Below are 110,635 nucleotides of genomic sequence, written 5' to 3'. Positions count from 1 at the left end.
TTTTATGTACGATGGAACTTAGTATTTCAGTTTTTCTTTTCTAATTTGAAATAGTATATCAAATTCTTTTTATTGAATATTTAAATGTGTTTATATTTTCAAATTAAGTTATTATAATTTAATTTTTTATTAATCGAATGTTAACAAATTTGTGAATTTGTAGTTAATATAATAAAATAATAATTTTGTTGTTTTTCTTTATTTTGAAATTGATAAAGTTAAAAAGGTAAGAATGTAAAAGTTAGTCAACTCGATATATATTGTTGATTTAGTATGAGTTGAGCTACAAATTAAATCATCTCATTCGATTTATTTTTTTCAAATGAAAAATTTATATCTTAATTCAACTCATCATAGGTTGATGGATCAGAAAATTCATTAACTTAAAAAATATTTTGTTCTTCTAATTTATTTTATATATTTACAATAATACAATTGACTTAGTATTTTATAATAATATCTATAAGGGTTAAATATCCTTTAATTTGTAGTAAAAATTAGAATTAGTCTATCTTGGAAATCGGAACTAATTTAGTCTCTTATCTTAAAAAATCTTTTAAACTGATTTTTTTTAAAGTTTATTTGACATTTTAAGTGCGATTCTTAGCTAATAATGAAGTGAATATGTGTTAAACAGTGTAAACAAACTAAAATACTATAATGAAATGTGTTTGAAACGTCAAATAAATTTAATAAAATTTGGTTAAAATGACTAAATCCTCGCATTTACATAGTTGAGGAACTAAATTAGTTCAGAGTTTCTAAGAGGGATTAAATTGGTTAGGATTTCTAAGATAGACTAATTTCAGTTTTTACTAAAATTTAAAGGACAAAAACATATTTAACTCTATTTATAATAATACGATGAAAATGTTCATCTATTTTATAAATATCTATAACAATATATAAAAGGAATTATCCTTTTTGTGTCCACATTTTAAAATACCAATTTTATCCTTTAAATATAATAATTTCTTAAATTTTTAAAAATTGACCATTACTTTTACAAGTTTTTTTATAAAATTGGTTATCTCTGTTTATTCTCTTCTTCTTTATTTATCCATGGTTATTTTTTCATCTATTTTGATATATTTCACTTTATTTTTAATAAATATAATTTTAATTTATATATTAACTTAATAACATTACAATATTATCACCTACTAATATAATATCATGCATATTTAAAAAATTCATATACATAAACGCGATAGTATATATATTTATGCTAGTTATTATCAAAATATTAGTTAAATTAAAGTGTCAATTTATATAATTTAACAAATAAATTAAATATTTAAATTATTCAAATATTATTTGAAGATCATTCTAGTACTTAAACATTATTGAATGTTATTTTAGTATTTTAAAATTTTAAATTGTCAACTTATAAACTTAAAAATAGTAAATAATTATAATAAAAAAATCTTTGAAAAAAATAAAAATAATTAATAAAATATTTTTATTGATGACTTATAAATCAGTTTAACTCCAAACCAGCTCAATCTTATTTAAATCGCGAGTTAATTAACTATGCCAATTTAACATATTAAGACAAAATTAACTCAACCCACTTCATAAATGTGATAAGCTAAATTGATTTAGTGGTTAAAAACTATATTGATATCTTACAATAATTTGTTATTTTAAACATTTTTTATTAATTTTCATTTCATTAACATGAGAATGAATAATATAATTTATATTTGAAACACCCATCAATCTAACATGTATATCATAACTTTGGTCTCGATTTTTTTTTAAATTAATATATATATATATATATATATAATTGAAATCCCAATCTTTGTTTTTTATTTAGTAATAGTAATAATAAATAATTATAGTAATTATTATTATTACAATGCATCAGTTTATCTATGTAGTTTGTGTTGTTGGAAAAATAATATTTGGTGTAATCCCGTTTGAAGTGAAACGAAACCTTCACTGTATTGCTTCCTCGCGTTTTGGAATTTCAGAGTGGAATGGCGTATGAACATCACAAACCCACGCAACCATGGATCCAGGACGTACTACCTGTATTACTGGTTCTTCTGATAGCAGCGCATGTCCTCGCTATGGTCATTTTTCTCTCCATTCATCACTCTTAATTTCAAATAAATGCCACCATTTCTATCTCTAATCACCCTTTGTTCGTTCGATTTACTCTAGGTGTATTGGATTTATAAATTAGCCACCCAGAAACAGACGCAAAGGAGAAAGGCTCACTGAAGGTCAAGGTCCGTCGTTTGTGAACCCTAATTTACCTCCTACGAAAAACTTAACCGTTGTAGAATGTCCTTAGTCTTCATTTTACTGGTCTTTTTTTGACAATGATCGCAGCATTTACCATTTCACTTAGTGCAAAATGGATTAAATTCATACGCAGCATCTTAGTGTCGCTTCCACACTTGTTTATATTGTTGGGATTTTAATTTATGATCTCTTGTAGAGCATGCTTTTAATTTAGATGATTTATTGGGATCTTTTAATCAATTTTCTCAGCCGTTCCTGTGTGATGCATACCTCTGCATTCTGATTTCTCGGAAACAAATAAAATCCAGTGTTTTTTTACTCGGTAATTACTATTGAAGACTGGTTTTTCTTTCCTGTATATGTTCTTTCTTGCACGGCCTCTTTACAATTCCCAGCACCTATCTTTATAATTCCCTTCACCAATAGGACAGCACGAGCATGTTGGGAAAAGTAAAATGATTATCTGGTTCCATATTTAGTGCCTGATACATTTTTCTAAATTTGCGTGAATGTGTATTGATTAATGATACAAAGAATGTGTGATGGAATCTGAACTATAGGCAGGGTATAGTACTACAGGCAATTATACTACTAGTATATTTTTTTTATCTAGAATACTACTACTCTATTAGATGACTTGAACAACAAGTTTGAAATAGAATTTAATTTTATTTATTAAACTTGCAAGTTTAGCTTAGTGTGACTCCAGCATGTATTTTGGGCATCCAAAATAAATTTTCTGATAAAAGACGAAGAAGTTATTGGAGATATTATTGAAAGAATATAGTCCTGCAATTTGTATGGACCCTGAACTAAATAAATATGCTTTTTGAGTGTTTCAATTCAAGTCATGTTGGAGGTTGGTCAACCCCATGTAATTCCTAACGTAATAGTTTCTCTTGGAATTTGGTTTCTCTAAAGGTTTGATGTGCACACCTCTGATATCCTAGTTAACATTCTATTCTCCAGAGTCTTCATAGAAGAGTCAAATCCCTTAAAAGAAAGTAGTAAACTCTGTATGAATTCGGTCGAGCCGCAAGTGAGCTCAGGGATTGTTATGTTTATGCTTTAAGTGAGTCTTAAAGTTTCTGATTTCGTTAGAGAAGTGTTTCCCCAAAATAACTAGGCCATTACTTGCATGAGGCATCCGCAATCTACTGTAAAGTGTTTTCATTTTTCAACACAGTCTGGGACAGTGTGTGCAACGCTGTTCTAAAATGCAAGGTATGCATTCAATGTAATCAAACAAAATTTAAATCATAAACAGGAATGAGTGAGCATAATTTATTTTATGTTGACCCTAACAGTTGTATTTATACATTTGCCTCTGCAAAACTGTTGTATTCACTAGGTAGCAAAATGAAGCAGAAGAAACATGTGTTATTGTCATATATACACGACATGTCAATGTAAGATTCAGCTCACACCTGAGACAAATAACTTTGCGGGGTTTATTGAGAGCTGACGTGGCAGTGCCCTGCCTTATACAAAACCGAACATTTTTAGTAAAACTCAAAAGCACACTGAATCACCGGCCACACACCAAGAATTATAATCTTAGGATGACATGTTTGAAACATTTAATGTAATTGAAACAAAGGTGTTTTCAATCTTGAAAACACTCTAACCTTTCATTGAATTTCAAGGTGCCAATAAGAAAGAAGTTTAATCGATTATGTTCAAGCATTGATTGTCCAATATTCCTGTGAGTGTCCATCAAATTCTGGTCTGTAGTGTAGATTCCCCTTTGCCAATACCAGAACTACAATGTCCATTTGGCGATAGAATAGGGTATTGCGTTATTTTGATGATTACAATTTTTGGTAGGGATTGAAGTCTTACAAGTTTATTTTCCTTTCAATTACATATATAAACTCGCCATGATTCCACCCAAACTTCCAAAGCCACTGCTATATTCAGTTTTCTCTCCTTAAAATGTATGCTCGAAATTTCTGTGGAATTGTTAGTATTATCTAGCCCAAATGATACGTTCTCAGATGATCCGAGATTGAACTATCAGTATTATCTTACCCAGATGGAATGGAACTACTAAATACATGTTTAATTTGGCGTTTAACTCTCTATACGTCTGTTAAATATGTGGAAAATAAGTGATTATCCAGTAGCTTTCCTGTTAAACGTGATGTGGTACAAGGCTTACAAACGATTTTGATGATTTTCCAAACAGACTATTTGTGAAGTTTCATTAATTTCATCAAAGGATAAATTAGACCCAACATGATTAGACAAATTAGCTGAAAAGAAAGAAATAAAAGGGTTTACCTCAATGGACAATTTTTGGACTTAGGAGTATCTGGTATGTATGATTGCTGAAATAAGTTATTTATTTTAAAATTGTAGATTTGCCGGTTGTATAGATTGAAGAGTTCAATACTAAAATCAATAAAGAAAATGCTTAGCTTAAGTTACTAAAAAAACTGTTTTTACTGATACGAAACAGTTAAACAGTTTTAAGGTATCTGGTTCAATGGAAAATTTATTAAAAAACATTAATTTAAGCAATTCTTTGAATCAGCCATGTCCATCTAACCTTTGGAAAGTGTGTTTGTTGTTGTTGCCTTCATGGGCATGTTCCCGTTGCTTGTGTTCTACTATTATAAACAGATTTTGATGACAGCACAGTTTTTTAGCATCTTCCTCAATGTCAAGTTCCTTGGAAAGATTTTCTAACAAACTGCTCCTTATCTATGTCAACCATAAAAGTTAACGCTAATATAATTTTCATCATTTATATATATATATATATATATATATATATATATATATATATATATATATATATATATATATATATATATATATACAGGCACATTTAAATGATGAAAGTATAACATTATTTAAATTTAATTTAGCAATAGATAGGATATTTTCGAGGAATAGTAAAGAAAGGCCATCCCAGAAAAAACAAACACAAAGAAGAGTGAAGAAAACAAGTTTTTGTTGTGACGTGATGCTTAGATGATTGGTTTGGTTTGGTTTGATTTGATGAACGGTTGGGTTGGGTTGGGTTTATATGACGCTCCTTTCACTCCTATTCAACATCTTTTCTCTTCTCTACGTGTCGTTATCTTCCACATTCACAAACATAATCAACACTTCCATTTTTAAATTACGTTGCTATCCATCCACTTCTCATCAAACTACCTAAAAATCCTAACCAAAAAAAAACATAAAAATAGAAGTGTTTGTTTTTTAGAAGACAAAAATACTTTTTTTACTTTTTCTGGTCAAACATGGACTTTTATAGTTTTATATCAACTAATTTAATTTTCAGAGCATTAGAACCATGTGAATTTGATCTTTCTTTTTTTTTTAACTCAATTTTTAAGTTAAAAAAGACTAAATCATTTCTTTTTTCAATAAAAAAATACAAATATTTGACACGATTCATTGAAAGTACATAAGCTGAAAACATATTTGTCTTCTTACAAAGACTAGAAGTAGGAAATAATTGATTGTTAACAAGTTTAAATTTATTTTAATGTCATAAGTCAGAATAGAAAACGTATAACTTAGAGAAAACAATTATCACTTTTGTAATAAAATATTTTTCTTTTTCTTATTCTTCTCTTATTTAGAAGTGCATTTTATACACTAAAAATGAATATAAAAAATGTTGGGCCGAATTATTCTTGTCCTTATGGGATATATATATATAAAATTATTCAATAGCTTATCACTTATATTGCAAAATAATAGAAAAAAATATACATTTAGTTATTCAATAGCTTATAACGTAACGTGTAATCAAAAATGGAAGTAATGTATAAAAAAAGTTAAAAAAATATACAATGAATTGAGTTGTCAAACAATTTTATTTCCGCAAACGAATTTATATTTGTTTATACTTATAAAAACGATTTCTATAATTTGTGACAAACCATCCAAAACAACTTCACGCGAATGACTCCATTTAACTTAACAAATCTGGAGTAGCTTACCAAAATTAACGGAATTTACAAATAAAGTTAAAAGCATAAATAATTTTTAATGTTTACAACTATGATGTTTAAAATTGGAAAATGATATTTTAATCCACTTTTCTGGATCCACTTTTAACTCATCACTCTCATTACCCTTAGATTATCTATTTTAATTTTTTGTAATAATGTAATGTAATGATTTAAAAGTGATGAGAGTGGTAGGTTAAAAGTGGATAAAAAAAAGTGAGTTAAAATATCATTATCTTTAAAATTATATATAATTTTTTGTAACAAATTAGAACAACGACTTGACTCGTAGAATTCTCAACATTCGTTTTTTGATACTCACGAATTTAGTATCAAACACCAATCAATAAAGTTTTTTGTCCAAAAACATGTGTCCTCTAACTTTGAAACTCCAAAGATCCTCAAGCAAACCCAGTTTATATCATTATAGAAATGTTCTTTTTTAACCTCGACAATTAAAAAGCAAGTATTAAACACCAATTAATAGAGTTTTCTGTCCAAAAACATTCGTCATCGAGCTTCAATACTCCAAAGGCTCACCATAAACAAGTACACTCAAACATAGATCATAAAGTTCTCTATCCAGAAAATGAAAAAAAAATTATGAATGAGATTAACTTGTTACAGGGATGAAGCAATTCATGTGTTCGTATAAATTGAAAACACTTTTAGTTATATATATATATATATATATATATATATATATATATATAATAAATTCATTTGAAAAATATTTGTGATTCAACACATTTACTTACACAGTATATTTACCAACCAAAAAATTCAAAATTTCCTTGGTAAAAAAAAATCACATTCTGGATATCAGATACTCTATTAGATGTCTCTCATTTAACTTTCTCTTTCATTATCACTTAAAAATAAGTGATTATGTCAATTATTAATTGTGCATTGAGTTTTCTTAGATATATTCAAGACATTTGGGTATAATTAAATATTTTGTCATATTTATATATGATTATATCTTTTAATATCTCCTCAATGGAGTATATCTGTCCGAAGTTCAAAATTGGTAAATGTGATTATGCATGTGAATTGATTTGTAGAATGAATGAGTTTTAATGTATTCACACATTATATATTAACCTTGAGTAATTAATTATAAGGTTGACTTCTCACAACCATCTAGCTGTTCTGTAACTTTTTATCATAATTAAATTTATTCACCTATTACAAGTTTGACATTTTCCATATTAATTTATGACATTTATGTCACAAAAAAAATATTAATTTAAATAACATAATTAAAATATTAATATATTAATTTTGAATGAGTTATTTTTTATCAATTAGTTTTAAAAAAAATAATTTTTTTATAAATTATCATTCAACACTATTAAATGAGTTATTTAGACTTTATTTAAAATTTATGAATATTATATATTATATTTTATTTGAATTTGCAATTAAAACATGTTGTTAAATATTTATTTTTATTTTTTTTAAATATTCATGGGTACCCGTGAATATCCGTAAATATTAAAAAAATATATAAGTACCCGCATAATGGATACCGAATACCATATATATATATATATATATATATATATATATATATATATATATATATATATATATATATATATATATATATGGATGTGGGATAAATATTTATCTAACGGTTACCCATCATGTTGACATGTTGACATCTCTCTTCCTACCGTCTTATTTACATGTCTAGTCATTGTTGGATCGTTAAATGACATCTCCAAAAATGAAAAAAACAATATAAAATTATTAAACGTGATAGAAATTTTTTTTTTAACAGAAATAAAATAATCCATCAATTTAAAAAAATCATTATATAACAATAAAATTAAAATTAAAAGGCATTCCATAAAGTAAAGATATCTAAATAGAAAAAAAGGAAAAAGTAATTTTAATGAATATGTTAAATGTAGAAATTAACTAATTAGCTTAACAGAGTTATATAAAAAAAACAATATATATATATATATATATATATATATATATATATATCATGTTAAAAAGGCATACAATTTTAATTATGGTAAAGATATATTTAATTAGAATTGGTGTGTGAAGTCCAAACCAGAACTATAAATTAAGCGTGGAGTGATGACAGAATACGTGTGTAGAAGACTCAAGGGGTGAGTGAGAGAGAAAAAAAAAGGAAAGAGAAAAATCGCGTTTGCTCCGTGTGGCGTTACTCGTAGATTCGACGAAACGCAAGGGTGTTCTGGGTATTCTATTCTCTTTAACCTCAATCCTTTTGATTGATACACTAAACACCAAACACCAATAAAGGGAGCAAACCAGTACTTGCGTCGTCTTCTCTTCTCTTCTGTTCACCGAGTAAAGACAAAAATCGCAAACCCAAAAATCACATCGCAAAATCAAACCAATCTCAATGGCATGAGCGCGTGCATCCAAACCTAGCCGCTATCGCCGCCATGTCCCGCACCGCCTCCTCCGCTCACTGGACCTCCGACGCCGTCCACGGGGGATCCCTCCGCCCCGTCGACCTTGACTCCGGCACCAACGGCTGGGCCTCCCCTCCCGGCGACCTCTTCCTTCTCCGCTCTCGCAATTTCTTCACCAAACGCCAAAAATCCCCCGCCGGCGACTACCTACTGGCACCGGCAGGTATGGACTGGCTCAAATCCCAATCGAAGCTCGACAACGTCCTCGCGCGGCCCGACAACCGCGTGAGTCAGGCCCTCCGTCAGGCCCAGGCCGAAGGCAAAGCCCGGAAGAGCTTCATCTTCGCCGTCAACCTGCAGGTCCCGGGGAAAGAGCACCACAGCGCGGTATTTTACTTTTTCACTGACGAACCGGTTCCCTCCGGTTCACTCCTTGGGCGGTTCATCGAGGGCGACGACGCGTTCCGGAACCAGCGGTTCAAGCTGGTGAACCGCATCGTGAAGGGACCGTGGATCGTGAAAAAAACGGTGGGGAATTACAGCGCGTGCTTGTTGGGGAAGGCGCTAACGTGTAACTATCACAGGGGACCGAACTACTTCGAGATTGACGTGGACATTGGAAGCAGTGCCATCGCCAACGCTATCCTTCGCCTCGCGTTGGGCTACGTCACCAGCGTCACCATCGACATGGGATTCGTCGTGGAGGCGCTGGCGGAGGAGGAGCTCCCGGAGAGGCTCATAGGAGCGATTAGGGTTTGCCAGATGGAGATGTCCGCCGCCACAGTTGTCGATGCGCCCAATGCTCCGCGCGGCAACAAGGTCAACCACCTCAGTGGTAACGATGAGTAAAAATTTTAGATTAAAAAATAAATAAAATATTAACAGTGTATTTTTTTATATTAAATGTTTATTTAGATGATTTAATTTCGTTTCACCTTCTGCTTGGTCCTCGTTATCGGTGTATTCTTAGGCTCTTTTTTCGGTGGGTAATAAATAATTCACTGAATTTCGGTCCATTGGAATTTCTGCTATTACTTTTGTTTTGCGATTTTATTTGTAAAATTGGAAGTAGTGGGGCTTTGGAATGACGAAAAAGGTTGCATTTTTAGCATCCATGAAATTGTGATTGTTGGGTTGTTTGTAGCGTTTTTCTATGGATTGGGAGAGGACAGGTTTGGTCGGTGAATCTTTTGTTTGGTGGGCGGCTACTGAGGTGGGTGGCAGCTGCCTAGGGAGGAAATGTAGTGGAATGGAACCTCACATGCTGTGGAAAAGTTCCTTATAACGTAGCACTAGGAAACCCTTTTTTTTTTTTTATATCAACACTATATTTTTTAATCTTTAATCTTATCAGGTACCAAACATAAGCAACTGTTTTATTTTTTGTGCTGATATCAAAGTTTGATCGAAGACCGTTGTGAAAGTACCGACCAACACAGTTACACAGATACAATGGGTGCTTTGGCTTACCCTGTTTTGGTTTTATTATGATTCATGATTCTCACAAATCATTGATCAACCAGGGTGTTGATTTTGAGAATCAAACAGCACACTAAACGTACCTTTTGCGTCGTGTTATAAGATACTTCTATTCTATTGGACGATAACATTGATAGGTGCTGGGATTATGGGACAGCGATGATGATGATGTTTACTATTTTAAAGGACTGTGCTGTCTTTTTGTTCAGAATATTGTCGTAGCTTTAAAATAAACATTACCAAAAATATTACTGTTCAGAAAAGTGAATATAGCTAGCTAGCTTTGAAGAGTTGTGGTGGTTTTAAGCTGGAATGAAGGAAGAGGTGGATGCTTAGTTTCGTCACAGAACAGAAACTATAAAAAATGAGTTAAAGACGTTTTGGTCATAGCTTTAATCGGGATTATCTTATGCGTGTCATTCATTTTGTATGTTTTCAATTTAATAATTTAATAACTATGACTAGGTGTGTATGATTAAGATCAATAATGACCTTTTGTCCCACGGTCTGTTGTTTTTTAGTGTAAAAAAATGTTCTATTTTCTTCTCGTTCATTGTGCCAAACTCTACTGAGAAACTGGCGATGCCTTTGCAATTTGCTTGTTTGAAAACGTCGTAGAATAACGTCGTAGAATATTATAAAATATAAAAAATAAAAGACATCACTAGTTTAAGTTATTTTCTTGGAGAAAAGTTTTTCTTTTACCCATACATATGTTGAAATGAACTTGTGGTTAGAGTTATTCCTGGTATCGTACGTAGCTCATGCTTAGGCTTACAGAACCTGATTCTATTTTCAATTCATTGTTTTAATGACGAGGACAATTGGTATTTTTGAATATGAAAGGAATGAGATTGAAAGCAAGTTGTTAATTGTTACCTGATGAAGAGGAAAAGCGATAGTTGAAGAAGAATCCCAATATGTGGACGCCGATTTTTCTGAAAGTCTAATGCAGAGAGCTATGAGCTATTCAATTACAGTTCCCCTTCTTAGGGTAGGGGAAAAGTAGAGCATGTAACTCTGTTTCTCCCAAATACATTCTTCTTACTTTAAGAAAAAATAAATGAAAAAACAAATAATTATTACCACATGTGTACCATGAAGTAATTATAATACTTCACTAATCCTTATACTCCTCTTCATCAGCCACAAGAACTGCCACTAGAACCCAAAGGAGAAGAATATGTTTCATTCTTGGATTTACACAACCTCAATCAGAATCAACTTTAGTTCATCACATGGAAATGAACAGAAAATTCCAAAATAGCTAGCTATTACCAGAACTAGCAAACTGTAAAGGTTCTTTCTGTACCTATCATTTCTTGATTCATAAAATCATTAAAAGTAACTAAAAAATGCATAATTCATATTCCAAACAAAGAAAGGAAAAGGTTAGTATTCAGTGTCTTTTTTCTTATGTTAGTCTTTGTTGAACTCAGAAGCCATTCCTCTCTTTCTCCATTTTTACGACCGAGCAAATCTTAAATCTCAACGACACTGGCTAATCTCTACGAAAAACTCAAGTTTTAACAACATTGTCTTACATTTTTCGTGGAGATTAGTGTAAGGACTGAAGATGGTGCGTGGCCATAAAATGCAAAAGGCAATGTTGTGGTCATTTTCGTTCTCTATCTCCAACACTTGTATGGATATATCTCTTTCAACACAGAAAGTTCAAAGTTTTTCTTGCTTTTGGCATAACGATCAACCTTTACAGCAAGGTACTCTCCGTTGCTTTGCCAGCACATGTTCCAATCGCTGACACTAAAAAGATTCTTCTGTTTTAATTCCTCTTTACCATGCATAAAAGAAACACAATTATATTTTTACTTTCACAATTTTTTCTTAATAAAAAAATTAAGAAACTACTTAAAAAATAACACTTTTTCTTAAAAAAAGTTGTTAAAATTTAATTATTAAAAAAATATTTTCCCTTACACTTTCAACCTTTACCTTGGAATTGAGCTAGCTGAGAATTTAAAATTTTGAAGAAATTCAAATACATTAAATTCATTTGGTTTTATTTTAATGGTTTAATTCTTAATTTTTTTTTCTAAAATAATTTAGATTTATTAACTTTTACTTTTTATTTGAATAAAAATATTCTATTTTTTTATTGACGTTGAAAAAAAAAACTTTAACTAACATGTTATTAACAAGTCTTGACAGAAAAAAATTATTAATCACAACTAAAAAAATTATAACCGACTTTAACTTGAAAAAGAAAATGTTGGTATTAGATAAAAATTAATATCCAATTGAAGACTTCTAATCAAAACTTGCCATACTTTGACCGGTCTCACTGAAGAAAACACATGAAAAAGGAGAGAAATTTTACAAATGTGAAAAAATTTCAAACCCTTGGTCTGTAAGTAAAATTTAGAATAATGTAATTTTAAATTTTCTATATAAAAAAAATTGACCTTTAAATAAACTTCATCCAAACTTACTATTAAGTACTTCTTTTCAACCACATAAAATATCCCTCATGTACCAAAAAGTCATATTTTCCTCATATGGTTTGAAAAACAAAAACAATAGTAACATTTACTAAGCCAATAAGACAAACAAACTCTTAATAAAATAATATTAGTTTTAATATTTTAAAATATATTAAAAACTATCTTAATATATCAATATCAATATATATTTTGAAAAGTCAATGAATTAACAATATAAAAAGCTCAATAAGAAAAAAAATCTGCATTCGTAAATAATGGCAACTACCAAGTGATAAAGCACGCAAATTATTAATCAAATCAACAAATATTTTACTCAACATGCTTAGAAGTTAGGTTTCTAATCATATTATTCATTCCACATAATTTCAGGGACACGATCAAATCTTTCTATATAATGCCACATGCAATTGTAAAATAAATTTAGAAATAAAATATTTTACCAAAAACATAAATTAAAGTCATGATTAAATATTGAAAAATCTTTTAAATTACTTCTTGAGATTTTATTAGAACACCTTGATGTGAGGATTACTTGAACAATTTATTTACCACTTCTAGAAGAAAAACAAAATAGTTTGAGGCTGAATTCATATTTAGGTTAAATGCGTTTTTAATCTGATAAATAGTAGAATTTATTTTTCTCAAATAATTTTTTAATTTGTTATCTGTAAAAAGTATTAAATGTTTTTCTGGTTATAAAATAATTGTCTATTTTTCTCTCTTTATTTCTTCTATTGAAATAAGCTGTGTGCTACATGATTTTGTGTGTAAAAAATCCAGATAAAATGATTCAATTTTCAAACACTACTACGCTTATTTGTACAAAAAAGCCCAATTTGATTTTTTTTCACTTGTGTTTCTTTGAATTCCAAGTCTAAAAGAAGAAAAAAAAAAGGAGCAGCCAAATAAAATTAAACAACAGATAAACAAAGAAACAAAGAAAACTCAGTCAACCCTCTAGACTATTCTGGCCTATTTATTTTGAAAATGGTAATTAAAAACCAAATAAATAATATTTGAGAACATCCATGATGTATACTTAACCTACACACATCTATTGTTAAGAGAAACCTAAAAAAAAAATCTCATAAATTATTAAAATTAAGAATATTATTATGTAAAAGCGATAGTAATTTAGTTTAAGTGTATGTATATGTATTGGTACTTTTTGACCTAATGCATCCATTCATCAATAATTTATCCCAGCTACTGAGACAACTGTTGGCACTTTTTCTCCAATTAGAGATCATAATGTTACAAATTAAAGTTCAATCGGGACTAAATATGTCTGAAAACCTCTTCAAAATCATGTTCTATATCTCTACCTTCAGTATCAGAACATGTAAATATATTAGTCAAACTAAACTGTTTCTGAAAAAATACATGAGAGGACAACAAATAAAGGAGAAAGAAGTAAGCACAAGATAAATGGTATCTTCCATAATGCTCAGAGAATCTTATTGCTTGCTGCACAATTTTTTTTTCTTACGCATTAGTTGATGCACAAGATAATCTAATTTCACCAACATCACCAGATTTGACTCCAACACTGGTGAGCTTCAAGAAGGACTGACCCCAATTCTGAAAGAAAAGGTCTTGATCATTTGCAAAATCTTCCACAAACATCCTTGTGCTATCATTGCTTATGAGAACAGAATCTGATTGGAACAGGCCCTTGTGAGCCAGAAGATTCTGGTAGTAGATGTTGTCAAAGAGCAAAGATGTTTGAGGATCATTGTTCACCTTTGCAGAAGGTTGAACACCAGCTGGACATTGTTCCATCAGCACTTCAGCATAGTCACTGTCAAGGGTTTTGTCACTGAGCCTCAGCTTTCCCATTGAATCTTCTTCAAAACGATCCCTGAATGAGCTGCAATGTGCTGTGCCTATGGTATGAGCTCCTGAAAAGCTTAAATATCACTGCATAAGTATGTAGAGCATGATTTGAAAGCAAACAGTGTGAGTGAAATCATTTTTGGACATAGAAGATGCACCTGAAAGGACTACAAGATCAAGTAAAGATAATCCTTTAGTGGCAAAGAGTTGAAGCATCTCATCCATTGAAAAACTGGTGTCCACAATGTTGGGTCTGACATTTGAAGCAAGTGAAACCATCCCATCTCTCCTACCTGTAGGAATCATAATTCTAGGTCCACCAGCCTGTTTAAAACACATGTCATGTCATGTCAATATACCATTGAGGCTTTTTCACCAAAATCATGACAATTTCATTTCAAATATACAGAAGTCGTCACGATCGTTGGCGACTTCAGTTTGTACAGAAGTTATCTGTTCACTTCTTGAGTACAAAATATTAATGGCTTCTTCTGTACAAACTAAAATCGTCATAAGTTCCAACGACTTCTATACATCTGAAGTTGAAATGGTTATGCTATAACTCTTGTACATCTTGACGACTTACTTTATAATAAATAATATTTTTTGTAATATTTGGGCAAATTTGTTCCAGATACGTAAAAAAATCTACCATTGAAGAATATCATTGATGTAATGTGGAAGAACTTACTATTGCAACAGCATCTCTAGCAGCTATAGCTATTATGTCCGCACAAGAAACAGTTCCAGGGCAGAATTTCTCTAGGACCGTTTTTGCTGAATCTATCACTGAAAATCCTCCAACAGATCTATTTCCTGGATCACTTTGTTCTGTGTTGTTCCCTTGCAGCATCAAAGAGGCATCACAACCCTGCGTATAAAGTGACCATTATCACATCAAGAAAACTCACTGTAAGCTACAACTGTGAATGCATGCAACATCTGAGCTTAGAATCAAAAGAAAAGCACTTTTCATGAAGCATTTGAACACTGACCTCCACAAAGCAATCATGGAAAACCATGCGAAGGAGCTTTCCAGGAATCGAAGGATCAGTAGAAGAAAATGAGCTAACTGTGTCTCTTATGATTAACTCAGCTGAAGGGCATGAAGCTGCATAGAAGTTGAAAGAGAGGCTACCCTTAACAAAGCAAACGAAAGAAAACATAAAAAGAGAAGAGATTGTTACGGAAAGAGTTCTTGTTCTTGTCTCCATAGAACCAATTTTTAGTACTTCTGGGGCAATGCATTGAATTTGCAGAGTCTTCCACTTGATAATGGTACAATAGCAGAGGTAACATAACTAGGAAATTGTGCATATTTAAAACTACATTTATGTGGTTGGTTGAAGTCAGTAGGTAGATAGAGGATTTGGTTATGCATTTTCCTGTTTCTGATTACTGTATGATTTCTCTCATCAAGCATTGTTTTAGTACAACCAGTGAAAATGCTCAAGAAAGAACTATTTTGGTGTAATTTTGAAATCATGTGAAGCAGGTACTACAATAAATTTCTTTTTACAATTTTAGTTTACATTATAATACATGTTTCTATCAAACTGACACAATTTTAATTTATATCACACTACACTGAAGTCATACTAAATGAAATAGTATCAAAATAATACAACTTCAAAATTACACTAGTTTGGTAATTTCGAAGTCAAAATTGCACTAATTTTGTATTTTTTTCCATTACCTGATATAAACTTTGAAGGCCTTGTGTATGTGATTGAACACTGATGTTTTTAGTTGAAGAAAATCATTTTATCAATGTAATTAGTGTAAGTACGTCTTTTTTTTCTAAGTGCATGATAATCTTCAAGTTAATGTAACGGATTATATAAACTTTAGGTTAACGCAGTTACAGTAAAAGTTTTTCTTAAGATGTGTATTATCTGCATGTAAACTAGTGTGGCGATGTCTTATCTTTTTTAAATAATTTATATATTGAAAACATTATTTATATAGGTTTAATTGTAAAACTGCTTACGCATTGTTAGAAATTAAAATATTATTTGTTAATTTTTAAAATTTATATTCTGAAAAGAATGTATAGTTAAATTTGATTAACTGGGAAAGATATATTACAATTGTTTGCACCATAGATTAAAATTATCCATATAAAATAAACTCTATATACTGTGTGTCTTTTGTGTGAATTTGGTGGGGAATACAAATTCTTAGTTTTAGTAATTGAAATACGAAAACACTATTCGTACAGGTTCAACAATTTATTTTAAAAAGATTTTTTTTAACATCATAAAACTAAATATTATAGACTACTTTCACATTTTTTAACGATTAGTTAACTTATTTATGGATTGAGGTAATGTAAAATTACTTACAATTAAAAGTGTTGAATATGACAAATTGATAACGCTTATATTCTAGAATTTACCTTACCAATTATATTTAAAATTGCAGTTTTATAAAAATTAGAAAAAACAATGGAAAATTAATATTAATAACAAATAATATCAATAGAAACACATGCATGTGTGCAGTTTTTGAGGAAAAGGGAATTTTTGTAGATATGAATTTATGAAAAATGTTTTATAGCTAGTTGAATCAATTGAGACTGCCCACATTTTTTCTAAAATTAAAAAAAAAAAAACTAAGATGAGAGAAGTTAACTTTGTCATAATTTAAGTTTAGGGTATAAGTGAATATGTTTGTTGTGTTAATATCATGTAGGGATGGCAACGGGGCGGGGCGGGTACGAGTATCATGATCCCATCCCCATCCCCATAATAAAAATTCATCCCCATCCCCATCCCCAAACCCAACGGGTATACAATTTTTGACTCATCCCCATCCCCACCGGGTAACGGGTATTTTCTTATACCCATACCCATACCCATTTTTTTATTGTTCCATATATCAATTAAATATTTTTTATAAAAAAAAATTAAAAATCACACCAACGGAATCATGATACTATCAAAATATTCAATATTAAAATAACATACTCTTTTTGATTTTCATGATGTCAAATATTAAGAAAAATATTATAATAGTATAAATCTCAAATTAAAGTATCAAATAACAACTAAATAAAATTCAAATAATTATATAAAAGCTAAAAAATTACACATTACTAAAATTTTATAATAACCAAAATATTTATTAATTTTACAAATGATCAGTGGTTTCATTTGCATTCGATCCACTTACACATAGAAAAAAAATGAAAAATTATATATGATATAATAATTGAAATTGAAAATTTTAATTACTAGAATACAATGTACCTTCTTCATCAGATTCATTTTCACTCATGAGAACATCTTTTCCTTTTAATTTTTTAACACCTACAAACACCAAATGTAGAATATCAGATGAGAATTCACAAAAAATACTAACAAAAAATATTAATAAATTTGAGTAACTTACCTAGATGGTTTGAGTTCCATATCCAACTTCTTGTACACATCAAAGCCTCTATAGTAATATGATGAAGTCGACTACGGTGAGAAGTTAATATCTGACCACCAGTACTAAAAGCAGATTCAGAAGCTACAGTTGTTATTGGAATAGCTAAAACATCCCTTGCAATTGCTTGAAGGGTTGGAAACTTTAACCCATTTGTTTTCCACCATGATAGGATATCAAATTCTTGTGTAACCGGCAAATTATCTTCTTCCAAGTAATAATCCAACTCTGTTTTCATAACTGTAGTTCTATATTTTTTCTTTTTTGCCATAAACTCTAAAAATTCATTCGCATCATTATCAACATCCTTTCCCAACTCCAATGATGTAGCTCTATAAGAAGAAGTTTCATTCTTTTTTGATTGATATTCCAAAACCAAATCATAGCACATTTGACGAATCCTACTAAGTTTCAGATCAAAATCATTACCATACAATTTATAAAAATAATATTCTAACATGTCCATCTTGTACCTTGGATCTAAAACTGAAGCAATTGCCAATATGTTATATAACAAAAAATAAAGAGAATGAGAAATATGTTATATATATATATATATATATATTATATTATATTATATTATATATTATATTACTATGTATATATATATTATATGTGTGGATATCTTATGTTTATATATATATATATATAATTATTTATATATATTATATTATTATGTATATATATTATATGTATATGCGTAGATATTTTATGCTTTTATATATATATATATATATATATATATATATATATATATATATATATATATTTCTTTTAAATTTTTATAAATTTGTAATGTTATAAATTTGTTTATAAAAGATCTCACTAGTTAAATGATTAATTTGTTTTATACGTATATATTATATATATTATATTATATTATTATGTATATATATTATATGTATATTATATTATATTATATTACATGTATATGTGTAAATATATATATATATATATATATATATATATATATATATATATATATATATAAAAGTATATTTTATTTATATGTATATATACTATATTATATTATATTATATTATATTATATTTTATGTGTAAATATATTATTTATTTATATATATTTTTTAGATTATTTAATAAATTATAAATAGTTTAGTAATTTAAGCGGGGACGGGTATTTGGGCGGGTATATATATATCCCCATCCCCAGTTGAAAATTTCGGGTATTACCCATACCCATACCCATACCCAGTCAAAGCGGGGATTCCCCGTCAAAACGGAGACGGGTTCGGGTGATACCCACGGACACGGGTTTATTTGCCATCTCTAATATCATGTGATTTATTTAGAATAATAAAGTCAATGAGGAGAGAAATAAGATAAGAGAATTAATACTATAATCCCATAAAAAATGATTATATCTATTTATTTTTAAAATTTAAGAATAAAACTATATCAACATATGAAAGAATGACAAATTTCAATTTTACAATATATTTAATCTTTAATATTATTATTGATTATAAAAACAAAATCATTGATAATAATAAAAATATTATTACTTTTTCGGGGAGATAGACTATTTTTTCTCTCTAGTATATTTTTATTTGAAATTTTACTTAACTTTAAAAGTACAGCTTTTATCTACATACATTCCATACGGGACTCCACCCACTCAACTCAGAATATTCTCACAATATCAACAATATCATTGAATGTCTTTCTATCCTTCACTGTATATGACCTTTTAAAGCCAAAACACAAGCATGGCTTCTGATCTTTGAAGATGAAGAAAAGGGAAGCGCAGTACAGAACTAATGCAATTAATAGCAGCAAATCCCTTGACAGAACCAATTCGCACTATAGCAGCTGATTCAGAAAATGCAGTAAACAGTAATTGTAAGAAAAATGGAGAGAGCTTGAGAGCTTTTATTGTTATAACAAAAAATGGTGAGTTAATGATATACATGAAACTTAACTACTCATTAGTGGGAAAGAAAATCCACAATCTAGTGAGTGTCCCCATCAAAGAGTCAATATCGTCTGTAAGTACTAGGCAGAAAATGCTAGTTGCAGATAATTACCAATTCAGTATGTTAATTTCAAACGACGATTCACAAATGTGAAGTCTCGATCTCAACTTTCAACATTATCAACTTTTGGGAGTTCTACATCATCATCATCCACATCATCAATGGGAATGTCTTCATTATCATCACTAATGCCTAGAAATGCATACGAAATGTTGTAAGTTGTTAGTTCAAAACGAAATATTGTATGTCTCCAAGATATTCTCCAGATTTCGCTTCTATCATTTTTTGAAAAAAAAAATGGACCGATTCTAATCTATGACCATTAAAAAGGCTAAACTTTACCACTTTTAACTGAAAGAGGAGGATAAGGTGAAAAGTCCTTTGCGTCAGGATTTTTATCAAGAAGATATGGAAGTTCCAGAAGCTGCAAAAAAGATTCTGTCTGAGGGTTTCGGAGATTCGCTGAAAAAAAAAAGAGAAGAAAATACATGAGAGGTCAAGAGAGAAGAGTAACTCACAAGTAACTCTTAATTGTGACTAATTCAGAATAGAGATTCACAATTTCACATTCAATTTAAAGGAATATTTTTAGTTTGACTTAGAGCCTATTTTACTGTATTACCGCACCACAAAATGAAAAAATCAAACTTTATACTAACATAAGCACAAGAATGGGAAGACACAATAGTCGACACTGCCTAATCATAACATGCATATAAGATGTTCATGCATGGGAACTCCCGAAGTATGCATGAATAAGATTATACAGCTACAAGTTAGCCCAATCACTTAACTGATCATGATTAGAATATCTTTATCCAGAAAACAAGATGAGCTTAGTAATTGAAAACAAAAGAAATACCAGTCAAAGCACCATCAAAATTGGACCGTGAAGGGTCATAGGAAGGAGCTGTTCTAACAAATTCAAATGGTTTGCACCCCTTCTCACGCAGCCTGCTTCTAACCCATTCAAGACAATCTTCCATCTCGAGATTTAAACCTCTGTCAGCAAGTACATATGGCATTGTTATTATTATTATTTGAAGGGGGAGAGAAAAAAAGCAAAACAATTGTAGAACTAAAATCCTAATTGTCAATTATGGTGTTTTCACATGCACAAGCACACCTGAAGTCTGCACCTTTGGTGGTTAAAGGGAAGATAGGGTTGAACTTCCGTGTTATCGCTAACCATTCTTCATCATACTGAATCTCATAGGGTCCTGCATCCGATTCAATTTCCACAATCTAAAGACACAGAACATGCCATGATTGTAATGCCTAACTTAAATGGCTATCACAGAAGATTAACCCTGAAAATTATCATTGCATGCCTATACCTGTAAGAAATCACGCCCCGCAATACATTTGTCCAGTGCAAGGAATTTTGTCAGTGGACCTCCTTCACCATGTTGAACCAGAGCAGCAAACTTGCAGTGTAAGTGAGCCGAAAACCAATAATTTGGTTTCAGTTTTTCTAGAAGTTCAGCAGCTGCTTTACTCCCTAATCTTTTTTCCTCTATCTGACAAATATAAGCCTTATTAGGTACACAAATAAGATACTGCCTTGTTATAGAAATTTAATGAAACACTATACAAGTAATCAAAGACCATAGTCCAATCTGGAGCAGATTCTCAATAAATACGTTTAGGGAAAAAAAAAGCAAATAAGATGAAAAAATGAAATATGGAAAAAGTTCAAAATTAGCTGGCGGGTTGTGTATAAGCTAATTTAGAACTGCTCTCTAATTTAACATAAAGGTTATTTGAACTTCTTGCATAAGCTAATTTTAACTTAAAAGCCATTTTTTTCTCTCCTACAGTTACTTGTTAAGAAGTTTCATCCGAACAGGGCATAAAGGCCAATGATAATGCAATATGATGGTTTCACATTCCCTCTAAAATAACTTTATGTTTCTCATTTTTTTATAAAACAGAGATGAGACTATCATCCTAGCTTAGTTCTTAGCTTTCTCAATGTTGCGGAATCCTTGACAAAAAAATACAAGCAAATCAAAATCCAGCATTCGCAACACAAAGAATAATTATTACTAAACTCTGGCAGTTTCATTAAGTTAAAAATTTTCAACAAGCCCCACCTCTTGCCTAAAATAGTGCTTGCGCCGAACAAGCTCCTCCCAATCCCCATAATCAGTGATTCTCAGTGGCCAATCATGCGAAAGAAAAATATCAATGGGCTCCTTAAGTTCCATTAGTTTACGAACATCATACTCACGAACATGATACACAGACCTAATGGTACTCTGATCATAGGGAGGCCTCTCAAATCGTCCTGCTCAAACAAACACCTAACATCATTCAGTAATCGGCAAACAAACCCAATTCAGATTCAACCCTTTAAAAACCCACAATTCACAAACAGATAAACAACCTAATTTATAGTGTCGACCATTATAAATCCCAGAGAGACCACCAATTCGGACATTCCCAAACCTCACCACCCCAGCAGCACCCAAGAAGTAGATATTAGGAGCAACCCATCCTCCATAGTACCTAAAACAAACACATACCAAAAGCTTATCAAAACCCTAAATCACACAGCAACAGTCAAGATTTTAGAAGAACAGTCCGTGACCGTAATTTTGGCAGGAAAATCAATGTTTTTAAGTCACAACTGTCGAAACCCTAAATCGCATTGCAACAGAACAGTTATTAGAGTTTGAAGCTGAGGTGAACTAACAGTTCCCAGAGATAATTGGACGCTTCGTGGTTCCCCCCGATGAAGATGGTGGGGTAAGGGGCAACCTCGGCGCCGGAATAGTACTTCCAGAAGGAATTCATGGAGCGATACTTGGGCGGGACGTTCAAGCTCTTCAAGTCCTGCTCGTTCCTAACCGCTTGGAAATCACCGCAGCAAAGGAGAAGGTCGATTTTCGTGTTCTGGGATTTCTCCAAGTGCTGAAGGGTTCTGTAAACGTTGTCCAGGTCGCCATGCATGCACCCTTCCACCGCAATCTTCATCCTTGCTCGCTTCACTGATCTGATCGAAAACCCTGACAAAAACCCTAATTTCTCGTTTCCGTTATTTCTTAGCGGATAAATTTAAATAGTCTCCTTCCATTTTCCATTATCGGTCAATTTTTTGAAAATTGAAATACGACGATAACACACAACTGTCATTCCAGAAGTAACCATATTAAATTAACTAAGAAAGAACATACTCCGCGTTTTTGTTTTTTTTTTTTTTCAGAAAAAGAAATTCAACTGATATTGCTCACTTAAGTAACTTTTTTCTTGTAAAAACTTGCTACAAATGTTATAATTTCATGGCAAACTTCTGAGAAATTGTTCACAGTATGAGTATTTTTTATATATTTAAGGTTTTTCCACATGAGTAAAATAAATAAACATATTTACATGTATAAATAGTTAAGAGGAAAACAATCATTCAATTCAAGTAGTGAAAACCCACATGTTTTTTTTTTTTTTTTTTTTTTTACTTTTATATCTTAACTGTTACATGACGGGCATAATAAGGCAGAGGGTATGAGTCTTTGGTGTTGTATTATGTGGCCAGGAACAACACACGAAACGTGCAAGTCTCTCTTTTTCTTCCTCCTTTTTGTTTTTGCTACTTCTTCTTCTTCTTCACTCTTCACTTCTGCTACCTAAAATGGCGTTGGTGAATCCCTTCGTGTCTCCCACTCGAACTTTCCTCCCTTTGCGCGTTTCCGCGCCGCCAAACAAGGGACTACGTTGGACTCTCTACTCCCCTTCCTTCAAACCATCGCTAAGATCCAAGCACGTCACGTGTGGCGCCACTGCGGACATCAAAGCTGCACCTTTAGCTGACAGCGAAGCAGATGGCGCAGTTCTTGAGGTTCCAACCAGCGAGGAGGAGGTAAAGGTGGAGTATAACTGGACGGAGGAATGGTACCCTTTGTATCTCACTAAGAATGTTCCCGAAGATGCACCCTTGGGGCTCACAGTGTTTGATAAACAACTCGTGTTGTTCAAGGATGGCAATGGCCAGTTACACTGTTACGAAGATCGCTGCCCCCACAGGTTACTCACTGCTTATTATGATTGTAGTTGAGGGTTGAATTTGGTGGTTTTCATCCTATCTGCTTTCTTTGATCTCACCTGGAATTTGCGATTACTTTGACTTTAATCGTGCTCCCAATTACTGAAAATTCTGTAGTTTCACTGATTGCTGATGTTTGTGTTTGTCAAATGATGGACCTTGTGTCTTCGTACAATTCAGGTTAGCCAAACTGTCAGAGGGACAGTTGGTTGATGGAAGGCTTGAGTGTCTATACCATGGATGGCAATTTGAAGGGGAGGGCAAATGTGTGAAGATACCACAGGTTGGTAATGCACCTGCTATTATCCTCGGCTAAATCAAAGTCCCATTATGCTGATAAGTGATCATTCTTTTTTTGTCTGTTTTCAATAGCTTCCAGCTGATGCCAAAATCCCTAGGACAGCTTGTGTTAAAACATATGAAGTGAGGGACTCTCAAGGTGTAATTTGGGTGTGGTTGTCCCTCAAAACACCTCCAAATGATAGTAAACTACCTTGGTTTGAGAACTTTGCAAGGCCGGGATTCACAGACATTTCAACAATTCATGAACTCCCTTACGATCACTCTATTCTCCTGGAGAACCTGATGGATCCTGCTCATGTCCCTATCTCACATGACAGAACGGATTGGACCGCAAAAAGGGAGAATGCTCGGCCACTGAGTTTTGAGGTGACTGAACGAACTGATAGAGGGTTTGCAGGTTGGTGGGGTGCTGAGAAAGATGGGTCCAAGCCTAACTTCTTGAGGTTTGAGGCTCCGTGTGTTCTACAAAATAACAGGGAATTTGCTGATAAGAGTGGTGTAACAAACTACTTCACTGGCCTGTTCCTCTGTAGACCAACTGGGCAAGGGAAATCCATGCTTATAGTGAGGTTTGGATCAACAAGATCATCATCTCTGCTAGTAAAACTGTTTCCTAAATGGTACTTCCATCAAAATGCATCCACGGTTTTTGACCAAGACATGGGATTCTTATCATCTCAGAATGAAATTCTCTTGAAAGAGAAGGTTCCAACAAAGCACCTTTATCTGAATCTGAAGTCATCAGACACATGGGTTGCTGAATACAGGAAGTGGATGGACAAAGTGGGGCATGGGATGCCATATCATTTTGGTCACAGCACTATCTCTTTGCCCAAACAACCTGCTGTGGTTGAACATGCACCTGCTGGACTCGTTGCAGGACAATCAGCTTCCTCACCTGCCAAAGGGGGCATTGGATCAATTCATGCTCCAAATTTAGCCAACAGATATTTTAGGCATGTCATACATTGCAAAGAATGTAGAACCGCAGTGAAAGCTTTCCAAGCTTGGAAAAATGCCCTTTCAGCTGTGGCAGTTACATTAATCGCTTTGGCAATTCTTGTATCTGGGAAACAGTGGAAGGCCATTCTCTTGGCATCTGCTTCCCTGTGCTCTATTGGAGTCTATGCTTGCTCAAGAGCCATTGCGATGAACACCACAAACTTTGTTAGGACACATAGGAGATTGTGAGTGAAAAGTTGGAAAAATCGTTGTTCAAATGAATACATGTAGTTTCTCTAATGACTAAATGAGTTACAGATTGATTGGGTTTGGCACAACATTTGTATAGTTTTCAGTATTTTCTATTTTACAAAATTAGATTTGAGCTAAAGTAATTTTATATTTCTAAGATTTTAATACAAAACTGTTTTTGTACAAGATCTTATAAACTTTCAAAATCAATAGAAGTTTATCTCTGTGGTTCAAACCAGAAAGGGAAAAGGAGAAAAAAGTTCTACCTGTTAATAATTTAAGGCAGAGATCTGATCATTCTCTGGCAGAAAAGCCTCGTTATATTATCGGTGGAGACATTATGAATATTTTCTCAAATTCAGACCGACCATGACTTCATATAATGCGTTCTCTCAGGGAGCATAAGCGTTCATTTCATTTGGTAAAACAACAACATTTATACAAGTTAATAAACATACAAAGATGGTACAAATTGATTGTTTTTAGTAACAATTCAATCTTAAAAAATGAATAACCAGACAATGCCTTTCAGCAATGCTGCATCTGTCAGACTCAAGTAAGACGAGGTATAATATAACTACAATTTTCAGGACTTAGAAGCCATGCTCCACCACCATTCGAGTGGAAGTTTTGGTACTAGGAAGTAGGAGGTTCTCCCAACCACTTTGCACGAAAGCCTGTTCCTTGACAATCAGAACAGCACATTGATCCCTGAACAATAACAAATTAAGGACAAATTTAAATCCCGAGTAAACCGTTAGGCTAAGATTTTACAGTTGAAGTGAGTATGATACAGGTACCTTTCCAGTGCATATGACACAGCTAGTGTTTCTAGATGGGACTTCGCAAAGCATGTTATCACCAAGAATAAAAAATCCAGTACCCGCACACCATTTACATTCGATATGCCCTTTTGAGTCGCAAGATGAACACACGATTGGCCTCGGTTGCTGTAAGCATCACAAATATACATATCAAGGACCAGCTCAGAAACATCAAACATCAAAACAAATTTTATAAATTTTAAACTTGGTGTGATATGAAAAAAATAATCTTTTCCTACAAAATATCTCGCCCAGTGATACTGATTGCATTGACTATGCAGGAACAGCTTAATAATCCAAGCGTTAAAACTTAATCACAGATTCATGGTGCCCTTTGACAAAAATGTTTCATTTAGCATTGAATTTAATTGGAACAAGCATATGTAAACTAAACTTAAATTAAGATAGGGCAAATATTTATACGCTGCGCGCATCAAAATTAATCTCGCTTACAACCCAGATAATAACCATGGTTAGTCAAAAGTCCCCAAAAACACATTAAGAAGTGAACCTTGGAAGGGTATTTGATCAAGCATAGTCATAAGACTTGATTATCCAACTACGTAATATATAAACACAGCCTTTGAATTCTACTATGCAATTAAAAGAATTCGAACACGTTAAATAAAGTTAAATTAAAAATTTTGAAAAGAGAAGGCAGTTTATGAAAACGAAAAAACCTAAAACGAAATTAAAACGAGGGGACAAAGAGAAAGAGATTGAACCTTGGAAATTAACCAGGCTCGTTCGATGCGCTTGGCGAAATCAGAAGAGGAGGAGTCCACCATAGAAACGTGGATGCGCATGCGAGAAGTTCTGTTGACCGTTACAGCATTCTTAGGAATTGGAATTTGAATTGGCGATTTCGACAAACTCTTGTGAATCACTGCAGAAGCGGTGCTACAATAGACGCACCTACTCATGTTAAAAACTCTTGTCTGCAATAATAAGGAGGAAAAAGAATGGAAGAAGATGAACGAAAGATTGTTGTTGTTATTGTTATAACAAAGAAAACACAGTCCATAATAAACATGGGAAAAGGACACTGGAAATGTCTCATACGCCCGCCATAAGAAAACTCTTGACGAACTCTTCTTTAGCCCAAATTGAAGGGTAGCCCAAAGGACCACACGTTATTGAATCTTCGGCCCAATTGTTCAATATTTTAACTTTCAATAAATCTATAAAACAATTAATATAGGTATAATTCAACATTTTATATTTTATGGATAATTGACGTAAATTCAACATTAATTGGAAGTAAACAAAAATAAAGATTGATTACAAACCATCATATAATTAATCCCTGAATCAATATATAGCTTCATCTTAAAAAAAATTAAAAATAATAATAATGACAGCATTCAATTTCATTAAATATTTATGGCATATATGCATGGCACAGCTCACATCTTCTCATAAGGCAAACCCCATGTTCAATATTTTAACCTTCAATAAAGAACTCTGATATAATTTCTATGTGTTTTTTAATTGAAAAAAAAAAGAAATTAATTTTAATAAATTTAAAATATATATTTTTTTAATTTTAATATATTTATAATGTATGAAAATAAAAAACTATAATGATAAGAATAATGGAGAGAAGGAGAGTAGTAGGTGATAGGTGGGGTATGTGGAATAAGGACAAGTTGTTGGGAAGAATGAAAGGTGAAGCACTGATTTCTTCATATTCTGAACCCTCTCATTTCAATCGCATCTCATCTCATCAACATCAACGCTGCCAAGCCCAATGGACCTCACACCCAACCAGCTCAGCCACTACAACGGCACCGACCCCTCCAAGCCCATTTACGTCGCCGTGAAGGGCCGCGTCTACGATGTCACCACCGGAAAATCCTTCTACGGTCCCGGCGGTGCCTACGCCATGTTCGCCGGCAAGGACGCCAGCAGAGCCCTCGCCAAGATGAGCAAGAACGACGAAGACATCTCCCCCTCCCTCGACGGCCTCTCCGAAAAGGAGATCGGAGTTCTCAACGATTGGGAGAACAAGTTTCAAGCTAAGTACCCCGTCGTTGGTCGCGTTATCAATTGATTTTCTCCTCTTCTTCTTCTTCTTCTTCCCTTTCCATCACCATCTCTTTGTTTCTCTGTTTCTCTAGTTCAACCCTATCCATCACCCTGGTAGTAGTAATAATATTAGTAATAGCAATAAAATTTCTCTGTCCATGCTCTGGATTAGGGATTCAGTTTCTCCTTCTGTTGCTTTCCGAATATGGGTTTGCCTTGTGTTTCCTCCAGTACTACACATCTTCTTGAAATCTCATATCTATCACCAGTGTCATGTATGTACAAAGGGGTGAAAGAGACGAAATAAAACAGAGAGAAATAAATCGAATTTTTCATTGTCTGCTGTTTTCTTTTTTTGTATTCAACTATCAATTGTTTCATTAGATTTATCGTAGTTACTGTGAAGGTGGTTTGATTTTTAGGGTTTAGTATTATATTTGCGAGATTTGAGTATTTTTCTTACAACTTTTGATTGATTTGAAAAAAAAAAAGCAAATAACCCGCTTGCGAGAATCTCCTAATTGTTTCAGAACAATTAGAAAGATATGGTTTTGACAGAGGAAAAACAAAATCCACGAAAGACCATTTTGTGCTCCCATTTTGGAATTTGGGTGGAGCGCATGCTCTTCAATTTGGTCAGAATAAGAGAGAAAGAAATTAAGGAATTTGCTCTGCTATATGAGAAATTAACTCATACTGTTCATATCACCAGGGTCAGTGATGAACATGAGTTGCTATAATGTGTAAGAATTTCTGCAGTGTAAGTGTTCATGGCTGACATAATCGTGAAGCACATAAGAATAAGAATAAAATGGAGAAATGTGAACCTACTAGGAGTATGGTTTGTTTTCATCGGCATATTTACTGATATCGAGAAAGTAAAGATAAGAGGAAGTTGAATATTTCAATGTATTGAAAATTGTAACACACAGTTAACAAGACAGGAATATTTCCCCATAGTTTTTTCTTTCATGCAAAAGATTTAGAAAGAAAAAAATTACTTTGACACGAGTTTTTATAATGACTTCCATTATTACAAATTTTTCCTAAATGTTTCCTTGATATATATTTTATATTTTATAGTTTAGACGATATTTTGATCTATCTTTTTATATTTAATTTTAATTATTTTTAGATTATTATATTTTTAAAAAAATTAAAATAAATTATTAAAAATTGATTGAAGTGATAGATAAAAGGTCAATTAAAAAATAAATTAAAATATCACTATTTTATTTTATATTATAAAAAAGTGATTAAAATAATAAATTAAATTAATTAGTTTAAATTTGATTATTTATTTTAATATGACTTTACTTTGGAATATTTTTTTATGTTTATTAAATTTTTATAATAATTTTTATTTTAACTTAAAAAGATTAACTTTAATTTGTATTTTTCAAACGTTTTTTTAATTCTAAATTATTTTAAAAATCTATTTTTCGTGATTTTTAACTGCTCTAGGAAATGAAAAAAATAAATAAACAGCCAGTTTTTCTAAATTGTAATAAAACTAATTTTCCAACCCGGGTTTTTTAGATTTAATTTTTTTTATAATAACAATAAATAATGAGTGTTATTTAATAATGTATATGATGAAAATGTGATGTTTTTAAAAATTTGTCATATGATACATATAAATGTAATCATTTAAGAAGCCAGTAAAAAACCTATTAGAAGCCAGTTTTTCTAAATTGTAATAAAAAGCCGATTTTGGTATGTAAAATGTCACAAAACCAAAAAAATAAAGCAATTTTTTTAACCGATTTAATCTACCAGAAAGTATCAAATTTAGCGTTCTTAAATTGTTTATTTATGCTATTTCCCACGTGAAAATTTTTGTTGGTGAGTCTCTCCTTTTCGTTGGAGCATTTTTTTTCCTCTTTCACCCTTTCCAACTACCATAATCAATTCACTTTTTTCTTTATTTCTTTATATCAAACATGAAAAAAATACTTAATCAATGTGTTGAAATCTTTTCATTCTAAATAAATATAAGAGTTAAATATATTTACGGTTTTTAAATTTAAATGTAAATCAAAATTATAATTAAAAGTATATTTTATAAAAGTGAATAGTGAGCAAAATTATATAAGTCAAGATAAAATTATACAAAAATTATATACATCAGTTATCAAATCCAGTATTTAATTTATATTAATATAGATAATGCAAAAACTGAATCAGAAAAAAAAGAAAAATATAAGTAACTATAAAGATCAGTGATATAAAATAACTAAGGAAGATATAAAATAAATAAACAAATAATTAGAGATTCGACTACTATTCATTATTCTTTTTTCTTGGTCTACGTTCTTCCATTTGTAGAGTCTAACTCTTGTTAACTCTACAAATGGAATGTAAAATTTAGGATTATTAACTATTTATATAACAGATAATACTTCTTTTATATATGAAAAGTACTATGACGTATTATTGACTTCATGGATGATGGAATTTTAAGTACAATTTTTATATATATGAATGAGTATTTTTAATAAAAAAATAAATATGTATTAGTTCGGAATATATACTTTAATAAATTTTGAACATCCAGTTATTATTAACTTATCCTGTATTAACAGAAAAAGAAAATTAAAGTATCATCTTTACTAGTTTTGTTGTCATTGTTATTATTGAACTATAATTGTTATATTTCATTCTTCATTACATTATTTGACAATAAGAAAAATAAGAAAATAAAAAATATCGTAAAAGAAAAAGTTTGTTCTACAAAATTTATTTTGAATGTTATTATATATATTTTTAGAAAAATACTTCTAGAATTTTAATTTTAATTTTTTTTTTCATATACGTTCTAGAAAACTTACCCTAAAAATTTTATACTCTTTCCAAAAGTATAATTCATTTGTTTTGAAAATGATATTTCACAAATCATTTTTAATTTTAGTTTAAAAATTTTGTTTTCAAAATTCTATTTCATAAATCATATTCTGCAAAGTTTATTCTAAACTATTTTCATATTAGATGATACAAATATTATTTTTAGGACGGTGGAATGGTTATTTTAAAAATGATGGAACTAAAATTAAAAGTTACGGGAGTACAGGAAGAAAAGGGCTTGTGGTGAATTCAGTTCGATGTCCAGGCCCAAGCTCAAGCCCATATCTATAAATGCAGCTATAGCCAAACATTCGGCGAATGCTGCGCGGGGTTGCATCCCTTATTCTGGATTAGGGTTAAGATTTCAATATTGCACAAACTTGGACTCCACCCCCTCTCACTTGACTCAGCGTACAAGCCCCAAACTTTTTCCACCCCTTTTGTGTTCAAACTCGAAAGTCGTGATTTTGTTGCTTCCAAATGCATGTTATGTACGAAGGCACTGTTGTTGCCGAAAAATACACACAACTTTGGTGTTTGGTAAGCAACAAACAATGAGTGGCCAAAGCCAAAGTTGTGTAAGCAATGGAACCGAACGATCAAGGATGCATTGGACTCCATTGATGGAACGCTACTTCATTGATCTCATGTTGGAGCATTTGCAGAGAGGGAACAGGGTTGGCCACACGTTCAACAAACAAGCTTGGACAGACATGCTCACCTCGTTCAATGCCAACTTTGGTTCACAGTTCGACAAAGATGTCTTGAAAGCTCGGTATACCAATTTGTGGAAGCAGTTCAATGATGTCAAGAGTCTTCTTTCTCAATTCGGTTTTTCATGGGATGCTGCCCGGCAAATGGTCGTGGCTGCTGATGATTCTGTTTGGGATGTTTATTTGAAATCTCACCCTGATACTCGATGCTACAGAACAAAACCAGTGTTGAACTTCGATGATTTGTGTGTTATATATGGGAACGCTCTTGCTGATGGAAGATATAGTTTATCTAGCCATGATGTATGCCCGGATGATAAATTGCAAGAACTGCATTTGGGTGAGTATTGCTTCCACCCTATGCATAGAACAGAGATTGAGTAAAGTCAACGTAATGTCAACAGATAAAAAATCATGTTATGTATAATTTTTAAAGTAGTTATTGCAAAAGTAACGAAACTTAAACAAACAAAAGAATTTTTTTTGTTGGTTGATACCATAAAAAACCCTTAAGCTCTCACTACTTGTACTATTTTCTTTTGTTAACTACATTTTTTTTCCGGTGATAAGTGCAACATGTGCAAGGAAATCAGTTAATTGTTCTGTAGTAATGGGAGCTGATGACAATTATGTATTCTGTGCTTGTAGTTGATGGAACAGGAACCGTTACTGTACCAAGTTCTGAGCGTACCAGGACGGATTGGACTGCTTCTATGGACCAGTTTTTTATAGAGCTTATGGTTGATCAGTTGGGTAGGGGCAATCAAGTGGACAATGGATTCAATAAAAAAGCTTGGACAGATATGCTAGCCATTTTCAATGCTAAGTTTGGATGTCAACATGGTAGAAGGGTTTTAAAGAACCGGTTCAAGAAACTATTGAAGTACTACCGTGATATAACCGATTTTATAAAACAAGGCTTTTTGTGGAATGAACAACAACAAATGCTTTTGGCTGATGATCATTTCTGGGATGCTTATGTCAAGGTATGTGGTCAAGAAGAGTGAGTATATGATATACGTGATTCTTGGCACTGATTTACTTAAAACTCTTGTAGGCACATCCTCATGCACGAATATATAGATCGAAAACTTTGCCAAACTATCGTGATTTAGAATTAATATTCAGAAACGTGTCTGAAAATGAGATCAATAATTTGCAACCGGAGAAAAATCACGAAGATGTCATATCAGAAGAAACAAAGGCCGGTGTGTATCAATGAAAAGCTTTCATCATCCTGTTCAATTTATTACGTTATTGTCTTGCATTTTCTAAAACAAAATTAACAATGTGCTCCATATCGGTCATGCAAAAACTAATGAAGAATTGTCCAATACATTATTCAAGTACGGAGGTGCAACTGAACATAAAAATATTGAAGAAATGAATTTGTTTGGAACTTGTGGGTTTTTAAATTTCAACTCCGAAAGGGAATTTCAGGCCCCCTGTTGCAATTGTAGCATTGTCAATTTGTCACTTTAGATGTATTAACTACATGGAAATACCAAAGACATGTTTGGTCTATAGATGTTTTATATTTTTATCTTCTCAGAAACTTATATTTATGAATCTAATTGAGATGCGAGAATGTTTGATCAAGCTACACATCTAGCATGGGTAGATTGTATTAGGGATCCTTTTGCTTCTTTTGTCTTTTATTGAATGTGCTATAATTCATATTGTAGGGCTTAAGATCTCTGGGGAGCTTAGTAGTTACCTCTGTGATCGTGTCCCTGAAGGTGAAGCAAAAGGAAGTCGCAACCCAAGTGGCACCGACCGAACTAGAACATATTGGACACCCCCAATGGACCGATGTCTCATTAACTTGTTATTGGACCAAGTCAAACATGGAAATAGAGTTGGGCAGACATTCATTTCCCAGGCTTGGAATGACATGATTACATCTTTCAATGAACAATTCAATTCTCAATATGACAAAGATGTTCTGAAGAATCGTTACAAACATTTGAGGAAACAGTTCAATGATGTAGACCATCTTCTTCAGCATGATGGGTTTTCATGGGATGATACAAGAGAAATGATTGATGCAGAGGATCATGTTTGGGATTCTTATACTAAGGTGACTGACCTATTTTTCCACTCTGATCAGGTGTCTTGCGACTTATTTTTCTACTAACAAGTTAACATAAAACTTATGCAGGCACACCCTGAAGCTCGATCACTTAGAGTTAAAACCTTGCTCGACTATGGGAAATTGTGTATAATATTTGGAGCGAAAGGATCTGATACAAGATATCTCCATTTAGCACATAATGCACATCTCACTAGAGAATTACCGACATTGATAGCAGGTTTTTTTTTCACATTACTTGCTACAGTAAGGCATTATCTTGGACAACACGGGCTGGTAGATTGTTGAGTGTGGCATGAATGTATTTATTATTACCCTTTACATCCCCACTACCTGTTAGTTTGTGCTTCCAGTGGTTTAAAATTTTCTTTTTCTACTGAATATTTTTTTTAGTTTGAAGCAAATTCTAAAGCAAACCTCTTATATCCGACCAAAATTTTGCACGAATTCAATATCACATAGCTCAAGGGCAAGTGGCAACCATGCATTCCTTCCTTCGCTCTTTTCTTTTGTTCCTGGCCAATGGGATGTTCAAAAGTCTACACCAAATTGATTTAACCAGTTAAACTTAGGTAGTTGTATTTGTTTTTTCCTGTGAAGATGGAAAGGAAAATCATGTTCTTTTATTTTCTTTTCTTCAGATGCTCCAAATATAAAAGAGAATCCCATGTCTTGTTGTATCCTATTGTAACACATCTACCACAAAACACTCTATTACTCTTTGATAGGAAGTTGGGCAATGGTTGACATTAAATATCTCTCATATATCACATTGTCATCACTATACTTGTGAAATGTTCAATAGGGTAAAATGCATTGCCTTTTTTTGGGAATCAAGTGTTTTCCATATAAATTTAAATGGTGTTTCATATTCTTATCGATATTTCTCATTTAAAGGTGAACAGAAGAATGGCCTTTTTTCAAATGTTTATGATGCTGGTTCTACAATAGAGTGGACAGAATCAATGGAACGCTGTTTTGTTGACTTTATGGTTGAGCAAGTAAATAATGGAAATCGGATTGAAAATCTATTCAATGAGGAAGCTTGGATGCATGTGGCCCAAACATTCAACACTAGATGGGGACTACAATCTGATAAGAAGGTTCTAATGGAACAATATTTATGCTTGATGAAGAAACATGATGACATCTGCAACATTCTCAGTCACAGTGAGTTTGCATGGAATGAAACCCTACAAACAATAATTGCTAAGGATGATGTATGGGATGCATATATTAAGGTTTGGTCCTCCCCTTTGACAGCATTCTTTGTTTGGTATCATCTAGCGTTTTAAATAGCAGCTCTATGTGTTAGTTCCAAAATAACCCCGTGAACAAAAACATTGGGTCTTTTTGGGGACTACTTTTAAGTTTTCAATTTTAAAAAATGAAATCTATCTTTGGTGGAAAATTTATAAAGAAGTCTTCAATTTAGAAGATCATGATTGATAATTGGTGATTCCTGTTTGGTGAACTTATATTTGATTTTTGTGGATATTTACTTGAATGTTTGATTGAACACACCGATGACTTTTTCTTGTTCATTATGAATGTCATTAATTTTTGAGTATATATATGTACATAGTGTGCATAAACCATAAAGGTATTCAAAATAACCATGACCATAACTTGTTGCTGAATGATGTTTGCAGGATCACCCAGATGCCATCTCATATAAAAACAAGTGTTTGTATAATTTCCATGATTTATGCAAGATTTTCGGAAACAAAGTAATGGAAATATCAGATGTCAAAGTGAGTGATCTGGGGCAGCTTCACTTGATGGAAGAAGATGATTTTACCATTGACATGCGTATGGATGAAACATCTGAAAATTTGGTTAATATCATCAATGTTGACATATCAGAGCAAGATCTGGGCAGGGGAAGGGAAAATGATGCTGAGGAATCATATGGGAATTTGGTGGTGAGTGGCAGCAATGAAATTGACATTGTTGCCGTTGAAACAAATGGAAATTTAGATGTGACTAGTAACAACGAAATATCGAACCAAGACAGAGAAAAACCAATGACACACCATGTGAGGAAAAGACCTGGTACGATGATGTCTAGAGACTCAACACTTCCCAAAACGAAGCTGCGAATGAAAGAAGCTTTGTCTGAGATGGCTAGTGCTGTGAAGGCACTGATGAATAAGAGAGAGAACACCAATTCACCATTTGAAGATGCTTTGAGTGTTCTTCAGGCTATGCCAGACATAGATGAAGAGTTAGTAATGGATGCTTCTGATTTGTTGGAAGATGAGACGAAAGCAAAGATCTTTTTAGCTTTGGATATCTCCTTGAGAAAGAAGTGGTTGCTTAGAAAGCTTCGACAGTAAAAACCACATTACTCAACTGTACATACCTTACATTTGGTTCTTTTCTTTAGTTTTATGGTTCTTACGCATAACTATTTCTCTTTTAACATTAGTTAAGATCTCATCTATAATAAGCATTTAATCTCAAGATAGTAGGAATTTTACAACCTGCACCCTTCCTTCTTCATATTGATATATGACTAAAAGATTAAAATATGTAAATATAAAAAAGAAAAAAAATAATAGCTAGATACGTTAAATAGTTTAAAAAAATAAAACTATAAATGTTTATATTTTTTTCGTGTTATTTTCATATTTATAATAAAAACTGGTTTTCATATACATTATAATTCTATTTTAAACATCTCACTGTGTTATAAAACTCTGCAAGTAAAAAAAAAAAAAATCATGTATTTTCCAGTATAATGTATGCTTCCTCTTTGGTTATATCTCGAACCAGATATGCCAAAGAAAATCTCGAGTAGCATCAAGAAGTGGCACATTCCACTCTTTCACTTCTCTGTATTATTGAAAAAAGATAATTAATGAAACCACGAGAGAAATCAAAGAATGCTGCAACACAGTCTGAGAAAATTGACAAAAAAAATAAAATATTTATAGAATAAAATGTTGTACACGTAGTTGTATGTATGTCAGATAAAAAAAAAATCATACTATACGATACGCCAAATATTATGTGATACGTATTTTATACGATGACGTGGACTTAAGAGAAAGGAGAACATGTTGAGCAACCAACACACCCAGATTTGAGCATTAACTCAGAGATTTTCATAAGATTCTCCCAATTAATTAAATTTATTTCTTCCGTACCTCATATTTGATTCAATGTATAAATAATTGTTTGATTTTTCGGACCAGTCTCACTGACACGTGTCACACACAAATGTGAGTTGCAAGTTGTGAATATTTTTAACCTTTTTTATTATTATATTATTACTATAAGAAAAGAATATCCTGCTTCAAATTACCAGGTAGATCTTATACCTTTTCACACAATTCTTTATCTTCAAAATCCTCGCATTACTATTTATAGAAGTAAATCAATGATTCATCACTTTTAAATAATTTATTTATTATTAATTCAACTGTGTTTTGTTTCCTTTTGAGCCAGAAAAAAAGGGCTTCTGCACGTTTGTTAAGGTAAATTGTTTATTTATTTATTATTGTCTTTCATTTGCCTCAACTTGCCCATACAATCAAAAATGTTAATGGAAAAGATGAAGATTCCCGATAAAGTCATGGTACGGATTAATTTATAGTTATTAAACTTTGTTACTTAATTGTATTTTTAATATTTTTAATCTTACATTTTAAAATTAAGAAAGTTTGTTATTTATTCAGTGAATACTAAAATTTTGATCCAATTCATAAGGATATATGGATAATATATATCGTTAGATTAATTCAAACCGTAAAGAAAAAATAACAACTGTATGTTCAAAACCAGTTAAAATTATATAATTATAAATTGGAGTGGATTAATGTACTCAGTTATTTGTATTTAATCACATTTCATTTTTAGTTAGTTTAATCACATTTTTTTATTTTCTAGATTTTGAAAATTAATAAATTAGGCTCGTCACCAAAAATACTCAAAAAAGTTAATCTTCTTTTATAGATGTTATAGGACTTTGATGTAAGAAAAACATGTTTTTTCGCTCCCATTGTAACATTTTATCTAATATTTATATTGCTAATCATTCATTATAGTGTTATATATATATATATATATATATATATATATATATATATATATATATACTAATTTATCACATCGTATTCGTAACAGTATAATTATTTCGTTTTTCGGGAAATCTAAAACTATACATATGCACGTAACATTAAACATATAAAATCACATTTTACTGTTTATTCTCAGTGTAATAGGATAAATTTACGATGATCTATCGTATACAATTTTTTTTCATATCGCAAACTATGTGATAAAAACCTTTATCGACTCTCGTCACCCAATATTTCTTATTTGAGTCCAATATTTTTAGAAATCTCAAATTCAATACATTACACATTCTCTCAATATAGTATTTTTTTATTGAAAACAACCATGTTCAAATCACATCTCAACAAACGATACATTTTCATATGGATTTAAAACATCACATAACATTATACAAGTGCTTCTCATCTAAATGAAATTTCATCATATATCATCAAGTATATTCATACATACACTTTTATCATTTACCACAACTTTAAGTATTTTAGAAATTCAAGACATTAATTATGCTCACTCAGAATATTTATTATCATTTCGTGAGCTCATAAGCTCACTAAACATGACAACCTTGTAGGCTTTTATAACTAAAGTTTGTTCAAGGAAACCTGACTACTTAACAATCAATCTCTTGTGAGTTATTTGGTTTTGATAAAATTAATTTTGCTTAACAAAAAGATTGTCTCACCCAACAATCAGGTACTAGAGCCCTCACCAAATTGATCCACTCAACAATATTTGACCCTCCAATGACCAAACCACAATGAGTTATCAAGTTTTTTGATAAAAATGCATTTTGCTCAATAAATGATTTACTCACACAACAACTCAAACAATTTGAATCTTATTAAAAAGACTCGACCACCAGGTAAAATGATCTTAACTATTTGAGCTCTAAAAACACGAGATCTCACTCAACAAATTTAGAAAATATATCATCCTCTTCATACCGACTTCCTATAATATTTTTATCTCCTTCTTATACTAGAATAAGTATATTTTGTTTTGTACAAATCAATCAAGTTCAACTAAATTGCATACTCAAATTACTACTTATAATACACAATATTATCTGGAGTCTCATGTAAACAAATCACTCAATTATTCAACCATCACTGATCATAGAAAAATCTAAACAATCTAAATAATATTATCTTGACATTTTAATAATATTAAAATATTCAAACATTTATCAAAATATTGCATTTACTTTTAATGATCTTCGATGTCCTTACACTAATATTATTTTTGCTGAAACAAAATTAATGTTTTCATACTATTTTGATTTCTAAACTTTAAAAAAATAATATATATATATATATATATATATATATATATATATTTGGTTTATTTTATCGTGTTTTTATTTAAATTCTATATTTAGAATCTCGAAGAAGAAACTCCTCTAAATATATGAAAGAAAGGTAAGAATATAAATTCTGTATTTAACATAGAAGAATAAAAAGATATTTTTGAAACAAAATTAAAAAGGTCAGAAAGTTTTGTTGTTTTCTTTTATGTAAAAAAACAGCAAGATTTAAGTTTGACTGAAAATTATACTAAGCTCAAATATGAAGAACCAAAGCAAAAGTTAAAGTAAAATAATGTTAAAATTGGGTTAAATGAATTCAAAATTGCAAAGATATAAAATAAAAACGAAAAAGCTCACACGACCGGATAGTAATGTTTTTCCTTTAATAAACTACTCTTTTAGATTTTAGGAATGCATAACATTATTACATTATATTTGAAACTAAGTAAGTTTTAAATAAAGTAACTGAAAAAGTAATTGGTCAATTAAATTAATTTAACTCCTTAAATTTTATAATTTTTATAAATAATTATCTCGAATTTTAATCTTGTCCTATTTGATCTCAAATTTTATCTTAACATAGACAGACACATGAATTTTAAATTAATTTTAATTAATCTCCAACTTTATTATTCTTAAATAAATGTTTAAAAATTTGATTTTATTTTAAGATTTATTAATTTCTTTAAATATATTTTTCTAACAGTTTTAAGTTAAATAATTTTTATCAAAGGTCAATAAATCATTAATATTTTTATTCTGTTTGCTTTAATTCATTTTTCCATATTAACATATAATAAAATAATGTTTTAAAGATACACTTTCTCTTTAAAATAACATGACCCACACACACACACACGAAAATTTCAATTTTTTATTAAAAAGTTATTTTCAATAACTATTTTGACAAAACCGTAAAATAAAAAAGGTCAATAACTCATTAATCGATCCGATATTGTATCTTATAATATATATATATATATATATATATATATATATATATATATATATATAATGTTAATATGTTATAAATATAACGATTTTTTATGATACCAATTAATATAAAACATTTTTAGCATAAAACGACAATTATTAAACTTAATATTTAAAAATTAAATTCCTTATAACACTTAACTTATAAAGAAACTGTCTTCTTACAGTATCTCATATAATATTTCTTTCATTAGTTTTCTTAATATTTCACAATAAAATAAATACATTCCAATATCATACAACTATTCAGAGTTTTCTCACGTCACAAGTAAGAAATGGATACAGAATTTTAAAATATTCGAATATTTATTACTTTATTAAATTTGGAATACATTTTTTAATAATTTTATTAAACAGCCTCAAATTTCACACATTACTACATTTAATTAATTTGTCCCCTAGTAAAACTATTGTCTTTATTTCCTTAGAATTTACTTTCTTTTGTTTCTATCTCTACAAAAATTAGAATATTTTTTATATTTAGCAACGAATAACAATTGCATAAATTAAATATATTTTTCTTATAAAATATAAAAATAATAAGCAGAAAAAATACCCACTTTATGTGCTTTTCAAGATCTGTAAAATGATAATAGTTATTTTCCATGATGAATAAGTCATATTATATAACCCACACTAAAAGATTAGTCATATTAAAACATTATTTATTCGTCATACAATTATCATATAAGAAAAAAAAAATGAGATAAGGTTAAGTAAAGGTACATGTATATTTGTTCTTACAAAGTCATTATGAGATAAAGAATGACGTCATATTCGACCAACGAATCAGATCGAATCAAAAGGCTGGAGTCAAATCCGGGCCATGGATTTGCTTCAACGCTCTGATTTGTAATCACCAAAAGATTTAAGCATATCAATTTCTTTTTTATTATTGTTTCAAAATTTATTTATTTAATTAATTATTTTGCATTTTGTGTATGATAGTTGAAACAGGAAGAGAAAAGAAGGGATAAGAACAAAGAGAATCCAAGAGAGAGAAAGAATGAAAACGGCGTTGGTCTTTGAACAGTCACTTTAAATTCTTCACACTCTCTTCACAATTCCTATTTTCTCATCGATCATTTCCTCTCAATTCACTTCACATTCAGGTACCTGTTCTTCTTGATCTCTTCTTTTTGTTTCTCTGTTGAAAGCGAAGATTCTGATTTGCTGCGATTCTTTCCATTGATTATTCATTCTGCTCTTTTCTCTTTTGCCCCAAACTGTTAACTTATCATTTCCAACCGCAACTCCATCTGCACTCGTATTTTTCTTGTTTTCCATCTTAACTTCTTCTTCTTCTTTTTATGATTCTTTTCCAGATTCTTGAAACTCGTGGATCGGTTCAGGAGTTCCTTTGCTGAATCCAGATTTAAATACGGTAGTTATCTTCTTTAAAGTTATTACTCATCCTCCACTAAACTAGGACTTCTGTTCGTCGTCCAATTTCTTTGAATTCATGCTTCTATTTATCGAATTTTCTTGACAATTGTCATTTTTTATATTTGTTTTTTCTTTTTTTTATTGCAAACAGTTAGTTCTTTCATACAGTTGAATAATGTATTTTTCTTGAAAATGCTTGAATGGAGAAGCACTCAGCAGCATCTTCACATTCAATTAAATTTAAGAGCAGTGATCAGAAATGTAACTTCTTGGAACAACGATAAGCCATTAATCTTGAATCTGACTACTTCTAGACATTCATTCCCTAGGAATTGGAGCAATTTCAAATACTGATATGAAGACAAAAGTATTAGCTTGAATGGCTCTTTGGTGGCTGTAGTCTCCTTTCTTATTTCAGACTTGAAAAACATTTTCTTATCTTCTGTCTAAACCATTCTTGGAATGCAGCATTGCCGAAGTTCCTCCTTGCATTTATCTTAATCATTTTTTCTTAATTTCTACAAATATGTTACTTTTTTGTATTACCTGTGGCACTGTGGCGAAAGCAATATATTAAAAAGTAGAACATACCATCCAGAAGCTTGTTAAAGTTTAGCCAACGAGACCGTGAACAAGCTTGGTCTCTGGTTTGTTATCCCTTACAATACAATACCTATTTCTGTATACTGAGGTAGTTAAAGGCAGAAAGCACCCTTGAGGAGTTATAGTGCCCTATTGCGCAAACTGCCAGGAGTCCCAAAGTCTAGCGACTACTTATTTAGCTTCTTGATTCTTTAGTATTATTACCCTGTTTTGCATCACGGTTGGGTAATTAGATGGCTGATCCTTCATATATTATTTAATGTTATCCACAGACACATCCCTAGTGGGGCTGATCTCTTTTAGTGCCTCAGGGTGTCTTTTAGTGCCATTGACTACATTTATTGGAACCCAAACTTCTAACCGGTCTGGGTTTCAAAATATTGGATGCAAGTGAACTAATGTCTTCTCCAAAACAGTGATATTTCTATTTTTGTACTCTTGCAAAGCAGTTGCTGTTATTTTTTATGTGGTTATTACATGGAATATCCATCTGGTATGAAGTCTGTGCATTATGTTTGCTTTGTTTCTTAAAAATAGGTTAATTTATTTGTTTGCTTCTTGTATTACTATTTATTTATATGCAGTATTTGCAGTCATAATAATATTATCAATTACACTCTTATTTTTCCAATCTATTATTTATTTTTCTTTAAGTCTTATTCTATTTCCCTTCTTTAAGAAATTAAAGTTAATGTGTGTTCTTTTTTTTTTTTTCTAATTCAGTTCACAATGGGAATATATCTCAGCACTCCCAAAATTGAAAAGTTTTCCGAAGATGGTGAAAACGAGCATCTTAGATATGGTTTATCATCCATGCAAGGGTGGCGCGCAACAATGGAAGATGCTGTGAGTAATCATTTTAAAAGTTGCTAGTTTAATAAATCAAATGACTTCTGCATATAAATCCAGAATTACAAAGTAATAACTATAAACCACCGATGTGGTAAATGACAATGTCTAGTAAGAAGTATCCTGAGTTTACTGGGTATTATGCTACTTGATATCTGTCAGTATTTGAACTTTGTTTTACTACTCCTTAGTTTGATCCTGTTTACTGTGTAGTTGCTTTAGACAGTAATGTTTGCTGCAGTACCATTTCCCCCATTTTCCATTAATGCCTCGATTTGTTAAAAACTAGTGTGACATGTGGAATGACATATTTTCATTAAAAAGAGTGCTAGCAATGTACTTTCGTTGGAGCATCTTTCTTCAATGGGAGATGCTTTAAAATATTTAGAGTTGCCTCAAGCAAACTTTACCACTGGGGGTGTTAACATGACATTGAAAGTTTAAAATTTTTGAGTTGCTTGTACAAACAACTCACAAATAAAAAAAATATCATCTTAACAAAAATTATTAATGAGGTCTAAATAAAAAGAAAATAAAATAATGAGTTGCTTGGAGAAAGAATATTTATGGATTAACAAGTTACACTTGAGCTTTGGGCAAATGTTTTGTTGGAGAAGGATGGACTTTCACCCCCAAGATTTCATTCTTTGTGGTTAATAGGTTTATCTTTTTGTTTTATAATTTGAAGCATGCAGTTCACAGGTGGATAATGTTAATTATTCTTTTTAGAGTTTCTCCTCTCTTTAATTATGGTGGAAACAGATAAATATTTGGTAGCAAATTCCAAGTACGGCTGTGGACGTCCCAAAATTTCTTTGAGCTCATTCTTCTAGCATTTTTTTCAATAGTGTGTGGCAAAATAGTACATTTGTAAAATAACCCGTTGATCTCATGTAATGCGTGCGTTGTAGTTTATAGAGCAGCAATGATTTTTGTCCAGTGAAATGTGATTTCAGGAAGTAAATGTGATGACATCGATTCTGCATTTGAAATTTTATCTTTTAATTCATTTTATTATTTTTCACTCACATTGTTTGTTAATATGTTGTTGATTTTTTGTTCTCTTTTCATTTGTTAGCATGCTGCATATACTAATCTGGATGGTTCAACTTCATTTTTTGGTGTCTACGATGGTCATGGAGGTGAGGTTTGAAAAATTGTTACTTTTATGGCAGAATGTCGCTTTTACTACTTTATGAGTAATTTACAGATGTTTTCTTACCACGTTGGGGTGGTATTTTACCTTTTCCGTTCCATCTCTCTTTTAGAGAGCATCTCACATTCCTAATCCTACCTCCTTTAAGTGTCTAGGAAGGCAAGGAAGAGAAACGTGTAATATCTTCTAAAAGATAAAAGAAAGTAAAGAGGAAAAGAAAAAATGGAATTTGGAAGCCCTATGTACTCTAATAGAAAATATTCTCTGAATATTCTTTAAAAGTTTATTTATATAATCTAAAGAAGTCATAAAGTTGCTTCTAGTTGTAGTTGATTTCAACTTTTGAGGCATGAATTAAATTTAAAAAAAATTCTCATCTTTTGTGACATAGGCATGGATTATAGTTTGCGGCATGCATGAAGACCCTAGTGCATTTACACCATTGTAACTTGTGTTCCTTGATTCTAGCTTCTCAAGATTGAACCTCACACGGTTTCCATCTCTTGGTCAACTGTATTTTCTGCTGTGATTCTAAATTGTGTTTATGCTTATGCTCTATTTAATGAATTGATTTTCCAACAGATTCTGATTGCCCCTTTCAAATTGTTTTTTATGGTAGAAAAGATCAAGGTCCATTTGTGCTTATCTTCCTCTACAAATTGGGTTTTTACTATTGTGTGCCATATATTTGACTTGTACTAAATTTTAATAATCCCCAACGAATCTAGAGGAAAATACTTCATAAATTATTTCTAGTTTGAAATCAATTGTGTTATGGGTGCTCATGAATCCAAAATTTCAGGTAAGGTGGTTGCAAAGTTTTGTGCGAAGTTTCTCCACCAAGAGGTGCTCAAAAGTAAAGCATACTTAACTGGAGATATTGGAACCTCCCTTCAGAAATCCTTTTTAAGGTTAGATTAAAAAGATGTCCACTTCTACAGGGCAGTGCCTGAATTCATCAATTAAATGACAAAACTGGTTTCAATGTTTCATTTTTGCAAGAAGTTGAATTTATGTTCTACTAAAGATTTTCAATTTGGTTCATCAGCTAAAATCTCAATTTTGTAGTTCTTATTTTCTATCTTTTTTTTCCCTTTCTTTGATACACTAAGAAATTTCATTCACAATGGTCCCTCTCAAAGTTACGTAAGTTTGTTTTATTTTATGCACTTGAATGATTGGAATAGTGTGAAGAAATTATATTTAACCTTTTTAAATGACAAATTGTAGCTCACTTATTAGTCGATGATTATGGTTTGCATATTCATTTCGTTACTGTGTCCTGTTAAGCTTAGATATTATTGAGCAGACATGGAGTACGATATTGCATTGCTTCTCTCTCCTTGTCTAATTGAAAAGAAATAAAGTGTAATAACTATTGATTACATATACATCTCTCCCTGTGTCCTAAGAGGAAAGTACAAAAGTAAAATGTTATGAATTGGTGTTTTCAATATTATGCAGAATGGATGAGATGATGCGTGGTCAAAGGGGATGGAGGGAATTATCAATATTGGGGGATAAGATAAACAAGTTTAGTGGGATGATAGAAGGTTTGATTTGGTCTCCAAGAAGCAGTGATGGTAATTGCCGAGTTGATGATTGGGCTTTTGAGGAGGTAAGTATGTGTGACATTTGAAGATGGATATGCTAAGTAATACTCGTCAGTATCACTTCTTCATTGGGCACACTTGGTAATTTGGGGCATGGTGTGGCTTATGGTGGAAATAAGATCTCTTATGTATCTCTCAAATTTGAATTTACTAATTGCAATCAGGGGCCTCATTCTGATTTTGCTGGACCAACTTCGGGAAGCACTGCCTGTGTTGCAGTTATTAGAAACAACCAGCTTGTTGTTGCAAATGCTGGTGATTCGCGATGTGTGATATCTCGGAAGGGTCAGGTAACTTACCCAGCAGAAATTCATGGAACACTAATTATGCATATTATCCACAGACAGATACATGCTAGGGATACATATAAACATAAAATTTTGTTTCATTTGTATAAACACTACATTTGGGAATGTTTGCGTCTTAATTTGGCTGCTCAAAGTTATTAGGGGGACTTTTTTGATGGCATATAATATGGTTTGTCCTTTTGTTTTTTGTAAACTATACACAGATCTTGTAGATAAATTACTTATGATATTGTACTATGGCCTTTTTTTTTTTCTACAGGCATACAATTTGTCTAGAGACCACAAACCTGATCTTGAGATTGAGAGGGACAGAATCTTAAAAGCTGGTGGTTTTATTCACGCTGGACGAGTTAATGGAAGTTTAAATCTTGCAAGAGCTATTGGTAATGTATCTATGCGCCAGTGAACTTTTTAAAATGAATAATTATGCTTCTTTTCCATTTCCTCTTTTTTTCATTTATAACTTGAGTGGACAGCCTGGCTGCCCTCCTGCATCTTTAGCTCATGAAGATCCACGAATTGTGTACTTGATGAATAAAACACCCTAACAACTTTCTACTTGTTGTGTTTTGTATGTTTTATGTTGGTTCTTTACACGAAAAGGAAATTGGTCAAAAATCATATAACTGGAGATTTCAAATTTGTATGTGTACTCATGATGATAATTTCTTCGTGAAGATACAGATTCCTTTTGGGATTTTGAGGGGTGGAATGGAAATGGGTTATAAAGTTTTCATCCTTTAATAAGTTTCAATTAACTGCAGGTGACATGGAATTTAAACAGAATAAATTTCTTCCTGCTGAGAAACAAATTTTAACTGCCAATCCAGACATAAACACTGTAAGTTTATTACTGTAATACATTTCAGCTAGCTTGCCTCCGTGATAATGTGCCACCGTTTCTATTTTTCTATATAACGGAAGGATCCATGATAAAATGCATGGGCAGGGCTTATTAGTAGTCTAAAGTATTAATCTTTATGTATGCTGTTATTACTAACATTGTTAATTTGAAAATTTTTATAGGTTGAGCTTTGTGACGAAGATGAATTTGTGGTGTTAGCTTGTGATGGAATATGGTATTCTCGTGGCTTCCACATCTCCATTTGATTTGGAATGTTATGATGTGTTTAGTTGTCATTTACATTATTAAAATGTGATAAGCACCAATGAATTTTCATTCTAGGCACAGGAGTGACTCTTATTTGTGTCTTGTGTGGGTGGAATGAGTTTCTTGATTCATACCTATAAACGAGTAAATTATATCAATCTCATTTCAAAATTACACACTGATGTAAACACCTCTAGTTTCAGAAATCACAGAACTGGCAAATTATCCGTTTCCTTATCCAACAAATTCCTTCATTTACCCCTTTTCAGATAGATGTAAATTGATGTCTTAGCATGCCAATGCCATCTACAAAAGCATTGTTGGCACCGAGTGTGATTCTGAAACCAGTAATTTGCTTACAGAGTCCCCTTCAGCTGTCATTTTGAAAATATTTTGTTTCTCCTTATTTCCAGGGATTGCATGTCAAGTCAACAACTTGTAGATTTTATTCATGCCCAATTGTGCACGGTGAGTTCTTCTTTTTTAATTTGATGGTAAAGTATTAACTCAATTAAGAGCGACTGTATATTGATTTTAATGCAGTACTGAGTGCTTTGACGGATAAGAACTTCTCCATTTGTGCTTGTAATTGTTGAAGAGAATTATTAATGGAGGCCTCTTAGTAATATATAATATTTTTTGTGGTGGACAGAGTCACACTGTTCTTTGTCGCATTTTTTAATGCATTTTTTAAAGCATATATAATATCAATGCATTTTTTAACCATAGCCATTTTCTTTTACTAGACCTCTAGCACGGCGCCATTTCTGATCAATTCTGTAAATGTTTTTTTCCTGAATTTTATGGTCTGGATAATGCTTATATAAGTGATTATTTTATGTGGCAGCAAACCAAACTTTCTGCCGTGTGTGAAACAGTACTTGACCGGTGTTTGGCACCATCAACTGCCGTTGGCGAGGGATGTGACAATATGACCATGATCTTGGTGCAGTTCAAACGACCTGCTCAGTCCAGTGCATCAACAGAAGAGCAATCCTCTTCAACCGGACAAGCTGAACCTGAAACACAACTAGAGAGAAGTGAAAGTTAGTAAAATTCCTCAGCAACAGTTCAAATATTGTATCATATATACATACATATATACGATATATACATATATTAAATATATGTAGTGTGCACCAAATGATTAGAATGCATCCGAATGGTCATTTTCCCTTCATCTCACGTTATACACAACATATATTCTGATTAGCCCAAGAGTATCAGTTTTACTTCTGTTTCTTCTCTCTCGTGTCTACTTTAAACTCTGAAAAGTTGGTTTTGCACCTTCAATTTGCGTCTCCCTAATGTCAGTAGTTGTAGTTGTAATGTAATCGACTACTTGCAAGAAAGCTGCTAGCTCGGTAAAAAGCCTTTATGCTAAAGAAAGCATAATCTAGAATGAGTGAGGTTTTTGACTTGGAAATATCGTAAAACAGACCTTTTGATACTATTGGTGATTATGCAATACGGTTTATTTTTGGCATTTTGTTTAGGAACAGATCTGTAAGAGGTGGTGCCTTTTATGGTGGATCCATTGAATACATAGAATATTGAAAAATGCTATTGGGAGTAAGGTAGGTTACAGACCACTGCACCTTACAAATAGTGAATGTAATATTTGCCATATCCAATCTCCCTGTGAAGTAATTTTATTATTTGAATATTGACAGAACTTATCAGCATCTGGAGGGAGGAAAATAGTACTTTTATTATTTAAACAATCTCACTTTTGTGATTTAGATTAGATTGGTTATTTTTATTTTTACATTTTTTTTACCGTCCAACTTTTAATTTTTGACCAGTAATTATTATTATAAAAGTCAATAAACATAGACAAATACTTATGTATGATTGTTTATTAAGTAATAGCGTGAAGTTGTAAACTTAAGGACCCTTTATTTGGCAATATCGGGCTCAGTAGGCTCTCGCATTTTTTTTATACAAATCTTGGTGCAAGGTATCCTTATGTTTTTATACATTTCATCATCGGTTTACATCTTGTGATCCGATCACATCATAATTCCCTTACTACATACATCCTCACCCTTACTCCATTCCCACCCCTCTATCATCAGCACCCAAAGCCTCATCTGTAATATACATGCCTGCAATCACGAAAAGAAATTGTAGAGCTTTAAGTAATCTCAACCATATTGTATGTAAGGAATTTGAAATATATTTGTGGGTAGAAAGATACTCACTGTCTAATGTTTGGAATTGATCCTCAAAAGTTATTGCAAGTACCAGGAGACTTTTTTTACATAAGTATTTCTCAGCGTTAATCTGCAGAAATTTCCAGCATGATACACTTTTTTTGCATACCAATCATTAACTGAAAAATTGAAGCATGCAATCCTAATATCCAGGGCAATTTCCAAGACAAAGTGTTCCTACAAAAACCATGATAAAAAGTTAATAAAATGAATGAATAATACATACACAGACAACGTAATAAGTTTATTTATAACATTGTAAACCATAAAAAGTTATATCTAGAATGATTTCTAATTGATCGACGATATGACACAGCAAAAAAAACTTTACATTGACAATGCATACTCATTAAAACTCAAATAAAACAAGATAATATATGCACTGAAAAATATAAAGATTGTTATTAAATCCCAACCGCTATACAATGTAATATATACTTTTAGAATAACCATCTTAAAAGTCATATCATTGATGATTTCTGATCAGTTAATTTGTAAACATTTACAGTAATATTGCGTGGCAATCAAACTCCACATAAACTATCAGGTAAAATCAATCATATTGTTTCCATGAAATAATTCTTAGTAAAACATTAATACCTTCATGCCACCCTTTTGACTCAGGAACATACGAAAAGTTCCCATGAGATAACTCATAATATCAAGATTTATTAGGCAATTGAGCAAATGTTCCTGCATTGGGGCTACACCCCACAACCATCATCTTCTTGAGGACAGAAAAGGCTCGATCTTTGTTCCCTGACATAGTATGCCCACGAATGAGAGCATTGTAAGTGAAGACATTAGGTTCAAGACCCATAAGCTGCAGTTCCTCAAACATCTTCCCGGCTCTGTCCACCATTCCAGCATTTCCAAAATGGAGAATCAATGAATTGTAAGTATAAAGATCAGGAGTGACTCCCCTATTCTTCATTTCACTGAAAAGAGAAAGAGCTTCCTCAAACCTCTGTGATTTTCCAAGGCCATTGATCATAAGATTGTAAGAAACAGTATCAGGATCAAGGCCAGTCAACTTTAGTTCCTCAAAGTAGTGCACAGCATCATCAACTCTGCCATTCATGCACAGACATTCTACAAGAATTGTATAAGACTTCAAATCTGGCCGTATCCCTTCCTTAACCATCCTTTTGAACAAATCACAAGCAATGTCAACGTTACCTGCTTTCCCAAATCCGTTGATGAGAATATTATAAATAGCACAGTTAGGCTTGCAATGATAATCTGTCATCTCCTCAAAAACATTCATTGCTTCGTCTAATCTTCCAGCCTTTAAAAGGCCGTCTATAAGAGGGCCATATGTACAAGGAGTGGGAGAGAAATCACCACTTACGAGATCATAGTATAAATCTAATGCCTTATTTAAGTTTTTACATTTCACAAGGGCTGAGATGACGATATTATGTGTTATAGTATTGGGCTTGCATCCCCTACAGAGCATATCATTGTACAGTTCAAAAAGTTCATCGATCCTCTTTGATTTACCATGAGCATCAAGCAGCAAGTTGTAGGTGAAAATATTCGGGCAACAACCTGCATTCTTCATCTCAATAAAAAGTTTGAAAGCTAGTTCGGTGATGTTACTTCCAAGAAGCCCATCTATCAAGCAGTTATATGATTCCGAGGAAGGGTGAACTCCAAAAGTTTTGGTGAATTTGTCAAACAAATTTTGAGCATGGAGAGCCTTGTTCTGCTTGCACAAGACTCTGATCAAAGGTATTATCAAATTATCATCTAGGCAGATAGAATGGCACACCAATCCTTCAGCAAATGAAATGGCCACTTCTATTTCTGCTTCAATTAAAATACATTCCATTAATTCTCCCCAGAATTGACTACTTGTCTGTGAACCTGGTTGATGTACAAATTCCATGACAATCTTGATTGCATCCTCAATACTTCCATACTTTACAACACCAGGAAGGAGGGTGTACAAAGTTACACGATCAGGGGAGAGAAATTTCTTCATTTGATGGTAAAACCAGAATGCATAATCAGCCCTGCCTTCTTTGAGCAAGCCATAGATAATAGTGTTATAAGTCAGAACATCAGGACTACAGTTCATGATTGTCATTCTACAGAACATTTTCAAAGCCAAATCAACTGAATCATTCTTGCAGAGACAATCAAGGAGTGCGTTAAAAGTCACTGTGTTTGGAGGACATCCAGACTCATTCATACTCCCAAACAAATCAAGGGCTTTCCGGATTTTTCCCTCTTTCCCTAAACCAGTAAGTAAAATGTTGTATGTCACAACTGTAGGAGCTAGCTTAAAATCCTTCAGTCTCCCAAACATTTTCCATGCCTCATCAACTCGGTCAGCCTTGTAAAGTGTGTCAATTAAAGAATTAACTACAATTATATCTGGTTCACAACCTTCGCTTAACATCTCAGTCAAAAGTTTTGTGGATTTGTCTATTTGCCCTGCTTTGCTGTAGCACTTCATCATCATGTTATAGGTTACTGAATCAGGTAAAAGCCCACAATTGTGAAGATCATTGAATATATATTTTGCTTCTCTGATCCTACCTGTTTCAGCAAGACTATATAAGGATGCATTACATGCGGCTATACTAGGCAAAATACCTCTCTTTTTCATTTCTTGAAAGGTGTCAAGAGCTTTTTCAGGATCGCCCAACTTTCCATAGTAGTCAATAAAAAGAACGTACGAATAAGCAGTTGGTTCAACACCCCAAGATTCCAGATTGCTGAAAAGCTCTAATGCCTCATCTAATCTTTTCAGGGCCAAAAGTCCAGAGATCAACGTGTTGTAAGTATGAAGATTTGGAAAAATTCCTTTCTCTTTCATCACATCTAATATATCAAATGCCTGATCAACTTTTCCTGATTTACATAAAGCCTCAACAATTATAGTGTAGGAAACCACATCAGGAGCATAACCATCAGCCTCCATCTCATTCCAGAATCTTTTCACCATTTCCAAGTTGCCATAATTGCTGAACTTGCCCATCAAAGTAATGTAAGTCACCTGATCCGGTTTGTGACCGCTAGCTCTCATCTTTGAGTATAATTCCATGGCCTTATCAAGTTTCCCTGCAGCACAAAGCGCATCAATTAGAACCGTATAAGTGACAACATCAGGTCCGCATCCTTCATCCTCCATTGTCTTTAAAATCCCATACGCATCATCGATTCTCCCTGCCCTCCCAAGCACTCTAATACATATGGTATATGTGTAGATATTTGGCCTCAAACCTAATGTTTTCATCTCTTCCAATAAATCCATAATGGTTCCGGTCTCCCTCCTCTTCCCCAATGCTACCATTAACGCCGAGTAAGTCTTCATACTAGGTTTCATACCTTCCGAGATCATTCTTTTGTAAACCATCAAAGCCTCTTTACAAAAGCCACCAGGTTGGAGCAGGAAATGAATCAGTCCATTATATGAATAAGCATTCAAGACAAACCCAGCTTGCCTCATCTTTCCAAGTGCAAATGGTGCTTGTCGAATCCCACCTTTAATCGAAAGAGCCTTAAAGATAGTCAGATATGTATTCGGATTCCTGTTAATCACTTGCTCTTGCATAAAATCAAAAACAAAAACCATATCTTCAACTCTCCCGTGAACCCTCAGGAACTCAAGCATGTAATTACATGTTTCAGGTGTATGCACAAGATTAGGCAACTGAGAAACCATCTTAAAATACGAAAGAGCAGAATTGGGATCCAGAATTGACTTCAAAACGCCAATAACTTCTTCAGAAGACACTCTACTTTTGCTCTTGCCATTTACTGCAACCACCACTTCAGGGGCACATCTTATCTCTAAGACACGAATACCCAATTGTCTTTTTCCATGTTTCTTCCAATTTACCAAAGACCCATTTGGTAAAGATTTCATTTTGACAAATGGGGTTCCTCCAAAGAATCCATTATTGCTCAAAGCATAAACATTGGTGTCACCCAAAGCACAACAAGAAGTAGAAGAACGGGGCACTATAACAGCCATAGAAACACAAAAGTCCAACAGTGACAAGCGAAAGGAGAAACTAAAATTCAGAACAAGCACTCTGAAGAGTAGATGACGGCAAATAGAAAGTGTATGAACCTGTCACCGTAATTTGGGTATGCAAACTGAGCACAATGGAGGAGAGTATTGTTTGATGAGAGACAGAAACTTGGCTAAACATCAAGTTTGGGTTTTAGATATTTTTTGCCACCAAAATATCAGCATGTGTAATGAAATTGTAACATTGCGGTTAACTGGGTAAGGCTTACCCTTATGATTGCGAGGTGATGGCTGAGGATACAAATTCAACCTTATCAGTGATGAAATATCTACATCTTTAATAGACAACTGCTACCAACAAAAAAGATAAATTCTAATCAGCACCTATTCATTTAAAAGTGAAAACAGTTTATTTAAATATATTTAACTTGTGCGTTTAATTTATACATTTTGTTTTATGTATATCATATGTATATGTATATATACTATTATACAAAAGGAAATTGTTTATTTTGGTATTCACATTAGTTTTTTAATTTTATTATTTAAATAATTATTTTTAAGTTAAAATAATTGTTTTATTAATTTTATTTTTTAAGAAACTTTTCTGAAATTTATTTTTTATTTCCTTTATTTATAAATTTAAACAGTTTTTATTTAAAATAATTATTTATATTAATTGTAAAATTATTTATATTATAATAATAATAACGTTATTACTATTTTCATCATAAAAAGTGAATACGTTACACACGTATTAGTTTTCATCATTATATATATATATATATATATATATATATATATATATATATATTAAAACATTCTTCTAAAAATGTTATTGATTTTTTTTGGCACTTTTGAACTTATAGTTGATATAGCAATTTATTTACTTTTAATCAATAAAAGTGTTTTATTTCACAGTATTGACTTTAAAGTTTAGATCGTCTTGGTGAAAAAAAAAATCATATTTAATTAAGCTTATCTAACTTTAATAAAGTATTGTTACATAAAAAAATATTATAGGTTTTACACACAGAAAGTATTTTTTGTTTTTTAGGATAAAAATTATTCATTTTTTGAGTTTTATGATTGAGAGTGATGGTTTATTTCTGTCATACATATTTTATATGATCGAGTGTTTTTTGTCAACTCATACTTTATATGCATTTGTTTTATTTTTTAAAAATTAGTTTTCATGTGTAAGGGAAAATATTTCTTCTTTAATTTTTCAACAATTTTTTTTTTAACTTTTAAATCTTTATTCGGTGTTAAAAGTGTATTTAACAGACATGAAGTTAATATATATATATATATATATAATATTCTAGGAATCTCAGCGTCTTTTATTTTTCTTATATTAAATTAATAAATTTTAAAAATAAAAAATACTTACATTATATATTGACAATAAAACCTTGTAAGTTGAGTATAAATTATTTTTATATTATAAATAAATATATCATATATCATATCATCATATCATAATATACAATTTGAAGATTATGACTCTTATTTTCCATATTTTATTTGAAACCACATTTATTTTATCTTATTTTATATTTAATTTTCATATTTTAAAACCAAACATAGACTAAGTAGCAGCTGCCAGGTGCAGCCAACCCAACAACATTGACTCTCTGTTTTGTTCTATTTTGTGGCATAAAACAAGAACCAAACCCTACCTCGTACCCGTGTTCTGTGTGTGCTTGTGTGATAGTGGTGGTAGCTACCATCTTCTCTCTGTGCTCCAACCTCTGAATTTCAAAATGGTGAAAGCAAGTGAGAGCGGTGCAGTTCCTGAGCCGGTTATGGATGCCGCCAACACCACTCTCTCCAACCTTCAACTACTCCGAACGCATTTTAACGACTTTTTGTCGCTCTCCGACCCTCAAATCCTTTCTCAAATGCCCCCTCTTCAACGCGCTCACGCCCTCTTCATCCTCGCTAAAATCACCTCTACCCTTCTCGAATGTAATCCAAAAAACACATCTTTTTACATCATGAATGTTGCTATTTCGAGTTTGATTTTATCTTTCTTCTGTTTTCATTCTCTCCAGTGAATTTGAGGTGTAGTGGTGTCCACCCAGATGATCATCCCATCAAATCAGAGCTCGTGAGTTTCTGACAATTCTGTCTTTCTTTAACCTTGACAATTGCTAACGAGTGTTTGTTTCTCGTCTTCCCAGGACAGGATGAGCTTGTACGAGGACAAACTGGAACGTATGATTGATTTGAGTAAAGGTACATTTTTGTTTCTTTTCTCAAAAATGTGTTTAGTTTTATGCATCTGTTGAATGGCCTTGTTGAAAATTAAACATGATGGGTATTTGGAATTTCAAGCGTGAATTGTTTGCGTTGGAGTGACTTTTGGTTTTGTTTGTGAAGCTCCACTGCGACCTTCCACTACCTTGAATTACCAGGCGGCTACACGCTTCATAGAACACTCTCTACCTGACCTAACTTCTGGTGAGTGATAAATTGTTTTATGGACAAAAACTTAAGGTGCTGTTCTTGATGTGCTTTTGATGTTGATTTGTGACCAAAATTAGAGTTTCATCTTGCCTTTCGAAAAAAGGATTTGCATTAATGTTCATAGTAGATTCGATGTGAAATTCCAAGTCTGAGCTGAAAATAATGCGGAACGCACCTAAGAATTGGTTCCAAGTTTTGTTTTATTTTATTCCTTTCAAGGGTTGTCTATTGTGTCTCTTCCAAATTAATTTCGTGTATGTAAAGAGAAGTGGTTTATTTTGTGCAGAGCAGAGGCAAAATATGAGGAACATAAGTAGAGGGGAGAGAACAAAGACAAACCTTCCGGGTCGGGCAGGTCAAAAGAGGAAATATCAGTCTTCTGAAAAACAATCTGTTAAAGCAGCTGCCAAGGATTTTTTGGAGAAAGCAGCCAGGGAGATTCTTGGTGATACCAGTGGCGGTATTAAGGGACCGCTACAAGTTGACATGTCAGAGGATGATGACAACAACCAGCCCTTATCCTGATTTTCCAGAAATTTGGTAGAGTTCCTCATAATGTTCTTGTTTACTTTGTTTTTTGAATGTGAAGTTAATGTCCCAACTGACATGATATATGTCTTTTGTTATAGTAAAAGGTTAGAATTTGATCCATTAATTTCGGAATTTTCTCTTATCAAGATAGGAATGAACTCTGAACAAACAATACAGATTTTAGGAAATTGTAGCACTTTGATGATTGGAAAAACTAAGTACATTCTTTTTACTACTTGTATAGTTTACTTTTATTTAATAGTTTTCATTGAATATTTGTCTTTCATAGTCACCTTATTTCGACACCTACTGATTATCAATTTAGTGTAACTCTTAAATTGTCATCTGTTAGCCTTTCCTATTTAAAAAAAGAATTGGTAGTATCAATATTGAAATCATTGCAGTTAAGAGAGTTGTTTGATAACTTGTTAATTGTGTTGTGTGATTGAGTTTTAACTGTAGCTATACAGTATTGCACGTGAAAGATGTGTAATTTCATTTTACATATCCTCTACGGTTCAAACATTATTATTAGAAATGGAATTCATTGCAGCATACCAACTCAGATAATACCGTAGGAGCTTAGGACTTGTGGACAACAACGACATTGGAAGAGCATGACAACTTGTAGATCACACTGCATGTTAATGTAATAAAACTTACTATATGTCAAAGAGTAGTGATATTTCCACAAATATTTTACAACGTCTTTTACTACAAGGAGGGTAGTGAATATATCTATAACTTGAATTATATAAGAAAATAAAGAATTATTTTATTAATATCAATCACACCAATTCCATTCTCATCATCTCTATTTGTAATAACAAGAACCTTTAAAAAAAGAAAATAAAAATATGCTGAAATGAATGAGAAATTGTGAAGATATTTTTTCCTAATTATTGTGGATATATTGAGAATATTTTTTATCTTGATAATCTGCTATTCAAAGCACTCCTGCTCAGGTTTGTAAATGACTATCCATTATTCCGGGCTTGCCTACAATAGATCCTGGAATCTACCATGAGGAAGTCCTTTAGTGAAAATGTCTACTATCTAAAATCCTGTAGGGACATGAGTTTTTACCACTAGGTCTCTGTCAAGATTATTTTTTATGTAATCAAGTTGAACTGGATTATGAGCAATGATCATAGCTGACTTGTTATCGTAGCACAATTGCATAGGGATGTCAACTCTTATTTAAGGTCATCAATTATGATATTCATTCAGAGTCCTTCACACCACCTTGAGTAGGAGCTCGAAATTCAACTTCTTCAATAAAACATGATACTCTATCCGTATTTTTCTTCTCCAGGTTACCTGATTTTCTTACATAGTTCAAGTTATATATTTTTATCAACTTAGGGGGAAACATAATTCACAATGTGAATGATAATAGCAAAGTTGCCTGCCGCCAAGTTGAATCAGTGTGGGCTGTGGTTTCTTGCATAGAAGCCTGTTTGGTACACTCATTGGACTATGTTCGTTCTTGTCATCCAACATTTGACACTATCACCTGCTAGGAGTAGTGTCTTGATTGGTAGGGTGGCAACTCAGAATGTCGTTAACTATGATGGCTGTTTTCTTTTTATTGGAAATGTTGATGACTATCAACAATCTCTTTTTTGGAGATATAAAAAATGTCTTCTTCTTTGTGTTGAAGGTGTTTTTCACCCTCCTCTGATACTGGTTCACTCTGAATCAGGACTTTCAAAGTAAAGTTTACTTCAGCCACTAGGGCTTTGTTAACACCAATAGGGTGTTTTGTTTGTGTCCTTATGACACTTTTGTTGACACCATTATGATGTTTCAGAATTGTGTATTACTAGAGTACACTTTATATTCTATCATTAGGGTAGTTTTAAGCATCATTATTAGAGTGGTTTTAAAGCCTTGTGAAATTTTAAATTTCTACACATTTTCTTTTAGAAGGACTGAACATCTCAAAACATGGGATTAAATATCTTTTGGGCACATCTCCGACTTCATCTGTCACCATGAGAGATCACCATTTTCAATTTTGCATTAGATTGATCCGGGTTGATCTAGGAAGTACCAACATGTTTGTCGAACAACGTGTCAACATTTTCAACACTTTTTAAGCATCACTTATTGGATATGCCTTCAACAGGTGTTCGACACCCCTTGAGTATGAGCAAAGAGGGTAAGCTGACACCTGTTATTGGCTAAGCATGTCCTAGACAATGCTATCATAAAAAAGTAAAAAAAAAAAAATATATATATATATATATATATATATATATATATATATATATATCAATTTGGTTTATAAATATTGCAAGGCTTGAAATTGTTTTTGTTAGGCTTGCATCCTGGGACTTAACTAGTGTTTAACTATTAATAGATACGTTTCTTAGTACTCTATTGTGGGATCATTATTATATGAAACTGTTAAGACTTGGCAAATTTGTTCCTACAATATAAATTGTGTAAATCTTATTTCTCAATTGGGATTTTTGTCATGTTGACTATAAATGAATAGGGTCTCCGTATCCTATATATAAACATTAGCCATGTTTTGGAGTCCACATCGGAGTCAGTATTTAATAGCCTGGGGACATCATCAGGGCCTGGGGACATCATCGCCATCCGCTGGTCTTGTTCACACCACTGAGACAAAATACTAAAATTTCAGAGACAAACCTCCTGTTGATGGTGGCAGTGCATGGACATATTGACAAACTCAATATATTTGTTCCCTGCTTGTAGCATTCAACCTATATGCTTATCTGGCTTGACGAGCGTTGGAAATGGGTCCTATAATTGGCACTTAAACTCTAGTATAAGTGTTTCTTCAGATGTAATTATATTAAATTCTCTTTATTACTCTTAAATGTAATTGTCACTCGAATCAATATAAATATGTGGTGTGTTGAGTGCTTTTCATTCAAGCAACTCACCCGTGTATTCTGTCTTGAGCCCTCCTGTTGGAGCTCATTGTGCAGAAGACAATAGAGTGTCTTGTGAGTTAATGAAAATTTTAGACTAGTTGGTTTAGGATTTAGACTCAAAGTTTGAATATAATTTGTGATCGATATGTAATTTAAATCTCCATTCAATGATATGTGTGGTCTCCAATGCAAAAAAAATCTGAATCTGCTATACAAGAATTTTTTTGATCAGCTGTTTTACTTTTGATAAGTAACAAAAAACGTTTCATTGGCAAAAATGAAATTAGAGAACAACATACATGCTACTTGTCATAGGTTTCCTAGAAATACTGTAAAATTACTGTCTTCGTTGTATCATGGTACTGAAAGTGGAATGGCCTTTGGGAAAAAGCTTGAACAAGTTGGTTTGTGCTTCTAGTATAATATTGATGATGTCAATTTAAATGCATGGAACAAAGCTACTCACTGCTGAATTCCTTGATTGCGTTGGTTGTGTCGTGTGAAGTTTATACGCTTTTCTCATAGATTTTCTCGAACTGGAGAGAATCTGAGTGAAAGAAAGCCTGCAACTTTCAAGTCTAAACGTTTACTTGTTTTGAAAACGTATTTACTTGTTATTTATTCCTTATATTCTGTCTGAGATTTTATTCTTTTGGAATTTTATGTCCAGTGTGCTTGGACAAGGTGGAGGAGCTGTGTGTCCGTAAGAGGAATATCACCATAGCGTTTTCGGTCTTCTTGGCGACAGAATCTCGATATTGTTCACTATCCCCACCACATGTTGAATGTTTCTAATGTCCAGTTTTGGTTAACAGTATTGACAAATGCAGCATTTGTCTATTGCGGATTTGCAGATATCTAAAACAATGTACATGTCTCAATTTTGGATGGACTTATTTCATAGTAAGAATAGTAGTACTTATTACTCTATGAGCATTTCCACTTGCTTATTTATGGGTTCATAAATTCATGTGATAGATAGATATATTTTTTTTATGTAGCTCTGAAAGTATCAGAAGTGAGTTAAGATTAACATTAATAATTTTGGATTAGTATATCACTTGAGACAATTTCTATGAGAATGATTAATAGACTCCCATGAGATGAGACAGCGAAGATAGAAGAGAAAAAAAAAATATGAATGTCATAAAAGAATGATATATTGGCTACAAAAGAATTAAGCCAGAAAGGAAAAGAACGTCACCACCAAAATCTAATGTGATGGGGTGATTCATTCACACATACATAGCCAACACTCCGAGAGTTACGGTTACAAGAGCAACTTCCAACGTTGCAGCACTGCTAGTTGGAGCAACCGCCGGAGCCTCAAATTCCACCGGAGAAGGTGCCGGAGAAATCGCTCGTAATGTGTGCTTTGGAGACATCACAACCACAATCAACTTTTGCCCCTTCTCACAGTGCCCCTTTGCTCCACTGATGAAATAGAATGGCCCAGGACGCTCTAGTTTCACCTTAGTATTCCCATCACTGTACACTTTGATGGGATTGGAGGTGCTGCAATTACCATATTCCTCCCTTGTTACTTCCAACACTGAGTCCTTCCCACTTTGAAATTTCCACACTGCATACAAAAGTTACTCATCAATGGAAGGCAAAATGATAGTAGTGACAAGAAAAGGTAAAAACTTTTCAGCCAATTGATACATCTTTGTTCAACTTAAGGACACTAATTTCAAATAAAGATCAATTTTAACTTAGCAAATGGTTGTGTTTATGGGAAGTTACCCAGATAATCGCCAACTCTGAAACGAGACTTTTCAGCCCATTGATTGAGAGAATCTGCTTCTGAAGATGGAATCTTCCAAGCATCAATCTTGCCTCCGACTAAAAGTTCCTTAGCTGCTGAGAATCCAAGGAGAAGGAAAAAGAAGAAAAGGGAAGCAGAGACGGCTCTTGAAGAATCAGCCATGGTCTTTTTTTGAGAACTTAAGAGGGTTTATGAAAGATTTTACCTTTCTTACTCTCAGAAGTAGGAAGTGGTGGTATGCAGTAGTGGGAATTAGGAGTGTTGTATTTATAGCGATGAAGAGAAGAGAAAGTAGCCGTTGAGCACAGCATGTGGGGGCCACTGTACTGAGTCTTCTGTTACTATGTGGGCCCTTGTAACGGATAACAACGGTAAATAAAACTCATTAATGAGCCATGATTCTGGAACCAGGAGGAATGCATTCACGCCGTTACTCAATTATCTTCTGATTAAGCGGAGTATTTAAATTTTTTATAATTAAATTATTTTAAATTTTTAAATAATTTGTTTAATGGAGTAATCGAAATTTTTTACATTTTAATTTTTTGTTTTGTTAAAACAGTTAATTTTGTTTTGTAAAATAAAATTTAATTTCAACTATTTATTTTATTATATAAAACTAAATTTAAAAACATATAATTTAACTTAAAATAATTAAATAGTATTTAATAATTCAATTTTGAAATATTAAAATTTGAAAATATTATTAAACTCTTAAATTTTAAATATAAATATCAGTTTATATTAGAAATCCTGGAGCAACAATAATATAATCTTATTTCAATATTGATTCATTTCATATAATAAATATAATATTATTTACCAATTTTCAGTTAAATTTTGATTGGGATTGACTTTATCGAATTTCGTAAAATTCTGAGATTTGATCAAATTTTGTCGAATTTAGATGGATTCAACTCTTGATTAGTTTCATCCAAACTTTGGTTGGGGACCGGGTTAGTTGAATTCAACCAAATTTTAATAAGAATCGACTTGATCAAAATTTAGAGACCGACTTTGTCAAATTTCAGACGAGGTGGTGTCTACCATCTTCCTCTCCCACCAGAGCCCATGTGTTTTCCTGTACTCATAAACCCACACCACATACAAATACTAGTGTATTCATTCATGCAAAATGCAATTATAGAACACCACCACACCAGTGCTTCAATTCACACATACATTGATAAACTGGTTTACTGGTTCACGTGCATGTTTAAAATAAAGGTTAATTTCGTAAAGTTATCCAAATACACGACTTTTTTGTATTTATGGGTCTGTTAGAAGTGAAATTTGTAAATATGGATTCGTTGATTTTTTTTTTGTCAAACAGGGTCAAGTCGTTGTGGTGGAGGACGACATTATAGGTGAAGTCGTCCTCCACCTGACCGGTTTCTCTTTTTTTTTTTAAGAAAAAACAAAGTCGTCATGGAAGACAACGGTTTTAGTTTTAAGAAAAAAGTGAAGTCGTCCCTGCACATGACGACTTCACTTTTCATATTTTTTTTATTTTCTTTTTCGTAATTAATGAAAACTAAAAATTTTGAAAAAAAAAGAAAAAATAATTAAAACTGAAATTTTGAAAAAGAAGAAAATTAATTAAAACTGAAAATTTTGAAAAAGAAGAAAAATAATTAAAACTGAAAATTTTGAAAAAACAAAAAAAATAATTAAAATTGAACTTTTTTTGGAAAAAAAATAAAAAATAAAAAAAATCTGAAAAGTGAAGTCGACTTCACTTTTTTCTTAAAACTAAAACCGTTGTCTCCCATGACGACTTGACCCTTTTTGACAAAAAAATATCAACGAACGCATATTTACAAATTTCACTTCTAAGGAATCCCTAAATACAAAAAAACCCAAATACACTCAAATCAACTCACTTTTGCGTGAATAGAACGAATTTTAAATTCCGCAAATCCAAACCGATATACCGTTGCAAATATTCGAAAAAGAACACAAACAAAGTCAATAATCCGTCCTTACCAATACACATAAACAGTGCCATCATCTAAAAGGAACACTGTGTTAGTGTTTAGAGATTAAGGTCGTGATATTGTTAGTTTAAATTTATCGGTTTTGTATTGTTTGTTAATTGCCGATGTTATTTTGATGGAGCAGGGGAGATGAGAACATTTGAATCATTGCAAATGTTATTTTGACTTTTCTTTTACAAATATTTTGTCGCGACATTAAGAATGAAACCAGAGGCTTCATGTAATATTTCACCACTACGTTAAAGTGATTTACATGGTATTCAGATGGGACTCACCACTATGTTTAATTGTTTAGCATTCAGAAGCTGTAAAGTTAAAAGTTATATTTTTTTTTTTTGGAAAGAAATTCAAACAGTAAAGTTATTTACTTCATAAAATTAAAATATGTCATCTTTCTCTTACTTTTTTTTTTAATATTTCTGTAAGTTTTTTTACGTTTTTCATCCTATACTTTTGTTTTAGTGAACTTATAATTCTTTTAGTATTATAGAAAGCCAAAAGATATTTCTTTGTGTCATACAAAATCAAACCAAAATATATTTCTTTACAGTAGAAAGATAATTGATAGAAATCAATAAGTAATCTATGATAAAACAAAGATCTTTATACATGAATATGGATGTCAACGGGGCGGGTAGGGTACGGGTAGTGACTCGGGTAGGGTACAGGTAGTGGCTCTCCCGTATCCTACCCACTCGTATCTATATTTGTCGGTTATCCGTTATGTGGGTACCTGTCTATTTTTTTCATACCCGCAGATATCCACGAGTACTCGCGGAAATTTATAAAATTATTTAAAAAATAAATATTTAATCATAAATATAAATAAAATAAAATAAAATACATCTGTCATAAATTTTAAATAAATTTCAAACTAACTCAAGTTCATGCAAGTCCAACTAATTATAAAAATAAATATAAGATGACATTCAACACAATGAAAATTCTTTAATTAGTGTTTTGATCAACAAGCTCACTTTCTCCAATTGATTCCTGAAAAATAATCAAATAATAAACCTCAACTGTCACGTGTCAAGTATTCTTATTTTGATTCTATCATTTGACAACAAGCATATCATAAACATCACTATCTATATATGATTTGATGTATATGCCCAATTTCAGAGAAAGAAACGAGAAAAATGTCAAGGAATATACTTGAAAGAAGACAACATATCAATATTTGAAGTTAGAAGAATGAAGACAGAAGACAAAATGTGCAGCTTATAAAATATTAGGACAAAATGTGTGTATATATATGTGTGTATATATATATATATGTATATATATATATACATATATATATATATATATATATATATACACATATACATATATATATATATATATAAGTGTATTTTTATGAATTAAAGTTTAGCGGGTACGAGTATCCACGGGTACGGATACTATGATACCCGTACCCACCCCGTTAACATACGGGTATCAAAAATATCCGTACCCACGGATAGCGGGTATCCATTTTTAATATCCATTTCTTACCCATTGCGAGTTTTATCCGCGGATACCCACGGGTACAGATATTTTTGACATCCCTATACATAAATATATAATATGAACTTATTAATAAATTGTAATCTATTTGTTTTCTTAATAAAATAACAATAATATAATTTGTACTAAATAATAATAAATCATACTTAATAATAAGTGATAATAAATATAAATAAGATGATAGTAAAATATTTAGTAGTAAATAATAATACATATATACAACGATAAATAATACACATATAAATTACAAATAAATAATAAATGAATCCATCAAGGTCACCAAATATAAATCTATAACCATCAAATATTTAAAACATAATTTAAAATATAATATATTTTATTAAAAAATATATAAATAATAAAATATTATTACTAACCCATAATTCTTTTGCGTAGAAATTACCTCCAATGATATTAATAAAAATGGTCAGAGACAATTATTACTAAACCATAACTATTATTGTAACGTAACATCTAATTCACCCTATTTTGCACCTTTACATATATTAAAAAAGATAAAATAATAACATAATAAAAAAAATTTAGGATCCATTTATAATAGAATTAGGCGGAAGTGCTTAAAGCTCATAAAGCTCATTTATGACTTAATTTGGTTTTAATGAAAAAAACTTATATAATTTGTCCACTAAATCAGTATGAAGTTTTAAAATTATTTTAATACCAACAAACTTCTTCCTTAAAAATAATCATATATGTTTTAAAAGTGATATTAATATTCAAAAATAGATATAGTGGAATATTTCACTTCTATTGAGATAACTGCTGTAGTAATTTAATAACATCTGCCACACAAGACAGTCCAACTAACCTAAAACCTTCTGTATTCAAACGAGAATCCTAATTCGACAAGGGCAATTAAAATATACTGAAACAAAAAAATCACTGTCGACACAGTTCAAAATTGTATATAAAATAGGTTACATCTGAACATGCTAGTATCTGAATATCAAAATCCTTACACAAACTTTCTTCAACCTTTAAGAAGTATAGTAGATTGGTCCAAACCGCTGAATGCTATTTCTAATCAATTTTGACGGAGGAGTAGATGAGCCTAGTGAACCAAAAGCATGCATAAAATCCGATAGTACCGGTCACCACAAAAAATGCATAAGAAGCTATAAGCATGTACCCAAAGTAAAATATCGCAGATACCAACTTTGTGATTTCAAGCTTGGTGAAGAAGTAGAAAGTTGCGTAAAGAAAGAGGTAAAGTGCAGAGGAACCAGAGGTAAGATATGATCGCCACCACCACAAGTAATCCTCACTGCACAACTGGAAGTAGCAGAGCACAATGGTAATTTCAGCACAAGTCACAATGAGGATGATGAAGACCAAAAAGAGGAATCCGAAGATGTAGTAAAACTGATTCAACCAGATTGATGTGAGGATGAAGAAAAGCTCAATGAAAACAGCTCCAAACGGGAGTATTCCACCGATCAAAACTGAGAAAACTGGGTTCATGTACCAAGCCTGCTCAGGGATCTGCCTGGGGATCTTGTTCGTTTTCACAGGACTCTCAATCGCAGGCTTCTTGAATCCGACATAGCTACCCACAAAAACAAGTGGAACCGAGATCCCAAACCATAAAAAGATCAGAGCAAACATTGTACCAAATGGCACAGCTCCAGATGATTTTTGGCCCCATATGAGAGCATTTAAAACAAAGAAAATGGCAGAGACAATGGCAGGGAACATGGTTGCAGTTCTGAGGGCAACTTTTTTCCACTCCGATCCTTTGAACATTTTGTACAAACGAGTTGATGAGTAACCGGCAAATATTCCCATGAAAACCCAAAGCAAGAGCATGGCTGTCATCAGCCCACCTCGGTTTGAAGGTGAAAGGAATCCAAGGACAGCAAACATCATGGTTACCAGCATCATACCAAAAAACTGAACACCAGTTCCAACATAAACGCACAGCAAATCTGAGTTAGTGGGGGGCCTAAACACATCACCATGGACAAGCTTCCAACCAGTCTCCTCCTGCGCTTCTTCTTGGGTCTCAAGCTCGTTATATTTCGCAATGTCACGGTACAGTGTACGCAGCATTATCATTGCCACCATGCCCGAAAGGAAGAGAACAATCATTAATGAGTTAACAATTGAGAACCAGTGGATTTGATCATCATTCATTAGCAAATAGGCATCCCATCTTGATGCCCACTTCACATCACTCTCCTGTAGATGCCAGCCAAAGTTAATAGCAGGTAATAAGAAATACAGCCCACAATCACATTTCCTCATATAACAACAATGAGGGGATTTTAAAGAAGAATTCAACTAGAAGGACGAAGATTTATCACGATATGAAAAATAATAAACATGCCAATTGGTGAAAGGGGATTTTAAACTTTTCATCTTATCTCCCTAGCCACAAACCAGCATCCCCGCTCAAACCATGTGCCCTAACTTCTTGGCTCATGCTAATTACCACATTATACCATGAAGTAAACATTTAAAACTTTATCATCTCCGACTCCAATAACTCACCTGAAATTCAACATCATAGGTAAAGATAATTTCCTTGCCCTCTTCAACCTCTTGGGGAGAGTTGGAGTTGACCACTGTGCTTTTAGCATGAGGGTCACAGGTTGTTAAACGAGTTGTTTTTCCTTCCCATTTACCTTCGTATTCATGTTTAGCACTGCAGATAAACACCCAGTTAAGAAAAGTCACTGCTAAATACCACAACAGGATGAACCAATCGAAAGGAAACAGCACAAAAAGAATAACCTGAATGGCTTGACCTCAAAGCCCACAATTCTAGCAGATTCAGTTAGGACGTCTTTATGGTACTTGACAGTAAATGCCAAATGGTTGTGAATAAAATACTTCTCCTCCTTGCTCTGCACATTTAGACAAAATTAGAAAAAATGATGATTGGCATTCATAACAATTGTCAAAGTGCTATTTAAATAGTTAACATACCCCACTGTACTGCCCTTTGAGTCCAACATGGAAACCAAGCTGATAAACAGTAGAATCCTGATCATTTCGTTTCAAGGGAACAACTAGGGGAAGGTTATCAAGAATCCTGTGCATGAAAGGCAGAGCTACCATAAGAAACAAACCTATCACAATTGCAGTAGAATACTTGCTGAAAATGATAAAACAATTATTGGCATATCATACATGTTCACCCTATACTCGTCACTGATCTTCTCTTTGAACTCCTTGGCAGTTTTAGCATCAAGTTTAACATTACACACAATATTGCACATTTGTGGCTCACGCATTTTAAACTGCAAAATATCAATGGGTCAGACAATAGTTCATAACCATAACAAAATTAAGAGAACTCGTGAAAGTTTAAAAAAGAAAAAAAAACAGCTTGGAAATGAATAACCAGTTAACCACTCACATAGTCAATAAATGGTTACTCATAACAAATAACTGAACTGAACATGGTCAGAACATTCAGTATTTAATTACTTAATTGTTCCTAAATTGAAACATATCACCAAGAATTCATTTATTCTCATTGTCACAAAAATTAACTGTCAAGATTAAACTAGTAAAACTCACCGAATAAAGGGAATTTTCAATGCGGTCACCACGAAGCACTTCTCCAAGATTTTCTGTACTGTCCTGTATTTTTTCTGGGGTGCAATAAGGAAGTGAATAATATGAATATGGAAGCTGGGTCTTTGTTGACGTTAATTTATTTACTTTCACTTGCAATTGATCTCCCTGCAGCAAATAAATACGTAACAAATCATTGAAGGCCTTGAGAGGCAAATCCATAATGAATTTTAAATACTCCTCATCTTGTCCACCTTACAAGCAAGCAAGACAGAAAAATCACTACAGGCAATTCTTTAAAAGGGGGATACACGACAGCAGTCAAATAAACTTTACCATCCTAAAGTACTATTATAGTTTTGGTAACAAGATAACAAAGTGATAATAAGAAAGAACTTCAACTATGCAAAACAATCAAATGGCATATCCTTTGTAATTAAAAACACCTGAAATCCTCAAATAAAAATGGAAGGAGGGCAACACTAGAGGTAAAGGCAAGTTTCATACATTAGAATGATAGAAGGCAAAACCTAAGAGAAAATTAGTATTCTTTTACTGTAAAGTCTAACCTTTGACATCAAGTAGTATCACTGCCAAATCGGAAATATTTTTTTCAATACAAAGAGGTGAAAAGAAGCCAAAGGTAGGTACTGCAGCAATTCACATCCACAAAGAAATCCTATTCTCCAAAATCCTTTAACGTTCCACATACAATAAAACCAGCATCCATCTCTAATTAGCTCTAGAGAACTAAAACAGACATAGTAAGCTTGATGTATCAACGAAAACAATCGTTGCAATTATAACCAAACTGTAACCGATAATCCGAAGTAATAGAAATCAGACCTTTACTCTAGCAATAGTACACACACACACACACTAAAAAAAAGGTTCAAGGTTAAGAAGTGAAAGTCCTTCATCAAAGCGAACTGAAACTTCACATTCCATACTACTTACCACACACTTCCAGCTCCTTTTCCCAGTTTCAACAAAAAGAATAACAAATTCATGAAAAAAAAAACCTAATATCGATCACAATATAAATCCAATAAAACTCAGATCTCGCTTTTCGAGATTCAAACACGGATCAAAGGGCGAGAAAATAACCGATGGATGTGTTAGGGGATATCAAAGGTTACCTTCTGGAAGTCCTGTGGAGCGACTCCGGGGAGGTAGAAGCAGTGAGCGCCATGGATGAGAAGCAGAAGAACCGCAGAGAAAGCGAGAGATCTCCAAACCGCCATGGCGTTCGAGATCCAGATCTGGAATCTCTTTTTCACGCGCTTCGACTTGAAGAAGAAGCGTAGTCACGACCACCACAGAGAGAGGACTCGGGGCCAAATCTGTTTTTCTCCGGTTACAATTAGGTACAGTTACTGCATTTATTTATATATGATGTTGCTCGTTGGTGTCTCTAGTTGAATCTGACCCAACGCGTTTTGATATTTTTTCATTTTCTCTTTGGACTGGAGGGCATAATAGGAATTATGAAAGAATTAATTAACCTAACTTCTTCATTAATACGTAAGACTACAGAATCAGATCTCAGAATTTGCAAGAACATTCATCACTCCTCAAAACAATTATAAAACTTTCTCACCGTCAGTTCTCTCAGAAACTTGATTTCTTCATGATGTAACAATTTCCACTGCAATAATATTTCTAGATTAAATTTATTATTGAAATTTTTTTGAATCACTTTTCAAACTAAAAAAATCATAATTAAATCTTTTTAATTCACTCTTTATTATTTTTTAATTATTACCAATTATCGTTTTTAGCATAGTAAGTGACGTAATTAATAATTTAAAACAAAGTTGAAGCGGTGACACTTAGGTGTGTGTTGGCATGGTTTTACAGTCTGGAAACTGAAATTGCATATTTAACTTTGTCTTTTCTTTATTTTATTATCTTTTCATGAAAATTAAAAAAAAAAATGAAGAAATCAAATCAGCACAAAAAAGGACAACTTGACAACAGGAACAAAAATATAGCATGTATCCCATTGAACACTCGATTTTATCTACACAAATAAAAATATCAAAACATATAAAATATAAGAAAATATTACTTTAAGAAATTATATGGCTTCACCTTCCATGATATAGGGTGGCATGTTTATATTTATTTGCACTTACATTGATTTTATTTATATTTATTTAAATGTAAAGTGATGCTAATAACCACATAAATGTGATATATATTTCATTACTATTTTACTATAATGTTGTGAATATGTATGGTGTACGGAAGGATATCAGCCTTTTCCCTAAAAAAGGTTAGAAATCGTTGACCATTTTTTTGTTTTATTTTGTTATATTTTTTTTTAATACATGTACGTATATATACTAAAAAATATTTGGTCATAAAAATATTTTTAAGTTTTTATTTGGTTAACTAGTATTTTTATTAAATAAATTATGATAATTACTGCTTTCCTATATTAAATTATTCAAAATAAACAATTAATATATATATATATATTATTTAATAATAATATTATTATTATTTATTTATATTTTTCACATAATACAATACAAAAAATTATAATTCTATATATTAGTTTTCTTATTTTACTTTAATAAATTGAAATAAATACAAATCAATCTCATTAGGCCTCTTATAACCTTTAGATTAGTTTATCAAAGAAACTGCCATATCAATAATTCCATGTGATTAAATGAAATTAGTTTCTGAAACATATCGCTAAAACAGTATTATAATATACTTATCGTGAAGCTTTTAAAATGCTTAAGTGGCGAGGGTAGATTGTCACTATCGAAAATGAAGTTTTATGAGTAAAATTGATTTTGTGAATTTTTAAATACTATAATTTTGATTTCCTATTTTGAAAATAAGTTCGTTATATTATATATATATATATATTTTAAAAATCATAATTAAGTTTTAATCCTTAAAAAATATTATTACTTTTTAAAGGTGGATAATCTTTCTTACACTACTCTCTCTCTTCTTCCGTTTGAAAATTATAATTGATACAGTATATTAGCTTTATTTTTTAAATATAATTGCTTTACAAAATTAAAATAATATTTGTAATTTTTTTTCGCTTATACCTAATTTTATCTCATTTCATATATAGATTTCTAAGTTGAATCACTAAAAAATAGACAAAACTTTTATATGAATCAGTGGGTGTTTGAGATCCCGTTTGTAAAGTCAGAAACTCGTACCGGACTCGAACAATTCTATATTATTTTTTAATTCGAATTCACCGTACCATTTTTTATTTATTTATATAGTATTGTGAAATATTTAACCTTCAACGTTACGTTTACTTTTGTAAATATTTAACTTGCCAAATGGATAAGTCATACTTATTATCATTATTGAATATCTTTCATTAACAATTTATATATATATATATATATATATATAATATTATTGTCTACGTGAATTTTGTAAAATTAAGTTATTTAAAATTTATTTTTAATATAGTATTAAAGTTATTTGAACTTCATTATAACAATTTTTTTTTATCATATTTATTGTATCATCTCTCATAGAATCATCATTAATATCTACTCTAACGTATTTTAATATAAAGAAGGTATGTTAGAGATCTATTCATGTAAGTAAGTATTTTATACATTTTTAGTTTCAAATTTTAGTCATATGTTATAAATTTCTTCCTTCATGTCTATTCAATGTATAGAATGTCAAGAAACAAAGAGATAACGAATTTACATATAAGAAAAGTTAAATATCTTTTTTAAAATTTAGAATTATAAATATCAATAATTAGTTTCACACGTTATTTTTAACATAAAAATGCTCCATTAATTCTATCTTTTATTTTGTTTAATCAGAACGAAGCATGTCTCTCACTGTATTTTTTTACAACCTATACTAATAAAAGATATTTAAAATAACTTATTTTAAATTGTTGAAAAGTAGAACATAGCTTGAAAATGGTCATTATCCTAGAAACAAATCTCATTAAACATTAGGTACAACATTATACTTGGTTTGTTTTCTCAATGTTTGCAAAGTGGCATGTCTCGAGTTTTAAAGTTCAAGCTTTTCAAACTAAAAGACAAGTTTTAAGAACACATAATAATAGTTTAGATAAGGAATTAATCTTAAAGTCTTCACCTGTTACTGTTTGAAATATGATAGTTAAAAGTTATGAGATTTCATCAATCTAAAGAACTATACTGTTTTTGCTTTATTGTGAAGTGTTTGAGAAGCATGGTGGTATTTGGTTTGGTTGTTGAAACTTGCAGGTGTAAGAAAGAGCGAAGAGAATGAGGAAGAAAGAATTGTGTTATTACGTCATCAGAGAATGGAAAACAGCACGTGTGACGACACAGATAGCATCATCATCGTCCTCCAAGGTAAAAACACTAGAGGACAAGAATGGAATGTGCAGGGATAAAGTGGATAAAAAGAGTAAAGAGTAGGGACAAAAGGGTCCAACCAGACCTGAGGATGAGGCAGTGCCACCCTGTCTACCTCTTTTCTTTCTTTCTTTTTTACCTTACCTGCAATGCAAACTTGACTTCAGATTCCAACTTCATTCTGCACTGTGTTTCTCTGAATCACATTTGCTTTGGTTTTGTTTTGGGAGAGAGCAAAAAGAGAAATGAAGTTTATGAAGTTGGGTTCCAAGCCTGATGTTCTTCAAGCTGATGGAAACTCTATAAGGTCAGTGCCAGTATTCATCTTGCAGACTCACCACACCTTCTCTTTTTCCTTCTTGATTAGATCCTGCATGCATTTTGCATCCCTCTTCACCATTCAACCTCAAGAACACCTTCATTTAATTTCACCACACATGCATTTAACAGTTTAAGCTTAGTCAGCCGCTGCTGAGAAATTTGTTGACTTCAAGATTTGTCCACACACCCCATTGTCAGAAGAGTTTAATTTCTATGTTAATGCAGAGAAAATTTTCACTGTCAACCAATCTGAAATCATGGTTGATACAAATTTTTAAGGTAGTTCTTGTAAAAGTCAACAATTTATCATAAGCGATGATCTGTGATTGGATAAGAGTGCATAACATTGTGAGTGTGTAGACCTTTTTTTTCTTTCTTTTGTTAGGAATAATGTTAACATTCTAATTTTGTTTCTAGTGTGTGTTAACATTTTAATTTTGTTTTTGGTAACCAAAAAGGGTGGGAGAAAGAGATCGTGGTCCATCGTTTGAACTGTGCTGTTTTTCACGAGCTTGTGGTCCAACTATGGTAAAACTGATGTGGAGTACCCATCATCTTCAATTATGGCTGGACACAAGCCTTTTTAAGAAAACAATATTAATAAACTCAGCAATGTCTGTTTTCTTTTGCCTCGCTAGATTTTGTATGCCATGTTCCTGGGGTGGGGAACTCATTATTGTTTTGTTACCTTGTGTAAGTGCATGTGGAAAAAATTAAAAGGTAGATGAAAAAAATCCAGATGAGGTCCCAGTGGACCCTGAGAAAATTTGCTAGGGTGGGATTCATGCATAAGGACTCGTTCTCCGATAATAATAAGGTTAAAGAGTTTCACTTGTGGGTGGAATGTTTTAAAGAGGTAGCTTAACCAGGTTTGGTCCTTTTTCTGTCTGTTCTAAAGCATGCTTGACAATGAAATGTCATCTTTTATGCATGCGAGTGGTATTTGTATGCGTGCAGATAGGAGACATCTTTGGTTAATCAATATTAATTTCAAAGTTTATCCAAATACCTATTAACTGGGACTAAATTGTCTTGCATTCATTTTTCTTCCCTGCAAGTCAATGAGGGCGTGACAGACAATTGTTTTTCTTCCCAGAGATTGTTTCCAAGGAAATGGTTGCTATTTTTTCAAGAGTTTTCTTAGGAAGTTGGAAAGAAACACTATTATTTCTTCAAAATAGGCTAATCAACAAATGTAATATGTAGAAAAGGATTCTCTTTTGGCCTCGGGAGCTATTTGATTGATGCTAATACCAGAAAAATGTGTAAGCTTGGAATGAACAGCACACATTTTGATTAAAGTATTATGGCTGAAGGATCTCACTTCCTGGCATAACTTTAATCACTTTTTCCATCATAAGTCGACACAGAGGTTTCAAACATGGCATGTGGTTAACTATGTACACACCCTCTTATAAATTTTGAACACCAGCAATGTTTTGTGTCTATTTAGTTTTCCCTGCAAAAATATGCCCTTTACAAACTTACTTACCAACCTTAATTCTCATGTAGGTATGTGTCATCTGAATTGGCTTCAGATGTTACTGTTAATGTTGGTGATGTTACGTTTCACCTTCACAAGGTATGGTTTTTTGGTATTTAAAGCGCTGTATTTTATTCAATAAATCTAATGATATGATTTGTGTGACCAGAGTTACAATATAATGTATCTGGTAATAATTTGGCAATATTCATTATTCAAATGTTAGTTGCTTATACTATCAAAATGTTGTAGTGATGGGTAAAGTTTGAGTTCTAGTATGTGCATTATTTGTGGTTGTTAGGTGACACAACTAGCTTTTTGCCCTCCCTTTGTTGTTTACTAATTTTGAGCTTTTAAGAGTTGCAGTTCCCTCTACTGTCAAAAAGCAACCAACTACAAAAATTGGTATCAAAAGCTAATGAAGAGAGCTCTGATGATATTTACTTGGATGATTTTCCTGGAGGACCAAAGGCCTTTGAAATATGTGCAAAATTCTGTTATGGGATGACTGTTACTCTCAATGCTTACAATGTTGTAGCTGCTCGTTGTGCAGCTGAGTATCTTGAGATGACTGAGGATGTTGATAGAGGAAACTTGGTTTTAAAGATTGAGGTGTTTCTTAACTCAAGTATCTTCCGGTGCTGGAAGGATTCTATAATTGTTCTCCAAACTTCTAAATCTCTTCTGCCATGGTCTGAAGATCTGAAGATCATTGGGAGATGCATAGACTCCATAGCTTCTAAAACCAGTGTGGATCCGGCATACATCACTTGGTCTTACACTTACAACAGGAAATTAGCTGAACCTGATAAAATTGTTGAGGACAAGATGACATTTCTAGAGAAAATTGAGTCTGTTCCTAAGGATTGGTGGGTCGAAGACATATGTGAGCTGGACATTGATCTTTATAAACGAGTAATGGTTGCTGTGAAATCAAAGGGAAGAATGGATGGTCTTGTTATTGGAGAGGCACTAAAAACCTATGCCTTAAGATGGATTCCGGATTCTGTAGATACATTAGTTTCTGGTGCCAATGCCTCAAGGACTAAATCTGTGGTAGAAACAATTGTCTGTCTATTGCCATATGATAATGGCATTGGTTGTTCTTGTAGTTTCTTACTGAAGCTATTGAGAGTGGCCATACTAGTCTCTGCAGATGAGTCATCAACAAAAGAGTTGATGAAGAGCATCAGCCTCAAATTGCATGAAGCTTGTGTGAAAGATTTATTGATTCCAGCAAGGTCTCCCCAGACTACTACATATGATGTTAATTTGGTGCAAGGTCTTTTGAATCAATACATGGAAAAAGGAAGCTGTGACATGGAGGTTGTTGAGGAGAAACATGGAGAAGATGAATATGTTTTAGCACGAAGGTCTTTATTGAATGTTGGCAAGTTGGTGGATGGTTATCTTGGAGAAATTGCACATGATCCTAATCTTGGCCTCTCTAGTTTTGCTGATTTGTCACAATCCATACCAGGTTTCGCTAGACCAGATCATGATGGTCTATACAGAGCTATAGATATCTACTTGAAGGTAGCATTTTGTTTATCCTCCACGGTTTTGTTGGTCATTCCTGCATACTTGTTAACTTTTGATTATTACCTGTCTCATAATTAAGTGTTTAGAAACAAATATAAAACATACTCAACGAACAAATATTGCATGTACTATGTTAGAAAGTGGACTTTAAGTCTAATTCAATCCTATAACACCAGTTTGTAAGGTGAAGTTTGTACTTATTTATATGTTGTAACCTGACTTTATCTTTAGTTGATGTAAGACTTTCAACACACCCTCAACATGTTATCTGACCCAACTAATGCCATTCATTTCAGTATTAACTATGTTCTTCTTCTGTGTTCAGGAGCATCCAGAATTGACTAAAGCCGAAAGGAAGAAACTATGTGGACTGATGGAAGTCAGAAAATTGACAGCAGATGCTTCCATGCATGCTGCACAGAATGAATACCTTCCCCTTCGAGTTGTAGTCCAAGTTCTCTTCTTTGATCAGGTAAGGTCTTCTATCAGCTATCAAGCACTCGGCGACAATAGCACGTATGACCCTTCAAGCTCTCCAATGAATCGAGATGAGGGGTGTAAGAAAACGATGGAACCCCTCAATAACCAGATGAGCCATTTGAGGATCAAGGATGAAGAGTTGCATAAAAATGGGAAATTAGGTAAGAAGAATAGCAAAAACAGCAAAAGTGGCCTTCAGTTGCTGCCTTCAAGATCAAGGAGAATTTTTGACAAGTTATGGAGTGTGAGAAAAGTGCTAGGAGAGAATAGGAGCTCAGACACTTCAGGGAGTTCTAGTAGCCCAACTTCTTTAGGCCATGGTGACACCAAATCATATAGCATCTCTTTGAGACACCAGAGGCATTCCATCTCTTAGGAAGTTACTAGATTATTTGGAAAAGGTGAGGGAGATTCAAATTGCTGTCTATGTGTAAAGTGGTAGTAGGATGTTACTTTCGTATTAGCAATGCATGCACAGAATGAGGAAAAAGGTTCACTAGCATTGGATTAGAATGTAATGTAGTTTTATGTTTCATTCAAGTGTAAAAGTAAGACCTTTCATCGTACAGAATGCCACTGGGTGTATGCTCTGTTCTGTAGTCCTAATATATTGCCCTCTGCATACAACTTATTTGATTTTTCTGCAACGAGTTCATGGCTTCTTCTGCTATTTTTTTTCAAAAGCGTAAAAGAGAAACGATGGATGTGAACCAACCTGGATCAAGATCCAGGATCCTGTACTAGAATCAAACTTCATATTTTAATAGCAATCCTTTCACCTGCACAAGGGTGTCATTGTTAAGCAAACATTAAAATTATTTTGCTCGTAACTTTGAAGGTTTAAATACATGGAATTGATTTTAATATTGATACACCTTTTCTTAAAAAAAAATTATATTAATATCAACTAATAAGATGATGTCTAAGGTGTAACTTGTAAAATAATCATCATAAAATTCGATGGTTCAAATTAAAGTTTTTTATCGGTAAATGTTATTCTTTTATTTTAGATTGACTATAGTTACGGCCAAGGCCTGCATAGATCCTAAAAGTAATATACTTTTTTAATCATACGATTGTTACGAATTATTTATTGCAATAATGAGAAACCCTGAACATGCACAATACTCTCAAAAGTAATACTCCAAGAAGATCCAGCTGGTCATTGTTTCCGTTGACTGAATATTGAAGTCAACGGGAGTAGTAGCTGCATTGCACTAAGCAAATTATATTGCAACTATTGGTTATGGTATGGTATCTCAGTCACTATCGAAAACCATGAGACACACTCCCAGGATTCGTGTCCGTTGTGTCTTTGTGTGTTATATATTGATTTTGTTGAACAGTGTTTATGCATCAGCATCATCTTCTTCTCGCTGCAAAGCATGGTTAGTGCAATCCATTCCCACGAATATGCCCCACCTACCCAATGTTCCTGGCACCCTCTCTACTGGTATGAAACAGTGATAGTAATTATTATTCATATTAGTTGCAGTAGAAATATGTGTTGTCCTTAGAAATTGTTATGTAGTCGGAGATTACATTAATCTCAGATTTCAATTAACCTCCATTTGAAGGCAATTTGTGTTCTGAGACTCGTAACTGAAATGTAGGGGATGTGCTTCGGTGGCTGGCTGCAAACTCCACCACGAGGCTTCACATAATTGCTCAATACTGGCAGCTTCTACCTTCCCCCAACGATCCTCGATCTGGGGACTATGGTTACACTCAACGTCAGATGCATGAATTCGGTGCCAGTGAAGGTGTTTCTCTTTATCAAGAATTAGACGCTGCTGCTGACCGGAATGTTAGCATCAGGTGCGTTTCAATTTGGCTCACCATGCTCATGTTTAAGGGTTTCTGACTTGTGTTCAATACTGAACATCAATTAACTCCAGAAATGGGGTTTTTCAACATGGATGGATGATTTTGTTTAAAATATATAGGCAAGATGATATTAACCTTTTGTTTTATGATTCAAATGGAAACTGTATTGAGGTAGGCTACTGTCCCACTCTGGAGTATATCCAACTTTTACCTCAGAACCATCCAAACTTGCTTTCGGAAGGCCAAATGTTGAGAATGTGACATTGCTGCTGGAGGATTGGTGGGGCTCTGGCATTGTCCATGCCAAAGTTTGGATATCTGATAGTAGGGATGTGTATATTGGATCTGCAAACAATGACTGGAAATCTCTCACACAGGTAATTTAGTTTGATTGTTTACTCTTTTTAGTGTCTGTTGGCCTCCATTAATGTATGTTATGAAGCTTCAACCCTCTACTCAAAATGCATTATGTTGCTTGTTACCTTCTCCATTGATCATTAAAGTTACCTTTCTGTTAGCTGTTATCTTCTCAGTAGATATTTTTGCTAATATAACTCTTCTTTTCTTCGATGTAGACTTCTGTTATGTGTTCAATCCATGATACTTTGTCTCATTATTTGTTACTTTCTGGCTCTAGGTCAAGGAACTCGGAATTTACTTTACTAATTGTCCTGAAATAGCTAAAAAGGTTGAGGTGTACTTTGACAATTTGTGGACACTAGCATCCCTCAACTCTTCAGCTTACACGAAAACAGTGTTTGATCAAGAGTGGCAAGTTGAGAGGAAGTTTCCTTGCTGGTCACATTTCATTGATCATAAAGAGAGGTGCAAGTAAGTCTGGGTCTGATGATAAAAATAAGTTTACTTATGAGATTTGCTTCGCTATTTTGTTTTCTACTTTGATGTCATTTTCATTATTGTTTATATTTGAATATCGTTAGAAAGCTAAGGTGTATATACAACAAAATCTCCTTCCTTCACTGGAATTTCTTTGTTCCGAGAAGAAAGAGTTGTTCACGCAACTCTTGAATAAGTGTTAGAACAATGTTAACTGTGTGTTTTTATGTGAAGACAAAAGGTTGGTTAGGATTTTCACTTAGAATAAAATGTAGTCTTAAGCATGAACATGAGCATGAGAGGCAGGAGGCACAACTTGGTGAATGGTGTAGAAAACTTCGGAAAGCAAGAAGATTGAAGTAAATAAGTTTACATCCGCAAGCAACTTAGAATGGATGAGACAGTAAACTAACCATGAGGAAAGAACATCCTTTCATCTTTTAGTTCATAACAGTATCTAATTATTTTTCACAGGTCACCTCTTCCTCGATATCTGAAGACTCCTCATGTTGCAGGATATCCTATTCTGTCTGACCCTTACATGTTTGTGGTTTCATTTCAAACCCCTGGGAATAACTATTCAACAAACCTCCCCCAAGCCAGCTATCTATCCTTTGCACCCCCAGAGGTAATGTTTACTTGTACTTATTTGTTTTCCAGGAGGAACCTAGACAGAAGAAATGGGTTGTCTTAGAGTTACATGGTAGCACAAAAGTACTATTTAAATAATTTTCTAAGTGTGCTACTACAGAAGAGATTGATCTTCTAGTCCCATTCATTGAATGAAATTTGTCAATGCATCTCATTGAAGTGGGGGTTAGTGTTTAGGGCCCTTCCATACTTGAGCTAGGAATGGCCAAATTTGTGTTTAAATCTGCAGATAATTTACCTTGCACCATCTCCAATTAGCAGAGAAATCTCTAATATTATTTTGTTTTCATTGGATCATTGCTGCAGCTATTATTTGGAAAATATCAAGCTGATGAGCAGGCATGGATTGATACAATCAAGTCTGTTGGAGATAAGCAGACAGTTAGAATCAGTACAATGGACTGGTTGGGTCAGTCACAATTTATGGACCAAACAATTTTCTGGTCATCCTTATCCTCTGCAATATCAGAGGTAAATTCAATTGTTATAGCTTCCTGTGTTTTCTCCACTCTTTTTTGCTGTTTTTGCCTGTAATAGAATGCAAAACATCAAGATTCGTGAAATTCTTACAATGTTGTTCAGTACCATTTTGAGTGACATGTGCCACAACATGACTCTATTCTCACTGATTTTCATTTCTGCAAAAAAATTCTTAAACTTTCTAACAAATTTCCTTCAAGCAGGTGGTGTTTTCGAAGAATGCAACAGTACAACTATTGGTGGCATATTGGGGACACTCCATCAGTAACACGGATGTGTACCTGAAGTCTCTCCTCTACACCAACAATCTCTGCTCTTCCTCAAAGTACAACAAATGCTTTGGGAAAGTTGAGATAAAATATTATGTGGTTCCTGGTTTCAACATGACAGGACCTGCTATTCATGGAGGAAGTAAAACAGGAAACAAATACCCTGATTTTACAAGAGTGAATCATGGAAAATATGCAGTTAGTGATGTAAGGGCACACATTGGGACTAGCAACCTTGTATGGGACTACTTCTACACAACAGCAGGTGTCAGCTTTGGGACATACAACACTGCCATCGTCTCTCAACTTAGGGAAATTTTTAATGCTGATTGGAACTCACCCTATGCTGTTCCACTAGAAGAACTGGAGAAAGGTCACAAAAGTTCAATTTAATCAGAGAGAATTTGATGGATCAGTCCCAGAAAGATGAAAAGAAACTTATTTAACAAGGATGCAATGAGCATGAGATGAACACTAATGTGTTGTTGGTATTTATTTGAATGAATATTTATATTTCTCTTTTTCTTCGTTTCTTTATTGTAATAATAATAAAGTATTAGTAATAACAATAAATAATAAATTAAACAATCTCAAAAAATTCAATTTTACTCTCTCTGTTTTATTTTATTACATATTTTAAAAATTGATTTTCTTTTGTTTAACATATTTTATTACATATTTTAAAAATGAATTTGAAAGTTCTTTTCCTTTTAATAAAATGTTAATTAGAAAATACATTTCTATTTTTTTTTAATAAAATGTTAATCCTATCTTTATATTTTGTATGGATAAAAAGATAGAAGACATGGAGAATGAAAAATTAAAGAAAAAGATAGTAAAAAGTAGAGTGTTTTAAATTAAATCAAATGAATGAAAATATAAATATGCTTATTTATTTATTATTATTATTATTGTTTATTCAATATTTTAATAATATTATTATAACTATTTATTTTATTATAATAAAAAACATAATTATTGTTCAAAGAATAACACGATCGACTATTTTAAAAATATAATATATATATATATATATATATATATATATATATATATATATATGTATATATATATATATATACATATATATATATAATTACGAATATTAAAATATTTAGGATAATATGTTAGCTCTTACATAAATATGGTCACGTTTGAGGAAAGTTTAACATATTTGTTCTTTATTGGTTTTTTGTGTTTTTGATATTTTTTAGTTTTAATTTTCTGTTTAACTTTTTATATATTTTTCTGCTTCTCTACCTTATGTCATTTAGAAACAAATATACACTTGAAGCTAAACACTATTTCACATAATTATTTCCTTTAGAAACATACTACTATAAATATTTTATTCTTTCATTTGACTAAACTTATCAGAATCATTTTAAGTGTATATATCCAAGTCATTTAATACACTTTGTTTAATTATTTTCTTAAACCTAACATTTATTTTTCAACATTTTCTTCACCTTTAAAGATTGATTTCCCACCTCCTATTTCCTCCCCTTCAAAACCATCATTTAGGTCCAATGTATATTTACATTTTGTTTTAGTTATACTCTTTGTTATTCTCCTATTCTTTGTAAAAGTAATTTATGGTTCATGGAAATCATCAAATTCATCATTCTCTTGTTATTTCATCTATAAAGTCTTCATCCTAAATATTTTCACAATTTCCTAATTTCTCATAATTTATGTTCTCTCCGCTCTTTGTATAGTGTTGACCAACACCTTCAACCAATACCTTTATTGTATGACGATGAAATTGGTAAACTAATATAATTTTTATCTATAAGTGTCTCATTCACAATGTCTTTATCCTTCAGTCATCATAACCTACATCTTGAAGTCTTCTTTTAATATATCAATTAACTTAAAGCATGATCACTTATCTAGGTCTAACTAGTCAATATGATTATCTCTTTACCAATATATTTCAAAACATATTCAGACCAATTTACCCACCTTAATAAAAACATTTTATTCATTGTACAAGTGTGACAAACTCTTTAACACTTCTAAGCCGTGATCACTTCACATAGAATAGCCAATACCCCACAAATACGTGCTCCGGAAACATAACACTTTCAAACAATAACACACTTTGTAATCACCAATGCATAGCCTAACGTCATTGTGAACCACAACACCCACTAATTAAACCCTGTCACCTCTGTGCTGGTTACTATAAAGGGGAGCGTGATACAATATTGTAGGAATTCAAAACTTATTTAAGGTTTTTGTTTTTGTACTTTAATTTATAGAGGAACACGCATCCTTTTCTATCGTTGAACTAGATCTCATATTTCAATCTTAAATTTTACTACGCATTTAATCAATAGGTTAAACTACATAGTTAAAACCATTCATCTGAGCACTATACAAGCGTATCACTTCACGTGAAATCAGAATTTAGGGTCCAAAGTTCTCTTAGTTTACGAGGAAAGACTTATAGAAGAGATGACGCATCTACGTTCGGGTTAAGCTCAGAATATCAAGCAATACTCCAAACTGATTGGTTTTCAAGAAACATGCACAAACCAAAGTGATATCTACACATACTAAAAGAAATTAAAGCTCGGATATGATGTTATCTGGCTAAAGCATTCAACAAAACATCAAGTGATATCTACACTGAACAAAGTCAAGGAAATGAACAAAAGATACATGTTAAGAGTTCCGTCTAGCAAAGTTGGGTATCAAATTTAAGATTTATGCCCATGCTAAAGAGCTCCTGGCATAACAGTTTTGCCCCGTATGGAACATGGGCAACCACAATGTCATCTGCGGATTCACAGTGGCGGCAATAAGGACCTCGTACTTTCCGGCCACCAGAGACTGGGCGCAAGATCACATTTGAAACATTTTTGCATTGGGTGCAGATGTGAATCTGAGACGAGTCACTAAGTGTAAAGAGGCGTTCATACAGGTTGGCTGAAGCACCATGAGCTATCAAGCAATCACGCTCCATTTCACCAAACTTGATACCTCCAAATCGTTTTCTGTCAGCTACAGGCTGTCGGGTCAACGGGTGAACAGGACCGGTGTTGCGGAATTTAACCTTGTCTTCAGACATATGATGCAGACGTTGGTAAAATGTTGGTCCCATAAAAATGAGTGATCGGACCATCTCACCAGTCCTTCCATTGTATACCCTCTCGTTTCCCCATCTCGAAAACCCAGCTCTGCCATATCCTCATAACATGGGTAAGGCTCAGTAAAACAATGGGAACATACCAACTTTAAGAATAAGTTTAGGTAAACTACTTCCTAATTTTAAAGCAACACTAGAGTACAGATAATAGACAATCGAATACATTATAGGTATATAAGAGAAAGTTATACAGTAGACAGGAGCAGAAGCTGAAATGCAAGTTCATTATCTAAATAATGGGTCACATAATAACACCCCACAGTATAGTCCAAACTGCATTTGAAGTAAACTAAATAGTACGATCAAACTATACCTGTGAAGCTCATCAGTAATGGCATCAACAGAAGGAGTGGAGAAAGGCGTAGCATGTCTCAGTGTACCACCACAAGCAATCCCCTTTCCTAAAGCAGCCTCTAGGAGTTGGCCAGGAGTTTGTCGTGAGGGAAAGGCATGCGGATTAATGACAATATCAGGAACAATGCCTTGTCTAGTGAAAGGAAAATTTTCCTGACACTCCAGAAATCCCAAAACACCCTTTTGTCCATGCATACTGGAGAACTTGTCACCAAGAACTGGACTTCGAACCTGCAGAATTAGTAAATAACATATTTATTCAGTGATCAAATTTAAGTTAGCTTTCAGCTGTGTTAACATAAAACATTCACGTTCAGATGATGCACAACTTAAAGTATGCCCATCTACATGTATGTACTTGACCATACAGCAAGTTATATTCATAGCAGAAATTCCAGTAGTTTCAGACGCAAGTATCTTTGATAATGTACTTTGGTGATCACCAGTTACCTACCTGTCTCAATGAAACCGCTGCAAAATTTTTCCCCTCGTCATTTGAAGACAGCAAAACCTTTTGTACATAACCCCTTTCAGTATGCTTTAACTTCACACTATTGTCTGCACCAGACTCAGCACACCGCCCAATAATAATATCACCACTTTGCAAATTTGCCCCAACATATGGAAAGCCATCATCATCAAGACTATCAACTCGACCAATTTTACTTTGAAGCTTTCCAAAATTTATAATGTCTTCAGGTTTGCGCCTCTTATCTGAAGAATCCTTATTATCAATTTCAGATTTGTAACTCCTTATGTGCTCAGACCTGAACATACCACGCTGCAATGAAGCCCGGTTCATCACCAAGGAATCCTCTTGATTGTATCCCAGATGTACATTGACAGCCACAATTGCATTCTGCCCATTATAGAATTCTGGCTTTGGATGAATTTTACTTTGACCCAGTGGAGTTGGTTTTCCCAGACAATCTGAAGTCATTGTTTGAAAAAGGGGCCTTTGGGGATAGTGTAACCGATGAGACAAAGTATCAACTCTAATATTTGGGTTTAAAGTAGAAAAGCCAATAGCCTGTGAGGAGTGCTTCTGAGATTGGTAGAGCACCCTCCTTGCGTGGTCATGATTGGCAAATGGGACAAGTGAACAACTTAAACCCAATAAGAAAGACATATCAAGTTCACAATGTGTGTACTTGACAGATCTTTTCCCCTCTTTTCCAAATAAATACTGAACGCCCCAAGCAGTACAGCAGTCTTCCTCTTCTTCAGGTCCAATTAGTTCAACAACACCTTCTTCCAGTAGAGTAAGGAAAGAATAACGTTCTGATTTAAATCTTTTAATTTTTAGTAGATTACTAACTACTAAAAGAGGACGTAGAATCCTTCCTGCATCAGAGTAAATACGCACTTCATGTTGAGATTGATCTCTCTTGATTTCCACCTGCAATGGAAAGTAGTAATAACCAGGTTCAAAAGAAATAGAATCAACAAAACTACCTGGTGCTGACTACTGCAAATACCGCTATGAAGAGAGTGAGAGAATAGATGTTTGACAAAAAAGCATGTTCCCCAATAAACTTAATGATAGGACAAGCAGACAACAGTATAATCATATGAATAAAAAGTTCATAAAGCCCGATAGAACAACAGCTAGCTATGGATGCACACAGAGAGATAGACAACTGAAAACCCAGCGGAGGAAGGTGTCTTCAAACAACACCATCATTCACTGAGAAAAGAGTGTCCAAACAGTTAAACCAATCATGTGATGCAAGTAAAGCATTTACCACATGTTACTCATTGACAATCACAGTCCTCACAATGACATAAACTAAGCTACAAAATTATTAGCCAACGTAGACATAAGTTTCCAAATGCTCAAAAAGTAACAATATCTTTTGTTGATAAATCATCTGTGTGGTGGTTGTCATGCATTAAGCTATAAAACCTGTTGCCTTTACTAGATTTGATGGTTTATAGCCGAAATTAAAAACGTATAACATCAATAGCAAAAGCCTTTCCCCACAAGTCGAGATCCATTCATTGCTCAAATTAAAAGAAAGTTCCAAAAGATATATAAAAGGTGACTAGTAGAGCATACAAAACACATTAAAAGTGAACCTGATGAGGCAGTTCATTTTTTCGTCTTTTACTTCGTAGCTCAGCCACAAACCAACTGGAATCAGGGCACACTCCAACCCAATCACCATTTAGGAAAATTTTTTCCTTGTTTCCCAGATGAGTTTCAGTATCATTGACAAGTTCTTCCATCCCACAATCCAACAATGTAGGCAGTATAGATTCAGATGCATTAGATACATCAGTGCTTACTAGTCCCGTGACAGCCATATTTTTTACTAGTCCACAATTTTCACCATCTGGGGTAGAGAGAAAACAAACCTTGCCCCAGTGAGAAGGATGCCTGCAACCGCAAACTTGTGTTATAATAAATTAAAGAAAGAAAAAAAGGAAAAGAATAAGCCATAACTTGGTGTAACAAACAGTATAAATGAAGAAAGAAAATAATAATAATAATAACTTGAAGTTACTTACGGATATCTAGCATCCCCAACTTTTCCCGTGTACTGAACTTGCTGCCTCGTTCTTCTTAGCTCAGCCATGGTTTGTAAGGGATTAGTGCGCCCTACAGTTGCAACCACACCAGAGATCCTTTCCATCCTCTTGTACGGATGTGACCATGCTCCTGTTGAAAATGCCCTTTGCAAACCATTTGAAATTATTGACGCATCAACATAATGCTCAATGGGGCGTACATCTCTATCTCCATAGAGATCCCTTTGCAGTGCCTTGGACATTCTCTTCCGAACATGTGCTATGTGCACTTTCAGCTCACGGTCAAGAAGCTCATTGGCCAATTCAAGCCTCTTATTACGGAAATCATCCCTGTTGTCGCATTTTCTGCGGCCGGTATAAGCCAGCAAGAGACCCTTCACCATATATGCAAGGAAGCGTGCCTTTCTCTTTAAGCCGCTGATCCCAGGAAAGAGATAAATTTCAAGGCACTCCTCAATAGACTCAGGAGGCGGAAATTGGACACTCTTTATACACTTCTCTAAATATTGAACTGCATTCCTACCCCTACCAAATGCACTGCCACATTTCTCATCAGCATCACGAACAGACGCAAAGAGAATATTCTGAATTCTAACATCATCATTGTCACAACCAATGAGATCTACAACTTCTTTATCAGATTGGACACCAAGTGCGAAAAATAGTACCCACACAGGAACCTCAACAGATAAAAAATAAACATTAAGAAACATGTCTCCATTCTCCCCTTCTTCAGTCCTAGAATTGCCTACCAGTTTAATAACCATCCTATTTCTCTTCATCTGTGACTTGTAGGCAATCATCCAACCTGGACTGTTTATAACCCAAAGCCTCTTTAAATACAGTTGCTCCTGTGCAATAAAAGTCTGCAACGATTTTTCACAGGAAACAAATTCCATATCACTAAACATACCCTAAACACTGAAGAAATGCATCGCAAACACGCAATAACGATCAAGAAGCAAATTTCCACTCACAGTCAGAAAATTTGCTAAATATGATTTTAAAAGTAGCTATTGTAAAACTCAACAGATAAAGGTCAACAAGATCAAAAAAAGAAATTAAGTTCAACCTAAAAATCCTTAAAAATTAAATACAAACCAACCTTCTCGGCACCCTTGATGAGAAAGTAACCTCCATGGTCAAACTCACAATCATCCTTTTCACCTTTCATCCAACATAAATCCGACTTGACCATGACAGGCAATTTCCCAATGATGATCTCCTTCTCGTCTTCCTTCAGAATCTCCTTATCAAGGAACTCTTCCTTCCCAGTCTTGAACTTATCACTCCGAATCTTCTTCGGAACATACACCTAAAATTCCACACAAACACACATCAGAAATTGCTCTAACAAAGGTAACAAACCTACATTGCCCACACACACATTAAAACAACACTAGCACACTATTTTCCCTACCTGAACTTTAACTGAGATTTTCATTTTCGACGCGTAGGTCATCCTCTGAAGCCGCGCGTGACGCGGAAGCATCTTTAACTCTTGGTTGTTTAACTCACCGCCCCAGCACATGGGCTTGTCGAGCTTGACCTTGCCGAACTTGACGGAGGCGTAACGGTAGTGCTCGTTATCTCCCTTTTTGGAAGGGTCGAAGCCGGGCGTTACGACCAAGTCGCCGAAGCCGTCGAAGGTTCTCTGAAGGCCGACGGTGACGTAGTGGTTGTAGGAGTTTATTTGGTGGCTGATCAGACCGTACTCCTCGAAGAACAGCATCGAGAACTTCTTGCAGTGGTACCTGAATGCGTCTTCTCCGCCGAATTCTTCGAGGATTTCGGCGTTGGTCGGGTCGAGGTCACCGAGGTCGTCGTCGCTTACGTCATCGTCGATATCCATCATCGCGGCGGTCATCCCTGCCTTGGTGCCACCCTTGCTGGAACCGACGTGACCCATTCCGATGAATGCGTTTCCTGGAACGAGAACAAAGCTAGGGTTTTTGGGTTTTGGTTTTCTACACTCTACTCTATAGTGTGAGTGGGAGTGTGAAGTCTGAACAACACGTACAATTTGCAGGAATTGAAATGAAATGCTTGGTGCGTGATGAGGAGGGGTATAAATAGAAAATCACTACCTCATTACCTCTGATCTTGTCTCAAGTGAATGAATATGTTTGTAGTGTCCTTGAAAGGGGAACGGAAAGACGCATGTGTCCTCTCGTCTCACCTTCACACATAGTAGAGACCAAAAATAAAATCAAGTAAAATATAAGATTAAAATTATTTTTTTTAATATGTTTTGATTCTTACCTTACTATAAAAAATTGTTTTTTTTTTCAAATTAAATTATAAAAAATTTCATACACTAAATGTAGTCGTTAGAAAGAATGTTTTAAATTCATTCTTATAAAATACAAAAACAAATAAATAATTTATGATTTAGTTTAGAAATAAAATATACCTTTTTTATAATAATTTGAGAAAAAAATATATTAAGTCATTTTTTTAAATATGAGAACTGAAAATATATAATTATAAAAAATAATAAATTTTAAATCTAATTCAACTTTACATAATCAACTTATCATGTAAAGATTTTATCGTTTATTAATAAATGGTTTCCATTTCTTTGCAATAGACTGTTTACTCTTTTCTTTTCTGAGGTTATTCAGGGTTCACTTCTTCATAAGTCACGCCTGAATTGAAACTTTATATTTCAATACAACTTATCTCCTAGATGTAATGTTTTTCGCATATTTAGCAGATTCAAATTTCAAAATGTTTGGTGTCTTTGAAGCTTGAATCCCAGTCTTTGGCTACCTTGTTCACTTTCCAGTTTTCTCATTTTGTTAGTTTATCCCAAAAACTAAGTTTCTCATTACTACTCCTGAGTTCAGGTCACTGAGAAAAGTTGATAATTAGTTGCAGCCTGTAAAACCATATTATAACATGAATCATGGACTAATTAAGTTAGCTAATAATACTTTATTAAGAACAAATATCAGTTCATAAGAAGCAATAACGTTTGAAACATGTCATTATAAACTTTTAAAATTATAAAATATTGGAAATAATATTCTATTTAAAGTTCTAATACAGTTATATTAACCTTAATAACCTAAACACAATTATATGCTTGATTTGGGAATTTAATGAAGTTAAGTATGTTCAAATTCTTGAAAAGTATTTAAAAGAATACTTATATGCTATTTTTCATTACATTTTTAGTTATGAAGCTACTTAATGATACTCAAGTAACGATTCTTTTATGTTGGGACATGCAGATTTTGATATTCGTTTTTACCCTCTCTTATGTGACGATTTAATGTTTATATTTGAAAAACGGGAGAAAGTTCCCCTACTAGAATGTTAATGATTTACATCTAAAAAATAATAAAAATATCTGGTTACCTATCCGCCTGAAATTTTTCTGATTTGTTAAAGTACAAAACAGAGTTATAAATTACATTTAATTACAAGAGAACCACTGTATTATGTTCTTTTTTTTCTTTTCTTTTTTTACGTTTTAAAATACTGTACATATTTAAGAAATTCGATGTATAACCTAACGAGTGCAGTAAAAGTTAAAAGAGGTAAAAAATTATCATTTTTTTCTGAATAATAATAATAATAATATATTATTATTATAATTAACATTTTTCTTGGAGAAGATTATTGACATTTTTTTTAAATTAAAAAAGTATCGTTTTACTACTATTCACATTTTAAGAGACATGCCTACTCATCTTATTAGTTTTGATTTTATTTTACTTGAAAATCTTTTAAAATAAAGTTAACACCATTAAAACATTTTCGGTGGTACAACGTAGAACAAAACAGTAAAAAATAAAATAAAGCCAAATATTGTTTCTATTAAATGTGGGCACCCACCCAACAAGAGATAATCAGCAAGATTAAAATTTCCAATCCTTCTCTAAGTATATGCAAAACTTTATACAGTTATATAACATTATTTTCTGAACTAACATCCATAAAATTTGGCAATTAACAACGAAACAAGAAACTGATAAATTTAAATTAACAATAACACGACATTAATTTCGTAATTTGATTGCATTGAGATGGCTTCAATCGAGACGTCTTAGTAAGTATTCGAGTTCAACATTTTTTGTGAGTGGTATCAACCATTTCTGGTACAACAGAGAAACCACAGATGGATCAACCTTGTACGTACCTTCCTTCACATGTTCAAGACTCACTTCATGTCCAAACACCATGGCCTTCTTTTCAACCCTCTTCACCACCATCTTTTCGATGCTCTCCAATGTCAACACTTTCATCAATGCTTTCCTGTCCTGCACAACACAAACAATAGCATAGAAACGGTAACCTCAACTGATGCAAAACCTTTGTAATGACCGATAACCTGAGGTTTGATATCGTTACAAATCTGACATCGATTCAAGATAAACTAAATTTACAGCGAATACAAATATTATTTTATAAACTAATTTTGTGATATTAAGTTATGTTTAAATTTTTGTCTCTTAATTTTTAGTGAATTTTGGAATTAGTTAATTTTGAAATTTTGGACCAATTTAGCAATTTATCTTTCGAAATACGTGAATTTAGTTCTTTTAATCAAATTTTGTTAGTTTTATTTGATGTTTCGTACACATTTCAGTATTTTATTTGAGTTGTTTATATTATTCGACACATTTTTCTTTTAATGTTAAGTCAAATACTAGTATGAAACACGCTTGAAATGTCAAATAAATTTAACAAAATTTGATTAAAATGACTAAATTTACGTATTTTGAAAGATAAAAAACTAAATTGGTCAAAAGTTTCAAAATAAACTAATTTCAAAATTCACTAAAAGTTAAGGGATAAAAATATATTTAATCCTTTAAATTTCATATCTTTAAGATTGTATCAAAGTAATCCAAAATTTATTGTTGGTCGGACATGTTTACTATCATACCTCTATTAATATCTAGTTCAGTACTATAAGTGACCACAATTCTAATCTTTAAAACGAAATTAAATTAAACTTAAAATCCTCCTCTGCACTCCTTGTTGAAGATAAAGAACACTTAATACTAGCATCAATAAACTCTCCATTCATTAGCTATGGTCACTAGAATGGTTAAGAATGAAAACATTATATGTATACCTTGGCACGAATTAAAGACTCGAAGATTTGAGGAGTTTCTCTAAATTTGGCCTCAGCAACGAATCTTCCATAATGAATCCTTCTAGAGATGGCCTGCAGAAATTTTATGGAATCAAATAAATTGCGTGTGGCAAGTCACAACAATGTTGCAGTAAAGGTCTCGTTGAGCTACACAAAAACACATTCAATAAAATAAAATCTGAAACTGCTTTCACATTTTAAAATACTGTTCTGCATAACATCATCCATTAACTTAAAAAACAATAAATTATTTCACCTGCAACAACGTAAGATCGGCAGCAGCAGTTTGTGCGTAGTTTCCATCATCACCGGAAGCAACAAACATCGGAAGCAGCACATGAAAGTACAGTTTCCAAATGTCCTTGTTTATGTTAATCAAAGCACCTGCAGAATGCAAAAACTAAAAACAACAATAGATCCTTTTGCTTCCACTCATTAAGTAATAGCAAATCGTGCAGCATTTTCGAAATGAATTACCTCTGAGGAGGGGTAATATGGTGCAACCGAGGGAGGTAAATTTTCTGGGAAGAACGGAATTTCTTCAGGATTAGTGTATCTACCTGCCTGCAACATACCATGATGAAATCAGAACAAAAACAAAATGTAAACAACAATAGACGACTAAGGTGAATTAAAGGTACCTTAGATTGAATTGCTTCTGTGTTGCGAATGAAGAAGTGAAGCAGTGAACCTTGAATCTGGGAAATGGAAGTGAAAGTGTGATTATAGGTTGGGGAATTCAAGGGAAACTTTGCCCTTTCGATCAAAGCAAATATGATAGTGTCTTCTTGTCTAACCAAACACGCTCTTGCTGAATCTACTGTGTACTGTGCTTTCGCCATTTTTTGAACCTCCTTGCAACTTGCCAACACGAGAACCGACACAAGGAACCGAAGCATCGTGTTATTGGAAGAGAACACACCCCGGTTAACATGTAGAAGAACACAACGTTTGATCAGAAAAAACACCAAAGAAAACAACAATGTCTTATAGTACGTGTGAAGGGGCAGGGTCAATTCAATGGTTAAGGTTGTCCATTATTATATCTTTATTAATCTGGCACTTATAAAGGGAGAGATATTGTAGTATTAATTGTGCATTACCGTGGACCAAAAAGTCAAGACTGCTTAATACATTTATTTATTGGAGAACCATGGAGGGAAATAAATGTGGAAAATGGAAAATTAAGGTGTTTGTTTCAAAACAGAAGATAAAGATAAAGAAAGGAGAAAGAGAATGGTGCCACATTGCACGAAACCATCTTATCTTTTTTCACTCGTACATTTCTCCTTTTCAGTTTTCACGTGAATACCAAACGATTCATTAATAGCCACAGGATAATACTATATATATTGGATCTATTTTTATGGGAAATTTCAGCACAAATTCTCAATGCATGGAAATTCATTTTATTGTAATATAGAATTATATTATAAAGTTTGGTTTATGAAAATGAATGACTTAACAAAATGGGTCTGGATTTCATTCCAGATTGAGAATTAGAGCAGTGAGAAAATGTTACATTTAATCAGTTAAATGGTATCTATTTTGATTTAAATGTGTCAGTTTAATATCCATTTTTAAAAATATGTTTGAGTATGAACGGCTAAAAAGATATTTTAATTAGATCATTTTCATCAAAAAAATTAAAATTATTAACATCGTTAAAGGTATTGATATTCAAAATACACTTATTCAAAAGTTAGAACTGAAACACATTTTTAAAAATAAATACAAAACTGACACATTTAAATAAAAATGAGGACTATGTAACTAATTAAATCTTACACTTAATTCAATCCAGCACTTATTCATGAAAAGGAAAAGCAAGTATTGCATAGCTATCCTCAGAGATCCCTGAGGTAGCTTTTATTTTTATTTTTCTGTGTTCTTCCAATGTTGAAATTATTACCGATCAAGACATTTAAAAAAAAATCAAGAATATATTTTTAAACGATCTAAAAGATCATATTAAAACGACATTACAAAAGAATATATCTCTGGGCTCAGAGATATTGAAACGATCTACATTCTTCGAATCTACCTATAATAAAGGACAAAGAATGTGAATATGTTGGAATATAATATAACGTTTTTCTAATGGAAACTGCAAATTTCATAAATGCAATCAAATCAAGGTATAAATTGCACCACTTTTCTTTAAAATAATTGCTTTTCAATATTCTCTACAAATTTTAATCATTCTAACTATCAAATTAACTTTTCCAACAAATGCCCTCTGAAATCGTTCAGAAAATCATTTAATACAATATAAATATATACAATGTGTGTTGAAAAGACACATACATTGATCATAGAATTATATACGTCTCTTTTTTTTCCTTTTAAATTCATATTACTTTGATATTTGCGAGACCTATTCTTATTTTTAATTAAAAAAATTGGTAGGTTAACCCGTCTTTTGACAAGATGGATAACAAATTTTAATTCACTTTATGATGGATTAGCCAGAATAGATCAAAACGGACTAAGTTAGTCCATTTTATCATGGTGATATTTTAATCTAAATCTATATAATTGATTATTTCTTAATTTATACGTCATAACCTAAAATAGTTTTATTTTGGAAAGAAGTACCTTTATTTTCAGATTAAATATTAATGTTGTGTTTGTATTTGCAGAAATATTGTTTATGCAGATGGATTTAAGAACGAGTTGTTCATTTGTTTTTGTTGATTTACATATATTTAAAACAAAACAAAATGTTTGTTTAAAAATGAAAGTATAGGCAGTATAATAATAATAATAAATAAATAAATATATATATATATATAATATTTATAATAATAATAATATCATTAATTATACTTTATATAAATTACTTTTATAATTAAGGGCAAAATAATATTATTATTATTTTTTAAATATTATTATTAATCTATTATACTCATTATTGTACACATTCTCATTTTAAATTCATTTAAATTATATAATATTTTATTTAATTCAAACAACTTTATATTCATCTTTTTCCCGATCTTTCAAGTTTATTGTCTATTTTCAAATCCAAACACGGCAAATAACATATAAGTTTTTTCTGAAAGTAATTATTAAAAGGTTACCTGAGTTTTCTCTTTTTTTATTAGTAAAAAACTAAGCTTTTATAATTAAATGACAAATTTTACAACTGAGTTCCAACAGAATTTCTTATGGTGAACATGACGAAATCAAGTCGCGGTAGAGAAAACAAGATGGATATTTAAACCTACCAGAGATGAGACTGTCTACGAAAAAACTCGAATTCTGTTTGCATCAAACAGATGTCACTGCAGTACCTTCCAGTTCCCAAATTAAGCCTTTACATAAGAACAATAAATCACAAAAGGCTTGTTGTATCAGACGTCAATTTTAATGGAAAATAATTTTAATTGACGTCAATTTCTATTCTACTGTTAGTAATCCCCAAACCCAATTAAAATAATCCTCAAAACCATTATTAACTCTAGAGGGCTAACCCAAAATTTTGAAGAAAAAAGAGACGTATATACATATAACAGTGGGTCGTTAAATTGTGCTGCTCAAAATATTATGGTTGCTTAATTGACTTCACACTGATAAAAACTATCCTACAAATTTACTCAACTTTACAGCAATCTCAGGATCAAGTGGAAAAGTAAACCGAGAAGTTTCTGGAACATGTTGTGAGACAAGTCGTGCAGTGTCTTTCCACCAAGTAGCCTCTATCTCTTTTTTGATCAGCTTTTCTGTGGTGCATTCTAACGCAGATTCCAGCTCTGTTATCCGTTCTTCCAGTCTTGCTTCAAGTAGTTCATGCAACCTTCTCTCCAGTTCAATTGGAGAAACTCCAAATGATACATCATAATCTGCTCCTATAGGTTCCATTATTATTTCACCAAAACTTGAACTATGGCTGCTTTTTGAACTACAGTCCTTAACAGTAACCTGCAAATTCCTGTTTTCAGCCATTCTGGAATATAATATAACCAATAACTTAACACAAAGTAACACAAGTATTTACAACCTACAGAAAAGGGACAAGCACACGAAAAAAAAAATGCAGCTATAGCACATAGCTTCAAAACTAGTATAAATTTCATTTGTTTCTTCTACCGAGAGTAGCCTCCTTATCTAGAAACGGTATTTGGCAGTAGAAGGGCTTTTCATAGAAGCTTCATCTTGTTGTTGCCATTAATTAAGGAGATTATTCTCAAACTGATATTTGAAAGGTTCATGTATCTAACAGGTTGTACTAACCATGTAATAGTTTCCTCCTGACAATGTGTTGGTTGACACATACCTCAAAGAAACAGTAAAAGAAATGAGTTGACTGGGATTTAACTGGAGGAAATTTATTCTCTTCTCGATTAATTATACATAAATGAAACAAAGTTATTCAATGCCAGTATCAGGAAAAGGTAATTAGGAGGAAGCAAACTATGAAACAATCTACCTTGACTCCCTCGTGTTTTGCATCTTCGAATTCAGCTTCTCCATCCAAATACAGTTGCAACCTCTGTAACTCAATCTCGAATTCTGCCTGGAGATCATTTATTTCTTCTGCACATTCACCTTGTTCACTTATGTTACATTCTAAAAAATGATTGGGAACCATATTTCGTTTTGACTCTGGTTGAACATACTGTGTTTGTGAATGAATAGAAATCTGACTATCAGAACTGGAAACTTCTTGAATATCAGTTATGGAAAAAGCAAGAGCGTCATTTTGTTTCAATGGCTTAAGAAGCACATCTTTACTCTGTAGTTCTCCTTTCATATTTTGAAGGAGCACCTCCATTTCTTTCCGCAACTCAACCATCTTACCCAGCTCATTTTTACTTGCTGCGAGGAGATACAGCAAGCCACAACCAACTCCTATCTTAAAAGATGTATCACTCTCATGTAACTGTCCTGCTGCTGAACATAAACAACGTCGAATAGTTAACAACAATGTCCGGACAAAGACAAAAAGAAAACTGCAGAACTGTGAAGAGAATGAAAGGAACAAAGGCAATAAATAGGTAAAAGTGTAAAACTAATTTGCCTTTTTCATCTCTAACAGAAAAAAAAAATGTTCATATATCTATAGAATTGATATTTAAAAAAAAACAAAAAGTTAGTACAGAATTTCAGGGGTAAAAGGAAAATCCTAAACCCTAAACGCTATGGAAAGACACGTACAAAGCTAGTAATTGCCGAACCTGGAATTATATTATATACAATTATACAAAGTGATGTATGCATATAACATTATTTGGAAGAAAACAGATTTCAAACTTCAAATGAGCATAAACAATGGTTTTCACGCAGAATCTCGATACAATAGTGAAAACCATTATGTTTATGGATTGCTACGTGACTTGTTACAATGCAATGCAATTTCAAGCAAACAGAATTCAACCTTGCAGAGTAACGAATCATGTAGCAATTCATAAACATACAATCTACATTATTAACCAATTTTCATAATTAAAACCAAATTCAGAAAACATGGTCAACAGTAATACAACTAACTGAGGACTAATTAGGAAATAAAACCTAACGGTAAAACCACAAGCGAAGCATCAGCAAAGGAATTAAGCACACACACACAGTAACAGTTACGTATCTTTTGAAGCCAATACTATGAAATTAACAATAAATTGCAAATAACCAGGGTTCTCACTACAATCATCGCTTCCTTTGAGGTCATTCGTCGCCGACGGCGGCGCGTCCAAATCACCGGTCCCGTTCTGCCGGTGTTGCTGAAGTCTGACTCCCTTGCCCAGCCTCAGCGGCGCCAGCAACGACTCAACGAGCCTGCGAGGCGAAAAGCACTTCTTCGACGGCGTTTCTCGGAAGGCGTCCATGCAATCGACGCCGTCGTGATCTTGGTCGGCAAGAAGAATATCAGCGATGCGTAACCGACGGTGGAGAGAGTGTGAGTGAGCGACGGGACACAAATTAAGATTTGGGGATTTCAAGAAGAGGTGTTTCTGTTTCGTTGACATTAAATTGGTTGATGATAACCAACGATTCAACTTCAAAGTTCAATCCAGAGACCTTCTATTTTGGATTTTGGAGGGAAACTTAGGTTTTCTTCATTATACTTCTTCTCTATCCCCACCCTTCATTATATTTATCTGTTAATTATTCACACCTTTTTACTATTTACTCTAAACATTAAGATTATACTGTAATAAAAATAATATTAAAAATGATTTTTTATTATTAAATTTTAAAATTTTTTTATATGTCATCTTTTAAGTGATATTTTATTTTTTATTTTTTTAATTTTTAATATTTTAAAATTATGATTTAAAAGATGACATCTTATGTTATTAAAAAAAGTTGTCAAAATTTAATAATTAAAATATCATTATTCATGTAATATATTTCTATTTTATTATATTGCATTAAATTTTTTTAACGTATGAATTATTATTTTAGTACATACTTTACCCACCACCCAACACAAGGTGGTTCCTAATACGCTGTTTATTTTGGCTGTATATAAACGGTAATGGACATTGGTTTAGGTATTATTAATAAAAGAGGTTTTGTTAGAAATTAAGAAAAAGGAAAATGAAGTATTGGTGGTTGTGGTTAGCTAGCAATATAAATATCAATAAATAAATGAAAGGGTCAGTGACCATTTCTTGTGAAAAATACTTTTGTATGAATTATTCCATTTCCATTTGCGTTAGTTGATGAAAATACAATATTTTTTTTATATATAATAGTATTATCATAAACGTCCTTATATTACATGTTTCATGGGTCCCCTTAGACGTTGCAAACGTCCAACGTAACATCACATAATTGTATAAAATAAATAAGCGTCTGAAAAAGAAATTTGAATAAAAAAATATGTCAAACCAATAATTACGAAACACTTTGCTTGATTCGTGGTGTTATCAGTGTTCTTAGCTGTTGGCATATAGTTGTTTTTTTTAGAAAAAAAGAAAACGTTACATTACATGAACACACGATTTTGGACATTGCTTTTACCATTCTTTGACTAGAGTTAAATTTCATCAAAATAATTTACATGATAAAAGATATTTTATAACATTATATGATTTTTTTTAGTCAGTGGGAAAGGAGCGGAAATATCAAGAGGGTTAGAATCAAACGAACATTACTAATTGGATATCACGAAGCAAAATAAGTTGTAATAATCTGTACATTTGTTTGATTTTTCATAATGTATTTAAAAATTAAAAAGTATCGGTAATTATCTTTTTTGTAGAAAATAATGATGCAATATTTAATTGAACTATTCTCTTAAAACTGATATTCTAATGTTAATTTTGTAAGTGTTAATTACTATTTTAAATATTTTGATTGATATTTCTATTTTTAAAGTTAAAATAACTTTAGTCAGTAATAAGATTTGAACAAATACTAAAATTAGTTAGCTATCTAAACATAACAGTATTAAAAATCAGACATAGTTATATTTATAAATCTTATAAAATGTTAAGATCTTTTAATAGAAATAGGACATAAAATTTATGACTTAAGCATGGTTTGTTGAGAATCCAAATATAAGTAGATAGTTTTAGGAGTAAAGATAAAAAAGTTAAAAAAAATTTAAAATTGAAAATGATATTAAATTTATTATATAGACGACTTTTACTCTCGTGTGATAAATTCAGTAATAAAAAAATTCCAACATGTTATTACGAATTTGAATTATACTTTTATTTTATTTATGATAAGAAAAAAAAAAGGGAACACTCTGTCTACATTATAAGTATTTTTACTTTAGTTTTAAATTTAAAGAAACAGAATTATTCTTAAAATTTATAATTTACTATCCACTTAATTTCCTTGAATATCAACTTTAACAGGACCTTTTTTCTTTTCTTTTCTTTTTTTACTTTTTGTAACTTTAGAAATTAAAACTACTACTCGATTTCCGAATTCTCTCATAAAATGTTAAAAGATACAATCTTATTTAATTCCTAAAGGTATTAATCTCAGATAGAGGAGTTCTAGGTGTAGTTTTAATATATTTATGATATTTAAAAGGTACAACCAATCAAAATTCTAGAGACAATAAAATAATAATTCATTTTAATTTAAAAAAAATCATGATTTCCTAATTTTATTCAGACAATACCAATTACAAATTAATATTTCCGTGACTCTGTTTTTTAATCAAGTAGCCCCAAACATAAGAGATGAAAACCCCATCATTAAAAATCTCGTGACTTTCATTTATTGTTCTCATCAAACATAATATAGTGCCACATATTCTACCCACCATGGCAATAAATGTAACACTTTCTTGTAAAGTTCAAACAAACCTAAAAGTTAATTAATATGAAAAACAAAGTATACAAATCAGTTCATTAAAAGCCAGATTTGCATAGAAATTCCTAACTTATTTTTGGAATTTAAATTCTATCTTTAGGTTGAACTTTTAAAATATATTAATAATAATATGTTGTTGGAAATAGTCAAAGTGTGAGTGAAAGACTTACATTGAATAGAATAAATAAAATTAAACACTATATAATAATAAAGATTTATAATATCATTGTTTAAGATTTTAAGATAAAAGTGGTGTGAAATATCTTATATGTGTAAGACTAATGTCATAATCTTTTCAAATCCTTTCATATGAAACATAATCCAATAATAATATAAGAGTCAATGACTCAGAATTCGAATGGACCAACACATATGAAAAAATAACTAATCATATGTTAAAATAATTTTTAATATATTTAAAATATGAAAAACAAAATAAAAAACTAAATAGAAAATCGAAATTCACACTTCTTTTCGTGTGCGTGGAGTAGTAAGGAAGATAGAAATTATTGGTTTTTCCTTCAAGAACATATACATAGATATGTTGAGGTGAATTTACTTAAAGAAATGTGGTTGAGGAAGACCCAAACTGAGGTTAAGACCCACTTGCTTATTCTGAGTATTGATGGAGAGAATAACGGCTTCAGCAAAAGATGCGATAAAGTTAGGATCTTTTAGCAGAGAAGTAACACATTCCTGAACTTTAATGTGAGTGCCACCGTCCTTATGCTGTTTATCGTCATCACAAAGTGTTACACGATTCCATAGACAAAGGTCGATGTTGATGTTGTTCGACATGTTTGTCATAGGTAAATCGTTATTCATTATTGTCGAGACTTCGGGTGTAGACGATGATGATGGCTTCAATAAATCACGAGAAGCAAAACCGTGGTTATGCTTTCCTTCGTAAGTTGCGACTATGATAGACTTATCCTGTATGCTTATTTGCACCTATCAAATATCATTGCACAAAGGTTATAGTTATTAGATCACTGTTTTGACTTTTTAAATAACAAATATCAACAACCATCATGCAATAGCAAAATTATAATTTGATTGGGTACAAAATTCTAAGAAAGTAATTTATTTTTCTAAAAATTGAAATGCTTTATAATTGAATATTTTTTTAAAACAAATTAAAATTCTAGCTAATATTTTAGAACAAATATTAAATTACTTAAAATTATATAATTTCATATTTCACCATAAGATTTTTTTTTTTCAAATTTGTGGAATGTTTTCTTAATAACTCGATTTTGATTCGGACGTCTTGAACTTAACTAAATTTTAGAATTATTACTTTTCGGTTGATATTAATTATGACCTTCTCAACCAATATTAAAAAGGTACTCCCTAGTGAATGTAAATTGGATTTTTTTTTTTATTGACACTTGCCATGATTGTTTTTTAATATATACATTATTTTTTTTTTCTATCATCAATACAAATGATACAATTTTATCAATAAGATTTTTTTTCTTATGTTAATTGGAAAATAGTTTAGCAAACATCAACTAAATTTTTTGTAACAATTTCAATTGAATTTTTTTTTCAGCCAATATCAATCAAAAAAATAAATAAAAATAAACTCAAACCAACATAACAAAAATAACCTTGTAAATATAAACAGTTGAAGTTGACATCAACTAATGTTAATAGAAAAAAGGGTTTGTAGAAAATAATTAATATTAACACTTTTGACTAATCAATAATTATTATATATTTAATTGTAATTAACGTATGTTATTCAAAGAAAATAAAAATTTAATAAATTTAACTTCTCTATCTAAACAAAGTGCACATACCTTTTTCTTAACGGGGCATGTAGGAGCCAACGCGCACTTGTAATAAGCTCTGGGTGAAGGATTGTCTTTAGTAGTTTTCTTCTGCCCATACTTCTTCCACCGGTAACCATCTTTTACCATCTATATCCCAAACCAGTTCAAATTTTTATAAATGCATCAACTTCATTATATATTTGAGCATTAACACAAGTAGTTAATGTGCATACCACACTATTGTCATTGGGGTGGGTTTTAACAAAGATTCGCGATGGCTTTTGTGCTGTGGAAAAACTTTGGCGACAACCTTGTGCATTGTTGATCTCTTGAACATGAAGTTGAAGCTTCTGCCATTTTCTGCTCATAGTTTCCAGCATCATTCGTAGAGTACGATTCTGCTCTTTCATATGTCGCACCTTTGCTTCAAGCATTTCAACCTAAACCAATTAAGATTGTTTAGAATCAAAACATTGAAAATACAAAAACATGAGTCAGCAAAGGAGGAACCAAGCTGGTTTAGCTACCTTTTCATCCATTATGGAAAATGTGAAGTGGAACAAGAAGAAGAAACCAGATTCAATTATAAGCAGGTATGTTCAAAGGTGTGGAAGAACTTCAACTCATTGATGTATATATATATATATATATATGATGTGGATGCTTCAGTTTTTGGGATGGTACTATTATCCTCGTATGTTTCTCCTTGAGTTGGATCTAAATTCCTTGTGTTCACAAGTAGGTCGACAAAATAGGGTTACTGTGAACAATGATGTCTGATTCTGAAACGTATTTCAACATGCATGTGTCAAACACATGACGTAGGTTCACACTTTTCCTCTTCCGGTAATGCACATAACAATTTTTTTTTCCTTAAAACATCCATTTTGTAAACATAGATTAGGTTTAAACCTGCTTTTCTCATATGATGCTTTCTTAATAAAGTTCATTGAATCTTATTGTTCATCCACCGTATTGTTAGAAATTCAAGTGTGAGTCTAAGTCCCACATTGACCAGAAATGAGAAAGTAGAGCACTATATAAGAATAAAGACTCATAAACATATTGCCTTAAGGTTTTGGATTGGTTTTGGGTTGAGAGTGGTGTCAGTGTCTTATACGGTTAGACTCAGATCTCATTGGTGTTGTTCTCCCCATTGAAACCGGCTCAGACGAGTGCAATATGGTCCTAGTATGGGTTAGAAATTATAAAAATAAAATAAATCAAATATTCAAAATAAAAGAAAAAATAAAATAAAAAAGATAAATCAATTGAATATAATTGAATATATATAACTAAAACTAAATTAAGAAATGAAAATGAAGAATTGACAAATTCTTTAAGAATTCTAGATTCATTCTCCAAGAAAAAAGATAGAATAAAATAGAAGCGGGTAGCGGGAATCGAACCCACATCGTTAGCTTGACATATTCAACCTATGAATAGGTTTCAAATATCTTGCTTTTTAGATGATCCCTCTAGAAGAGCAATATTCTAACAATCTATGTTTTTTTTCTAGTTACTTCGTTCTCTATTTCTATTTCAGAACATCTTTAGGAAAAGAAGAAAATTTCCGTCGAGCTAAAAAAATGTCGATGTCTCTAGTAAACTAAAAGAATCGTTTAATAGCTATTTTGTTTCAATTTCTACTATGCAAAAAAATGGAAGATTTAGTTACGATTAGACAGAAACTTTGTATATTTCTCTCCATAGATCCTTTAGTAATACTCAAAAAATTCGGATTATAGATCCAATTCCAAAAACTGATGTTTCATAATTTTAAAACTCAATTTGTCAAATTCGATTTGATTCTTCTTGTATACAAATTACAATAATATATATTATACTGCAAATAATTCATCGAGGGGTATAAAGGAGTCCCTTTAAGTAAAAAATAAAGTTTTTGATCGGCATATGAATCAAATGGAGGATCCCTTAACTTTTGTGTTATATCTCCCGTATCAGATTTATATGTCGTAAAACAAAAAATATATATTAAACATCTAACATAGTTACAAATAAAATCAGTTATAAGTCGAGACAATCTTCATCTTACAAATATTATATAGATATATCATAATTATTTTTATAAATTGATTAAAACTATCATTTTATTTTATGTTTATATTTAAGGTTAAATATATTTTTAGTATATGAACTTTAATGTGAAATTAACATTCGTCTTTGTCGATAAATTTGATATCATTTATTTTCTAAAATCTTAAAACAATTAGAAATTAATAAATATAATCATTTTAATCTATTTACATTAAATTTTATACGTATAAAATGCATTTTTAACTTATACTCAACACACACAAAAATTATATATATATATATATATATATATATATATATATATATATATGTAATTTAAAGTTTGAAGACGGAATATATTTATATTAGATAAATTGTGACAAGTTTAAAAACTAAAAATATATTTAATGATTATTTTTATGTTTTTGTTAGTATAAATATTTAGTTGATTGCAATACATTATTTGAAGTTAGAATTATGGGCACAGCCACATTCCATTCAAACTTCTTTTTTTGGAATCATTAATAATTGACATTACTCATTCTTGAAATCATGATAACTAAAGTTCAAAATTCATCTGGTGGGGTGACATAGGTCAGGCACATTCCTAATAATAATAATGATAGTTTTACTTTTCTTAACATTCTAATATTCCTCCTTATTTATTTCATTCACCACTAAATATAACCTAATGCTTGCATAAAAAACGTGATTAATCTAAACAACTGTAGGTTTAGATGAAAGCAAAATACCATTTGTTGAAACAATTGGCTATGAAAGTAGAAAACAGAGAGAAATGAAGTCCATCAATGCGACCAAATGAAACCTATTTTCCAGACTAGGAGATAAATTTGACTAACTTATATCTGCACCTGCAATGATTTCACACGTTTGTTTCTCAAATTCACATATTTAATTTAAGGTTAAATATGGTTTTAGTTTATGAATTTGTATGTAACATTAAAATTCGTTCATCTCTTACATTTTTTAATATATTTTGGTCTAATTTAATAACTAATAACACTTTTCATAAATAAAATGATGGACAAGTAGAAATTTTTTCTTACAAAATAAAAGTTTAAAAAAGTGATTATCAACATTAAATCTAACTTATCAAAAGATGACGCAGAGGAAAATGTAGGTGAGATTGGGTCCACTATCTACATTCTGAGGTTACTGTACGTAGTAATTGAAGATTCTACTTAGAATTTTTGTCGTTCATTTTGCAGGTGTTCGTGTTTAACGAACAATGTTTCGTCTTCTTGTTCTACGTGCTGGTCGACATAAAAAACTGTTCCTCATCCACATTAAACACAATACATTTCAGCTATCACCAGGTTGGGTGAATCGGATTTCGGCTTAATTTGACCAATTCATTTTATTGGAATTTAACATTTATAAAAAAAAAATCTGATGTTAGTAATTATTTTTCATAACGGATTGTGATTTTATGCTATTTATTACTAAATTTTAACAAAAAACATTTATGCCAAACAAAGAATTCAAATTTTAAACACATTTTTTTAATTAAATTTAGAATAAACTTTTAAGACATTTTTCTCGGGTTGTGTATTGATGAATTTTAAGAATTGAATCTAAATCTGATCATTATTTTTTTTTTTTCTAAATGCAAGTATGCTAACCCAAAATTCAATTAACCTTGTTTTCCTCTTTAACACTTGCGAATTAATGTGGAGGAATACAATAAACAATGACACTGATCGTGATTCGTAGAAGTGTCCTTTGGCATGCGAAATTCACATTGTCACATGTAATTAATACTATGGACCTGATACATTGACGATATAAAATGTTGAAAAAGTTAAAAAAATACAAAATAAAGAAACTATCAACTAACATGTGAGAGGTTTTTAATGTTGTCTGTGTAAACTAACGAAAATAACTTAATTGAGTTACGATTTCAAAATTCAAAATTTAATTGAAACAAAAACAAAATGGAACATACTTACAACCTTTTAACCAAAATTATGACGGAATAAATAATCAGGCCTAAAGAAAATTTGATAAATTTAAAAAAAAAAATCAATTACTAACACTTTTTTTATGTATTTTATTATGACATTGTCAAAGCTTAATACCGAAACTTAATTATTATTTTATCGACATAATTTATCGATATAAATATTTGTTTGTAATAAATATTATAAATTATCAATAGATTATAGATGAATGTTATTGAAAAAAAAATCCATTAAAAGATCTATTAACAACAGATAAATTTCAATTTCTAGACGAATATTGTTGATGATTTTTACTAACAAATCAATTATTAATGAATATTTTCATCAATAATTAAAATTTTAAAATTTGCTGATAAATTATGTTTTATTGAAGATTTTTTTTATCAATAATTTAGCATTTTCTTACCGTAATGGGAGAATATATAACAATAAAAATATTAATTAAATGTATAATTTAATCATTATAAATATTATGAAACTTTTATTTCGTTTCTAACGAGTACAATTTTGTCAAATTCTCATTTGAACAATGGGCAATTTAGACTCTATTGTTTCTACAGTTATAATATTGATTTGTTAGAGTCAAGAATGGAAGAGTAATTATTTAGTAAATTTATTTCTTACCTAAAGTGTTCAGATTGTTAGAATATAAATGTTACTCTAAATTTCATAGTAAAAATAAAAGAGTTAAACAAATAACATATAAAAGTAAAAGAATTTATATATATATATATATTGAAAATATTTAATATAATTAAAATATTATTCTATTATTACAATTTTATAAGTAAATATTATTTATAATTAACCGTCATGATTTTATTTAATCATATTTATTACAATTGTATTTAAGTCTCTCTTTATTATTTATAAATATATCATTTATTTTTACGATGATGGAAACAAACATTAAAATTCATATACAAGTTTTTTGTCATTTTCTCAATATTATCTTTACTATATTCTGAAGCAGTGGTATTCATGATGTCTAAAACTTTTCACTGCACTCGGTTGATATGATGGTTTGTCATATCTTGGGAGAAAGACGCAAATAATTTTGTTTTGTTCTATGCAGTTTTCTCTTTAAGTACAACGCTCTCTTTACTTAAATTTAGGATATTTCTACTTATTTACTTGTTTACTTTTTTATCTCTTATTGTTTGTTGGATTTGATTAATATTATTTGATTCATATATATGTATAAATATTATTATTACTCTAATAAATATTATTATTATATTATTCATATTTTTATTATTAGTAATATTATCTGATTATTCATTTTTAACCGTATATTGTTTTAAGATTTTGAATTGAAAATAATAATTATATAAATTGAGTTTATGCAGTTGCATATCTCGTTTGAATTTTTCTTAGAAGGTTTGTTCACAAAATTGTAAGGTAAACTTATTTTAACATAATTATAATTTAGTATTCGGAATGCAGTATAACCTTAGTTTTGTTAAGAGTGTGATAAGGTGATTTAGTGATTAAATAAAAGGAAAGAAATGAAATATTATAGATTCGATCCTCTTATAAACAATTTGACAAATTTTTAAAAATAAAATTGGTTTTGTAAGTTTAAAAAGAAGGGTGAGAGAACGTAACTTCAACTCATCTTTATCTTTGTGTAACTCTTGTGAAAAAAACCCCAATTAGTGAAAATCCAAGACACAAACTTGAATAACTGTTTTCAAGAGAGAATTTAATGGGAGGAGGGTGTGATCGAACAAAATGAGAAAGGGAAGTGTATGAGCATAAAGGGAGTGTAAGTAGCAAAGCCCATGGTTTGACCCAACAAATACTGCAACCTAGGGTTAATACCAAATTTGCCTTTGACACATTTGTACTCGAAAGTGTATGACTGATAAATTCTTCAGAAAAATTTTTAGGGAACGACTTTTAACCATGGCAGCTTTTGAATCGTGACTTTATATAGATATAATAGAAAAAACTTAGTAGTAACTGATGTTACGAGTAACAAAAAATAAAAGTCATATTTATAGAAAATATATTAAAACGTACTTTATTAGTGATAATTAAAAAAATTACATATTTTTTGTCTCCAAACTAAAAAAGTATTCATAGAAACTAAAAGCAAAAATAACATCATAAAAACTAAAAAAGCAACATATTTACCACAGAGTAAAACAAAAGTTAGTATATTTATAAGTGTACTAAAATGAATTTATATGACTTAGACATTTTAAATATGTTTGTAACAACTCTAATAATTCATTCGAAAATTATTAAACAATGCATTTTCATCATTGACATAATTTACTAGTTTTTTTTATCTCATTCAAACTATGGAAACTTAACTGAATATAACTTTTCTTTTATTTAAATAATTATTTGCAATTATCTCTCTTTATTTGTTTAATGTCTATTTTTAGTTGTATGTCCACAATTAAATTGATGAATTTACTCTTAAAACTGATAAAACATGTTAAATTAAATACAAAACTTTCCTACCTAAATTTAAGTGTTCAGTTTTACCTAGTCATGGACATCCTTATAATATAACTCATCAAGAAATCACAAATATTCCTTTTAAAATAACACAATTAACATTTTTCATCTTAATCTTCTTTTAAGATGTTATCATTACTAATTTGACATTTTTACTATAATATCACATGATACATTCTCTCTCACACTCCACACTTATATTTCATATAATAAGTTTTTTTTTTTATCACAAGTAATAATGACAAAGTTTAACACACAATTTTAATGTCAATGAAAGAGAAATAGCGGATTTTCATTACCAACAAACAAGAAATACAACTAAAATTATATATATATATATATATATGACAAACTTTAAATTTAAGAAACAATGTAGTGTGCAATGGGCAATATATTTTTCTTCTTTTTCTGTCTATTTTTTATTTTGTTTTATTTTAATTATTTTTCTTGGAGTTAATGTAATTACAAAAGGACAAAAAGTATTAAAAAAAAACGAAAAATTAAAATAGCTACTATAACTAAAATATACCACGTATTATGGAAATTAAAACCTTAATCAAGTCTCAAGAAAAGGCTAAACAAACACATTAGTTTCATCTTTTTTTCAATTATCTATTCACTTCCTTCAGTAAATCAAACTTAAAATTATCCCATGTAACGATTCAAATTACAGTCTATTTAGTTTAAATTAAGTAAAAAAAAACTGTCTGCCAAAATGCTTTTATCATAATTGTTGTAATAAAAAAATGTAAATTCTTACTATTCTTTTTACATATTTGAGTTTTGTACGTACACTTGAGAAACTTTGTTTCAAGTCAGTATATATTTAGTAATAATTAACACTCGTAAAGACATACTTCATTTTTTTGTTTTAAAATAAAAATTCAGATCAATATTTCAAAAGCAACTAAGAAATAACTTGTACGTTTCTTTCACACGTTTGACATAAAAATGGTACACACACGTTAAAGACTTGCAACCAGAGGAACACAAGTGGTAAAAAAATTTGACTCGAATTCCATGCCTTTTTTATTAGTAATAACAAATTTAATTAATAAAGACAACTGAATTACTTTAAGCTATTTAAAAAAACAACACCATTTTTATAATTTATAGTTTTTTATTATCTATATATTTTTAATATCTTTTTTATTATCTATAGTTTATATGAAATTTGCAATGATTTTTCGTCGTCAAAAAAGTGAAGATGCGGTCCAATAAATGGTGAATGTTACTTGGAAGTAGCTTAGGGCCAACACGCACTATGTAACTATAAATAGGTAGGAAATGGAGCTATCCCTTCCTAGAATTAAACAAATTCAGAGGAAAAATTTTATTACCTGCCAATTTATGCATGTGTCTAATTTGAACCTTCGTATGTGTAATGGTCCCAGGATGTCACTTGCAACTGTTCCATTTCATCGATATTGCATTTCACACGCTTTTTACTTGGTCTCATACCACTCCTTTAGTACAAATAGTGCATGACCAAAAAACATGCAAAAGAAACTTTGTGTTGTCTTATTTGCTAGTTTATATACTTGGTGCTTTGTTCTGAAGTACCTAAAAGTTTTAAGACCTACGTTCTTTATAGAAAAAAACAAAAAAATAATCCAAAAGCATAAAAATTACTCATTTTTTTCTCGTGGTAGGAGTGATAATTCAGGCCAGGCCAACCCGCTTGGCTCACAAAAAAAAAAAATTGCAATAGACTAAGATGTTGAACTCATTGATCCAAACAAGTATGTCCCGCATAGGTTCGTAGCCCACACGGGCTAAAGGTAGGACGGGACAGGTTGACCTGTTGGTTCGTTTACAAAATTAAATATTTTTCCTTCTCAATTTTTACATAATTCATCACGTTGTTTCTGTAAGTTCCTTTTATTATTATTATTATTATTATTATTATTATTATTATTATTGTTATTATGTATAATCATTGCATATAAGATAATGATTTTAGTTCTTGAATATAAAATATCTTTTTATGTATTTTTAGTTTAACAAAATTGTACCTCTCTCTTAAGGTGATATGTTGTTGTTGTACTTTAATTATAAATTACGTTGTTATATTTTTTAATTAATTAGACTATAATTGAAATTATTTTGATAGAAAATGAATATAAATTATTATGAAATACTAAAAATGTTTTTTTTTTTCACATTACAAATACGGACCCAACGGGCCAATCAAAGGCACGGGACGAACCAAAAAAGTAGGGGGCTTCTCCCTGCATCTCCAATAATTCTTCTGTACCCCCAAAAATGACTGTTATACCCTTATTTACTACGGGTGAGAGAGTGGGTGAAAGTGGGTGGGACGCAGTATTTCATTTACTGCGTCGCCAACGTCCTGCACCCCCAAAACCTTATTTCTTTTACTCCCGTTTCCTTGGTTCTCCATCCCAGTACAGGTTTTCATTTAAAATTTTGCTCTCATTCTATGTGGTTCGTGGCCCCTGAG

At 31.8% G+C, this 110,635-nt stretch overlaps 17 protein-coding genes, 1 long non-coding RNA gene and 1 pseudogene across 25 annotated transcripts; 9 read left to right on the top strand and 10 right to left on the bottom strand.

Annotated features, from left to right (window-relative positions):
• The first annotated feature begins 1,891 nt into the window (after positions 1-1,891).
• LOC114162843 (uncharacterized) lies at positions 1,892-2,504 on the top strand. Its single transcript, XR_003599307.2, has 2 exons — positions 1,892-2,081; positions 2,173-2,504. It is a non-coding gene; the product is annotated as an uncharacterized LOC114162843 (long non-coding RNA).
• Positions 2,505-8,346: 5,842 nt separating this feature from the next.
• LOC114164781 (protein ENHANCED DISEASE RESISTANCE 2-like pseudogene) lies at positions 8,347-9,645 on the top strand (annotated as a pseudogene). The gene has a single exon (XR_014984365.1). The product of XR_014984365.1 is annotated as a protein ENHANCED DISEASE RESISTANCE 2-like pseudogene (transcript).
• A 4,210-nt stretch (positions 9,646-13,855) lies between these two features.
• On the bottom strand, positions 13,856-15,719 carry LOC146883979 (peroxidase 18-like). Of its 3 annotated transcripts, none has more exons than XM_085666289.1 (5): positions 15,594-15,694; positions 15,402-15,517; positions 15,098-15,277; positions 14,565-14,730; positions 13,856-14,471 (listed from the first exon to the last, which is right to left on the bottom strand). In XM_085666289.1, the coding sequence occupies exons 1-5, from the start codon at positions 15,652-15,654 to the stop codon at positions 14,056-14,058; spliced, it is 939 nt and encodes a 312-aa protein (XP_085522415.1). In that variant the 5' UTR covers positions 15,655-15,694; the 3' UTR covers positions 13,856-14,055. The 3 variants fall into 3 exon arrangements, with proteins under 3 accessions (XP_085522415.1, XP_085522417.1, XP_085522416.1); XM_085666291.1 differs by having other exon boundaries at positions 15,639-15,657; XM_085666290.1 differs by having other exon boundaries at positions 15,402-15,719.
• A 3,619-nt stretch (positions 15,720-19,338) lies between these two features.
• DBR1 (debranching enzyme 1) lies at positions 19,339-23,003 on the bottom strand. 2 transcript variants are annotated; one of them, XR_014984469.1, is made up of 9 exons: positions 22,533-23,003; positions 22,224-22,345; positions 21,931-22,124; positions 21,172-21,354; positions 20,961-21,079; positions 20,697-20,836; positions 20,177-20,296; positions 19,886-20,026; positions 19,339-19,670 (listed from the first exon to the last, which is right to left on the bottom strand). XR_014984469.1 is itself a non-coding variant. In XM_028048010.2 (8 exons), the coding sequence occupies exons 1-8, from the start codon at positions 22,811-22,813 to the stop codon at positions 19,938-19,940; spliced, it is 1,248 nt and encodes a 415-aa protein (XP_027903811.2). In that variant the 5' UTR covers positions 22,814-23,001; the 3' UTR covers positions 19,699-19,937. The 2 variants fall into 2 exon arrangements, 1 of the variants encoding a protein (XP_027903811.2); XM_028048010.2 differs by lacking the exon at positions 19,339-19,670 and having other exon boundaries at positions 19,699-20,026; positions 22,533-23,001.
• A 336-nt stretch (positions 23,004-23,339) lies between these two features.
• TIC55-II (translocon at the inner envelope membrane of chloroplasts 55-II) lies at positions 23,340-25,459 on the top strand. The gene is made up of 3 exons (XM_028086609.2): positions 23,340-23,857; positions 24,057-24,159; positions 24,249-25,459. Exons 1-3 carry the CDS (start codon positions 23,466-23,468, stop codon positions 25,368-25,370), a joined length of 1,617 nt encoding a protein of 538 aa, XP_027942410.1. The 5' UTR covers positions 23,340-23,465; the 3' UTR covers positions 25,371-25,459.
• Positions 25,460-25,785: 326 nt separating this feature from the next.
• Positions 25,786-27,235, bottom strand: LOC114196088 (DnaJ/Hsp40 cysteine-rich domain superfamily protein). Its single transcript, XM_028086611.2, has 3 exons — positions 26,923-27,235; positions 26,174-26,323; positions 25,786-26,084 (listed from the first exon to the last, which is right to left on the bottom strand). Exons 1-3 carry the CDS (start codon positions 27,118-27,120, stop codon positions 26,010-26,012), a joined length of 423 nt encoding a protein of 140 aa, XP_027942412.1. The 5' UTR covers positions 27,121-27,235; the 3' UTR covers positions 25,786-26,009.
• Positions 27,236-27,838: 603 nt separating this feature from the next.
• On the top strand, positions 27,839-28,565 carry MAPR2 (membrane-associated progesterone binding protein 2). The gene has a single exon (XM_028086890.2). The coding sequence runs from the start codon at positions 27,948-27,950 to the stop codon at positions 28,248-28,250; it is 303 nt and encodes a 100-aa protein (XP_027942691.1). The 5' UTR covers positions 27,839-27,947; the 3' UTR covers positions 28,251-28,565.
• Positions 28,566-31,398: 2,833 nt separating this feature from the next.
• Positions 31,399-36,284, top strand: LOC114196091 (Myb/SANT-like DNA-binding domain protein). The gene is made up of 7 exons (XM_028086614.2): positions 31,399-32,122; positions 32,431-32,768; positions 32,840-32,990; positions 33,468-33,862; positions 33,944-34,094; positions 34,772-35,115; positions 35,527-36,284. Exons 1-7 carry the CDS (start codon positions 31,624-31,626, stop codon positions 36,211-36,213), a joined length of 2,565 nt encoding a protein of 854 aa, XP_027942415.1. The 5' UTR covers positions 31,399-31,623; the 3' UTR covers positions 36,214-36,284.
• A 4,920-nt stretch (positions 36,285-41,204) lies between these two features.
• LOC114164264 (putative protein phosphatase 2C 60) lies at positions 41,205-48,494 on the top strand. The gene is made up of 12 exons (XM_028048867.2): positions 41,205-41,368; positions 41,582-41,640; positions 42,969-43,091; positions 44,173-44,236; positions 45,053-45,161; positions 45,715-45,868; positions 46,028-46,153; positions 46,431-46,554; positions 46,936-47,012; positions 47,198-47,250; positions 47,696-47,750; positions 48,130-48,494. The coding sequence occupies exons 3-12, from the start codon at positions 42,975-42,977 to the stop codon at positions 48,331-48,333; spliced, it is 1,083 nt and encodes a 360-aa protein (XP_027904668.1). The 5' UTR covers positions 41,205-41,368; positions 41,582-41,640; positions 42,969-42,974; the 3' UTR covers positions 48,334-48,494.
• A 662-nt stretch (positions 48,495-49,156) lies between these two features.
• PGR3 (proton gradient regulation 3) lies at positions 49,157-53,685 on the bottom strand. The gene is made up of 3 exons (XM_028048866.2): positions 50,099-53,685; positions 49,487-49,675; positions 49,157-49,390 (listed from the first exon to the last, which is right to left on the bottom strand). The coding sequence occupies exon 1, from the start codon at positions 53,484-53,486 to the stop codon at positions 50,160-50,162; it is 3,327 nt and encodes a 1,108-aa protein (XP_027904667.1). The 5' UTR covers positions 53,487-53,685; the 3' UTR covers positions 49,157-49,390; positions 49,487-49,675; positions 50,099-50,159.
• Positions 53,686-55,096: 1,411 nt separating this feature from the next.
• Positions 55,097-60,351, top strand: LOC114164248 (Sas10/Utp3/C1D family). 3 transcript variants are annotated; one of them, XM_028048842.2, is made up of 6 exons: positions 55,097-55,457; positions 55,544-55,599; positions 55,673-55,727; positions 55,872-55,952; positions 56,245-56,498; positions 58,993-60,056. In XM_028048842.2, the coding sequence occupies exons 1-5, from the start codon at positions 55,253-55,255 to the stop codon at positions 56,481-56,483; spliced, it is 636 nt and encodes a 211-aa protein (XP_027904643.1). In that variant the 5' UTR covers positions 55,097-55,252; the 3' UTR covers positions 56,484-56,498; positions 58,993-60,056. The 3 variants fall into 3 exon arrangements, with proteins under 3 accessions (XP_027904643.1, XP_027904644.1, XP_027904641.1); XM_028048843.2 differs by having other exon boundaries at positions 55,098-55,457; positions 59,078-60,054; XM_028048840.2 differs by lacking the exon at positions 58,993-60,056 and adding an exon at positions 60,072-60,351 and having other exon boundaries at positions 55,101-55,457.
• A 168-nt stretch (positions 60,352-60,519) lies between these two features.
• Positions 60,520-61,399, bottom strand: ENODL15 (early nodulin-like protein 15). The gene is made up of 2 exons (XM_028048845.2): positions 61,148-61,399; positions 60,520-60,983 (listed from the first exon to the last, which is right to left on the bottom strand). The coding sequence occupies exons 1-2, from the start codon at positions 61,329-61,331 to the stop codon at positions 60,637-60,639; spliced, it is 531 nt and encodes a 176-aa protein (XP_027904646.1). The 5' UTR covers positions 61,332-61,399; the 3' UTR covers positions 60,520-60,636.
• Positions 61,400-65,540: 4,141 nt separating this feature from the next.
• LOC114162474 (transmembrane 9 superfamily member 8) lies at positions 65,541-69,626 on the bottom strand. Its single transcript, XM_028046386.2, has 7 exons — positions 69,361-69,626; positions 68,225-68,389; positions 67,832-67,941; positions 67,628-67,733; positions 67,433-67,545; positions 67,190-67,343; positions 65,541-66,877 (listed from the first exon to the last, which is right to left on the bottom strand). Exons 1-7 carry the CDS (start codon positions 69,463-69,465, stop codon positions 65,720-65,722), a joined length of 1,911 nt encoding a protein of 636 aa, XP_027902187.1. The 5' UTR covers positions 69,466-69,626; the 3' UTR covers positions 65,541-65,719.
• A 3,052-nt stretch (positions 69,627-72,678) lies between these two features.
• On the top strand, positions 72,679-77,055 carry LOC114162155 (phototropic-responsive NPH3 family protein NPY1-like). The gene is made up of 4 exons (XM_028045947.2): positions 72,679-72,889; positions 74,416-74,485; positions 74,753-75,922; positions 76,254-77,055. The coding sequence occupies exons 1-4, from the start codon at positions 72,828-72,830 to the stop codon at positions 76,782-76,784; spliced, it is 1,833 nt and encodes a 610-aa protein (XP_027901748.1). The 5' UTR covers positions 72,679-72,827; the 3' UTR covers positions 76,785-77,055.
• Positions 77,056-77,537: 482 nt separating this feature from the next.
• Positions 77,538-81,002, top strand: LOC114162311 (uncharacterized). Its single transcript, XM_028046156.2, has 7 exons — positions 77,538-77,861; positions 78,022-78,226; positions 78,411-78,612; positions 78,873-79,066; positions 79,547-79,700; positions 80,030-80,194; positions 80,407-81,002. Exons 1-7 carry the CDS (start codon positions 77,660-77,662, stop codon positions 80,863-80,865), a joined length of 1,581 nt encoding a protein of 526 aa, XP_027901957.1. The 5' UTR covers positions 77,538-77,659; the 3' UTR covers positions 80,866-81,002.
• A 2,032-nt stretch (positions 81,003-83,034) lies between these two features.
• On the bottom strand, positions 83,035-88,605 carry LOC114162910 (DNA-directed RNA polymerases IV and V subunit 2-like). Its single transcript, XM_028046905.2, has 7 exons — positions 87,933-88,605; positions 87,618-87,827; positions 86,492-87,378; positions 86,060-86,360; positions 84,435-85,379; positions 83,940-84,211; positions 83,035-83,657 (listed from the first exon to the last, which is right to left on the bottom strand). The coding sequence occupies exons 1-7, from the start codon at positions 88,419-88,421 to the stop codon at positions 83,156-83,158; spliced, it is 3,606 nt and encodes a 1,201-aa protein (XP_027902706.1). The 5' UTR covers positions 88,422-88,605; the 3' UTR covers positions 83,035-83,155.
• A 1,711-nt stretch (positions 88,606-90,316) lies between these two features.
• LOC114164705 (chorismate mutase 2-like) lies at positions 90,317-92,652 on the bottom strand. Its single transcript, XM_028049450.2, has 5 exons — positions 92,264-92,652; positions 92,100-92,186; positions 91,879-92,022; positions 91,602-91,694; positions 90,317-90,780 (listed from the first exon to the last, which is right to left on the bottom strand). Exons 1-5 carry the CDS (start codon positions 92,519-92,521, stop codon positions 90,553-90,555), a joined length of 810 nt encoding a protein of 269 aa, XP_027905251.1. The 5' UTR covers positions 92,522-92,652; the 3' UTR covers positions 90,317-90,552.
• Positions 92,653-95,104: 2,452 nt separating this feature from the next.
• On the bottom strand, positions 95,105-97,707 carry LOC114162261 (WRKY family transcription factor). 2 transcript variants are annotated; one of them, XM_028046089.2, is made up of 3 exons: positions 97,267-97,707; positions 96,055-96,515; positions 95,105-95,546 (listed from the first exon to the last, which is right to left on the bottom strand). In XM_028046089.2, the coding sequence occupies exons 1-3, from the start codon at positions 97,589-97,591 to the stop codon at positions 95,205-95,207; spliced, it is 1,128 nt and encodes a 375-aa protein (XP_027901890.1). In that variant the 5' UTR covers positions 97,592-97,707; the 3' UTR covers positions 95,105-95,204. The 2 variants fall into 2 exon arrangements, with proteins under 2 accessions (XP_027901890.1, XP_027901889.1); XM_028046088.2 differs by having other exon boundaries at positions 96,055-96,518; positions 97,267-97,706.
• Positions 97,708-100,285: 2,578 nt separating this feature from the next.
• On the bottom strand, positions 100,286-102,329 carry LOC114163715 (putative WRKY transcription factor 40). Its single transcript, XM_028048009.2, has 4 exons — positions 102,208-102,329; positions 101,914-102,120; positions 101,708-101,827; positions 100,286-100,853 (listed from the first exon to the last, which is right to left on the bottom strand). The coding sequence occupies exons 1-4, from the start codon at positions 102,217-102,219 to the stop codon at positions 100,458-100,460; spliced, it is 735 nt and encodes a 244-aa protein (XP_027903810.1). The 5' UTR covers positions 102,220-102,329; the 3' UTR covers positions 100,286-100,457.
• Between the last annotated feature and the right edge of the window lie 8,306 nt (positions 102,330-110,635).

Source organism: Vigna unguiculata, chromosome 9, assembly GCF_037176805.1.
Source record: "Vigna unguiculata cultivar grain cowpea cultivar isolate G323 ecotype 2 chromosome 9, ASM3717680v1, whole genome shotgun sequence".
Lineage (NCBI taxonomy): Eukaryota > Viridiplantae > Streptophyta > Magnoliopsida > Fabales > Fabaceae > Vigna > Vigna unguiculata.
This window is presented reverse-complemented; position numbering and strand designations above follow the sequence as displayed.

Coding starts and splice junctions, on each gene's coding strand:
- LOC114162910 (XM_028046905.2), bottom strand. CDS start 88,421: ATGGGTCACGTCGGTTCCAGCAAGGGTGGCACCAAGGCAGGGATGACC. Junction 87,828..87,932: donor AAATCTCAGTTAAAGTTCAG/GTAGGGAAAATA, acceptor GTGGAATTTTAG/GTGTATGTTCCGAAGAAGAT. Junction 85,380..86,059: donor AAAATGAACTGCCTCATCAG/GTTCACTTTTAA, acceptor TTTCCATTGCAG/GTGGAAATCAAGAGAGATCA.
- MAPR2 (XM_028086890.2), top strand. CDS start 27,948: ATGGACCTCACACCCAACCAGCTCAGCCACTACAACGGCACCGACCCC.
- DBR1 (XM_028048010.2), bottom strand. CDS start 22,813: ATGAAGATTGCGGTGGAAGGGTGCATGCATGGCGACCTGGACAACGTT. Junction 21,355..21,930: donor AGCACTATTTTAGGCAAGAG/GTGGGGCTTGTT, acceptor TATATTTGTCAG/ATAGAGGAAAAAAGATTAGG. Junction 21,080..21,171: donor CGGGGCGTGATTTCTTACAG/GTATAGGCATGC, acceptor CTGTGTCTTTAG/ATTGTGGAAATTGAATCGGA.
- LOC114162261 (XM_028046088.2), bottom strand. CDS start 97,591: ATGTCAACGAAACAGAAACACCTCTTCTTGAAATCCCCAAATCTTAAT. Junction 96,519..97,266: donor CAAAGGAAGCGATGATTGTA/GTGAGAACCCTG, acceptor GTTTATGTTCAG/CAGCAGGACAGTTACATGAG. Junction 95,547..96,054: donor CAAAACACGAGGGAGTCAAG/GTAGATTGTTTC, acceptor AGGAATTTGCAG/GTTACTGTTAAGGACTGTAG.
- LOC114164248 (XM_028048840.2), top strand. CDS start 55,253: ATGGTGAAAGCAAGTGAGAGCGGTGCAGTTCCTGAGCCGGTTATGGAT. Junction 55,600..55,672: donor ATCCCATCAAATCAGAGCTC/GTGAGTTTCTGA, acceptor TCGTCTTCCCAG/GACAGGATGAGCTTGTACGA. Junction 55,728..55,871: donor TATGATTGATTTGAGTAAAG/GTACATTTTTGT, acceptor TTGTTTGTGAAG/CTCCACTGCGACCTTCCACT.
- TIC55-II (XM_028086609.2), top strand. CDS start 23,466: ATGGCGTTGGTGAATCCCTTCGTGTCTCCCACTCGAACTTTCCTCCCT. Junction 23,858..24,056: donor GAAGATCGCTGCCCCCACAG/GTTACTCACTGC, acceptor CGTACAATTCAG/GTTAGCCAAACTGTCAGAGG. Junction 24,160..24,248: donor AATGTGTGAAGATACCACAG/GTTGGTAATGCA, acceptor TGTTTTCAATAG/CTTCCAGCTGATGCCAAAAT.
- LOC114164705 (XM_028049450.2), bottom strand. CDS start 92,521: ATGCTTCGGTTCCTTGTGTCGGTTCTCGTGTTGGCAAGTTGCAAGGAG. Junction 92,023..92,099: donor CATATTACCCCTCCTCAGAG/GTAATTCATTTC, acceptor TGTTGTTTTTAG/TTTTTGCATTCTGCAGGTGC. Junction 91,695..91,878: donor CCGATCTTACGTTGTTGCAG/GTGAAATAATTT, acceptor AAATTTCTGCAG/GCCATCTCTAGAAGGATTCA.
- LOC146883979 (XM_085666290.1), bottom strand. CDS start 15,620: ATGGAGACAAGAACAAGAACTCTTTCCGTAACAATCTCTTCTCTTTTT. Junction 14,731..15,097: donor CTAGAGATGCTGTTGCAATA/GTAAGTTCTTCC, acceptor TGTTTTAAACAG/GCTGGTGGACCTAGAATTAT. Junction 14,472..14,564: donor TGATCTTGTAGTCCTTTCAG/GTGCATCTTCTA, acceptor TAAGCTTTTCAG/GAGCTCATACCATAGGCACA.
- LOC114162155 (XM_028045947.2), top strand. CDS start 72,828: ATGAAGTTTATGAAGTTGGGTTCCAAGCCTGATGTTCTTCAAGCTGAT. Junction 72,890..74,415: donor GCTGATGGAAACTCTATAAG/GTCAGTGCCAGT, acceptor ATTCTCATGTAG/GTATGTGTCATCTGAATTGG. Junction 75,923..76,253: donor CTATAGATATCTACTTGAAG/GTAGCATTTTGT, acceptor TTCTGTGTTCAG/GAGCATCCAGAATTGACTAA.
- LOC114163715 (XM_028048009.2), bottom strand. Junction 101,828..101,913: donor ACCCCAATGACAATAGTGTG/GTATGCACATTA, acceptor TTTGGGATATAG/ATGGTAAAAGATGGTTACCG. Junction 100,854..101,707: donor CATGCCCCGTTAAGAAAAAG/GTATGTGCACTT, acceptor GATATTTGATAG/GTGCAAATAAGCATACAGGA.
- LOC114162474 (XM_028046386.2), bottom strand. CDS start 69,465: ATGGCGGTTTGGAGATCTCTCGCTTTCTCTGCGGTTCTTCTGCTTCTC. Junction 67,734..67,831: donor GACGAGTATAGGGTGAACAT/GTATGATATGCC, acceptor TTTCATGCACAG/GATTCTTGATAACCTTCCCC. Junction 67,546..67,627: donor TCAAAGGGCAGTACAGTGGG/GTATGTTAACTA, acceptor CTAAATGTGCAG/AGCAAGGAGGAGAAGTATTT.
- LOC114164264 (XM_028048867.2), top strand. CDS start 42,975: ATGGGAATATATCTCAGCACTCCCAAAATTGAAAAGTTTTCCGAAGAT. Junction 45,162..45,714: donor CTTCAGAAATCCTTTTTAAG/GTTAGATTAAAA, acceptor AATATTATGCAG/AATGGATGAGATGATGCGTG. Junction 47,251..47,695: donor TTAGCTTGTGATGGAATATG/GTATTCTCGTGG, acceptor CCTTATTTCCAG/GGATTGCATGTCAAGTCAAC.
- LOC114162311 (XM_028046156.2), top strand. CDS start 77,660: ATGGTATCTCAGTCACTATCGAAAACCATGAGACACACTCCCAGGATT. Junction 78,613..78,872: donor ACTGGAAATCTCTCACACAG/GTAATTTAGTTT, acceptor TTCTGGCTCTAG/GTCAAGGAACTCGGAATTTA. Junction 79,701..80,029: donor TATCCTTTGCACCCCCAGAG/GTAATGTTTACT, acceptor TCATTGCTGCAG/CTATTATTTGGAAAATATCA.
- PGR3 (XM_028048866.2), bottom strand. CDS start 53,486: ATGGCTGTTATAGTGCCCCGTTCTTCTACTTCTTGTTGTGCTTTGGGT.
- LOC114196091 (XM_028086614.2), top strand. CDS start 31,624: ATGAGTGGCCAAAGCCAAAGTTGTGTAAGCAATGGAACCGAACGATCA. Junction 32,991..33,467: donor ATCAGAAGAAACAAAGGCCG/GTGTGTATCAAT, acceptor TTCATATTGTAG/GGCTTAAGATCTCTGGGGAG. Junction 35,116..35,526: donor TATGGGATGCATATATTAAG/GTTTGGTCCTCC, acceptor TGATGTTTGCAG/GATCACCCAGATGCCATCTC.
- LOC114196088 (XM_028086611.2), bottom strand. CDS start 27,120: ATGAGTAGGTGCGTCTATTGTAGCACCGCTTCTGCAGTGATTCACAAG. Junction 26,324..26,922: donor GAGCCTGGTTAATTTCCAAG/GTTCAATCTCTT, acceptor TGATGCTTACAG/CAACCGAGGCCAATCGTGTG. Junction 26,085..26,173: donor GTGTCATATGCACTGGAAAG/GTACCTGTATCA, acceptor GTTATTGTTCAG/GGATCAATGTGCTGTTCTGA.
- ENODL15 (XM_028048845.2), bottom strand. CDS start 61,331: ATGGCTGATTCTTCAAGAGCCGTCTCTGCTTCCCTTTTCTTCTTTTTC. Junction 60,984..61,147: donor CAGAGTTGGCGATTATCTGG/GTAACTTCCCAT, acceptor TTTTGTATGCAG/TGTGGAAATTTCAAAGTGGG.